Source organism: Corvus hawaiiensis, chromosome 3, assembly GCF_020740725.1.
Source record: "Corvus hawaiiensis isolate bCorHaw1 chromosome 3, bCorHaw1.pri.cur, whole genome shotgun sequence".
Taxonomy (NCBI): Eukaryota; Metazoa; Chordata; class Aves; order Passeriformes; family Corvidae; genus Corvus; species Corvus hawaiiensis.
This window is the reverse complement of record NC_063215.1, coordinates 60,173,919-60,305,484: the sequence shown is the minus strand read 5'-3', so window position 1 is coordinate 60,305,484 and position 131,566 is coordinate 60,173,919. Positions and strand designations below refer to the sequence as shown.

At 41.3% G+C, this 131,566-nt stretch overlaps 3 protein-coding genes across 6 annotated transcripts; 2 read left to right on the top strand and 1 right to left on the bottom strand.

Annotated features, from left to right (window-relative positions):
* Window positions 1–27,201: 27,201 nt before the first annotated feature.
* Window positions 27,202–87,007, bottom strand: LOC125323137 (coiled-coil domain-containing protein 170-like). The gene is made up of 15 exons (XM_048297800.1): window positions 86,916–87,007; window positions 85,440–85,545; window positions 84,653–84,894; window positions 83,032–83,197; window positions 81,322–82,044; window positions 56,753–56,884; window positions 53,546–53,802; window positions 49,775–49,919; window positions 47,878–48,063; window positions 41,146–41,463; window positions 38,130–38,330; window positions 36,165–36,338; window positions 35,151–35,393; window positions 34,042–34,278; window positions 27,202–30,297 (listed from the first exon to the last, which is right to left on the bottom strand). The coding sequence occupies exons 1-15, from the start codon at window positions 86,963–86,965 to the stop codon at window positions 30,100–30,102; spliced, it is 3,378 nt and encodes a 1,125-aa protein (XP_048153757.1). The 5' UTR covers window positions 86,966–87,007; the 3' UTR covers window positions 27,202–30,099.
* Window positions 87,008–87,119: 112 nt separating this feature from the next.
* RMND1 (required for meiotic nuclear division 1 homolog) lies at window positions 87,120–108,239 on the top strand. Of its 4 annotated transcripts, XM_048295963.1 has the most exons (12): window positions 87,120–87,184; window positions 89,828–90,339; window positions 94,785–94,893; window positions 97,788–97,863; window positions 98,211–98,250; window positions 101,274–101,374; window positions 102,623–102,729; window positions 104,742–104,806; window positions 105,684–105,760; window positions 106,914–107,034; window positions 107,708–107,824; window positions 108,056–108,239. In XM_048295963.1, exons 2-12 carry the CDS (start codon window positions 89,842–89,844, stop codon window positions 108,086–108,088), a joined length of 1,344 nt encoding a protein of 447 aa, XP_048151920.1. In that variant the 5' UTR covers window positions 87,120–87,184; window positions 89,828–89,841; the 3' UTR covers window positions 108,089–108,239. The 4 variants fall into 4 exon arrangements, with proteins under 4 accessions (XP_048151920.1, XP_048151922.1, XP_048151919.1 ...); XM_048295962.1 differs by lacking the exon at window positions 87,120–87,184 and having other exon boundaries at window positions 89,788–90,339; XM_048295965.1 differs by lacking the exons at window positions 87,120–87,184; window positions 107,708–107,824; window positions 108,056–108,239 and adding an exon at window positions 88,408–88,659 and having other exon boundaries at window positions 106,877–106,977.
* Window positions 108,240–115,261: 7,022 nt separating this feature from the next.
* ZBTB2 (zinc finger and BTB domain containing 2) lies at window positions 115,262–125,908 on the top strand. Its single transcript, XM_048295961.1, has 3 exons — window positions 115,262–115,688; window positions 119,479–119,662; window positions 121,646–125,908. Exons 2-3 carry the CDS (start codon window positions 119,490–119,492, stop codon window positions 123,006–123,008), a joined length of 1,536 nt encoding a protein of 511 aa, XP_048151918.1. The 5' UTR covers window positions 115,262–115,688; window positions 119,479–119,489; the 3' UTR covers window positions 123,009–125,908.
* Window positions 125,909–131,566: the final 5,658 nt, after the last annotated feature.

Genomic DNA, 131,566 nt, shown 5'->3' with positions numbered 1-131,566 from the left:
GGATTCATGGAAAAAAAATGTTGTGCCTGAGTTTTCAATGGAGGAACAGAGAAAACGGTGGGAAAAGAAAGCTCACTGTTCTGCTTCCAAAACTTTGTTCATATTCACTGAATCAGAATTTTACCAGCTGACAAATTTCTGTTACCTCTCACTACTTGCTTATGTCCTCTTCAAAAGGAGGGGATGAGCTGTGACACACACTTGCATCCATGTGTGCAGTACACAGGTTCTGTGAGTTGCCAAGCAAAACAACCACTACCCTACCCCTGAACAGAGATTCCTGTGACTTCTGTGAGGAAAAATAGGAAATACATTCTATCGCCCAGAAACACAACGGAGGCTGCTCCTAAGTAGGATGAGGAAACAAATGCACATAGGTAGCTAGGAACCAGCAAACATTCACATTTGTGAATCTTCAGACAACACAGCACTGATACTTACTCTGCACCACATCTGTTTGCCAGCACAGGCAACCAAAAAGACCTCTCAGTCTCTGCCTGTATCTTCCACAGGCCCAGCACTCCATGCCTTAAGTATGAAACAGTACCTGAAACCTTTAGGACACAGGTGAGAAAAACTAAAACCACACGAGTTCAAGTTTCTCTGTAGCCAGCTGAAGGTTGCAGACCAAACTCCTAAAAGTATGCTCTTGGTGCTTGAGTCAAACCCTATTTGTAATTATTAGATTTGGAGAGCATATCGGCAGTGAAACGTGCCATGAGATGTTTCTATCACATATTTCCTCTTGATAGACTGAAGCTTCTGAAGTGATTCAATTCATTTTTCCCTTTGAAGATTGGGCAAAATTAATTACCAACAACTGAGCCTTACACACAGACACCTTAGTGCGTGGTTCTCAAGAAAGCAGCTTTCCAGTTGGACAGCAAGGACGTGCCATTGCAGTAACCCTCACCCACAAGTCCCTTGTGGAAACAGTGCTGGAGAGCAAATCCTGTCCTCCATATTCAGGGAATCCAGGCCACCACACAGTAGATAGGGCTGGCCATACTGGGTCAGACAACTGCCCAGTGGAAAGTTTCCAACACCATCTATAAGCAGGTGTCTTGGAGGAACAGGTAAGCATCCATGGCAATTCTCCCTGCACTTAGCCATCTCCAGCTATTTCCATCTGTGGAGGAGGCTTCCTGTGCCAGCTGCAGCTTCCATGAACCAGAATACATATATGTTTTTGGGAAAGGTTATTCAAGTCACAGGAACCTCCCCTCTTAGCTCTAGCTTAACATGCGGTATTTTCAGTAAACATACTCTTGAGAAAAATCTACAAAAAGCCTAAACTGAACAGAGAAACCAGAAAGATAAATAAAACAAGGATCTTCTGTCCTGTTCTCAATCCTCCTTTTGCAGAGCACTTTGGCAGAAACTATCAGTAAATTCATCCTTAAAAGCACTCTATATTTAAATACATATTTAAACCTTTCTTTTTTATTAAAAATTGAGGAAAAAATCTGGCACATCTCTGTTTATGAAACAGGATATAAGAAAAGTACTGCTTTTAGTTTTTAATATAACTCTTTAAGAAAAAGAAAAAGGACTAAAGATATTACCACCTCATTTTCAGATTCCCTAAAAATATCAAAGAACAATTATTTTGAGACTTCAAACAAATAAAAAAGGAACATACTGACAAATTTATAAGGACGTGCAAACTAATTTCTTAATTTGTGGGACTGGCATTCTTTAACTCGCATGAAGAAATGAATGCTTCTTAACACACAAGCCAAGAACATTCCTTGAATCTTGTATCCTAAGAAGTCACTGCTGATGGAAAATAAAAAAAATCCTTGTTTTTTGTGCTTCTCTGTCTGAAATAAAGGTGAATTGAAGGGGGAAAAAATGTCTTAAGCTTTTTAAATACTAATGAGTTAATTCACACTGCATGAACATAATAGCCACCTTGCTCAGAGTTTGTTATGCATTTCTACCCACACAGCCATCCCACCAGGCTGCTGAGGGATAAACTGATCCAGGGAAGTACAACTCAGGCAAATTTAATCAACAGCAACTCTGACACATTTACTTTTACAGGAATCTATCAGAGGTAGTGAATCCTTTAATGGCTTCACTTCAACCATAAAGCTGCCCTTTCACATAAATCTTCCTGAGATTCAGTTACCAGTTTTTCACCACTAATCCTATACAAAATTGCCTGAAGTCTTCTCAGAAACACAGGCAAGTGAGTTCTGCAAGATGGTAAGTGTGCAGCCAGCAGTTCAGCAAGAGAAAGGGGGGAAAAGAAAGAATAAAGCAGAAAGACAGGCTGATGTAGAGGCCTAACTAGCCAGCCCTGCTGCTCCTTGGCTGCCAAAAGAGCCAGGTGAGCCTGGTCAGCACCAGCTGTAAAATCTGGTGGGTTTGGTTTTGGGGATTTTTTTGGGGAGGAGGGTGTCTCTTTTTTTTACCTTTTGGGCAAAATTTTCTAACTGATCAGTGCATTTGTGAAGAACAGAAGCTCATCTTTAAGAGAAGAGGAACATAATGCAATTGCATGACTTAGTCTTTTTTTAAATTAACTAACAATAAGTTCTCATAGCATGTAACTTGCAATAAAAGCCTGAGTTAGCTGACCACAAGGCATACTCTCCAAGTCTGGCACTCGCCAGAACCTCCTATCTTCCTTCCAGTTCCTCCACATCTGTTCTCCACATCCACACCTCAAGTTCACGTCCAGTTCTGGGCCCCTCACTCCCAGAAAGACATTGAGGTGCTGGAGGGAGTCCAGAGAACAGCATTGGAGCTGGTGAAAGTTGTGAAACCCAAGTCTTAAGAGAAGCAGCTGAGAGAGCTGAGGTTGTTTAACCTGGAGAAAAGCAGCCTCGGGTGAGGCTCAGCCTCAGGTAATTACCTGAACAGAGATTGTAGCCAGGTACATGGTCAGTCTGTTCTCCCAAGTAACAGGTGATAGGACAAGAGGAAATGTCCTCAAGTTGCATTAGGGGAGGTTTAGATTGGATATTCGGAAAAATTTCTTCACTAAAGAAGCACTGGAACAGGCTGCCCAGGGAAGTGGTGAGTCACGATCCCTGGAGGTATTTTAAAAGCACGTAGATCTGGCCCTTAGGGATGTGGTTTAGTGTGGACTTGACAGTGCTGGGTTAATGATTGGACTCAAAGGTCTTTTCCAACTTAAATGATTTTATGATCCTACCCACTTGGCAAGGCAGTCCAGCCTCTTGGTCCAGACCTCTTGAACCTCTGATGCTCAAACCCAGAAGTTTTGTCTTCTAATTCCTGGACTGTGCAGACAGTGATTCTGCACTTTCTTTCTGTCACATTTGGGCTAACATCCCAGAGGCTGGGCATTTCAAGACAGATCCCAAAGCACTGTAGTAGAGAGCTTTCCTGGATTTCACTGGCATCCAGGAATTAGTCCTGCATTGGTGTGAAGCCCTTAGTGGGGAGAAAACACAAAAGATGAGCTGCTTGAAAATTTAGTGTGTGTGGAGTACCATCTAATAAAAGAGCCTGAATAAACTTGGAGATTATTTTAAATTTACTTAATTATTTTTTATTAATTTCAATTTTATTTAAAGGGCTTAATTTTAATTAGTGATTCAGCATTGGACTGCATACAGCAAAGATGTCCAAAGCAGAGCTGAAACCCAGGCCTGAGCAATAGGAAAGACAAGAGTTTTCTCCACTGTGTCAAAAAAAGTAGTAAGGATGACACAGGGAAAAGGAAGAAGAAAAGGAAGAGGAATGAAAGCAATTAAAAGAATTCTGTTTACTTTAAGCTAATGGCCAAATATCTGTGAGAAATGCAACAGGATTTTAGACTAAGCGGAAAGGGGAATGAGCTGACATAGAAAAAAAAATTGGTGCTTGTTCTGTGCTCCTCCCTTTCCTTCCACTCTTCCCAGGAGCACTAGAAAATAGTAACATAGAGGAAAGAATTAATTGCAGGAAGAGGAAAGTGCAGAGAAGTGCAAAAAGAAGTTAAGATCTCAGGGGAAACCCTACGGATTCTTGCCAGATTTCAGAACATTTACTTTTGCTTGCTTTCCAAATGTAATTGGAGATGATAAAATTGATAATTAGGAAGTGAAGAACAGCTTCGAGAAAAAGCGGAGTGCTGTGCTTGCATAACTGGTAACAACAAAGAATTTTCAAAACCATTAATCATTGGGGATAACATTAAACAACACCTATTAAAGACTTGATAGATTATACCCTAGGGCACTATTTGAGGCAGCCAATGCAATCTTTGTCTTGCTAATCTAGCAGCAGAGCAGTTCCAAAAGACACTTGGCACTTCTTGGCACTTCTCCTAAAATTTCCACAGTGATCTGGTCACTTTGCAATGATCTGATCACACCTTTTCATCAGAGGTGGGGAAGTAAAATCTCAGGACGACATTTGTAGAGGATTTAAAGACTGGTCATTAAACACAGATTTGGATCACTTCTCAGATGTTATTACTGAAGGCCAGTGCAAAGTGTCTAGGAGTGTAGGTCAACTATGGTTGAAAACAGGGCTTTATCCCATAAAATTGTGACAGAAAGTGTTTGAGCCAGCCTGCGTAATTTCTGTCACCAGCCATACTTGAGCACCTGGTATTAATGAGTCCAGCATTATAGTCAAGCTTGCTCTTCAACTCACCCATGTGAACAGCATGACTCTACAACATGTGCTTCTGGCCTTTTAGCCACAACCCCTGGGATAACGACCCTCTACCAGTTTGGCAGCTAAAACTGCAGGAATCGGGGGTATCGATTCATCCTAAAGCTTGCACTGGATCTCAGCTTCCCTAAGAGCACAGGACCACTTTTTCTCCACAAAACTACAGATGCTTTCATTCTCTGGTTCTGCAATTAGAAAGAAAAGCCTGCTGGAGAGTAGAAGGTAAGTGGAATTGTACATCTGTACGTAAGTGCAGACCATGAACTCCATAGCAAATTCTGAGCATATCTTGTAGACAAGAGCTGCCAATATTTTAAAAAATTTATTAGTATTTAGGGAGATACTGGAAAAAAGGATAAAAAGAAGAAAATTACTTCTTTCCAAAAAAGAAAAAAGAAAATAGGGTATTTCTGGTAATCTTCCTGCAAATTTATCTTTATTGTTGAACAACAAATGGCACAAATGCTAAAAGATTATTTACTGGATAGTATTGCTACAGTTTATGTGAATCAAAGAGTATTAAATTATAGAAGAAAAAGCTCGCCAGAAATCCATGGCCCTTTCCAAACAAAAAATTATCAAATTAGTGAAAGAAGTGAATTACCATGTGACAGTAAGAACAGCACTAGATTTCTTATAAAAATCATAACTTAAAAATTAATTCCAGCTGGCCTGGATAGCAACGTTGCCAAATTCAGTGAAGTTATCTATAGTTACATTGCAATGACCATTTAACATTGCAAAGAACAGAGAATTCAATAGTAATAAAATAAGGTAAGTTTTAAGACGTCTTACTTAATATCCACAAGACAGAGGAGACAGTATGCTTGTTTAGTTATTGCATTAATGCCTTTCCAACCTCATTAAAAAAAAAAAAAATTCTTTAAGCCCTGTGTCAATGGACATAAGTAAATTGCACACTGCAGTTCTCCCACTGCATCGTGATGTCCCTCCTTGGACCCCACAAGCCATGCACTAACCTCTTGACATACTAACCTCTTGCTGGAAAAAGTCTCTTTAATTCTCCAATCACTTTCCATTCGTCTTTAGTTTAAAGATAATTCAGGCCAGCTTGTCCATGGTTACCAGTGACTCACCACAAACTCAGTCAATGTTCCCAGTAGTAAACAATAGGGGAGGAAACGAAAAAATTTAAAAAGAAGCAGAAGCAAATGAAAAAATGAAAAAAGAAGCAAAAACCAGGTCAGGATCCCATACTACCTCTAGAGGGGACAGCATGTGCCTGAGAGCACTGGCGGCACCCGCATAGGGTGCCCTGGCACATGGAGGAATGGGAGGAGGGAGGGATTGGGCACTGAGGTGTAAGGGGGATACCTTGTGGAGAGTATGTCTTTTGGACCAGCTGAAAATCCATGCTACTGTGACCCATTTCAGAAATTAGCTAGCCCAGGAACTGCTAAATCAAGAAGCAGATAGTGAAGAGATACTGCGTGGTCCGAGCTGCCTTCTCTACAACTCAAGCACCGCTCCGCTGATAAGCTGTGAGCTTTCTGGGGGGAATGATTTGATCTTTTGAAATGTGTAGCAACAAACTGAAAAAAATGCTGCAATGGGTCAGTATTCTCTTAAGAGCTTTGGGACATGGAGATCTTATATGAATTTGGGGGAACCATTCTTGTTTTAAAGATATTGACAAGGAAAACTCCCCATTAGAAGACAAAAAAAAGAAAAAAAAACTTTAAAACAATCAAACTTATGGAAAAGATGCCATCTGAAGTACCTTTTCATCTGTTTACTTTTTGTTTTGTTCACAAAAGTACTACATTACTCCTTAACCAAAGAATTCTGAGAGGATTAAAACACAGGGAGTATTAAAACACAACTTGCACTGAAGTCTGAAGAGCAACTTTGCTATTTCTGGTATCTTGAGTTCTAAATTTGAAAGTTTCCACAACCTCCATGTAATGATGAACAATCTTCCTCTTATCTGATTGCCAGGGAATAGCCATCCTGAGGCTCTGCCTTTTGTCCTGAATTTAAAAATAAACTCTTTTCCACGAATTCTGTCCAAACATTCTACTTTGTGCAAGCCCAATCTCTTAGTCCTTTAAGCTGGACAGAAAAAAAGGCTGCTCCTCTAAATGATTTACTGCCCTCTTTGAGTTTTCACTGACACAAAAATTACTTCGTCTGTATTTTTTCAAAGAATGTTTGTATGCAACTCCTCCATGCCCATGAACGAGCTTAAGGAGCGCAGACAAATGCTTTAAAGTGCTATCTCTTTTCCAAGGTCTGAAACACAGATGTCTCTTTTTGGTAATGCTGCGTGCCACTGACCTTACTGCAGATTTGATGTCTTCCATTGGTGCACCATACAGACATGATTTGTTAGGTAAAGGGGCTTTTTTTAGAAGCTTGTTTCAACTTCCAGCCTTCATTTAGAGTTTATCTTAATGTTGTTTCACTTTTCAACACAGTGATTTATACATAAAGATATAGCCACTTCTCAGATTAAAAAGTATCTTAACTAGTCAAGAAGACAATATTAAATTAATAGCTATTTTCAGTTTTCAATCTTTCAAAATTTTTTTATTCAAGCAACGTCTTCTTTCATTTGCCTTCCCTCCTTCCCCCCTTCCCTTCCTTTGTCACTGTATCCATATTTTGCAAAGAAAATTTAGAAGAACAGATTGGAACCTACCTGTATGATATGTATATCACAGCTATACCTAACTCTGTCCTTTGTTTGAATAAGCTTGCACAGAGTAGAATGTTTAGGTTTTATCCTCTTCAGTTTCTCTTAATTTTTAGTGTATACTTTCTGTTACTTCTTAAATCACAGTTACTGAAGGAGGGTCCATTTTCTTTCCTGTTCTGCTAAATGATAATGGTATTCTATATATTTGATTTCATTCTATGCCACTCATAATTTTTCCAAACACATCCACCCATGAATACCTCCTTAAAGAAGGATAAAAGAGAGCCTGATGAAATAATGTGCAGAGGTAGGGAGATAGTATCTCTCCTCTCAGACGAAAAAAAGTAACTTTCAAACTCTGGTGAGAAGGCAATGCTCTTAGGAAACTGCCTTGGTTTCTGGTAGTATGACAGCATTGGTCCATTGGTGCAGACAGGTGCACAGACTAGGCAATTCTTCTAGTGCCACATCTTCAGAGCTGAACAGAAGCAGATACTCAAGGATCAAGTACATATGATATTTCTGAGTACTTTACTAAGCTCCAGCTATTCTCCCTCAGAGAAATGGGTCTTGTTTGTCTCTTTACTGACCCTGGTTTATCCATTTACTAACCATATACATAATCTTTTACACAAACTTATCCACGTGTCCTCAAACATATGTGAATTATCACACATGTAAAGTAGCCATAAAATGTTTTAACACTAACTTGCTGCATGACTATTGCATAAAAAAAAAAAAACCAAACCCATCTTCTGCTTGTTTTGAGCCTGGCTTCTGTTAGCTTTCATGTACTGAAAAAAATTATAAACTGTCAACATCATGTATAACTTTGCAGATTTCTGTCAAATACCCCCTAATTCATCTATTCATCTATGATGAGTCTTAACTTTTTTAACTATTCCCCATTTAATCTCAGTATATGAGCAAAACTCAGAAATTTGTGGCTTAAGAGAGACTGCTAACAAAGTCCTCCTTGTGGTTGCGTAATTTGTTTTTAACAAAAATACTGTAAAAAAAAAGTGATTCTTTTAATACTCAGATCCATGTGTTCTTTTGTTTAGACCATAGCCAAGGGGCAGAAATTCATTTCTATGTTTTATATTAATTTCACATTATAGAAATATTATAGAATATAATCAAATCAAATGCACCAAGACAATATTTGACTAGGCAGCAAATGCATCACATGTACCCACAGAAGCCATTGATTTCTATATTGGTCAATGATGGCTCTTCAGCTGAAGAAATTATTTCATCCATTTCCAAGAAAAATTTAAACAAATCAGAATCCAGAGAACTGTAATAGTATTAGAGAATTTAAACAGAAAAGGTGATGAAAAGATTAAAAAAAGACTGTGGTAATTGGTTTTCTTTTCTCTGCAGTGGAGGCTGGGAACAGATATGACAGTGATCTTACAGTAAGTAACAGAGCGCTATAAAAGGACAGTAATCAACAGTTTACAATGTCCACCATGAGAAATGAGAAAAAAAAAAAGTAAAGTAACTAACTCTGGATATTACAAAGAGTTATCTAACAGTCAGAGAAGGGAAATGCCAAAATAGACTAAAGAGTTCTGGAATCTCCTCCTTTGAGGGCTTTTAATATCTTCCATGGTGGCATGCTTGATCCTTTCTCAGTCTATGAAGATAAAAAAGTGGTCTTTTAAAATCCCTGTCAGCTCTGCACTTCTATGGTTCCTTATTGATGTAATATAACATGTGGCTTTAATGGGACGCAGCTGCCTAAAAGCATTTTATGAGTTCTGGTAGCTAGCCAAAGGAACACTATATGGACCTGCAAATAGCAGGAATAGGACACAAGAGCTATTGTTTGTAGTCATATGGTTTCATTTGTATGTTACTTGTTTGGAAAAACTTAAATCTTGCCTATTCACTTCTTGCTGATTCTGTCTGTTTAAGGCATACAAAGTGGGGAGAAAACAGAATTGAAGCTGTTATTCTGAATTCAAAATTTCCAAATTGCTAAGTGCACCTAGGGGCTATCAGCATAGAGCAAACAGAATTTGTTCTTGGGAACAGGCATAATCACAACTTTGTTCCAATTAAAATATATTTTTCCATTGTTGTCTCTGTCTGCTTACCATTACAATTGCCATGATCTAATGGAAACTCAAGCTTGAGCTTATTCTCCAAAATTACAACCAACCACTTCGTAAATTATAAAATCACACACCTTCCATCTGCTTGTGGCAGAATTTGCTCTGATTTTGCAAGCAGAAGTGTATGAGCCCTCTGCTGCATCTGATGAAAGGAAGGCTTGTCATTAAGGGCTTCTCGTGGCAGCTCTGCCCTGGTGAGCGTGAACAAGACTGACTCGCTAGGCAGTAACAGATGAGAACTGAAAGACATCACACTGCTGAACTTTAATTTGGCAGTGTAACTTTATTCCAGATATGCATGTCTCATTTTAGCTTCCTCTATAATTAATGAAAAGAGGTGGGTCCTAAACCACAAATTAAATCCTTTCCATTGAGCAGACAGCCATTCCTAACAGGCACCTAATTCAGGTGCTCACCTTCTCTGCGTGCAAGCTGTCAGCATCTGGTAAAGAATATTGGAATATGTGAGGGGTTTGTTCTGTCAGGGAGCTCATTTACTGGTCATTAAGCAGGCAAAATCTTCAAACAGAAACAAAGTTGCAAAAGATTACATACACAAACCACTTCATTCTTCCAAGCAGGTGCAAGAAGTAAAATAAAGCCATATGCACACCTGCCAATATTGTGATGGGGGGGAGGGGGGGGGGAAGCACCATATGTAATATGCATAATTTTAATTAAATACTGATCTTGTGGTGAAAAAATACTCATCAGAGTTCATGGCAGTAATTCAAATTCACGTGGAAGCTACACACAGCCTTTACACACCTTCAGGTGGTGTCTACAGGGGCAGTTTAGTGACCCCCTGCTTTCATTCTTGGGTCCTGATCCAGTATCCTCCACTCTGCATGAGTATTATAACCTTGTTGGACTGTCTTGTAGAGAAAACCAAGCCATTTCCTCCAAAACAAGAATTAGAAGAACATTAGAAGAACAGAGTTGCAAACTTGGGCATTCAAAGTAAGCCTAGTTATCACTATTGTTTCTATTTGTACATTTCCATTGCCACTTTGCTGCACACATTTTAACATAGATTTCATTTTCCTCTAGGTTCCAACAGAATAGTTTGGGTTTAAAAATTATTTCTTTCATAATTTTTTCTAAAATACGACATACTATTTAGCTCAGAACAAGGGACCTTTAACAGCTAGTGTAATATATTTATTAAAATTCTTTGCTATTAAAATAACTGTGACTTGAACTTTCACAGACTGTTCAATCCCCCTATTTTTTGCATGTGTTAGGCAAAGGGAAATATCTTCTGGATGTAAATAAGCAAGGCCAAAATTAAGTTTGCATGGGATATTTTATCTCTGGCATCCACTCATTCTGAGTTTTTGGCAATGCAGAATTGCAAATGCATTTAGAATAGGTGTTGTGTACAGTTGTTTCGGTTTGAAAAACAGAGTAACATTCTTTCTTTCAGTTATGTATTGATGCCTCGATTCATGTGTAGAACTAGAACCACAAAACCCACGAAACCGTCTTCTGTCCCTTCTCTTATTCTCTCCTTCCTTAGGCTGGTGCTGCCTCACACGTAAGTCTTCCCATTTTGTCTTTCTGAGCCAATTTTAGTGTTTACTGCTTAGCCTGCTGATTGAAGTTCATCTTCTCATAGACACTACAGCGGAATTTTTTTTTCACTATTCCAGTCCCTCCTGCAGGAAATGCCTGCTTTGGCTATATGGCCCACCAGCCCCATTTCTTCTGTTCAAGGCTGGTAAAATAACCTCTGGCTGTCTATGCCTTAACTCCCTTCCTCATTCATTACCTTAATTTCTTTGTCTCTCTTTGATCCAGGCCACTAAATCCTGGTTGCTTTTACCCAGCAGAGTAACCCAAATACTGTTTTCACTGCCCCATAAGCCCCCAGTCCCTGTATTTGGTGGTCTTCCACAGCCAGATCTAATCTGTTGCCAAGACCAAGGTCTCCTCTGTTATTCTTTTAAATATTATAACTTTGTATTATAATTTTATAAAGCATTGGCAATGAAGAGAAAGAGCCCCTGATCTTTGTAGTGACATCCAGGGCCAGTGTAGCCAGCAGCAGTTTGAGAACTTCAGTTACAGGAGACATCTGCTCAGCCTGAGCTGTCCCAGCCTGGGCACACAGAGATAAACTATAGGGAATAAGGCTGAAAACATCCATCAAGCAAGAGCATATTGGAATTACGTGTTCTTTAAGCAGCTTACAGCTTTGCCAGATTTGGTCTGATTTCACGGAGATAAAAGCTGTCCTTTAGCCAATAGCCACTTCTCTTCCAAGTGTCCAGTTTCCACTCAGAAAACACAGATGCACTCAGGCAAGAAATGAGAGCCAAACAGGACTTGAAAATACCTTTGGCAGCCCACACAGTACACGTGAACAAATCCATTAGGGTCCACATTTTCTACATTAATGCAAAGCCTACACTGACTCTCCTCACCCTAATGAGATCACGAAATGGTGATCTGCAGATCAAAGATCACACAAGTACATTTAGAGTTCCACAAAGAGGGGATTATCTTCACTGTGCAAAACAATTTCTCTAGCCTTATTAAAAGAAACCCCAAACCTGGAGAACCAATTTTGATTAATTTCTACACGAAGCACTTCAGCATGCCAGTACAAGAAGTCAGATTTCCACTCAGACAGCTATAGTTTGGCTACATTATAATCATCTGAAAACAAAGTCTGTGATGGGAAGTGTCAGACAACTTTAATAGGTGGGGCTGATACAGCCACCTTATCATAGGGAAACACACTGCACATACAGGGAGATCAGCCATAAAATAACCTCCTTCCCGTTGTTGCCCTGCAGGTCCAGTAGCTCTCACACTTCAAGCCACTTGAATTTTGGCAGCCCAGTGACTAACAGCCAGAAGCACAATTTCAAGCTGATGATAAAACACGGACCTCTCAAAACAACTCATAACGGCTTTTCCAGCTTGTAATTTTCAATGGGTGAAATTAAAAGGAGTTGTACACGTGCTGCTATGCTGTTCTAAGTCATCGGTACTTTCTGGAAATTTTCCCAAATTTCACCTGTAGCTGATAGTTTCCAATATACTCAATAACTCCACTGAATACAGACAAGAGTTATTAGGTATTTCTAAGGGTAAGGGTATCTCACAGGTACCTCCCCAGCCCAGTGCACAGTGTAAAACACTGTTTTGGTGCCAATGGGTATTTCTGCATTTCTGCAACATGGAACTTTACAGAGACCTGTACACAATGTATTTTACTTGGAGTACTCTAGATAAGCTGTCATTTCTGCTTTGGGAAAAGGGTACCCCACATCTTACTGATTATTGCTCCAAGTCAATTCTCCCAAAAGCAGGCTGAGACAGAGTCCTGCTCTCATAGTCTAGAACACAAAAATGCACAACAGGTATAACACAGTAAAACCTACATTGACTTACTGTACATGTAAATAGAGACATGAAATTAAGTCACAACAGATATAAATCAAAACAGAAACAAACAAATAAAAAAATTAATTACCTACTTTGACAGATTCATACCTGCAGTCCTCTCATTCTAAAGCAAAAAGCCAGGAAAGAGAATATTCAAATTTCTTGTCCATTTGGGTGGCTTCTTTGCACATGTTCCTGAATTTTCAGCTGATGAGATCTGCTCATTGGCAGTCACCAAGAGGCTGATATGACCATGAAATGAGGAAACACAGGGAATGAAAAATAAGGTACTAGCACCACCATTTGCTGAGGGCTGGGAAAACTAGCAAAAACTTTCAGAGACCATGTAGCCCTATTTCTATAATGCTAGCTGCTTTTAACTCACTTACCATTGCTGCTATTGGAGATGCTTGATCAAAACATGCTTTCAGCATTAATTACTTGCCAGGAAAATCTTAATGAAATCCAGACGATGATTTTTATTCCCAGCACTATAAATCTTCATATGTAGAAACAGTTTCAAACAAGGGGTTATTTCAGCAATTTGAGTTAAACAGAAATATAATTGAGAGCTTACCATATATTGGAAGTGAACATAAAGTGGCTGGCAGAGGTGGACTGAGACAGTTCAGCACAATTACTTTCCCCCTGGAAAACACATATTTTATTGTCACTCCTTTTCATCCCAGCACTAAGAAATATGGGGTTTCTGCAAAGTGGCCCTGGACTAAGGATGATCTCTCCTCAGCCAGCGGGGCCCTTCCCTACTATCACATGGTGTTTCCATTTCTGCCTCCTGTTTCCTGAAGCAATTTAAGTTCGCTTCTAAGAAAGAGGAGGCCTGGGAAGCAGAAAAGTAGCACAAATCTTATTTAAGCAATTTAAAGGAGCACAGTTTGATTTTAAAATTTACTGGTTGAGAAATAGATTTCAACACCTGCATTGCAAAATGTAAATGAGTCTCAGATAGACTTTTAAAATCTAATTTTCTTCTGGCTTCTCTGCTGTCTGCTAGTTTCATTTTGTTCCTCTTGAGCAACAGATGTAGATGTTACAAATGGCAACCATCAAATCAATTCACAAAAATTGAGGTATTACACTTTCCACAGTTTCAAGGAAAAACTGCTGTGGAGGAAAAATCCTTTCATGTGCCACACAAATAGCTCTACAATTACTATTTTTTATAGATTTAATAGAAACATTTCTATTGCACTTACATGTTGATAAACTTTTCTGTTATCAAGACATTACTGTTGGGCCAAATGACCTAATATGTGTCCCTTTTACAAAGTTCTCAAAGTCGTATGTTTAATTCCTTACTCTGGTTTGTTCCTCCTCTAAAAAAAAATCATTAGATTTAGTTCTGTGAAAAATAAAGAGCAAGAAATAGCTATTCCATCTCATCAGGATAGTATCTGCTCAATGCAATGTAAGTTCAGAAGGGGGCAAGGAAGAAAAGCTAAAGTGTACCTTCCACCATTTTTAACTCCTTCTTGAAAGCTATTTAGACTAGGCTCACCCCTCCAAGATTATGATTGCAAATCTGTAGTTTAGTGCAACAACCATCATCATTCTTAAGCATTCTTGCTCAGAAGGAAATCAGAAATCAGGCTAAAATATTGCATTATTTGGAGCTTCTGTGTGGTTGCTGGTTTTCCTTTCTCACTTCAGGATTTTTTGGAGAGGCCATGTGTTCCTGAACCTCTGGGACTGGCGAGGGAAATTCACTCGCAGTTGGAAAGATGTATTAGTCCAAGGAAGCAACTTCTGGATGGATCATGGTGAGCAAGCCCTTCCTTCACAGACACTTGGGGTGAGTCCTCATGGAACAGGAATCTGGGTGCCAACATTCAACTGCTCTCCCCATTGTCCCTTCTGGAGACACTAAGGACAAAGACGGGAAAGAAAGGAAGAATGATGGTACAAACCCCCAGAGGTCTGTCAGACAGTGGAAAGCTGGGGGAGGGCAAGCTGCCAGACAAACATCCTCCAGGAACATTGTAAGAAAAGGATTAATGTGATAGCTAAAACTCTAGGCTTCAGGCTCCAAAATATTGCCACCTTGATTCATTTCAAACCGCTTTAGAGAAGCCAGCATCTCCTTAGATAAGACTTGCTTCATGCACACGTGACTCAGTGCCACACAAATGCACATGAGTACTGCTAATATGTGCTTACGTGCTCCTCTGTGCACTCACAGCACAGTGGCACAGTATAAACTGGGGGAAAATACCCTCTTGCTTGTATGGCAGCCTATAGGTATCAACTTCTTCTCTACAGTAATGCTGACATTAGTGATGATTCTGCTCAAACAAGCACATAAACCAGAAATAGTTCTGCTTGTCTCCATCTTAATAAGGGAACAGAAGTACACAATAACACAAGGATAAAATCAGGATTTAACAAACAACAATAAATTTGTATTTTCTAGCTTCTGAAACTGGCACCATCTGAGCAACAGAAGAATTAGCAGCCATTTTCAGTAATCATATATTTACTGGAATCATGTAAGCAGATATATTCAGCGTTATTATTGAGGATTTCTGTGCACTGCTTTCACACAGCATTTAGGTAATTTATTCTGTAACAAGCTATTCCCATCTCTATTAAGAAATTATTATATCCTGCATTCAAGTCAGAGTAAATCTTAATTCCTTTAAACTTCCTTTTTTTTGAAAGGGAGAACATGGATGTAAAAAACCATCATCCTTATGAAAGAAGTGAATACAGATAACAGACGCCAGAACTGAGGCAAGTGAGAGGAAAAAAGAGCTAAGTGGCTAAGACACCTGCAGCTTAGCAGGGGGAGCAGCTTCTCTCTTTCAAATCAAAAATGTACATGTCTAGTATGTTCGAAAAGAAAAAGGGATGTTAAAAGAATAAGTACATAATTTACCTATTAAGACAGAACATCTAATTTGCATGATAGTTTTACTGGCAGATGTGAGTTCCTGAAATGCCTACAAAACCAAAAGCTACCTACATCTTGAAATGCTATTTGTTCCCTGGTATGAGGAATGCTGCAACACTCAAAATACTCCCTCTAGGCAGACATGGCAGGGAAAGATTTAGATCAGTGTGGTACTGCAACTATTCAGGCTGACTCCAAAGTTAAACATGTGTCCAGCCGATGGTCTCAGAGGCAGCCACATTTAGAGGATGACATATTTTTAAATTCTTTTCTTAGAAGGGATATAAACAAGCCTGCAATTAATAAATCAACTCCTAACCAAGAACATAAGGGAATTTCTTTGTAGCAACTGATAAACTTTTCCTGTGCAAACCTCTTCGTGTAGGAAAGTTACTCTACAGGTGTTCCCTGTTTGTGGTGCTCCAGCCTGGCCCTTTCCTTTGGTGAGCATCAGCCATGAGAGAGCATCAGTCAGTTCCACTGCCAGGTCCCACAGCCAGGTTTGCCAGGCCAGCACTCTACAGAGAGTTAAGCCTGCTTAAAATCTTTTCATAATTAGGTAATTTGAAAATAGGTAAACAGTTGAAGTTTTATTCTACAATCTAAAATGTAAATCTCTACACAAAATAATCGATTGCCTATCTTAGGAATAGTGTCCATATTCCTCTTTTCCGCCCCTGCCAGTTTTATTCAGGCAGTTTAACTGTCAGGAAGAGTTGTTTGACTAAACTAAAAGTAAACAACACTTAAAAGGACTTAAAACATATAATTTTATTTAAAACAAGTTTGTGTTGTCAAGATATCCAAAGAAGCCCCAGTGAACAAGGAGTATCATTAAGAAAGTTGATAGTATTATTTCCACCATAAAATTTCATTAAACGTTTTGTAATTGATGCAGAACAGATGCATCTCTGAAAATAGTGTACTTTTCTTTCAAAACAACAAATGAACTTCTGGCTTCCCAGGTCACTTATTTTGTATACTGACAGACTGCGTTTTCAGTAGTTGACCTTTATCAGATTGGCTGACTGACAGCAATTTGGTCGGTCATTCTGTTAAAGGCAAATGTGTATTGCTTGGCCCCAGAATAAAAATGTTAATTGGTTAATAGAAATTCAATCCCTCTTTCAGTTCTATACTCTTTTGTTGTGGTGATTTTGTTTGGCTCGAGTCTTTTTATCTTGCTATTTAGCTAAATCACTAGCAATTAAATGAAAGAAAATTGGAATCAATAACTGTGTTCAGAAAATTTGTACTACAGCTATAAATAGAACCCAGTTCTGAGTTGCTTCCAACAGGGACTAAAGCTTGCAGGGTACTCAAAGAAAATTTCCACCCCATTAATAACTGGGCCGTTCTTACAAATGTCCACATTTTCTTAGCACAAGGTACAAGACTCCACAGCAGGACTCTTTCTGATGCCTACATTGATACACAACATAGTAAAATGTTTTTAACAGGTTAAACTCACCCGGCCTTAACAGGACAAATTCTGGTCCTCTTGCAGTTGAACATGTTCAGCTCTTCAGGGTGTTGCTTTCCAGAGGCACTTGCCCTGAGCGGGCAGCAACTGCGGGCTAACAATGCTGGACTCTCTTCTTTGCATCTGACAGATGTCCTAAACCAAATCACATTGGAAAAGGCAGCTACTTGATATGTCATGTAAAATATGTTGATTCTCCAGTTCTGTGATAGTGACCAACTGAATGAATTGGTTTGCTAACCTTCTGAAGCCTTGAGAGAGCATCCTCGTGAGTACTGACATGACACTGTTCGGCAGCAGCCTACAAGTCTCGCTGCATGACAGCGACAGCAACAGCTCTGGTGGCATTTTGCCTCCTGATTCTTTTGGCTGTTCCATGTTTACACAGTCAATATTTTCCCATCAGTTTTTCTGAATTTGCGTTCTGTCACTGACAATTTTCTGCCAGCTTCCCAAATAAAAGCATTATGCTGACTTTTACCTGTTAGCTGGGGCCTTTGAGCTGCAAATTGCCACAAATGTGTGCAACCTATCTCATCTCTGAAAACATTAAGGTAAGAATTCTCAGGCTTTTTCCTACAAAGCCAACTCCTAAATCATATTATGCACTGGCATTCACCTTCCTTCATTATTTCTTACCTTGGTAACATGTTTCCCTGCTTCACAATAACTCCTCACACTAGCCTAGCCAGTAAAATACATCTGCAGTAAGTACTCATTTTAGTTTCCTGCTAGTATTCAGTAACAGACTAAAACATACAAGTACACAAATAATGTAATGTGTTAAAAAACTGCTCTTGAAAATTTAAGGCATTTTTTATTCCACTTAATTTTGACTACCTAGGCTTCTGAGCAGAGGAAAGGACACTTAGGAGCAATTAAACAAGAAATTCCACAGCAGCCAAAGTATTTAACTTTTTCATAGAATATAATTTCCTTAAATTTTTGTTTGTCAGCCTTTTTTGTTGCTCTTTAAAAAGCTACAGTGTTACTTTGTTATAGATAAGGCTTTAAAAACAAATATAAATAAAAACTTAACTGTAGCTTCTAACTGCAAAGCTGAGGATAGAAATGGTATGGCAAAATACTGCTATAACTGTTTATGTTGAAAATATTACCAACCTTGGACAGATCTCTGATACATAATTATGTACTTCTGGATGGAAAAAAAACCCCTGAAATCCATCTATTCCAGTCCCTTTCTTGTGACAGGAATGATCAGATTCTCTCCAGACTTGTGCACAGATCATTGTCCCACTGATAGTCCTGTCAAATCTTGATCACAGCTACTACCGCAAGTTTGTCAGATTTTCCCAGCCTAATGACCTCATTTACCTTATTTCAGCAAATAAGCCTCTCCTTTCTGCCTGTGTTAGTGGCCTACCCATGTGCTCTTTATTAATCTTTTTTGCAAGTTGTTACCATTGCTCTACTAGTAGAGAAACAGGAATTGACACTTACTAAATGAATTGCCTTCAGCGTGGGGATAAAACACTACAAGGCACCACAACACACTGAAAAAATGTCATTTGTTTCAAGCAGGCATTTTAGCTGGATTTCGAGATTAATGGAACACCATGTAACTGATGTTACATGTGAACTGCCTATAATTGAGGCAATGGCAAATATTCGTATGGCAAACATCACTTTATCTTATTTGATGAACACTCACCACAGACTCATGACTGGGAATTGCTACATACTAGAAAAGAAAGACCATCATGTGTTTGGATGTGTAGAAGGAATGTACATGCCCACATGGAGACTTCAGTAATTTGGGTGATTATTCTACACCAGCATCACCAGAAGCTCTTTACCAGTTTGCAATCTGGTCCCATTCCCTCACTGCACATCTCTGTGTCACTGGCATCCTGATCCCTCAGACCAACCACCCCACAGCACTTGGCTCCTGCTGGCTGATACTTTGGAGCTTTTAAAACTCTTCTTTTTTTTATAGAAATATAAATAATTCCTTTAAACTGAAGCTGAAAGTTTTTGCCATTTTTTTTAGAGCTCCTGTTGTTTATCATGTGGAACTAAAACCAACATGCCAATCTGGAAAATTATGGCAAGCTTCCAGGAGAGGCAAAAGCAAATATATTCTGTGGTAATTACAAGATCTGGGATTTTGATATTTTGACTACTCTTAATTATCATTTCAAAGTCCCCTGGTGTAAGTTATAACAGATTGCTCCAGAAAGGACCGCCCCACACACAGGGGAGTTTTCTCTTTTATGTCACTTCCTGTTTTATTTCTAATTTCTCTGAGCCCACTAATGTCAAAAAGCACCCTATACTTATGATTATTTAGAAATATTTGTGACAATCATATTCAGATTTTTTACAAGGGAGCGTGGAAGCAATCTTAAGACTGCTAAGTGTGATTCCTGCATGATTCCAACCCCCTTTCTCTACGGTCTATCAAACAGCCTGGAGTTTAAGTGATGGCATTCAAACTGCAACTGAGCTGAACTGCTTTTCATATATTTTCATCTTGTTTTAGTGAAGAAAGCACAGTTCCTTTAGCAACTGTTAAATTGGAGGGTTTACTGTACTACACTAAAGAAGAAGATCCATACTTTGTCAGGAAATGCAGCTGAGAAATGAGGCCTGGAAAAGCAGGGAAGTATCAGGTCCAGCTGCAGCACAGATGTGCAGCTGGGCAACAGGACAGAATGAGAGGATACAGTGATCCTTCTGCCTTGCACTTTGTTGCATTTTTCAGCAAGTTACTTCACTTCATTGTAGTTTCTCTGTATGCAGACAGTAACAGGAGGTCAGAAGCCCTTTGTCAAGAACTTTGAGATCTTACCATACTATGTTGGAACACATTCTTATTAATAATAATTAGTGAATCATAAGTAATTATTATTTTTAAAATTTTTGTCATTTATTATAGTCTAATTATATTTTTAGTTATTAATAATTTACTGGTAAAATATTTGCAAATAAATGTATTTATTAGAAGTCAGTGTTATTATTTTGTTATCATCATCACTATGACTGTTATTAGGTGGACAACACTGTGTATGTTTTCTGTTCAACACATCATAGTATTTTTGTATTCTGACGCTTTTCTTTACAATATTAATTTAATTTGCATATTGATAGTGGTGCTAAACCTGCATTTAAGATCTAAAGGACAGGCATTGATTAAGAATTTGACAGCATTACCATGATGTTCATTAGTTAGAGAGTTGCTGTCAGAGAAGGCTCTCAAAAAGTAATCAATATGGTTAAAAGGAAAATATTGTCACACCTGAGTCCTTTGTAAATCTTTATTCCTCCCCAGGAACACAATTTCAGCTTCCCAAAGCACAAGAAGGAGTGTCAGAAGTTTGGGCAATTGCACCACTGCTGCAATTTTTCACTCACATGATATCATATGAATCCATGTTATCATGGGTTTCACTCACATGAAAAAATGTGGATGTTATGAGAAAGCTTTTTCTGTTTAGCACTGGATAACAAGGTCACTAACCTGTGCCCAGCTAAGAAACAGGAGGGTGGTAAAGCCAAAAAAGGGTTAACTCCTGACTACAACTCTAAGACAAGCGTAGACTCAATTGTGAAATATTTATTCAAAGTGTAATATATTGAGAAATTTACTCTCCAAGGTAGCTCTTTGCCACTGAAAGTATATAAGAGACTTTCCAGGACAGCTTATTCAAGGATTCTTTAACAGTAACAGGTTGCAATTTTGGGGGTGTAAAATTTGCAATCCACCTAAGAAATAAATAGCATTACAGTTCATTTTAAGCTAAATGCAAAACTAAAAGGAAATAACATAGAATGATATTTCCATTTTTTCCTAAAGAAAAATTCAACAAATTATAGGGAGTCTTTTATATAACCACATATAAAGTCATTACACTCTTGTATGAAAATTTTAAAGAGCTTTCTAAAGGTGGGTGAGAAACTGTAATTATCTTCCTTTTAAACAGAATGAAAACATTAGTGCTTAACCTTTCTGGAACTGAGGTCTTGGACCACAGAACAGAAAGGAGCCTTTTTCTATTATAAAAAAATTACATTTTTCTCTGACAAAAAACACAGCTTGCAAATGTATTTTGGGTGTTTAACTATGAAAGAGACAAAGGCAAATGTATTTTTTTTTTAAGTCTTACACATTCTAAAATTTTAAATTATTCTGATGTTCACAGAATTTTGCAGAAATCTTGCAGGATTTGGGATAGCAAAGGAGATGTGTCTAGTTACTACAGCACTGGGATTTGTAAAATGGAACAATAAAATACTAGATATTATTAAAATTTTCCTTTTCAAAACAGTAGTACAAACAGTAATTTCATATTGGGAGAAATACACCACTGATGCTGTTATGGATGTGTGGTAATCAGCTTTTCTTCCTGTAAGAAGCACTAATTTACTACATTTACTAGTTTGGTTTTTCGAGTAAAGTCCTTGTGCTGTTATAACTATAATTATCTTTCAGTGAATACATATGGAAAAGACTTTTAAAATTCCTCTTTATTTAGAAACTGTGAAACAAATTGCTCTGCCATATGGAGAAGACACAGTACTCTCAGCTGCTATCCAAACCTGCAGTTCCTCCTTATGGGTTTCACAAGGTACAAATGGAGATCCCTTGGTGAAGTGCTTCATCCAGCCAAAGCCAGGCAAATTCACCAAGACACCAGCCCAGAGTGGCATCTTTATACTCTTCCTTCTCCACTTGGAACTTGGAAGAATCAGGAGCTCTACCAGTGGGAAGAGTGACTTTTAGTCATTGTTACTGTTTTTCATGGAGAAGGCCACCTTCTGAACATTTTGCAGTTTTCCAAATAGATTCACCAGTATTTTAGTTCCTGGGGAGGCTCTTCCCCTGCAAGGGCCAAGCAGTGGAAGGCAGGCAGGGACCAGAAGCCTTGCTGGGGGAGACTAAGACCACAGCACCCTGCTACCATAAGGTGAAATTGTAGCTTAACCATCTTCTGAGGATTAATGGGTGAAAGACTCCTGATGATGGTAGTGAGAAATGGGAGGGACTTCTCAGTTTCTCAAAATCAAACAGCATTTGCCATTACAGTAAGAGAGAAGATGAAAATTGCTAGGTGAGAAAAATAGAATTATTTCCATCTTAGAATTCCTACAGTTCAAAAACTTACTTTTCTCCCTTGCTTTTAGACCATTTTAAAACCAGCTTTTTCTTCATACTTCTTTTCCCCCTCATTTTGACAGTATTGCTGAAGTCTCTCAGAGGCAGGCAGCAGGTTAGTCTAGTTTTGATTGTATCTCTCTTTCAAACTCCTGTCCCTCCCTTTCAGAGGATATTCCCCTTCTTAACTCCAACTTATTTTTAGGAGTCTTTCTGGGTTCTCTGTACCTCCAAAACCCAGATAATAAAACCCTTCCTATATGCAGAATGCATGTACAGAAACACAATGGAAGAAGATCACAAACATGGCATGTCCCATCTCCTGCTGGCGTGAAATGCTGGGAACGTTTTGCACAGTTGATTCCATCCTACATTACCTTGCTTTCTCCCACTCTTCCCACTTCATTTGGAGATGTGAGTGCTGATTTCTCATACTGCTCCTGGGTTTACCATTACTGCATCCAACAGGCTCAGTCTCTTGCCCTTGGCTTCCCCCCTGTCCTTCATGCTGGTCTATGACCAGGAAGTTCTGAAATGCTCCCATCCTCACTGCTATCTGCTGCTTGCTTCCCAATCTTCAGCTCTCCCAAACACTCATTCCCAAATCCCTACTCAGCTACTCACAACTCTCCCTTTTCTTTTTTTATCTTACAGCCCACCTTTATCTCTCCCATAGAACTTCCTTTCTCTTCTCTTCCGTGTGAAACCTGCCATAACTAGCACCTTCCTGAGTCTGTCCCTTTTCCCTGTGGCTTGGAAATGGACCCCTCCTTCCATTCCTGTTTATTTCTAATGAAAAGAGCATTGGGAGCAGTGAGGTGTGTCAACCTTTGCTCTGGCAAAGCAAGCCAGGAACGCTTGTTACAAAGAAACTAAGTTTTGACTCTGGCCTGAATTGCTCCGAATTGCCAGATTTTTGTTTATGGATATAGGCAAATTATAGGTTTTCCATTAGTCTTGTTTTTAGGAAGGACTGAATCATTTTGGCTTGAATTTTCAAATAAATAAATTCTGCCATCTGTCATGGAAGACTTCCCTCCTCCTGTAAATAAAAGCAAAGCATCACATTGCATTACAGGCAATGATACTACTGCTACAGACACACGTGAAAACTGAACTTCCAAAGCAGTCCAGTCAAGAATTTCTTAGGAAAACCACAGAGAGAACATTTTTTGAGAAATACAACCTCTTCTTTGATTAGGCCAGGAAGTCACTATAAAGAACTATGAAGTATTGGAACATGCACTACTTAAGAATAAAAGAGCTGTTGTGAGAAACTGTTACCCTAACTGGGGCGATTTGGGATCTCTGTCACTTGCTGGCGCAGATATTGTCATTTGTAGAGCTTCATGAGACTGAAAGGAAGCTTACCTATCTTGATTCAAAAACCAGCTGGGCAGCAGTCCTCAGGCACTGAGCCAGTCTTTCCTCTTGTTCCAGCTTCCTTTTTTCCCTCTACATCACAGGCTGATTTCCAAGGGCAACTAGCTCCTCTTGTTTCTATTCTGAAGTTCACCCACAAGTCAGGAGAAGTTTATAAAGCCTTGCAGTTAAGATTTATCACCAGAGGATTAGTCTGTGCAGCTCTTAACCCATGACATTATTTCCTGTTTAGGTCATTAGTCTAAATCCCTGTCTGTTTACTGGTTGCTTTTTCAAATATTTATTTTTTGATTCCTACACTCTCCACAGCCTCCTGTCTCAAACTGTTGAGATGAATAGTTGCTAATAGTAAATACAGGAAAATATATTCAGGCATATTTTTAGCCACTTGAATCAATCCATTTTAGCTCCATGACTTTGTGAGATGTGTCTCAGATACCCTTTGTTCCCACTTCCTTCCACAAACCCTCAGACAGCTAAATGTCATCAATACAAGCTGAGATTCAGATCCCTACGTGTTATGTCAGCCACACTCACTATTCCACTCCTGCTGGACACACCCCAGCTCTGTTGTCTGTCCTCTGTTCCACTGTTCCCAATCCGTATTCTCAAAGGCAGCCAGGACTACATAGTGGTGTCACATGCTGCAGTAACACCATGGAGGTGTTATTCTAAATGTCTCTAATACCAAACAACATCAAAAATATTAAACATCGATATTACTATGATAATCTCAGCACTAACCTAGCACTTTTCTGCACAGCCTGGTTTGGACAGATCTCTATGGAAAGCTCTAAGGGACTTTCACTCCATAACCTGCAGGATTCCATCCATCTACACTGATGGCCATAGTACATCTGCTATAAAAATCATTGCAGTCTGCTTCACAAGAACCTGCACCTGTCCTGGTTTGTCAGCTGCCGTCATTTTACCCTCGTGTTATTTCTCCTTCTCGCAGCTCCACCTCCCCTGCAGATCCCGCAGAACGTATCTGTCCCCTTGTGGCCGTATGCCTGACACAGCCTTGCTGCTTCGTAGGATCCTTTAGGCTGACCAAAGCCTTTCAGCTCTTTCTCCCACCTACACAAGCGTGGACTGACTGTACCTGTCCCAGCAGTTCCAGAAAACTACCTAGAAGGGGAAGGAAGCATCTAAAAGACACTGCGGTCTTACATGAGAGAGTCAGCTGTATCTTGATGTCTGCTGAGTGCCACACAACGCTGCAAAGCTCCGACTGCACCCTGGCTAGGGATAAAGTGCAGGAGGAGGCTGCCGGGTCTGAGGGGTGGAAAGTGGCAGCAGACCAAGGGTGTGGGCAGATTTCTCCAGCAAACCTACACAACCTGGCTGACGCTGGGGCTCTTTGCAAGGCATGGATGCAAAACGTTGCTGGATGAGGAACAGGGCTGACCACAGAGACTTTGCTGCAGGCAAGTGATCTGTGAAAGATCCAGGTGAGAAAGATAGCGTGAACCACAACAAATCCAATGCAGCATGTAGAGACTAAGAAAAACAAACTCTTCAGATAAAGGTCAGAGAGTTGTTGCCAGTAGTGTTTTTTGCTGGTCCTGTGGGATGCCTGTTGGTTTAATCATGAGTCTCTGACCTCCTCTAAGGGCAAGAAGCCAGCCAGAGTGGCTGACCGTATAAATTCATATCGTTACTTTATAATTTATGCTGCACATATTTACATCGCTACTGCAGCATGAAGGGTACACAGAGGAAATGCTTTGAAATACTCAGTGAAGTAGTTTTAGTGCTAGAAATACTCTTAGAGCTCCTTACTTCAAGCCAGCTTGAGCCCAAGCCATCAATCAAAGCACAGTTGACAGGCTGCAGACACTCCCTGTTGGGACCAGAGGTGCCTCTCTGGTGTGCACAGCCCCCAGAGCTGCTGTGGCCGTGCTGTTCCTCACAGTGAAAAACATAACCAGGAGGGGAAAGGGCTGACTCAGCTCTGCTGGTGTGTTGCTGCCTTCAGAACTGCCCTGGGGAAGGTCTTCCAGCATTCCACGGGTACCATCACATGTCTGTTTTGTAACCAGAGCTCCCAGTGTTTTGTGGGCAAGATTATTTTTTAAGAATTTAAGATTAAATTGCATTCATTGGCCTATTTAAAAACAGCATTAATAGAAAACTGTTTTGTTTATAACCAAGCACTCATCATCCCCACCCAACATATCAACATTCCTCTTCAAAAAAAAAAAAAAAAAAAGCCCAAACCATTTCATAGAAACACCGATTTACAACAAAAACTATAAAATGTACACGTAACCTGTGGCTGAAACCCATCCAGCTCCCAGTTTGGTGAGACTTCCTGCCTTCCAGTCCCAGCCTCAGCATTACCAGAAGCCATCTGACACTTGGTTTCTCTATCTGGGACCTGTTTGGAGCCCACTTGCTCACACTGCAATCTGCTTTGTGTTGTTTCTCCTACTTATCCAAAGTGTAAGTAGTCACAGGGGAAAAAATAAAATAACATTTCTTAACTGTTTTATTTTTTCCCTTCTGAAAATAAGCGTTCCTTATTGTCTCAGGGCTCCTTAGCTGACTTAATTTAAAACTGACAGAAAAGTAAACTATTTTGTTCAAACACACTGTTATATTTTGCAGATTTTTCTTTTCTGACTCAGTTATCCTCACTAATTATGAGTGCAATCTAATAAACTCATCCTCCTTCCACAAAAAGGAAGTATTGCCATAGAGTATTCTTACTTGTTTAAACAAAAAAAACAAACAAACAAAAACCCCCCAAAAAAGCGCCAAAAATGCAAACAAACAAACAAAAAAAAAAAAAAAAAACCTCACTGAAAACTTCCATTTGAAAAGGATTATCTTTGAACATTCTTTCCAATTCCTATTCTGGCAAGCTATCATTTTTTTTATTTTCCACATAGTTAACTGATTTTGTTTTGTATGCTTCAGTGATATCAGAAATCCCTTTTCTCTAATTTCACAGAGAATGTCACTTCATTTTGCTTCATTCCTCACCCTTTTTCTTTTAGATGGTCAAGAGAAATGGTCATCATCTGTAGTCTTACAAAATACTTCTATTTCACATGAAAAATTTGGGAGAATACATTGCTTTTTCTCTCAAAATGTACCTGATTCCTCTCTGCCTTTTTAAAAAATAACAGCTATTTTGACTTGGGTCATTCATATTTCCCCTCTCCTGCTCCCTCATTATGTGTAAAATAATCCCGTAACTGAACAGCCCTAGGAAAATGTGTATGATGCACACATCCACAGAAAATGTGAAAAAGCAAGGAAACTGCTTTATACAGCAATAATAAACTACAGAGTGACAGAAGTCAAAGAGTAATTTAATGTGGTCTGTCCTTATGTGTCTTAATTCTAATTTAGCAAAGTATTTGAATACTTTTGTGCTTAATTTCTTTGAGGAATCATGGTTCTATTACATTAATATTCTGATGCATGGTTCTGCTGTGTTGCAAATAGTGTATTATCAACAACAGGATGCATAGGCAAAAATTCAGTTCCATGTACTTTAATACACTCATAACACTATAACACTTGTTTTCCTATTTGCTTTGTGATTTTATTTTTACAATGTTTATAGCATGTAAATTATTTCACTTCATTATCTACAGTTGCAACATTTTAATTTGTTGAGTTTTGCCTTAACACTTCGTAGTAAAGCTGCCTTCATTGGAGTTGGTTCTGCTGTTCTTTGGAGAAAAAAAAGGAAGTTCTGTAGCTGTACCATTTTGGGAGTTAACACACATTACTTCTATTTTCATATGTGTTCTGCTGATAAATCAAGAATCTTTTACCACAATAAAAGAGCAATAATGAACAGAAAGAAAACTCTTGATCCCACACCTTTTATGAATACAGACAAACCTAGGAAAAATAATCTACAGGAGGAGGGGTGTCTGCTGACGCAACCTTAACACACACTTGCAATGCCTGTCTTGTGTTGAATGCATCTTGGTTTAAAACAGAAGAAAACATTTGAAACAAACATTGAAAACATTTATAAGCCTCATCTAACTTTTCTTCCAAAACAAAGACTAACTTCCGTGCTGTATGAAACAAGCCTTGAAAATTGAAAGTCAGTTCTTTCAGGGGTAACCTAAATTATGTAAGTCAAAAATCACCTGAACTTTGTTCCCATCAAATTGCTTCTTATTTATTTATTTATTTATTTGCTTTGGCTAAATGAAGAAATGTGTCAGTACGCTTCCAAAAGTAAAGTAAATACAGGCAGTATTAGTAGTCAGATAATAGGTCATATTCCTTTGGGAGCATGGTGAGCAGTAATACTTCAGAAAAGACAGATCTGCTGTGCTAAAAAGAAAAAAAACAGGCATTGGAAAACCTTTATTCTTTCTTCTTGCTTAGCATGCAAACCAGTAATGAAGCATTGCTGTGAACTTCATGTGAAAATCTGCCTTGTCTGAAATAATTTTGAGAACTCTGCTGGTGGCTTCTGTGGGGCTGGAACTTCACTGCTGGTGCCAGGGCTGGTCACAGGGTGGCAGGGTACGGGACTAACGAGAACGACAGGAAGGCTGCAAGTCTCTAGGAACAGGCAGACATCAGGAAATCGTTTCACAATGCAAACTTACTTTATAATTGTCAGTCTCAGAGACTATTTCTTAATGTTATGAATGTATTATCTGGGCTGAGTGGACCTAAATTTGTAATTCAATTTACTTAATTTTCAAAATACAGTAAATCATGCTCTGTATGATATATATTAATGTGGATGAAGAAAACAGGTTTTGTTCTTTAGTAATAAATCAAACAGAAGTGCCTATAAAACCAACAAAACACAAAGTGAAACTACCTGTATTATCTCACAAATAATTATAAAATTATTGCATCCTTTCCCACACTCTAAATTCTCAATCAACATATCATGCCTAAAAATTACATTTCATCCAGCCTGGCCTTAAACACTTCCAGGGAGGGAGCATCCACAACTTCTCAGTCCAACTTGTGCCTCACTGCCCTCACAGAAAGGAATTTCTTCCTAATATCTAATCTAACCTACTCTCTTTCAGTTTGAAGTCATTCCCCTCAAAACAGTGTTACATTGTAAAACAAGAAATTAAATTTATTTTAATCCAGTTAGCCACAGAAGCATAAGAATTTACACAAGATTTATCTCTATTTCCTCAAATTACTGATTTTACAAAAGCTTGTGTGTTTATTTTTTTATTTTACAGCAAGTCACTGAGAAACAATTCTTCAGAAGCAAATGAAATAAAAGCATGTTTTGAGTCCCCAGCCAGGTACCAAAATTACCACTCTTACTTGAAAAAGTGTCATTTTTCTTAAAATAGTGTGTTCAGTTTTACTGAGTGGGTCATCATTTGCTGAGATACTGTAGAAAGCCCACAAATGGTCAGACATAAATAGGTAAGTCTTCTTTACTGTTCTACACATCCGTAGAAAACATATAATGGGAAGAGAAAGCTGAAACTACAGAATCAAGTTTGAATTTGCTATTAAAACAGATATATTGTCCATATTTCTTTTTAAAAAATCATGAAGTTTAACAACACTCAAAAAGAAGTTTTTATGACTAAGAGGTAGTTTTGTACACCTCATCATCACTTGTCTGAAAATAAACACTTTAGTAGTTCAACTATTTTCTGTAGTGAACAAGAGTTTAAAAATAATTTTTAATTAACCCAGAAGAATTGCCACTTATTTGGCCTGTGAATTAATTGCCCATGGAATACAGTAGCTGGAAGCAAAATTTTCAAGGCATCATTACCAAGGCCAACACCCAGTTTTACCAGATATATCTACATGAGGCACATGACAGGACCTTTTGAGAAAGCCTTTGCTGCAAAAGCGAAATTTTTTGTTTTGCCATATGAGCAGACAAAAGAAACTAGCAGAAGCAAAAAACATCTCTTGTTCCAAAATTGAGATAATGCTCTAACTTGCAGATAACTGTCTTGAAGCTAAAGCCCTTATGTGTAAAAATGCAGAGAGGTCCCATGTGGCAAGAGGAACAGAAGCAGGACTACCTCTACTTGGTTTCGTCTCTGTCACCCAGAGGTAAAACACAAGCAGTGCCACTGAAGAGGACATTCAGTAACTTCTCAAAACTGTGAACTGACCTTGGGTGACCCATGACTTCAATGCCTCTGCAGTGAAACTCGAGGGTATTGTTGATGTGGTGCCTATCATTTTCATAACTGAAGTATTATGCTGCCCAGGGATTTTCTGTGTGCCATCTCCAGGCTGCTGACTTTACTCTACCCATTCCGCTCAGTCTCGCTATTGAAGTTCTAAAAATCAGCCCTAGCTGGTGTCTGTAGAGTAGGGAACAAAAACAAGGATCTGTTTTCTGTGGGTGTCTAGCAGGTAAGGAAGCAAACAGAAAATTTTACTTTGCTCTGTCTCCTTTCAGTCAAGAAGCTGCACGTTTCTTTGCTGCTCCTGCGGGGTCCTTGCCATGTCTTTGGGGCAGACACAGGGGAAGAAATGGTGCTGATGAGAGTGAATCAGCCTGTCAAGGCGTGTAATGATTTCATAGTCAGGAAGAGCCAGGCTGGCAATGTCAAGGCCCAGCATCCGCGAGACCACCTCTCGGAAATCTGCCAGCTGCGAGAGCAAATGGAGGGGAATAAATTAAATAGGAGGCAAAGGAGATGTCAGGGAAAACACATACACATAGGCATACATACAAACACAAGCACTTGTATTATCAGTGCTAAATATAGGCATATCTGCTGTTGCTCAATACAGAGAGCAGAAGAGGACAGAAACAGCCCTTTGGGGCATACCTCAAATCACAAAACACAAACAGTTGAGATGTCAAGTATCTCAAACACAAAATACATTTTTCAAGTGTTTCTTTAGTTTCTTTCACAGGCATATCTTTCCTGCTGACTCAACTACAAAAACTGAGGAAAACACACTTTTACCTGACCCAGATGACCACAAATTATACAAACTGGAAACTCTGGTGGGCACATCCCAGAGCACAGGCTAAGGTGCTCGTCCTTGACCACTATCTGCCACTGCTCCCCTCCACCCTGCACTATCTTGAGAAAAAGGAAAGGAGGAAGGCAGAAGAAAGGTGGAAGTTTTTGGCGCATCCTACAGTCTGACTTTGATTTGAATTAGGATACAGCCCAAATTCAAGATGCAGCTTAGGAAAATGCTTGTTTTTCTTCTGTGCCTAGCTGCTGAAAATGTCATAGGAATGGTATTTGGTAAAGTAATTAAAGACATCAGCTTTCTCTCTGCAGTTCCAAATGGACAGACGTCCACAAGTAGTTGTCATCTCTGCTGATTTACTCTTCTCAACTCACAGTATGGATCATTATCAGTCACGCTTCAAGGCCGCTTCAACAGAAAATAAATTACACAGCCAAAACAACAAATGCTTTAATACCCCTTATCATCTACATACAAAAGAGAAAAATGTTACTATTTGAGGAAATACGCTTTTCTTGCTATCTATTTGAATGCCAAGATCCCCATTCCCAAGAATATAAGAGACTGAAAACGCCACAAAATCATCAAAACCATCAAGAAACTGGACTCATGTTCTGGTGTAGCAGCATCCTCACTCCACCAATCATGCCAAGGGCTAAGGGAAAGAAGGAGACAGACAGTCCTGAAATGTCTCTGACCTCAAGAACACTGTGCAGAATTCTAAAGCAGTTAGAGTCTGTGAGGAAAGGGGTTTGCTGCTTTCCTGAAAACAAGGTCTCAGTTTCCAAGACCTTGCCAAAGACAGTTTGTTTCAAACCCTGAGGAGCTGCCATCAGTTCAGAAACACAAATAGGGAAACCAATACAGAACACAGCTGAGGTCTGGAGTCCTCAGCACAAGACAGACATGGACCTGTTAGAACAGCTCCCAAGGAGGGCTACAAAGATGATCAGAGGGCTGAAGAACTTCTTCTATGAAGTCAGGCTGAGAGAGTTGGGGTTGTTCAGCTTGGAGAAGAAAAGGCTCCAGGGAGAACTTATAACAGCCTTCCAGTACTTAAAGGGGGCTTATAAAAAAAAAAAAAATAGGGAGAGCAACACTTTACACAGGCATATAACAATAGGAAAAGAGGGGAGGGTTTTAAACTAAAAGAGGAGAGATTTGTATCAGATATTAGGATGAAATTCTTTACTGGGAGGGTAGTGAGGCACTGGAACATGTTTGCCCAGGGAAGTTGTGCCGCCCTATCCCTGAAAGTGTTCAAGGCCAGGTTGAATGGGGTTTTGAGCAATCTGGTCTAGTGGAAGGTGTCCCTACCCATGGCAGGTGTGTTGGAACTAGATCATCTTTACTGTCCCTTCCAACCCAACTCATTCCACAATTCTATGATTTGAGAATTCAGTCCCAGCTACCTGTATCACCAAGGCAGTGCAATGTCTTGGATCAAATGTTGGAACAATGTTACGCCAAAACCCCAAAGTTCCCATATATTATCTTCTACACTAGTTCAGGAGGTCACCGATGCGGGGCTCTGGCAGTATGTTAGGCAAGTAGTATTTAGCAGAAGCTAAAGATTTTTTTTTAAACATCTGGATCACAGACAAGATAAGGAGGCAGCAAAGCTGGAATTTGTTTCCATACAGACTTTACATTAGAAGATCAAGGCAGCACTCTGCAAAGATCCAGCCTTTGGATGAAGGAGAGAAATAATAAAGGATAAACGTCACCAAAGACTCAAACATAAAGCTGTGCTAAGGAAACAGCATTCCTGCTAAATTTTCTTTGCACCTTCCATTCAGTGAGTAAAATTATCAGAAGTAAAAAACAGACAATGAATGTAATTTAGAGCATTAACCCAAGATATTGAGGGGCAGGGGTTTGGAGAAGTAAAAAGCAGATACTATATTTTATTTTCACCCTGTAACTACAAGAAAGTAGAAGGGGTCTTATTCCAACAGAAAGAAAACAAAAAAAAATAAGTCCAAAGAGTATTGCAACAATATTCAAGTGGTTTGAAATGCCCTTGGATTCAGACAGTAAAAATCCAACATTTGTGTGCTTTTAGCAAAATACTCGATGTATGACTCCATGGAATAATTTCCTCCATATAATTAATATCTTCTCTGTGCCGGATGCTTGGATTCCTCATGCGATGTATGAAGAAATTAAATTTTTCTGCCGAATTTCTAATCTTTGTTATAAAACAAAAACCGTGCTAAAGATTTCCAGGGGTGAAAAGATCCCCAGGTTGTTGGTCTTCTCTCCATGAAAATAAAAAGAAAAATTTCTAGACTAATTTTCTGAAATAACATTCTTAAATTTCATTCAGAGTCATTGTTAAGCCCAACATACAGCACTAATAAAATTCTAGGCAGTTGAAATAAATTTAAAATTACAAATTTTTTACTTTAAAGAAACGTCCAATTTGCTTTCAGCAATTATGCCACCTATAGCATAGCTCAAAAACACAACATGCAGGGCAATAACATACATACTTCACAATTTTTTGAAGTTAGAATGGAACACATTTACTAATATGTTTCCCACAAATTATACTCTCCCTCTGAGTTACCACAAAAATTTTTCTGATCTAAACTTTAACAAAGTTATATGTCACAAGTTGATCCAAAATAACTACATTCAATATTAAATCTGGGGGGTTTGGGGGGGGGGGGGGGGGGGGGATGTTTCTTGTATTTTCCAGTGTTCTTTGGATTTGTGGCCTATACACAGTAACACAGACTCATTGAATCATTTAGGTTGGAAAAGACCTTTAAGATTATCAAGTCCAACTCTTAACCTGCATTGCCAAGTCCATCACTAAACCATGTCTAGGCATCTTTTAAATACCTTTGGGATTGTTGACTCAAGCACTCCCCTGGGCAACTTGTTCCAATGCCTGACTAACCTTTCAGTGAATAAATTTGCCTAATATCCAATCTAGACTCCCCCAGCACAACTTGAGGCTGCTTCCTTTCATCCTATGACTTAGTCTTGTTGAATCTCTTACAACTGGCAAGGAGAAAGTGCAAGAGATGGATGCGTAAGAAACAAAAGGAAACAGATGAGAAGTTGATACATTACATACCTAAAGTATTTGGAAAAAGACATACTTTAAAAGAGATACTAGGATTTATAGCATTTTGATAGCTCTCTAAAAGGTGATGCAATATTTGGTGATGAGCAAAGAAAATAATGCCTGTATTTACTATTCTCTTGCAAAACTTAACTTGTGGAATAGCTTTGCAATCACAATTGTCACTCTGGCTCACAAGTGTGAGCTAAAAATTCATTGTTTGATAATGTTTGGAACAGTTTTAAGCACAGCTGGATAGCTGCTCCACCTATACCATTTTCCTACACTCTTAGGTACACCTAGCACTTTTCAAACACCTATACACCCACCTGTCTCTCTCTTTTTGCTAGTTCTGCAAGGGTTGTTTTAAGCACCTTCATCTCACTGGTAACTGCTTGTAACATATTTTTGGTTTTTTCTTTGTCTTCAGCAGCTTTACACTCCTTTAAAAGAAGTTCTGATTTGGCAGATCTAAGTTGTTTCTCAGCTTTTTCTTTCATTCTTTCCAATTTGCCTTGAGACTTACTGAGTTCCTCTATTGTTCTGCTCTGCTCCAAAGTTTTGATCTGCAATAAGATAAGGAAGTGTTAAATTTGTCATACTTTTTCATCTAACTTGAGCAAATAATAAAAATATCAGGAGTGATCATGAATAAGCACTTTAGTGTGGTTTCTTTTGGGTTCTTCATTAATCATCACATGTACCTGTGAACTGAAAAGTTATTAAAGGAGACTGGCCTATTTCAACACGATTAACGAAAAGATTTTTCCTTCAATGACAGTTAATCCTCTACAGATTTTGTGGAAAGAGGTATCTGGACAGAAGAGAAAATCCACAGTGAGGGTTTACTCTCTTCCAGACCCTGGAAAAATAGTATGAAAAAGTGTTGCCAAATGTTTTGCTGGTAAAAATTATTCAGTGGGAACATGCTCATAGTTGGCTATTTCACTCCATCAGCCGCAAGACACTAAGTCCCATAAAATCAATCTTCCTTTCTCCTAGTGGTGGCAAGCTATCAATGGCTGCAAACTACTTGTATTCACCCGAGTTGAAGCAGGTAATATATTACTACTGCTATGTAATGAAACATAGAAACAATTAAAATTAAGCATCTTCCCTGTTATTTCCCCCCCATACCTATCAGAATAGACCTTCTGTGAGCAGTGCATGGGAAAATACAAGATGACAGTCACATCAACAGGAAAGAAGGGATGCATATATTGTATTTTTCTTACACTAGCCGGAAAATTGACATTGTGCTTTGCAGATTCTACTTAGCATATTAAGACAAATTGTAAAATACCCAAAACATTGTAATACTATATTTGCTTTCGCCACCTACATTTGAGCAGTTCTCCATGAACACATTTATTTTAAATGAAGTCCAGCTGTATCCAGCTGGAATAGAAAAAAGGATTGAGACAATCTTTTAACTCACCTTAAGTTCACTGGTTTCAGACAGCTTGGCTTTGAGATCAGTATTTGTTTCCCTGGCCAGATCAAGCTGCTTCTGTAGCCTCTCTATCATTTTATGTAACTTTCTGACAGCAAGATTGGCCTCATCCCTTTCCACAGCTAAGGCAGCCCTCACTTGCTTCTCTTCTTCCAGCTGGGTTATTTTCTGCCGCAGAAGACTCATGTGCAGCTCTTTGCTTTCAAGTTTTTCTTTCTGAGCCTTTAGCTTGATTTCCAAACACAAGGACATTGGAAAAAATATATGTGAAAGGCAGTGGTGCTACATAATTGCAAATTTAATCCTCGTGTTGCATATACAACCTGAACTCCTCTTTCTCTCTTGAAAATTCTGTGAAGTATCAACATATATACCTTAATTTGATGCTCCTTGTATTACCAATTCATTGTGCTTCTCTATTGTTTTAAACTTTAAACAGACCCAGTTCCCAGCTCTATACTGTTCTGACAAGCTTAAACCCAAAAGATTTCCCTGTATCATAACAGGATGACAGAGGGGTGTTTGACCAAATTTGAACAGACTTGTTCCTGTAGGAACAACTGAATGAAGGAACAGTTCTTGTTGGAATTGTTGAAATTCTTGATGAAGTACAACCAACACTCTACTAGTTCCTAGAGAAGTTTGTGTAATGTGCCTCCCTCCTTGGCAGATCCTTTTAGATTTAAATATTAATGGCAGCTGTTTACAGAACTATAAATGTGTATTAAAAAGTAGACAAATACACAGATATAAACATCCATAACTTCATAGTTTTTTCTTAAGAAGTTGTGAAAAGCAGTATAGTGTTCAACCGACCGGTAGGTTTACTTATTTCAATAATGCAGTCTTTTTGCAAAGTTTGCAATCATTCACGATCTTCTTTTTATGTCATGGACATCTTTTAAATTCTTTGCACATATACAGTCTGCTGCCTCTAGCAAGCCACTACAGAAACACAGCCATATGTTTATCTTTGAATAGTATGTCCTTTTCACATACCTTCCTTCTGAGGCTGTATGCCACAGTCTTGTTCTCAACCACCGCGTCACCTTCCAGTTTCACCAACTGCTCTACTCGGGCCAGAATTGCATCCATAGTCATATCAAATCCAACCTCTGCTGCTAGGCTATCCAGCTTCATCTTCTCATTAAGTTGCTCCAGAAATTTCAGATACTAAGATGTGGGAAAGGTGGCAGAAGAATAATAAAACTTCATTAAAAGTCATGAAGTACAATTTAAAAGCAATTCCTGCTACAGTGGCAGCCAGCAATACATAGCCAAGTGCACTACCCACAAGAAATAATACTGAAAGGGTGTAATTGGGCACACTCCTGACACACTTCAAATTCTCTTTATGTCCTTTTTTTAGTCAATACTTATTTTGTTCATAAATCCCTAGATCTACTGTATTTATCTTTTTAGCAGGAAAACTTGGGTTTGCTTCTCTGCAGCAGCAGGTATGTTCCTGCCTCTGACTTTAGTTCCTATCTGGAGCTCTGTTGTTTTGCATGGCTGTGCATTGGCAGGGAGAAGTTAGAATGGACTGCTGTGTCCTAACTAATACTGCAAGTGCTGTGATTGCCCAGTACTGTGAGCTCTAAACCAGATGTAACTGATAGCAGTGATGCCATGGATGACACACGATATAGTCCAAGGAGATGCTGGAATGTTAACACGGTCAGCCTTCAGCCCTTCTTTGGACCAGCAAGGTTTAGAGATAAGTTACTGGTTTACAAATTGCTTTTAAGATTATTTTAATGGCATCTCCATCTGGTTTGCTGATGTGTGAACACATGCAGATACAAAATATTATTCAATCTGGTTTTTTCCTTCTTTTGTCCTGCCCTACCAGCTCTTTAAAAATTGCTTTAGTCCCTTGCTCTCAATTAGCCTGTCTTGGAAAATCCAAAGCCCTCCTTCCCACTAAGAACTGTTTCATTTTGTTTCCTCTTACCTCTGTAGCAGACCATTTTCTTTGCAAAGAAATGACAAAACAAACAGCAAAAAAATCATCCCACCAACAAACCAGTTTCACAACTGATTCGTTAGCAAAAATACCTTTTTGTCTCATGATACTTCTGATTAAAAAAATTAAAAACAGTAGCAGAAGAAGTACTGAAGTTGTTCATTAAAGAAAAAAAATCCCAAGAAAATTCTCTTGATTGGAGCAAAATCTAGAGAGAAATTTAAGAATCTAGGGCCACATGTTATTCACAGAGGAAGCAGAGCTGAAGAAACAGCTCCTTTTTCTGGTTTTCTCCCAATGTGGTGGATGCTTCATTCAAAAAAGTTAGTGTATCATAGTCTAAGGCAAAACAAATAGCACAGAATTGATGATTCTTTGCAAATACAACTTCCTAAGCATTAATCCTGGCCTGGCAACATGCTAAAACTTTGCTTTTCTTAGCTGTAGTGTTTGGCTTTCCAGGTACTATGTCATTTTTCAAACTCTTTGTTATGTGAATGAGTTACAGGCTAACAGTGTGTTTATTCATACAATTAACAAAAAATCCTAGTAGCCGTGATTGTCTAAGAATATAAAAGAATCAAAGACTACGAGATCTTGAGAGATTGCAGACCGGACGATGTTTTAGAAAAAGACATAGTGATGAGAGACATTTTGAGAGCAGAGAATAATTGAAGCACTTCTGATGTACCTACAGGGACTTCTTTTAAGATGGTTTTGGGGTGTAGTTTGGCTTTGGGGTTTTTTTTTTTGCTTGGGCTTTTTTTTGGTTGGTTTGTTTGTTTTGTTTCACAATAATGGACTTGGAGCTCAAAAGCTTAGCTACATCTTCCAACTGCAATTTTTGGTCAAAGAAAAGGTATTACTACTCCCTACATGACGTCTGACTTTGCTATTTCGCATTACTCGCAGTGTTCCAAGTGACCAAAGCAATACAATGAGCTGTGTCTCTGCCTTTAGTGACTTCTATTCTTTAAGTAAATAATGTGTACAACTACTTTTTGTTTCTCAAGCTTCAATCCATCTTGCATCAGGCCTCCAGTTAATAATTCCTCTTCCAAGTGCTTCAGCTGATCGTGGAAATTCTCTGAACATTTTTCAGCTTTACTGCTCCTCTCCAGGGCTTCATGGTACAATCTGGTCTGATTTTCCAAAGTTTCACCCAATTTAGCTAATTGGGTTTCAAGCTGAGATACCATCTAGGGAGCAAGCAAAGCAACAAAGCATATGGGGTTAGTTGGGAAATGCTAGGAAGATATGAAACCAACAAATGATTAAAAACAGGGCAAAATATCTATCTTTAAAACACATGCATTTAAAAAGTCAAAAAGAAAAATCTGCTATAACCATCGGCAGAAAATGGCAGAAGGGGTGACATGTAAGACACCCAAAAGTGAACAGCAGATATCATACATAAGATGAGTCAAATGACTGAAAGGTGTTGCTATCTATTAAAAAATCAATACAAACTAATTTAGACACAAAATTTCCAAACATGTGGGCACAGCAGCAATACCTGGTAGTCAGCTGTCATTCTTTAAAATAAGCCCAAAAAATCACTATTCTATTGAGGGGTTGATTAGAAAAATAATATAAGCTATTTAGAAAATACATGCAGAATGTAGGGGAGAATGTAGATAGGGATAATTAAATCTCGGAGGAGTGTTTCCCAATTGTTAACTGTTAAACAGTGTTTAAGTGACTAAAAGATTTTGCTAAAAAATATAGTGATAATAATTCCTGTAATCTAGCCGGAGCCCAAGGATAAAAGGATAAAATCTCAAAACAAGCAACTAGAACAATTTTGAAAAAACTTCTAGTTCTTTACTGTTAACTTTACAACACCTACATATAATGTAATGGATTTTAAGTTGTAAACTATTAATAAATTAAATGCTTGAAAGTATCTAGTTACACTACAGCCAAATACTGAAAGACAGTTCTATACACAAAGTTGCTTGTTTGCCTCTGTCTTCTACTTACTGTCATATAATAATTTGGTTACATAATTAATTATATTGCATTTGTAACTCAGTGTTCAGACACTCATCTGCAAGCAGCCTCTTCATTTTAAGCATCCTGTTGGTTTATGTTAATGAAATGAACAGTAAGTACACAGAGCTCTCATTAATTTTAATGGCACTGAAAGGTTTCCAAATCTTACTACAATTAAATACAAACAACAGTTTGCACCCAACTTGCCTAAAAAACACTGAGAAATTACTGCTGCTCATACAGTAGACAACACTAAACAATAATGAATCTGCAAGAACCCACAAACACATTTTATGCTCTTCTGCATCTCACATCACTCAGCAGGAACAACAGTTTCAGTAACTTGTTCCCCCAGAGATGTGCTGCTACCAGAGAACCCAGAGCCCCTTTATCAGGCTGAAAAGGGACTGCAATGGGGTTTTGGAGGCTTCAGAGCCTCCATAAACACGAGAAATTGAAGGACTGTACCACAGAAGTGGAGAGCAAAAAACCACCAAGCTGGCTTTTTATCATCCTGGGGCATCCTGGTGTAACTTTCATCCTTGGCTTAGCGAAAACCCACAATGTAGGCATTTCCTAAAACAAGGTTGCACCCTTGTTACCCACCCATGCCTGATCCATCATCTGACAAAGGCTGCATTTTTGGTCCTGCAGTTCTGACCTCCACAATTTCTCTTTCCTATGACTTGTGCTTGATCAGTCAGCCTGCAAAATAAAACGCCCCTTCCTCCTTTTTGTTTTAATGTGGCTACTGGATAATTTCAAACTATGACCATTTTACATATGACACTGAGTTGAGTCGGAGTGTAGATCTGCTGGAGGGCAGGAAGGCGCTGCAGAGGGATCTGGGCAGGCTGGATTAATGGGCTGATGCCAATGTATGAGGTTCAACATGGCCAAGTGCCAGGTCCTGCCCTTGGGTCACAACATTGCTACAGGCTGGGCAGAGTGGCTGGGAAGCTGCATGGTGGAAAAGAACGTGGGGCTGCTGGTCAACAGCTGGCTGAAATTGAGCCAGCAGTGTGCCCAGGTGGGCAAGAATGCCAATGGCATGGTTTTTTGTTTTAGGGGTTTTTTTAAATACTTCATCAAAATGCACAGGATATTTTCAAGAACTATTTCCAGCCTTGGACAGAATACAAAATCTTTTGCTGTCATTAAAAACTATCACATCAGCAGAAGATGCTAGAATTTTAAAATCTGGCAAGGACACCAAAGCTGGTTTTCAGCAGCGTACTGAAAGCAACTTTTGATTTAGTGTGTGACTTTTGATTATATAAATAGTCTTCACTGACAAAATTAATAAATGCTTATGCAAGCAAGTAAGAAACTTCAGTGCAGTGTCAGGGTACTGCTATTGGTAAGGCTGCATTCTGACTCACCCTCCTCCCAAGATGTCCCTTCTCTATCTATCTATATATTCAAATACAAATTTGTAAACACTACCAGCCCAAATGCCTCAACCCAGAGCCTCCCTTTTACCTTCTCCTGGATGGCGAACAATGTTTAGATGTAAGTGTAAAAATACATATTTATTTTTAGGTGCAGGTTTTGAGGATTGGAGGGAAAGAAGTTGCCTGTGGCAACTCATCAATTATATCTGCTTTGAGAAAGAAGTCAGTTCTTGAAGTCACCATTGCAGCAGCAAATCCATACTTGTTCACATGTTTCACTAAATCATAGCAACCAAACAGCCAACTTTGATGTCTGCTGGCGCAGAAACCAAATTTCAATGTTGGAACTCAAAGACCATTCCAAGTCTTTTCGTCTTAACAGCATCTGTTATTAATTTAATTTCTGAACTCTTCCTGCTTAGTAAAACATATATTAAATAATATATAATATAATTATATATTAAATAATATATAATATTACCTTAAATAGACAACAAAATGAAAGGTTTCTGTAATTTCAAAACCTAAGCAGAAAGAACCAACACTCTACCAGATGAATAAAATAAAACGGAACCCAAAGAGAATTAATACACACACTGGGCAAGTGCAGTAGTTGCCGACTTACTATTTCTTTAGTCTCCTCTTTGTGATTTATTTCTTGGATCCTCTCCAAAATGGCTTTCTCAGAAGGTTTAACTATTGCAGATCCATGGCTGAGCAGGGTAGCAATTTCTTCTTTAAAAGCCTTTAAAGAGGTCTGAGCAGTCCTGGCCTCTTCTCTGCTGCTCTTCAAGTTTGCATCTAGCTCCCTGGAAGATTTCTTCAAATTGTGCAGTTCCTGCTTTGAGGTTTCCAAAGCTTTCTGGTTAACAGTCAGTTTCTCTTGGAGGTTTCTGATCTCCATCTCTAAACTCTGCCTCTTTATTATAGCACTGTCAAGATCCTAAAAGTGCATGAAAAATTAAACAAGATTTTTTAAATCAGTTATAAACCCTCTCCACCACACACAAATTAAGGAATAACTCAGGAGCAGGTACTGCAGACAGAGAAACTAGGACCCATATTCCTCATGTTTGCTCAACGTCAGGGTTTCATAGGAGAACTGCCAGTGAAACTGATGAAAACCTGAAGTCTGCTGTAATCACACTAAAGGCTAACATCTTATATTGGATTGAAAAAAGGAATACATAAATAAAATTTGCAGGTGAACAAAACCAATTTTTTTATTGTAAAATTATTGAAATCTTGCTTTTCCTGAAAAACCTGAAAAACAAGCACTGAAAAAGACGTGTCACAAAGCCAAAGTACTACAACTGAGAGGGAAAAGGATAGGATAAAATAGAATATTTCAGTTGGAAGTAGCCTGCAGTGATGATCAACTCCAACTGCCTGACAATTCAGAGGTGACCAAAACAATAGTCACGGTCTCCCTGAATATAGTGATGAGAGGTGATCTTTGAGACCAGCTTATCTGAATGTGACAAAAATTCCTGAGATTATTTATTCACAGAAATGAGAAGTGAGGGACCAGACAAATCAAGGTTTGCTTGGGAATAAATAAAATATAGCCAATACAAATGTATCTATATCAGTTGTATATAAATATTGACCTAACAGGGTAGAGCAGACAGACAGAATTCTGTATCCTGACCCATGACACCAAAACAAATTATGAGAGGAAAAATAAAGAAAAATCACCATCTAAACATAAAGAAATAAAGTCTTGTGAGTCTCTTTCCTTTCCCCACAATACCAATATTAAGAGTGCTTACACACACATATACAAGAAAAATCTCTGCAGCGAAAGCAACTAAAAATATAGCAAAGAATAAGTCTTCATTTCTCAAGGCATTTTCTGATTGGTAAGAACAAATGGGAAAGAATATTCACACATGATACAGAAGGAAAGAATAATACTTCACCCAAGACACTAAATTATTATGGAGGATGGAATGTTTACAGAGAGGGATTCCTCTGGAGGTCTCAGTGGTAAGTAAAGGCTCAATAATTGGACTGATATGAGTTATGACTGTGCACACTGGAGTTAAAGAATTGTTCCTGGAGCAGTTATGAATATGGTGATTACTCAAGGGTCTCTCACGGTCTGTGTGTGCTTGCTGTGGAGCATAGTATGCCATTTGTATTAATTGAATACCTGCCAATCAAGCAGTAAATCTGGGAGCATTTCTGCAGATCAGCAGGGAGGGTGGACAAAAAAAAAGGAGTTTGCAGGGCACTTTTAGAAAATAACATATAAATATATGATACTAAAAATACTCAAATTTTTAATAGCTACCAAAAGGCAATCATGCAAAAACACAAATAAAAACAACCCTTGTCATTTAGGAAATTATTTGCTATTACACCTTTTTGAAGTAATTTTAGAACTGTTTTAGAAACAAATGTTGGCCTGATTCCTTGCCATTTTCTCTTTTTTATTCTAGACAAGTCCTATTAATAGAAAATTCCCACCTGTGCTCAGAACTACATTATGGTAATTACAGCAAACAATAAAGAGTCATTTATTTCAATTACAGTTTTCAGCAGTGTGTATTTTTCCTTTCAGAAAGGCAGTGCTAAAATGGCTTGCCAGTACCAGGGATCTTACCTAATCACCATCTTGTTAAATTGTGAACAGCTGAAAACAAACATAGTTTATTCAAAAGATCAAGGTATAAAAGAAGTGAAAGCCACCAACAGTGACTGGGAAACTGCCTGGCAGAAAAGGACCTGGGGTGCTTGTTGACAGCAGCTGACCATGAGCCAGCTGTGCCCAGGTGGCCAAGAAGGCCAGTGGCATCCTGGCCTGTATCAGCCATAATGTGGCCAGCAGGAGCAGGGCAGTGACTGTCTCCCTGTACTCGGCACTGCTGAGGCTGCAACTTGAGTCCTGTGTTCAGTTTTGGGCCCCTGAGTTCCAGAAGGACACTGAGGTGTTGGAGCACGTCCAGAGAAGGGCAACAGAGCTGGGGAAGGGTCTAAAGCACAAGTCTGATGAGGAGCAGCTGAAGGAGCTGGGGGTGTTTAATCTGGAGGAGGCTCAAGGGAGACCTTATCACTCTCTAAAACTGCCTGAACGGAAGTTGGAACCACGTGGGGGTCAGTTTCTTCTCCCAGTTAAGAAACAATAGGACAAGAGGGAGTGGCCCAGAATTTTGTCAGGTGAGGTTTAGATTGGATATTAGGAAAAAAATTCTTCATCAAAGTGCTTCATGAAGCACTGGAACAGGCTGCCCAGGGAAGTGGTGGAGCCACCATCCCTGGAGGTATCTGAAAGACTTGTAGATATGGTACTTAGGGATATGGTTTAGTGGCGGACTTGGCAGTTCTGGGTTAACAGTTGGACTCCATGATCTTACAGGTCTTTTCCCACCTAAATAATTCCATTTTTCTATTAATACCGACACCCCAATCAGCAGCATGGTCTCAATATGCTGAAGTCAGCTACACATACATATACAAAAAAGAACCGACAATACTTTATTATCTTATTAAGAGTAATATAAGGTATTAAAGAGAATGCAGGTATCTTCCAGATGAATTCTTATACCAGCTGCACCTCCAGTTACCACTGTTACACCATAAGGATTGTTAACTGTTTTGCTCTTATCTCTTGTCTTCTCCAGATTGATTCAATCTGGAAACATCTGCTGAAACCTGTCTCTAATACATATTTTCTTAATGACATCTTATAAACAAAAAAGAAAAAAAAATCCAGGTTCTGAGAAACTCATTCCTGTATTTATCTGTTGGGACAAGGAAAACCTGAAATCATTTGGCTGTCTCTCCTACAGTCTAAGTATTTGGGAATATTCAAAATGTAGCCATGTTTCTCAAGTTCAATCAATTTCCTTAAATTATATTTTCATATTTTAATTAACACTTTTCATACAATTGATTTATTTTAATAAATTTATATTGATTAGAAACTATTTAGACCTATTTTGTTCATTAACATAACAATATAAATCAATATTGACTACTGATTAATTTTGCATCAGTAGTACATGCAGATATATTTGTATTAATTAAAATTTCTTGCTTACATTTCAAGTATGTTCTTTAAAGATTTTGCATGGTGCACATCTTTGAAAAACAGATGTTTAAAATAACACTTCAGAAGGAAATCACAAATATTTTCAGGTTGAATCATCAGCAAAGATGTGAAACAACAAGACAGTTTACTAGCTCTTGTAATTCATCAATGGCAATGCTGTATTTAAGTTAATCTGGAAGAATATATGTATCCTCTTCTATACCTTAGATAAATACCATAGAGGAATTTATTAAATATTAAAAAGAAACTTGGTTAGAGTAAGTAAGACATTTTAAAGGACCTACAGAGACTCTCAAAGAATGTTATAATTCTCTAATTATGATTACCATAATCAATAATCACTTTCTGGACATACAGAAAGCATGGACAGGTATTCTGATTCTCAGTCTAGAAATCTGGGCAGGGTTTAAAAGTTGTTTTTCATTAAATGCAAATTTGATATCCAATGCAGCCATAATAAAGTTATGCAGATATTTACAGCTTTCCAGAAGCAAAATCTTGCAATATTCTATCAGAAACATGAGAAATTCAGAAATAAATAGAAGCATACATTCAGCAATTTAAAAAGTAATAGATTGAAAAAAACTGCTTCTTGAATTGCTTTTTTTACTTTTATTAGTTTTAAGAGTTACTGGTTTTTATTCTTTGCCACTTCATATTGTCATAGAGTGAGACTGAGAGGGGAACAGATAAAATTATTGTTCACTTGTTAATGTTCCTCGAATTAATTCCAGCTAACTGCAACAAATACTCAAGTATCAAACATGCTAAAGAATATTTTAAATATATTAACCTTAAAACATAACTAACTGGCTTTCATTTTATTCAGTAAGAATTTTTGAATACAGGCTTATGTCCCTTCTGGGACATAAAAAAAAGCACTTGGTCAAGAGAAGGAATTCACAGAAATCCTGAGGAACAGGAGTGGAGAACTACCTGGCAATTAAAATAGGCAATTATTCAGAGGGGTGGCAGGGGACAGTGCAGCGGCCGAATCTTGCTGGAGATGATTGACAGAACAGTGTGATGGTCTCTATACACTTAGGAAGACTTTTAAGAGCAAACTGGGGGAAATGGGCTGCCATCTCAATCTGTAATACTGAAGACGGCGGAAATGTTTGGCCCTAAAAACTTTAGGCACACGCAGGCAGGAGTCACTTGTACTCAGCCTTTGCTGGGTGAATTCAGCTACAGGCAATTCCATTAATTAAGCCCAGAAAACAGCCCAGAAACACACAGCCAATTATGAGTCTTCTGGCATAGGAGCAGTATGGATTTCTGCTTCTCACCTTGACAGGGGAACATGTCACAACACATGCAACTCCGTTCATGTGCTTGAATGTGCAGCATGAAGTACATGGCAAAGTCAGACTGACTCTATGCTGCTGGTGCCCCTCCTGTAACCAAGTAAGACATCCATCAAGGGAACAGGGGATCCCATACATCACACTTTACATGTGAGGACTTAAAGCATTTTTTGTTTTTTACTTTCTTTTTCAATAATGAACTTCTTAATATGCTTTTGTGAACACAAAACCTTCTCCACAGATTTACTCAGTGTCTGCAAATGTAAGTAGCTAAACTGAAACGCCACTGGAGGAATATGCAGCCTCCATGAAGATGGGGCTTTTCAAAGGCAATGCTTTTGAGGCAATGCCAATCATTTAGAAAGACATTTCTGTAAAATTGGTTAAATAAATTACTCATTTGTCATATGCACAATAATGATAGGAGAATATTTTTCAGAAAACTAGCTGAACTTGGTAAATGTTTTGGCAGTCAGAGAAAATTGAAAAACAAGTCACAAATGGAGCCCTGATCCTGGTCTAAAACATCTCCTGCTTCTGGCTTACTGAGTAAACTACACTCTGTTCTTCCTCACACACCTGTGTTTGAAGTGAAGCATGAAAACAGAATGTTCTCAAAAAGGACCTGTTTAAGTTTTTGGTTTGGGTTCTCTCTCAGTTCCATTGAGTCTTAGAAAATTGTACACAGCTTGGTAAGAACTATTTTCAGCAGAATGTAAAATTTATGACCCTTGTGGTACTTACATTTATCTTCCCCACAAATTCTTTCTCCTCCAGAGCACACTGCCAGCTATTTCTCATCTCCTAAGTATTTTGCTTGCAACTGAATCAGAACACTATATCCTTTAAAGTGTATGGTGGGTGTCTCTTCTTTAGGAAAAGAGGAATGCCAGGGGTGGGGAAAATGCTGTATTACATTTGAAAACTCACTTGCACAAGGTTGCCTTTATGTTTAGGTAACCTACAAACTCAGTCACACACAACTCAGCTACATATTTGGCAGTCTAAGGTTCTTCTCTAATTTTCTCACCTTCTGGCCATGAGGTTTAACCACACTGTTTCACCTGCAGGAAATCTTTGCTCTGGCTTCACTAAACTGCTTCCTTTTCACAGTCATCACTCAAAGTGCAAAGCAGTAAGGAAAATTGCTACATAAATGCACTTTGTTCATCCATCCTTTAAAATATACAAACCCTTAACGGGGAGTTTAAACTCTCCTGGAGCAATTCAATCCTTAAATCATGTCCTTTTCCTTCCCAAATCATAGCTAGGTGAATTTGGTGAATACTTGACTTACAACTTAACTTATATTTCTCATCTGACCATCCTTCCTGCTGCACAGATTTCCTCTAAGACTTCCCAACAGTGAACAGTGCTTTCCTGCAAGAGCCATCCTACTGCCTACAACTTTTTGGGTATGAGCCAATGGTTATGAAATACAAATTTATGATGCACTGAAAAGATAATCTAGGGTGTATGGAAGCCAAGGCACTTTATCTTCCAGTGCCTTAAAAGAAAGAATAGTGTCCTATCAATTCCTTTCAATTTCTCATTAGAATTTTTGAAAAACTGAGTAGAAAAATTCTCAGAAAACTGGCAGTATCAAATAAATGTTATTTAAAAGAGCATTTTTTCACCACTGCATGCTTGTGCCTCAGATATTAACAATATACACATTCATTTATTTACATGTTTGTGCAAGCACAAAGGCTACAACACTAAGAAGAAAGCAAAAATAGAAATTTGCAAACAGCATTGAAAGACATTAATCTACCTCAGGTCTAATTTTACAAAATGTTATTGTTTCATCTTCATATCTCACTTTCAAAAAGTTGAAAATAACCTTAGAAAAATGTCCTTTTTAGGAAAGACCCTAATCAACATAATTTTTTCAGAAGCATTTTTTCTCAGGTAATTCCTATTGAAAATTAATTTGAAATTTCAAGAAATCATTTGAAAACCAGACAAGCATACAAGACATGCAATTATGTACCTTATTAAGTTTTTCCATGTCTTGGTAGTATCCTGCTGCCTTTTTCTGCTCCTTGGCCACTTCTGAAACTAATCTCATGATAGTTTCTCTGTTAGCTTTGGACTCCATCTCATGGACATTCACAGCTTCTTGAAGAGCAGCAACCTGGTCTTTTAGTGACAGATTTTCTTTACATATTTCAGAGACCTTGAGAAATAATTCAAATATTAGTATCTTCTTAAAAGCTCTTAACAATTAAACATATTCATCCCAGTTATACCTGCTCCTAATCATGGCAATAAAGACATGGTGTTACTGGTGACCCCTAGGTCAGATTTATAATTGCGCTCTACTATTCATTATGAAAAGAATAGAAAGACAATTAAAATCATAGAATCATGTTCTCACAGTAAACCCCCACCTTAGCATAATGTGATTCAGATTTACTCCCACACAGACGTTTTGATGTATTAAACAGGTGGAGAGCTACTGCTGCTGCATCTCCGTGCTTGACATGAAGCAGGTCACAAAACAGACCATGCAGCTACCCCATGTGAAAAGCAAATCATTTCAGCCTGGCTTTTTAAGACATGTGCCTTTCATTTGGAATGAGAAAGCTGCAATTCATGCTCAAAACTTTTTAAACATGAGAGGTTTGAGTTTGTAACAGATATTTCATAAGCACATTCAAGGACAGGGCCAAATACCGGGTGTGCTGGCATTATGAGCAGCCAGCACTTCGGAAGAAGCAGTCCTTTCCAGGAGGATTCTAGGGCTGTTTTGGTACACTACGCTATTTCCAATCAGTGGAATAGATGAATGTGGGCACTTCAAAGAGTGAGCAAAAAATGTACCCTGATTCCTACTGGCAAGACATTTGTTAAGACTAAAACGGATTAATTCTGTCTTAAATAAAACCATAATGTGAAAAAGAAGCTAAATAGGTGTGCCAAGACCCCAGAAAAGGTTTCCTAAGGAACAGCTTTCAGCACAAATTAGACTTCCCAACTAGATTTATTACTACATTGTTAAAAAACATGAAGATATGTTTTATAAAGCTCTAATTATTAACTTATTAATATTAAAGCATGCAAGAGTGCATCTTGCGTGACAACTTTTTTTAGAGTATCTATTAAAATTTCAGTGTGCTTGCAATATCATGCAATATTATGAGGGTGTACACTCACTGTGATACATACCTAGAAAATCTTGATTTATTAAGACTGTACTCTTATGAACATAATGAAATAGAATTTCCCCAAATACCTATTGTGCTCCAAAGTGAAGAAAAATTGGGATCAAAGAGTAGACAGAAGATGAGTAAAATGCAAAAATTAGAATAAAATGTCTTTCAGCAGCATTGATAGAGGTTAAAAGAATATACAAACAATTTTCCTTTCCTAAACGGAAGCTTAGTTATTGGAACTTCAGAAGAGAAGAGAAATAATAAAGTTTTATTATTAAGTCTCAGAAGCACCACGAAGTTATTTACAGCATTTTATTACAGGACACAGTTAGGGTTGTTTTAGGGCAGGCCATTTCAGATGTTTGCATTTAATGGTACGTCAGCTCAAGATAAGAGTTAAGATCTAGTGCTACAGTTTACACATCACCTGTTGACCCCCATGTTAATATTTTGAGGAAATCTTTCAACCAAGTGTCTAATCAGGGCTATGTGTGGGAGCTACCAGCTGATAAAGTATTTATGCAGGTAAGGGCAGACTGAGTTCACTGAGGCCTATTAGTGTTTAGCACCTTTGAAAATTAGCCCAGTATGAAAAAAAATCTGTCATTAAATGATAGCACTGTCTGCAAACCATTATTAAATACAAAGATCTCTATCACTTGCTTTACTTCTGTGACAACTAAATACTTTTTTATTAAATTGCTGTAGAGAAACATTTGCCTACACAATCACCTTTGATGTTAAACGTTCCTGTGGTTTCTCTGTTTCTCTGATGTCTATGTCCAAGAATCCAGAAATCTGTGTAAGGAGCTCTTCATAGTTTTTGCTGATTTTAGAAGCTTGAGTCATGTTTTCTTTACACTCATTCAAATATTTACTAATCAGACAGAAAAAAATATACACATCAGGATGAATGTTCCCTGAAAAGGAATTCTAGGCAAAATACATTGTCCCAAGACTATTGCTAGCTTCTGCATACCACCAAATGAATTTTAAAAGTTACATTTAATTCTCTGTACCTGTTATGTAATACATATAACTTTTGCTGTTGCCTTACGTATAAACATTTCTTCATCTTGGCTTTTGATTAACACTTCAAAAAATCTTCTATGACCCCAATCTCATTCTCAGCACAAAATTTGAATAAAACACAAGAACCAAGTGACACAAATAAATAGTGCCTTCAAGATACTAGAAGCAGAAAGTGCAAGCAAAAGCTTAGAAAATTCAGGGAGGAAGAGAGTGATCAACTCTTAGCAAAACTATGTGAAAAGCATTTCACATCCCCTCTCTAAAGAAGCTGGCAGTGATGATTAACAAACTCCAAGGAAAGAGAAGCCTTTCTGGACTAATGGAAGTGTAAGACATCCAGAGTACCTGTGAAGAGAAGTTTACCAGCAGAAGCAGAGATGGGAGACACTACTTTGCTGTACAGTACTCTGAAGCACTACCCATGAAAGGGATGCATTAAGAAAAGACACCATCTAGGGGCTACCACAAAGATATGAAGAAAAGGGAGCTTTTTGTCAGCAATTTTATCACTCAACAAGTGCCTATCATGCAGATGAATGTCCCACATGAAACAGGTTCTCAACCTTAACAGCAGGTGTCAGTTTGTAAATGCTCTACAAGAACAACAAAGCAAATAAATTAATAGTGAGTTTAACTCATTAGTATAAATTCCTTCCCTTGCCAGGGACAAAGATGGGTCCAGCAAATAAGAGCCACCATAGTCTGCTTTGGTAGCAAACACAGACAAAAATCTTGTTCATGATGCTGAAACACACATCACTTATGGAAAACTAAAAAGAAACAGATTAGCAAAATCAGTCAACCAAACAGAGCTCAAAATGACCACCAGTGTAATCCAAATGTCAACTCCAATACCTCTCACTAACTCCCATAAGAGTGGTAGATAGGTAACGGTAGATTTGCAAGACAAACTATTGTGCTTCCAGTTGAGAAACAAGGTTCTTTCTAAAGCAAGTTCTTCACTCTAGAATAAATCAAGACCTGAGATGTGACCAAACAGGTGTCTAGAGCAAGTATTTTATTGAAATGCATTTGCTTATCAGAGCATAGCACTATTCTCAGTTTTCAAGGTGGGCATGGTAGTCATTTCTGGATTCATTCTTTTCCATTCCTGATTTCTTCCTCTCTAGGCTGGCAATCAAACAGAGTATTATTCCATAACCAAAGAGCAGCATGAGACTCCAACAGGAGATGCACAGTGAGTGGAAACACAGTACACTGAATGGTTATAAATCAGTAAGCAAAACAGACAGTCCATGAAAGGATTTAACACATAGCCTTAGGAGGGAGATCAGCGCAGCTGCTGTGAACGCTGCAAAGTGAAAGAGAGTGGCAGAACAACAGAGAGGAATGGAAAACATTCATTACTGCTCTGGATATTGTGAGGGCAGTTCCACATACTACCACACAGCACACACCATGAGCCAAAAGAAGTCTGCCTTCTGCAGCAGACACTGTCCCTCAGAACACAAGCACCCTCACAGCTTCCTCACCTCTCAGCACCCTCCTTTCCTCTGTAGCCCCAACAAAGTAAATCATGAGATGATTGCTAAACTGCTGTTGTGAGGAGGGATATGTTAAGTGAAAAGGTATTAGGCTTAGACATGACATATATGCATGCTTATATGTCAGACTATTATATAAGATTGACCAACAACGCCACAACTGTTCTGTGTCTAAAAAATTGAGGTATCCACAGACAAAACCATGCCTGCTTCTAAAAATAAAAAAATCTGAAGTACAAAGCACTCACTTGATAACTTTACAAATCATCTAATTACCTGCTGTAGGGCCATAAAGGCGTGAGCACCTAGAAAATAGGCAGTCAGGTAAAAAAAAAAGTAGAACACAGCTTTTTCACAGTTTTGCTAGCTCTTCAGAACTAATGAGCAAAGAGGAGAGAAAGAAAAAGAAGAAGAAAAAAGCTTTTGACAGTTCAGACTCTAAAAATACCATGGCAATAGACCTGTTGAGTAGAAAAGCACCATTCTCAATAGGAGAGGTGCACATCCTGGAAGCCAATCATAGAATTCACCAAACATTTCTTACTATATCCCCAAGGTACAGAATGTAAATATGCACTTCATGGGTGCTGGCTTGCTCTTCCCTTTCATTAGTGGTTTTCAGTGAAAATCTTTTTGGAACACCTAATTAGGACTGGTCCTGTGCCAAGTATTACCAAGGCAGCCAGACTAAGTGGCTGAAGTTCACTGAGTCAGTACATTGGTTGGTATGAAGTGACACATGCAACCATTAGCTGAGGAGAAGAAAAAGCTTTGAAAGCAAACACTGCACATTCATGAGCAATCCAACATGTTTGTTCCTTCCAAATGAGCAAACTCACTACCCCTGTACCCCTTCCTTTTTGCTAGAAGTCCAGTGGCACACTCCAGGTGCACAGTGAACCAGATCTGGGATTGGTAGAGGTGGAAATTGAGCTTTTTATTTTGCTCATTTCTTGGAGCAGTCCCCTGGTCCTGATCACCACGCATCAACACAAACAGAACTGATTACACAACTGATTACACAAGCGTTGTGGGCCAAAGAGAGCAGCCAGGACGGCTCTGGGAGTGACAGCAGAGATTTATGCCCATAAAACTGACTGTATCACTATAATGGCAGGTGAGTATGAAAACCAGTATTCCAGCAGTTTTCTCCCAGTGAGTTAGGCAAGCAAAGAGAATAGGAGTATTTTCTTCCATTTTTTAATTTTTTTTTTCTTTCTACCAGAAATAGCATTTTAAAAATATTAACAGCCATTATGTCAGGCTGCGCTCTCCAGGCAGGGCTTTTGGCAAATCAGCTGGTAATAAACAAGTACACTGCAATGGCTTTCTCTAAGTTTTAAAATTACTTAATTATTAATTTTTAATGCACAAAGCCTGGCAGAGCTGTGTGAAATACTGATTTGGGAAATACAGGTGTCTGGTAAACACTCATCTTGCTCTTAACTAGACAGTATTGATAGAGTCACAAATATTAGCCTGATAATGGGTGGAAAAATCCATTATAAAAGTCTACAAGGTGTCTATTAATATGACTGACACTGATTTTGGAATTTCAGAGTTCAGAATATTTTCATACCAATCAATTTTGCCATGAGTCTCCATCCTACAGACCCAAAACACAAGCAATTATGCAGAACTGACAGATCAGTGCTCTGATACACTATGCTAAAAACAGTACAGTTAAAGGATACTATCTTTTATAAGTTTAATGCATTTCGCCTTCAAAGTACAAAACACTCCAACCTCCATTTATGGACTAACAACTCAAAATAAAATTCAGATTTCAATACCTGCCACACACTCAGGTACAACAGTTGTGCAAGGCACTGTAACAGAATTCAGAACTGCAGTAAAGTCTATCCACCAACATATTTTTCTGTATTGACAACTACACTGTTCTGTCCTCCACACTGTTCTGTCCTCCCCCCCCGAAAAATTGTTTCTTATCTGACATGACTCTTACTTAAGTTTGGCATTTTTCTCATGAAGCTCCTCCTTCAGCTCCAAATTTTCCTTATATGCCACCTGAGCTGTCAGCTCAGCCTGGTTTTTAGAAGTGGCAAGTACACACAGATCTTTTTCCATCTCCTGGATTTGTGTTTGCAGAGACAGGAGGCGAGACATCTGTCTGGCATTGTTTTCCTTACAGCTGTCAGCTTCAGCCTTCAGCTCTTGAAAAGAAACTTCTTTAGAGATCATGCTCGATCTGAGTTTAAGAAGCTACAGATAGAAAAGGAGAAAATTAATGAAGAGTACTTTGCCCAGGCTAAAATAACATGACTTTATAACAAGCTTAGTAATGTGATAGAAATGCATTTCTATCACTACAAGACAGAAAAAGCAATAGGAGAGGTTTGCAAAAACAAAAGCTACTGTTGGGTAACACAATACAAGATAACACCTTACAGGAAGATAAATTTGTTTACTAACTCAGAATTTCGGACAAGTCTAAATTATGTTCTGCTGCACAACCTTAAGTCATGTCTCCTATGTGTCTGCATTACGATAAAGTTATTAACACCTCTATTCCCTCTTTTTTGCCTGCCGCCTGCCTGCTTCCAATTCTGGTGCACAATTCCACAGATAATCTATAGCTGCAGGGAGTTGTAATAGCAAAGTATCCTGTTGTATGAGTGTGGAGACTTTAGATGATCTGAGGCATATTCAGACACAAATAAATTTTTGGAGCATTGTGTGTTAGGCACCCTCTTCTCATCTTATGCAAGTAGTTACTTGATAATCCAATTAAATGTAGCTGGATTTATGCTGAAACAGTAATAGCACCTTTTAAAGAAGGGGAGGAGAAGAAAAATCACCCTCAAATGCTAAAGACCTCTTACAGCGATGATGCTAGAGCTTTCCAAGAGTTCATGGAGTTCAGTAGATTTTCCTCTCTCTTTTTGTTCAATATACCATTTTCCATTGAACTATTTCTGCTAGAAGCTTCTCTAGGAGACTGCGCTTGAGGGAGACTCACCAGGCAAACAACATTTTCATATGATTTATTTTTGTTATAGGAACAAGTAATTTAAAGTGGACTTTTTTGTCACAAGAAGTGGTAAGGCATGTTTCAGCTTTCCTGACTATTCCAATTAAAAGCAGCAAGACACAATCTGAAGGACTTCTGTCCTATTACATAAAATTAACAGGCAAATAATTAAGCCACATTAACTGCTCTTTATGATGAGTGATATAACTTTTAAATTGTGGCAAACATTTTAAGGCAAAAATATTTAAGATATTAAACTGCAATCCAGGGCAATGAGAAATTCACTTCTCTGATGGAGTCTTTCAGTATCACCAGACCCAAGACACTCAGAGAAATTAGAGAGGCTGGTGAGCCAATTGCCTTGGAAAAGTCCTGCTTCTCCTCTTTTCAGCCACGCACGCCTCTCCTCTCCCTCGCACCAGCTCTGTGTTTGTCTGACTTCCCCACAAACAACTTAAGTAACAACTGATAGAAAATATTCACTTTTTCTCTCGCAGAGGAGAAAGAGGAAGTGGAGCTGGTCACATCACAGAGCACAGGCTGATGCTGAGAAATCAGGTAGGAGGATCATCCTTGCAGCAGCAGCACAGCCTTCGATAAGCTTATGCTTCACGTGCAAGCACTGGTTTATCAGACACTCTGGAGCTGACACAAAGCAGCACTGACTTTGAGAAAAGCAGAAGCAGCTTGGCTTTTTCCCGAGTTCATGGGCTTCATTTCCATACCCTCCTCTTTGTGCTATCAGAAGCATTTATATGGCTACAAGGTGAAATAAGATTGGGAAACAGATCTGGCTAAGAAACAACTTGAAAGGAATTATTTTTCAATTGCATTGACACAACAGTGCACTGTAAAAACTACACTTACACATACATCTGTGCTGGCACAAGGGGTGGGGCAGTGTGGGGAAGGAAATGAGCAGCTGAAGGAACAATAGCATTGCTTTGCTTGGCAGCTGGACTAAGCTATGGTATCTTAGAGTGTTCATAGCCTTAAAATTTCTCTGTGGTTCAACTCCCCATCCAATATTTTTTCCTCTGTCCATTGTCTTTGTGGTCAGTTCCAATAGCAGAAAAAGCAAGAATAATCCTATATCATGAGTTTTACAGAGCACTCAAAAGAACAAGGCTCTGACCTCAGCTGGGTCATGAAGGTCTTTATTAACAAGAGCATGAACAGCTGTTTTCTTGACTATGCTTTTGCAAGCACAGTCTTGAGGAATCTATAAATCAGTCAGATGTTCTGGCAATAAAGCCATTCAACATTTCCAGTAATAAATTCTTTGTATGAGAACATGAGATTCTCTATGGCTTTTTAAAATCTAAATTTAAAGCACGGATTCTGGATAAATGTTAAATGTAGGGGAGCCCTGCAGTAACTTCAGGATCAACTGATCAAATTAAACCTCAGTCAATGGACACTTATGCCTGTAGTTCTGCATATGAATAAATGTAAGCCTTTCATGTCTTCTAAAGGCAAATTTTACTCCACTTTAAAACTGACCACTGCCAGCATTGCTGACCTCCATCAAATCACTTTTAGTCAGATACATGTTAAAAAAAAATTACTTGTGGAAATAATGAAGCTCTGAAAGTTATCCTGTAATAAGTCCTCTCCTGAGAAGCACCATCTACACAGCAGGAAGAGTAGAAAAGTATGTGTACATGTTCTTCAGCCTCTCTAGTTACAGTCAACTCCATTAGCACAAACGCAGTTTCACTGGTGCTGAAAGCAGAGCAAATTAGCACAGACACGGTTTCACTGATGAATGCAGAGCAAATTTGGCGAGCTATAACTTGAATAAAGGGGAGAAATGAGTAAAGATGGGCAGCTAGATCTTAACTCGCCATCAACAGGAAGATATCTATCTGAACTTTTATACAACCACAATTTAGAAATGCTAATTTTCAGGTTTAATATAAAAAGATTGAATTTAGATGATGATAAAAAGCTAGACTGCTTCAAGTCTTTCAAATACAAGCTAATAATCAGTTCTTGATCACAGAAGAAAGCAAAGTAAAAATCACACAGACATTCTAAAAACAAATTTATTACCAAAAAAACCTCCAAAAATTCTGTAGCAAAAGCAAATTGGACTTTCTGAAAGCTTTCTATTCTCTACAGAAGGTGCTGCAAAGAATCCTCAGGTCTGGAGAAAGATTTGAACTTTTTTAAATGTACCTCTGACTGGGCACAGTCATACTTCACTGAAAGTGCTGCAAGTTCACTTTGAGCAGTTTCAGCTGCAGCTCGATAGTGACTCATCTGCTCTCTAGTGACAGAAATATCCAAAAGAACGTGATCGTGAGATTCCTGTGAAGACAGCATGAAGACAAAACTATTAGACATCACATGTTCTGAACATTTTTGCTTCAGCATGTTTTTGTTTGATTAAACTGCTCAAGGGCATTACTCCAAATATTATTCCCAGAGTAACACACATGTACTGAAAAATAGGTTAAACAGTCCTTTTCTACAAGTCACCACTTTCATCTCCAAGTTCAGCCACCAACACCATGACCTCCCACTGTTTTCAGCTCCGGCTCTTTCCAGCACTTTCTATGTATTTAGTAACATTCAAAAGGTTCCTTTTCTACAAAATTATCCAGTCACTCTTTCAACTTGTACAAACTTTAACCCAGAGGGAGTCAGATGTCTCTCATGCAAAGAATCACTTTGGATTTTAATCTTCAGTTATACTGCACGTCCCCCCATTTTTATTTCAGAAGAAATGTTGAAAAAAAGCAACGGCTATCAATCCTCTCTGTGCATGATTTTGCAGATCTCTATTGTATCTCACCTCCACAGTCTCTCTATCAGGTTGAAGAGCCCATGCCTACTCAGACACTTGTATCTGCTCCTCCAAGTCACTTTTTGGCTTGCCATTTACTTTTTTTTACATCTAACCTTTCAAGGTTAGAGGTCCTTTTGAACTCCATCACTTGGGCACCACTTCAGCTTCCTGACTGATGCTTTCTCATCCCCAGCAATCACCATAATGACTTCCTTTGATTCTTTTTCAAGTCCTGATTCCATGGCAAGCACTGCCTCCGTCTTTCTAGTACAGTCTCCTTCACACCACTTGTACAACCCTTTTAGCTGTGCCCTTTAGATTCTATAGTAGGCTTTCTCCTTTTTGTGGTGTTCTGCTCTTCTACAGTAGAGCAGGAATGTGCTGGATTTCTTGATCTTTGTTACTTAAAGTCTTCCAAGATGAAAATTCAGACCTGAAGTCTTGATAGAGTTTCATTAGACAGAACTTTTTTTTTTTCTGATCAATAGTAACTATAAGACGATGAAATGTAACCTCTTCAGAACAGAATTAAGTTTAGGTTATGCTGGGAGCACACATGGCAGAGAACTGAACACGACATTTGTACTCCATCAGCTCTCACACACGACTGAAACAAAGCTGCAATCCTCGTACGTTTGGGTATGAATTATAAAATGAAAAACACCCCCAGATAATGGCTGCTATTGGAAAAAGGTATTGCAATGGAGACAGAGACATCTTCTCTTCATGGTTTTTTATATCAGCATCAGTTTCCAGGCTGAGATAAATTACAAGTTCAGCCCCTACCCATTCTAAATAGAAAAAAAAACCTGAAGAGCTTTCCAAATATGTGAACATCTCATAAAATAAGGATTTACCATGGAACACATAGAGAAATCCCTGAGGAATAAGGAAAAACTACTCGTTTAGGCTGTAGCAGAAGATAAATCACCTTGGATTAGTTGCTATAATATCACAAACTCTATTCTCTAATCTTTCTTCCCTGTCCTAGTTGACACTAGATTAGACCAATCAAGTTTAATTGCATTCATCTCCTTCAAAGACACTCAGCTGTGCTCTTCCACAAAGGAGTTGCCACTCTCAACAAGCCAGACTGACACATGCAGAAAACTCATGGCCACATGGAACACAGCTCATAATCTTGGAGATAAAAGGGGTGCTAATTTTCTCAACACTTTATCACTGTTGTGAGGGAGTGAGGGAAAGCATGTGCCATCTCCTCACTACTTTTGCCTTGCTTTTGCTTCACTCTGCTTGTTTCACATGTAGAACTACATTAAATTCTTTAATGTAGAGGGCATTCTTCTCATTCTGTAATACACCAGGGCTCCAAAACGATGGATGGAGATTGCAAACAGTAACACTTTGTATGCTGCTTATGTATGTTATTATATTTGTAGTACTGCATGAATGGAGGTTTTTCCTTTTCTTCTCTAAACAAACACAACTTACAACTTTACAGAAAGGAGTACATCGCAAAACTGATGAAATAAATACATTTCAGAGCATAGCTGAAGAAAATAAGCCCCCTTTCAGAAACAATGATCAATGTAACAGCTTTAGAGCTGAAACTTCCAAAATCTATGTTTTTCATACAAATCTAGATTTTTAAATGATGAGCACTTTCAAGATGCAGCTACACATCCAAAAGGACTTAAAAGAAGTTTAAGGAAGCTGGGGCAGAAGTCAATGGGAACTACAGTTCGACTCATCTACAGTCTTAGTGAGATTTACAGAGGCAGATCTCTGCATCCTCCAGTGCCTTAGCAAACATAGAACTAATCACACATGGTGGCACCACCATGTGTGTAGGGAAGTTGGTATTACCATCATACTTTTTGCAGGAAATGTGCATGCTCTAAAATTAATAGTTTTCTATGTTTCTGTGGTTTGCCATCAGCCAGTCACAGGTCTGATCTTTAATCAGACCTATCAGACAACTCAATTAACTTGGCATGACTTTAATGTAGGGGCAAAATTTGTAATGTGGATGTGGCACTTCTATATCTGTGGAAAAATTCAGATTTGTAATGTTTCATGAGTACTATGTAATCTATACTGATTTTTGTTAGGAAAATAGAATTAATGAAGTGTTAAAAGAATAAGAGAGATTAGACAGAAGAAGTCTTAATATATTAACACTCAATCAGCTCTAAATAACCTAAGTTTTGGGTGTTTCTCCCACTCATACTACTAATTTTTTTGATCTCTTTCCACTTACCTGAAAGAAAATGAAGCTTTCATCTAACTCCACATGCTAAACAGAAGCTAAGCATATATTTACAGTACTTAAGAGCAATATCTACTTGGATATTCAGTTTTATTAGTAATAGATGTTTCTTAGAAGATCAACAATATATGGTGATTGTTGTTATTTTTGACCATTTTTTGGTTTGATTTTTTTACCAAATAACTGCCTTTATCTCCCTGGAATCCAGTCTTTAGTTGGCAAACTTCATTTGATGCAGAAACAACAAAACTACAACAACATTCAGTAGGTTTATACCTATCCATGTACTTTGAAATCAGCCAGCTGTTAAAGCCACTCACTCCCATTCTGCTTTTGACAACTTTTCTGTCATTTCCTGTTGTGTTTCTTATTTCAGCACTGGCAAATGCTGCTACCACTGCCATTGCCTGCACACAGCCCAGACCCCTTTCCAAAAAAATATATTTTTTAAGAATCTTTTTTGAAACAGAAAGCCCCCAGCAAGCATTTAAGCAGCCATCACTCCCGTGAGTGACTTGTCAATGCATTGGCATAGACTGTACTCAGGGCAGAGATGTCTTCTTCCCATTCTCAAAGTACCTAAACACATTGGGGTTGACATACCCAACACGATGACTCACGAACATTTGTTGACTTCATTCTTCCTTTGCTTCTACAGAACAAATGGGGGGGAAGAGGGAAGAAAGGTTGAAAATTCAATAGATTTGTAATATGATGGCACGTGACATTCTTCTTTCACAGATATGCTTTACTAAACTATATCATAGGTTACCATCAGCAAAGTTGGGCATGAAAGCAGAACACCATGGGAAAGTTTCTCTAGTAGCTTATGAGCTCTAATTGTCTCCACAGTTATTTAAACACACATCTAACCAAAACAGGCACCTTCATGTTGGCTTGTCCAGGTTACTTTCACCGGTTCAGCTACACAGTTGGCCTTCATGCAGTGACTGCTTCCTTTGTCACTGCTTTTCAGGTGCTCCAAGTTTTTATTTCACCTCTCTTTTTGTCCTGCATCTCTTCTACACTGATATATTTTAAAAGGAAAAAAAGATCTAAGCAATAACACAAGATCTATCTTAACTGAAATACATCTTTTTTTCCCCCTCAGATGTTAAAGTAATCAGTGGGCCCTTTTTACCTACGTGTTTATACAGGACTTGGTACATTGGCTGGGCTCAGTGGGCTGTTCAAGGATTTCTGTAAATCCCAGTGTCACAACTGTTCATATTCTGAAAACAAGCAAAATGAGATATCCCAAATCTGCAATCTTTTTTCTTAAGACAAATGAATACTCATGAGTGTATATGTGCATAAAATTGTTCTAACTTCTGAAAACACAATGCAGCAGCAGAGTTGATTACTATTATTATTATTTGCTGCAACAGAAAGAAGATGACATCCAACATGAAATACTGGAAAGAATGGGTAGTTAAAAAATTTCCATACTTGGCTAGTGCAGATTTTTCTTGGTAGCAGCAGCCAGCCAGCCAGCCAGCATGCACATCACCTCAGAAAAGCCACAACACCTACACACAATAACGAGCATGAGAAGGTTCAGACACTATTCCACAGTGACTCAGATTCTGCTAATGCATACGAGAACAGACTAAAATGAATTACTGAATCAATGAGGTCTGAAAGGACTTCTGAGAACATTGAGTCCAGCCTATGACCAAACACCCCCTTGTCAACTAGACCACGGCACTGAGTACCACATCCAGTCTGTCCTTAAACACCTCCAGGGATGGGGACTCCCCCATCTGCCTGGGCAGCCTGTTCCAATGTCTAACAACCCTTTCTGTAAAAAAATTCCTTCTAATGCCCAACTAAACCTCCCCTGGTGCAGCTTAAGACTGTGTCCCCTTGTCCTGTCCCTAGTTACCTGGAATAGGCTGACCCCTCCACTGGAGTCACTTCAGGGGGAGGGAAAAAAAAGGTTCACAAATTAACCATCTTGTATGTATATTTTGGGTCTTCTTTAGAGATAATACTTTACCCAATTTGCCTATCAGGGATCTAAAATGTATTGATAACTATATATTAACATAAATCAAAATTTGCAAGTAATATTTCACAACTATTTCAGTTCTGTCACTTGCTCTTGCACATTATAAAGTTCCAGAAACACTCAAATACTTTTGATCACTTTCCACTCAGTAAACACCTGTTTCCCCTTGCTGATTCCTCCTGGTAACTAGGCGCAACTCATTGCTTGCAGTACCTTTTTTTTTTGTTATTTTTATATACCTAAGGAGTTTTTCTGCATTAGCATAATGTTCCAGAAACATGTAAAACTAACTCAAGTGTTCTCAGTAGCTCAAATAAATTAGCAAAGAGATTTTCTAAATTCCTTTCAGAAGGATACTGCTCAGCTCTACCCTCCCTTTGAAGTAATCACTGAAAGGTATTACTGAAAAGATAAAAATCACTTGTGGTGTTCATCTGCTGAAGAGGCCAATTTCAAGCTTGATTAATGGGCCCAAATGAAAGCTTCATTACAATCAAAATTTTAGTCTTACCCACTGCTACTACTACAAGCAGCAGTTAAAGCATTTTCATCTTTCGTTTTTCTGTTAGGATGAGGTGACTTTGCATCTAAATATAATAAATGCATTTAATGTGATGAAAGACAGCAGTCATCTCAAGGCAATTAGAGAGACGCATCACCTACTCTAAACATTATTTAACATGCTTTCTGGTTGACTTCATCCTTTGTCTCTATGGACAAATTAAGGAATTTGGAACTCCCCTGACACTTTCTCTCACAGCTTTTCCAAAATGATTAAAAAGGAGCTGCTGTGCTTATTCCCAAAACAATAAAAAGGGTGATTGCTAAGAAAAAATTAAGTGTTTATGCAGGGATTTTTACAAACAATTTGTTCTACTGTTTTTACTTTAACAGTGCTAAATAGAGTTAAATAACTTCTGTAACAGAACAACTTAAATGGCAGATTTAAAAAACAGACCATCATGCAATGTCAACAGCTGCAATTTTCCTCCAATGCCTACTACACTTCACTGCAGTAAACAAAACGCAAATGTTTTAGAAATAATTGAGTATGTTGGTATATACACAATTAAAGACTGATTATTGCTGTAGTTTGATTTACCAGTTATAACTCACGCTTTATAAACATGTAATTTCTAGTGTGTTTTTGAGTATCAAAATCAACACTCACAAATCATTTGACTTTGGGTTGGTTAGAATGTGGAGCAGGTTGCTGTCCACTCTGTCACTAAGCAGCACTAACAAAAACTTTGTAACTGGGTCATAACAGTTGTATTTAATATAATGGCAGTTGGTTTTGCCACCACAAACTACCAAAATTTTGTAAATTTTTTGCCTCAGAACAATATAGCTTCATTACAAAATTGATGCTCAACTATTCAGGAGAAAATGAACTTGTTCACGCACAACTAAATTGCTTATCTTTTGGAACACAAAACTGTTACAAGGTTCCTATTATATCTTTAGTACAAGGGTTTGATCCTTCTAAGCAATATCCTCAAGTGTCTCCCTTAAAATCACATCAAAGCCAGCAAATCAGTTTAAAAAGAGGAAGAGATGCAAAGAAGAAATTCTTAGATAACTATAAATTCCTGCTCTGTGAAAGTACTCCCTTCTGCAGCACTTAGTAAGATAAATCTTTTTGACCTTGAATTTGTAAAGATAAGCTATAATGATCAGCTGAAGTTCGTGGGGCTTCAATTGCACCACCGGGTGCAGCTCTGCACCTGCAGAAGTTCTCTTTTGGGGTTGCGGTTTTTGTTTGCTTTGGTTTTTTGATTGGTTTGGGTTTGTTTGTTGTTTTGGGGTTTTTGTTGTTCGGTTTTTTTTTTTTTGGGGGGGGGGATGGGGTGCTAAAGGCGATATTAAATTGAATATTGCACAGATGACTTGCAAAGGGGGGTTACAGCCAGCCTGTGTCAGCCTCTACAGTAACACCGATAGAAACTACTGATAGAGCGAGGGGAGAGAAGGAAGGGGCATTTTTCCCAAGTCAGGGCTTTATTCCCTAATAGGACAAAAACCCCCCAAGCCCTAACCAAACCACCCCCCTGGGCCCCTTCTGCCTTGCCCCGTCCCTCGGTTACCGCGGTTCCGCCGCGCCGCTGCCCCGCCAGCCCTGGAGCCGCTCATGGCCACGGCCGTGCCCCTGGCAACGCGTCCCGGGGAAGGACGAAGCGGAGGCCCTGGCTAGGGAAGGGGGGACACAGCTCGGTGGCTGCGAATGAACAGTCTTCACAAGGGGATGCTCACAGAAACGCCAGGGTTTGTTGGTTTTGTTTGTTTGTTTTCACTTCAAATACACATCACCCGGAAAATTTGCTCGCATTTTGTCTCAAAAAAAGTCAGAAGAGACGAGCAGAGCAGAGGGCACTTGAACAGCGGCTCCTGTGACCCAGGCAGGCTTTCCTTCTCCCCCCAGAACCTGCCAAAGGAGCACCCCCGCAGCCCGGAGAAAGCAGGCTTCCTTGATGTCTGCTGAACTACCGCCAGCCGAAAGGGCACCTCCTCCTCTTCCTCACCTTTCATCCAAACAAAGTGGATAAACATGGGAAGAGAGGAAATGAAAGCTGCAATAAAAGAAAGTTAGACCTCCGGGTCTATAGGGGCTGTATATCATTTCCTCTGAAGACCCTGTGAGCTTTAATCAGCCTCTGGGGACAGTGCCATCGTGCACTATTTCTGTACTCACAAATCAAAAAGCACCCCACCTTTCCCAGGAATGCTGACGTAATCACGTTTTGCAGAGAAGAAAATGGCAAAGCTAGGGATGGTACTAATTTTTTTGTCCTTGTCCCTGTGTGCCCGACGCCGTTTCACTGCTGTTGCCGAGCACACAGGACACCCCAAGCAGGGGGTTTGCCGGCGTGGATCATCACCCTAATTAAAATGCTGCATCGCTTAAAGCACACAGATATACGATGCCATCCCTCAGCTGGAATCTGATACGAAACTCATAAGGGAAAGGACAAAAATCGCTTAATGTGAGGAAGGAGCGCTGCGAACAGGTCAGGGGAAATGGAGACCCTGCACGGGGCTGGGGCGGTGCAGCACAAGCAGCAGCAGTGGAGGAGCCGCCAGCATCCACCTTCCTGAGCGTCAGGGGAAAGACACAATCGCTGGGGGTGCGCGGGGTGACGACAGCTCCTTGGTGGCACCCTTCCAGTTCATCCTCACGGGCGAAGAGTGAGCTACCAGCCACACAAGACGGCACAGGGGTACAAAAACGTATCACAAAAAACACTGTTCTTAACTGCACGCAAATGCTGGTGCTGCAGCAGAGGAGTGAAACCCAGTAGGGCACCTCCGGAACGAAATTATCCAGTGCCGACAGAGCGGATGGGGGTGCAGAGAAGGGACAAAGCTGCTACCACTGCATGGTGCAAAATGTTGCTCCAGGGTAACCTCATTCTTCATTAAGTATTTTTGACAGGTTAAAATTGTACTGGCAGTCTTGCATAAACCTAGCATAAATCTGGCACGTTTTAGTATACACTGCAAATATCATCCTGGATTTGTCCAGCATTCCACTACAGCCTAATCTGTCCTACTACTGGAGTGGCGTGCAGATGCAGGATTAAATGATTGCGAAACTTTGTCCTGACTTTTCTAAGCATGTGCTCGAGCACACTTCCCCATCGCTAGTCCTGCAGTGCCACGGCTGGTTCGGGAGTTACACTTCAGCTGCTTCTACACCCTTGGTGACGGGGAAGGAAAGCTTATACTGCTGTATTTTACCACAGATCTATGAAGTTATTTGCCCTTAAAAAAACACTTGGATCTGATTAACTGTAGCAAGAGTAACAACAAAAGAGACAAGATTAAAAAAGGATGAAGAAAAGTAGAAATGTCACATAACACTCTGAAAAAAGAACGGGACAGTTTGGTGGGGTGCAATACCCACTTCAAGCCATTTGACTGAGAATAAACTACCTTATTACACAATGCTCACACTTTCAAATGCTTTACCCTTGTTTGCTAGTATTTCAAAGTAGAGTTCTCAAAAGAATCTCATGTTTCTTTTTCCTTAACAGGGACAGGAAACAACAATTTAGGAAGGATAAATTTGGGATTTTTAATTCTAAATAATTTCAAGGAGTCATTTTCATGAATCAAAATTCTTCCTGTTGTGCTTGATAAAATACATGGAAAGGATGTTCTCAGCCTTTCTGAGCAAAGAACGATGCAAATGTCTTGAATGTATGTACCTAATAAAGCCACACTAATTTTTGAAACAAAAAGTAATTTAAAAATTACTACAAATTTTTCCTTCCATGAAAATGCTCGGTGTTGGGGTCCCTCCCCTGCCGTGTAGCCCTGGGAGAGGGGCCCTGAGGGCACAGACATGGGGCTACCCTGCCCCTGCTCAGCCTCGTTCCCATTGGTTGGTTTGTGTTCCCTGCGCAGGCAGAAGGACCCTTGGTCCCGTGACTGGGACAGTTCCTCAGCAGAGCCCCGGCCATGCGGCTGGAGAAATAAACATCTCTCTGAAACAGCTATCAAGAATCTGTCTGTCCATATATATTTCCTTTCCACGGGACTCCTGGTTTGATATATGCGTGTTGCAGGATCCCCACTGCAACAAATGGTGGAGATTTGTGAGCAGAACGATCCCCGATCCCTAAGCGACTGATTTGTGTGAGTAAACCCTGGAAACTTTGGATTCCTCTTCTTGGTTTTGCTTTGCTATTCCGTATCTAAACTATGGAGGAACCGTGGGAAGACTCTTGGCTCTCAGAGCCGCATATGGACATTTATCTTAAACTTAAAATGATTCTTGAACAACGATTTGTAAATTTTAGCTTGATTCAAGCTCAAAAAGAACTGAAACACTTCCTGGCATGGTTGTTTAAGAACTTTTTCTATGTTTCTTGGGATTTAATTCTTACCAAGGGCTTTTGGAAAACCGTTTGGACACAGTTAATATTGGAGTCAAAATATATGCCGATGGAAGAATATTTTCGTGAATATTATTTAGTTACTGAGACTGTTGAGCAACGTCAGCTGTGTCCTGGTGAAGGGAAGCCTGGCGCAGGGACCGTGCGGCCCAGGCCACGTGCACCGAGCGCTCTGAGAGCAGCAGCGAGGCAGTTCCCGCGCGCGGGCGGAGCCACGCGAGCCGCAGTGTCGGTGGCGGAGCGGGGAGCGGCGGGACCCGGCAGTGCCCGCCCGGTCCTGTGCAGCGCGTGGTGGAGCGAGCCCCGGGAACGCCCGACCGAGAGGGGCGGCACGCGGGCGGCGGCTGGCGGCGGTGGCGATGGAGCGGAGCCGTGCCCAGCCGAGACGCGCGCTGGAGCGGGGCGCGGGGGAGTCGTCGCTCGGGGGCCCGGCCGAGACGTGGGTGCAGCGCCCGACATCGGCAGCGAAGCTGCGACCAGAGGAGGCGACGCACGGAGAACTGAGCGGCGCGGCCCGGCCCGGCCCGCGCAGCCCCGAACGCGACCCCGGGAAGAGCGCGCAGGCACGAGCAGCCCCGACAATTCCAACACGGGAGCGACCGAAAGAGAGAACAAAGACGCAGCGAGACAGAAAACAGCAGCCACTCGGAAAAAGGAAAAGATCATAGCAACTAAGACCTTAGGGATAGTAAAATGGTATAATGTTAAGCAAAATTATGGTTTTATAACAAGGTGTGACAACCAGCAAGACATATTCGTGCATAGATCTGCTATTAAAAAGAATAACCCTGAAAAATGCATCCCAAGCTTGGGAGATGGAGAGGTGGTGGAATTTAATATTGTACTAGGGAGAAAAGGGTTACAAGCATCGCAGGTCACTGGGCCTGATGGTGTTCCTGTAAAAGGCAGTATATATGCAAAAAATCGTAGTCATGTTAGACAGTATCTCCATTGTAAGCCCCCCCTACAGTTTCCCTTTCCTAATCCCACCTTTCCCTTTTACCCTATGTCCTATTACCCCCAGTGTATTCCCAATCCGTTTTTTCATCCATGGTTTCCCTCACAAAACCATGCTTTTGCCAATTGTTTCCCCAAAAATCCCTTTCCAATGCCGAGTGGGGGATGAAAAGGGGGAGGGAAGAAGTTAAACCCTCTCCTGCCTCAGTTTCCCCACAAAGCATGCTCAGAGAATTCTGTCTCCCTTCTGTCAGCCCTAAGATGTTCCAGAGAATCTGTTTGGACATTTAAAGACTCAGGAGGGTGGTTTGTTTTGTCTTGAAACTGTTCTTGTTATGTTTATCCAGTTGTTTTCATTCTCCTTTTATTAAAATAAAACGGGTGAGGTGTTGGGGTCCCTCCCCTGCCGTGTAGCCCTGGGAGAGGGGCCCTGAGGGCACAGACATGGGGCTACCCTGCCCCTGCTCAGCCTCGTTCCCATTGGTTGGTTTGTGTTCCCTGCGCGGGAGAAGGACCCTTGGTCCCGTGACTGGGACAGTTCCTCAGCAGAGCCCCGGCCATGCGGCTGGAGAAATAAACATCTCTCTGAAACAGCTAGCAAGAATCTGTCTGTCCATATATATTTCCTTTCCACGGGACTCCTGGTTTGATATATGCGTGTTGCAGGATCCCCACTGCAACAGCTCAGTGTTGAGAAAAGATGCTAAAATTGATCTGTGTTATGAAACCCCAATTCCAGCACCCAGTACACTCAAAAATGTACCAGCTGATATTCTGCAAGTGTCTAAATGAGAATGGATGTCTAAAAATAATTTCAAAGCCAAAAGTCACAGAATGATGCCCCCGTGATACGCACATGTCGTGGGGTTAGCAATCTTCTGAAGGAAATAACCTGGTTTTACAACCCTGGACTTCCCCCCTGGACAAAGGGGGTGGTGAAAATGCAATACACGTATGGGGGAACTAATCAGGCTTGGGAAAGAAGTGTAAATGAAAGCTGCTGCTGCTGCTGTATTAGGTCGTTTTCAGTTTGAGGAAGTTAAACCAGATACAGAGTCCTTGAAAGTCTAAACTCATGCAGCTATTTTGCAAATCCTCTGTATGTGGATCTTAGGTTTCCACACATATATGAAAACTCCCCGATTTGCACTGGGCAACTAGCTCCTGCTAATGCTTCCATCACAATTCAGCAAAGTAGCAGCAAAACTTCCAAGGGCCAATCTAACACCATGGATGCAGTCAAAGCTGAGCATCCAATACATGACAAAGGCATTCAAATGTAGCTCTAATTCAGGATTACCTGAAAACAAGGATACAACTGTTGGGGTTTTAGTTTAGTCTTAGGTTTTCCTGTTAAAGGAATTTTCTCCCATATGCATGTTGCTAGGGGACAAATAGCTGTACTTAAGAAAGACAAAAAGGGGAGTGGGGCGGGCCTGGCTACTCTTTTGTCTACACCTGGGTGTGGGGACAGTTCGCTCTGAGCGTCCGGAGAGAGAAGCTGCAGAGAAAGGAGCTGCTGCTGCTTTCTTTTTGGCCGTTCTTTCTTCCTGCTGGAAGCAACGCCGGGACCCCAAAAGCCGCTTTTCCCTGCCCTGCTGGAGACCGAGCTGTGGCTGTCCTGCTCCGCTGCTGCTTCGAGCTTTCGCTACGCTGTAGCCCTGCTCACCCTGCCTGCCTGGGCCTCCGTGGTTTTTTCCCATCTGGATACATCTCGTCTGCCACCCGGGATTTGCGTTCGTCCCTGCCATTCCAGCCTGCTGTTCCTGAGAGCCCAGGATCAGCTGCCCAGCGGTTTGTGAAGCCTTTGTCCCATCCCTTCCCGGAATCCCAGGGCACCAGAGCCGCGGGTTTCCCGAGCTCGCTCCGGAGCGCCCCCTGCAGCCGCGGGGGAACCATCGCACCTGCCCTGCTCACCGGGAGCCGCCAGCGCCCCTGCCGGCTGCGAGCGGAACTGCACCCGAGGGGAAAGGGCCTGACAGCCGAGAAGGCTGGCACTGGGTTTGTGATTGCTGTTACTGCCAGAGTTGTTGTTGTTTTGTTTGACTGGTTATATACATATAGATATATAGTAAAGAACTGTTATTCCTATTTCCCACATCTTCGCCTAAAGGCTCTTGATTTCAAAATATAATAACTTGGAGGGAAAAGGGGTTATATCTGCCACTTCAAGGGGGGCCTCTGCCTTCCTTAGCAGACACCTGTCTTTCAAAACCGAGACAGATCTTGGCGCCCAACGTGGGGCCTGAGGGCATTAAGAGATAGAGGTGAAAAAGGAATAACAGTTCCTCGATAACTTTATTTTGTGTGCTGGATATTGGAACCTTGTTAGGCAGCACTATGTGGTCTAGTTTACCCTGGTTTGGGTGGCATGTAGCCGTGGCTATATTCTTCCCCTTTGCAGCTCCTTACTTGAATATGGGTCCTCTGACTAAGGCTACCATTGCTGTTATCCAGCTTGCGTTATGGGTCGAGAAGGTGAGGAATTCATGGGTTTTTAACTTCCTCCGGAATGTGGGCACATGGATAAACAGCTATCACACACTGAGCACATGTTTTTGGGGTTATGTTAACAATGGTACCTTCTGTGAGGAAATGACACCAGGGGAAGTTTTCTCCCAACCCCTCAACCAGTTCTTTGGGCCCACCCCATCAATTTTCGAAGGGTTTAAATTCCCTCTGAATACTAACCATCTGCTGCTGATAGGCCTACTCTATTTAGCATTCAAGGATAAGTTGAGATTGGCTTGGATATCTACCCGGACACCAGCCCCAGAGACTAGAGATCCTGCCCCAGAACCTGACATGGCCCCAGAGAGTAGAGTTCCTACCCCAGAGCCTGATCCTGCCCCAGAGCCTGACACGGCCCCAGACACTAGAGATCCTACCCCAGAGCCAGAGCCTGCCACAGCCCCAGACACTAGAGATCCTACCCCAGAACCTGACACGGCCCCAGACACTAGAGATCCTACCCCAGAGCCAGAGCCTGCCACAGCCCCAGACACTAGAGATCCCGCCCCACAGACTGATACTGCCCAACAGTCCACCTCAGAAATGGACTACCCAAACTGGGTGGGGGTACTGGCAAAAGGGATGCAGGAGATGTGCCAAGAGATGGGTCAGGTGCGCCAGGGGATATGCCAGGAGATGGGTCAGGTGCGCCAGGGGATATGCCAGGAGATGGGTCAGGTGCGCCAGGAGATGTGCCAGGAGATGGGCCAGGTGCGCAAGGAGATGTGCCAGGAGATGGGCCAGGTGCGCCAGGAGATATGCCAATTGCTAAGGGAATACACCTCCTCAGCTAGTGAAAAACCCTCTCCCTGCCCCAAAGAGGGTGAGTCCGATGGTGCAGCAGTGGAACCCACGGATGTTACAACCGTCCAGGCTTCAGCTGAACCACAAGGACAACCACAGCCAGCAGCAGTCGCCCCTGTGCAAAGGAGGAAGTATAAGACCAAATCAGTACGACCAGTTAATGATGATGGGCAACCAGGGCCCTCACAACCAGCAGGAGAGCCAGAGCCAGAAATCATTACTGAGTCCCTGTCGCACGACAGTCTCCGTGCTATGCGAAACGACATTGTGCGAAGGGGGCGTGAGCCTTATACCACCTGGCTGCTTCGGGTTTGGGACCTTATGGGCACAAGTGTGCAACTGGATAGTGGTGAGGCAAGGTATCTGGGATCGTTGACCCAGGACCCAGGTGTGGACCAGATATTTGTGAGGGAGCCAGGGCCTCTCTCTCTCTGGGAGCGGCTCTTAATGAGTGTGAGAGAAAGGTTCATTCACAAAGAAAGAATGCAGGAGTATCATCATAGAATGCAGTGGAAGACACTCGAGCAAGGGATCCAACAGCTAAGAGAGGTGGCAATATTAGAGGTACTCTTTGGGAAGGATGGACAGCATGATAATGACCCCGATAAGGTCAGGTGCACAGGACAGATGATGTGGAACCTGGCAAGGCTAGGGCCATCACAATACACCACCTTCATTGCAACGATTGATGCTGACAATACCCGAGAAACAGTGGGCTCTGTTGCCAACAGGCTCAGGCATTATGACAGCATGATCAATGGCCCGCTGAAAGCTCATGTCTCTGCTGTGGTCCAGGACCTCAAAGAGGAGATGAAGGAGAAGATGGAGGAGATGAGGGAGGAGATGAGGAGGGTCAGTGTGGCACCAGTGCGAGTCACAGGCCCCCAAGTCAGAGCCCGTCGTCCCCCTGCTAGAGAGAGAGGGTACACCCCACGAGCTGAGCTGTGGTTTTTCCTGTGTGAGCATGGGGAAGACATGAGAAGGTGGGATGGGAAACCCACCTCTGCCCTGGCAGCGCGGGTGCGTGAACTCAAGGAGGGAGGCACTAACCGAGGGGGTTCCGCTAAGGTGAAGGTAGCCTCAGCCTCCCGTGACCGAGCTGCCAGGCATTACAGAAGGGAGGATGATATGTCGGATCCCCTTGAAGGTACCTCGAGCATGTACGCCCAGGGAAAGAATGATAACCAGGGCTAGAGGGGCCCTGCCTCTAGCCAGGAAGAGGCACGGGAGAACCGAGTTTTCTGGACGGTGTGGATCCGATGGCCTGGCACATCAGAGCCACAAAAATATGATGCATTGGTTGATACTGGGGCACAGTGTACTTTAATGCCATCGGGACATGTGGGGGCAGAACCTGTATCCATCGCTGGGGTGACCGGGGGATCACAGCAGTTGACCCTTTTGGAAGCTGAGGTGAGCCTGACTGGGAAGGAGTGGCAAAAGCATCCGATTGTGACCGGCCCAGAGGCCCCGTGTATTCTGGGCATAGACTTCCTCCGGAATGGCTACTACAAAGACCCAAAAGGACTCAGGTGGGCATTTGGGATTGCTGCTGTGGAGGCAGAGGGCATTAGGCAATTGAACACCCTGCCTGGACTATCTGAGAATCCTTCTGCAGTTGGGCTCCTGAAAGTGGAAGAGCAACGAGTGCCAATTGCCACCTCGACAGTGCACCGCCGGCAGTATCGGACAAATCGAGATGCTGTGATCCCCATCCACAAGATGATCCGCGAGCTGGAGAGTCAAGGAGTGGTCAGCAAGACCCACTCACCCTTCAACAGCCCCATCTGGCCTGTGCGCAAGTCTGACGGGGAATGGAGATTGACTGTGGACTATCGTGCCCTGAATGAAGTGACTCCACCGCTGAGCGCTGCCGTGCCAGACATGTTGGAGCTCCAGTACGAGCTGGAGTCCAAAGCAGCAAAGTGGTACGCCACTATTGACATTGCCAATGCATTCTTCTCCATTCCTCTGGCAGCAGAGTGCAGGCCTCAGTTTGCCTTCACCTGGAGGGGCGTGCAGTACACCTGGAACCGACTGCCCCAGGGGTGGAAGCACAGTCCCACCATCTGTCATGGACTGATCCAGACTGCACTAGAAAAGAGTGAGGCTCCAGAACATCTGCAGTACATTGATGACATCATTGTGTGGGGGAACACCGCAACCGAAGTGTTTGAGAAAGGAGAGAGAATAATTCAAATTCTCCTGCAAGCTGGTTTTGCCATCAAGAAGAGCAAGGTCAAGGGACCTGCCCGAGAGATCCAGTTCCTGGGAGTAAAGTGGCAAGATGGACGACGTCAGATTCCCACTGAGGTCATCAATAAGATCACAGCAATGTCTCCGCCGACCAACAAGAAGGAAACACAAGCTTTCCTAGGTGCTATAGGTTTCTGGAGGATGCACATTCCCGAGTACAGCCAGATCGTGAGTCCTCTCTACCTGGTTACCCGCAAGAAGAATGATTTCCACTGGGGCCCTGAACAGCAGCAAGCCTTCGCCCAGATCAAACAGGAAATCGCTCACGCCGTAGCCCTTGGCCCAGTCAGGACAGGACCAGAGGTGAAGAACGTGCTCTACTCTGCAGCCGGGAACAATGGTCTGTCCTGGAGCCTCTGGCAGAAGGTGCCTGGTGAGACTCGGGGCCGACCACTGGGATTCTGGAGCCGAAGCTACAGAGGATCTGAAGCCAACTACACTCCCACCGAGAAGGAAATCCTAGCAGCTTATGAAGGAGTCCAGGCTGCCTCAGAAGTAATCGGCACTGAGGCACAACTCCTCCTGGCACCCCGACTACCGGTGCTGGGGTGGATGTTCAAAGGAAAGGTTCCCTCCACGCATCACGCCACCGACGCTACTTGGAGCAAATGGATTGCCCTCATCACGCAGCGCGCCCGAATTGGAAACCCAAGTCGCCCTGGGATCTTGGAAATAATTACAAACTGGCCAGAAGGTGAGACTTTTGGGTTATCTTCTGAAGAAGAAGAGGAGCAGGTGACACGTGCCGAAGAAGCCCCACCATATAACGAGCTACCAGAGAGTGAAAGACAATACGCCCTCTTCACTGATGGTTCCTGCCGAATTGTAGGCGCTAGCCGGAAATGGAAAGCCGCTCTATGGAGCCCCACACGACAAGTTGCACAGGCCACTGAAGGAGAAGGTGGATCGAGCCAATTTGCTGAGCTCAAAGCTGTCCAATTAGCTCTGGACATAGCTGAAAGAGAGAAGTGGCCAAAGCTCTACCTCTACACCGATTCATGGATGGTAGCCAATGCTCTGTGGGGTTGGCTGGAAAGGTGGAAGGCGGCAAACTGGCAGCGCAGAGGAAAACCAATCTGGGCTGCTGAAGAGTGGAAAGACATTGCCACTCGGGTAGAGAAGCTATCCGTGAAGGTCCGTCATGTAGATGCTCACATCCCCAAAAGCCGGGCTAATGAAGAACATCGTAACAACAAACAGGTAGATCAGGCTGCGAAAATAGAGGTGTCCCAGATAGACTTGGATTGGCAACATAAAGGAGAACTGTTCCTAGCTCGATGGGCCCATGATGCCTCAGGTCATCAGGGCAGAGATGCCACCTATAAGTGGGCACGAGACCGAGGGGTGGATCTAACCATGGACAGTATCTCCCAGGTTATCCATGACTGTGAGACATGCGCTGCGATCAAGCAGGCCAAGCGGGTGAAGCCTCTGTGGTATGGCGGGCGATGGTCCAAATACAAGTATGGGGAGGCCTGGCAGATTGATTACATCACACTGCCTCAAACCCGCCAAGGCAAGCGCTATGTGCTCACAATGGTAGAAGCCACCATTGGGTGGCTGGAGACCTACCCTGTGCCTCATGCTACTGCCCAGAACACCATCCTGGGCCTGGAAAAGCAAGTCCTTTGGAGGCATGGCACCCCTGAGAGAATCGAGTCTGACAATGGGACTCATTTCAAGAACAGCCTTATAAACACCTGGGCTAGAGAACATGGCATTGAGTGGGTGTACCACATCCCTTACCATGCACCAGCAGCTGGGAAGGTTGAGCGGTGTAATGGACTGCTTAAAACCACCTTGAAGGCACTGGGCGGGGGGACTTTCAAAAACTGGGAGATGCATTTAGCAAGAGCCACCTGGTTAGTTAACACTCGAGGTTCCACCAGCCGAGCAGGCCCTGCCCAATCCGAACCCCTACAAACAACAGATGGAGATAAGGTTCCAGTGGTGCACATGAGAGGTATGCTTGGAAAAACTGTTTGGGTAAAGTCTGCCTTGAGCAAAGACAAACCCATCCATGGGGTTGTTTTTGCTCAGGGACCAGGTTGCACCTGGTGGGTGATGCAAAAGGATGGAGAGACCCGATGCTTACCTCAAGAGGACCTTGTTTTAGGGTGAACTACCCATGGCTCTGCACTTGTATCAATATCAGCATGTATATTTGTATATAATTTGGGTAATGCATAGATTTATATGGTTAAAAAAAAAAGTTAAGTTTCATGTAACATGTTAGTATGGGAAAAAATTCGGGGTGGATAATGTTGGGGTTTTAGTTTAGTCTTAGGTTTTCCTGTTAAAGGAATTTTCTCCCATATGCATGTTGCTAGGGGACAAATAGCTGTACTTAAGAAAGACAAAAAGGGGAGTGGGGCGGGCCTGGCTACTCTTTTGTCTACACCTGGGTGTGGGGACAGTTCGCTCTGAGCGTCCGGAGAGAGAAGCTGCAGAGAAAGGAGCTGCTGCTGCTTTCTTTTTGGCCGTTCTTTCTTCCTGCTGGAAGCAACGCCGGGACCCCAAAAGCCGCTTTTCCCTGCCCTGCTGGAGACCGAGCTGTGGCTGTCCTGCTCCGCTGCTGCTTCGAGCTTTCGCTACGCTGTAGCCCTGCTCACCCTGCCTGCCTGGGCCTCCGTGGTTTTTTCCCATCTGGATACATCTCGTCTGCCACCCGGGATTTGCGTTCGTCCCTGCCATTCCAGCCTGCTGTTCCTGAGAGCCCAGGATCAGCTGCCCAGCGGTTTGTGAAGCCTTTGTCCCATCCCTTCCCGGAATCCCAGGGCACCAGAGCCGCGGGTTTCCCGAGCTCGCTCCGGAGCGCCCCCTGCAGCCGCGGGGGAACCATCGCACCTGCCCTGCTCACCGGGAGCCGCCAGCGCCCCTGCCGGCTGCGAGCGGAACTGCACCCGAGGGGAAAGGGCCTGACAGCCGAGAAGGCTGGCACTGGGTTTGTGATTGCTGTTACTGCCAGAGTTGTTGTTGTTTTGTTTGACTGGTTATATACATATAGATATATAGTAAAGAACTGTTATTCCTATTTCCCACATCTTCGCCTAAAGGCTCTTGATTTCAAAATATAATAACTTGGAGGGAAAAGGGGTTATATCTGCCACTTCAAGGGGGGCCTCTGCCTTCCTTAGCAGACACCTGTCTTTCAAAACCGAGACAACAACCAACTACAGAAAAATGGGGATGTTCTTTGTTCACATAGATACTTGAGCCCTCAGTGCAAGTTGCATGCCCTTCTCTGCCTGGAGGAATTTACCTGTCTCCTAATTACCTAACCTTAGCCCAGGGGTACACATGCTCATTGAGCAGAAATAGGACCACCACACAGATTCTAACACAAGAGTCACTGGACAGTAGGAAAAGTAGGTGGAAAGACCCTTCAGCTAGCTTGAGGGAGCACTCCTGGACCCCTAACCCTTTTTCCTGAATTGCTCTGCATTTTACACAGATCCTAGACAAAATTAACAATTATGTGTGTATATAAACCATCCAGGACCAGAACTCAGTGCATTTCCTGATCTATGACAATTAATGGTATTTTTTGGGAAGTGGGAGATAAGAGTTGAAACCTATCCCAGATGCAACTGCATGAAATGCCTCATCAGACCTTTCATCAATTAGAGTCACTTGGAAAGCATCAGCCTTACCATGGTAGTGCGAGACTAATCACTTAGTTAACATTAAGAAAGCAAATAAAAAAGCCCATAGTATATATCTTGATATATCTTACCTCAGCTTTTAATCTTTCACTTCATTAGACTTGGAAGAAGAAGAATCCCAGGAAAAATAAACTTCTACAAGGATGAAGATTTTTCTTAACAGGGAGTTTGAAAGATTGTGATTATGTCACTTGCTGGAAAGTGATACAACTAAAGCAGCACACAAATACTGAATATGTTTATTCACTGTAAGTTATTGTAAGAGGACATTTTATATTTCTTTCACAGTGGAAACAAAGCCAGATGAGCTAAATCTCAAAAAAGCACTGTAAATAAAAACCCTTCTCACAACATGTCTGCAGAATTCACAACTGCAAAGCTGAGGCAGAATGTGGATCTGTGAATCTATAAAATAATTCTTCATTCATGTAAAAATACATGTAAGTGGACTTTTTATTTCCAGGGCTGTTAGAAACAGAAGTACACCAGCAAGAACAAAAATGTATAGAAGTTTTCAGAATCTTTTTTAGGAAAAAAACCCCAAACCAGAAGCAAACAAGAAAACATAGGCAGTCCACACTATATGACATGTTTTTCCTCACATGTGTTCTGCCACTGACATATGGAAAAGAATAAAAGGACCATTTTAACCAGCACATTTTCAGTTTTATTTTAAAATCCTTAAATAAGTGTTAGGTGAATTTCAACTTACATTTTTGCTTTAAATAAAAATAATTACAAGCTTTTGTTCTGTAATTTTGGGTAAACAGAAAACTGGCAAGCAAACAAACTTTAGTGAAAAAAACCCAACAGCTCTGTACAAGATTCCATTTTGGAATTTTTATTTTAGACACAATTAAGGGTTTCTTTTCAGATTAAAACGATTTCATAGAGTAATTTTCATGCAACAGAGTGAACTTTTTTCCTATGCTGTCTGACAGCATAGGAGACAAATGTTCATATGGAACAAGTTGTTAAATAGTTAACCATGAATGCAAATACACTGTGAACTTTAAAGAAACTATTTCAACAACAACAGTTAGGGTTTATGGGACATCAGCAAGGTGTGTAAACCAAAGTGTTTTGGAAATGTTTTAGTTACAGCAAGAGTAACACCACAGTATTTCCATTTTTGCTGAGAACACATGGAGCATCTATCAGTTCTAGAAGTGATTCTGGAAATGACACCATCAACTGCACCAACCTTAGTAAGTAATTACCAGATACATTTTAAGAGATTCTCAATGACTTTTAAGGTTTTGAAATTTTAACAGGAATATAAGTAGCGTAAAAAGTCAGAAAATTCCTTATTATTCCTCTGTCTTGTTACAGAAGAACATTTTATGATACCTATCTCTTGCATCTGTATCTTTCAAAACCTCATTGAATAAATATGCTTTACAGGTTTATGCATAAAATCTGTTTCAAAGAAAAAAAATCCAAAAACTAAGAGCTGAATTATTTTAAGTTGGCTTCCCCAGCCACTGAAATAGTGTAACTGTGTCTGACTTGCACAAAATTATATAATTTATTTCAATATTCTTACAAGCTTCTAGTCATTCAATCAATTTATTTTCCACATCAATTTATCTTAAGAAACCGTATATACATAAGAAATTATTGTAGATATCTTACACAACTTATCAAGTATTCAGACAGATGTGTGTACTGGTATTCACTGTGCCTGTGACATTACTTTCCTCCTATTTCATCAACAATGAAAGTCATCACCATCAAAAATTGACTTACAAATACAGTTGTTCAAAAGGTAGAAGACAAAAATAGAAAGTAAAAAACATTTTTTGTTATGGTACTCAGAATTACTGAAAATGCCTTTGGTTTTTTCCATAAATATTCAAACGGCATATGAAACGAAAATCTCAAAAATTTGGATGTACAAATCAGTAACTCCTGAGTTATACTGTAGAAGCATTTTGGGCAATCAGTTGTAACACAGATGTATAGAAGGAACTTGCTTGAATACTCAAGTTAAAAAACCACCATATTACAGCACATGCTATTCTTCTAACACATGCTTTATGTTATGTTTTTAATAGTAAATTCCACCTAAATGCAATAGGCTCATGCTGGTATTTCATGAAGCTGTATTACAAAAGGAATTAACACTGAATAGCTACAAAAACGTTTCCTATTTTTAAGTAAACTGTAGCAAACCCATCAGCAGAGCACAGCGCCTCATTGGAATATGTCCTCACAACTTTTTAGTGTCATGGGAGACTGTAACACTGGCATTACAGCAACATTGTTTTTTCTTTTTTTCATACAATCAATCAAAATCTTACAAAAATATAGCCAACCAACATAAAATTATGCTGCATGTTCAATTCTGCCTAGAGATAGCACTTCACAGTTACAGCTATGGAAGTCAAGTATTTGGAAGTTACGGCTGTGCATTCCTTACACAGCCATGTAGTCACACCATATAAACTTCTCTTTGTGAGGGGCAAAAGATGAAAAGTGCACTTTTAATCAACTGGAGAATAGAACTATTTTTTTCAGCATGACATCATGTCTTACATTAGCATTCACACGCTACGCTAAGAATTCCATGTATTTTACTACTCTTCATAATTCAGTAACACTGAGCAAATGCTGCTGCATCTCCTAATTGATTTTGTACTTTGTAGGATTGTATTTATCATAACTTCATACTACTAATTTTCACTGATCTGCATTGTGAGCTCCCAGAAGTAACAGCCTGAAAGCAACCTGGGCACAGGGACACATAAACAACCAGTAAAAAACAAAACCAAGTTTGTCAGCATGTGTAAGGACTGTGTAAGACGCAAATCTATGCATCAAGGGTGGCCTAAGCAGTGACTTTCTCTTCTTGTCCATTACACACCTTTAAACCTCTCCAGCAAATTAAGTCTGCACCTTACAGACAATCTGAGCACAGGCAAAGCAGATTTCGTCCCAAATTCGTTTTGTCTCTCTGAGCAAGGTGTGGTCTCATTCCACATATTTCATAATTTCCATCTCTCGTTCTTGACCCAAAGTTGTTGCTTCAAAATGCATTTGAAACAAGATAACAGCATTTTCAAAGATGAGACACTGAGGCTCCAGTGCACAGAGTCCTCGTGTCGTTTACATAATTGATCAAAGCACTAAAGCCAGAGTGCTGCTGAGCTCTCTCCAGTCAGAGAAACCTTCAGCAGCCTGACTTCAGCTTTCTTGACTGGATTTCTAATTTCTGCAGTTCAATCAAGTGCCTAAGGATGAGGATGAATTCACTCTGTAGGAGTACTAAGCCAAAGATACACAGGAGATGAGTAAATAGAGTAAACCCAGGTCTCAAAATTAGAACTCTACCTACAATTGCCTCATTGCCTCATGAAATTCCTTGCATCTTTGTTTTTGAATACTTGACCTTGAAACCTTAAAATACTCTTTCAGATTTAAGAAGAAAATAAACACAAATAATCAAAGTCATCAGCATTTGGAACATACTTATCCACTGTATAAATCTTTATCGTATGAACATAACGAGCAGCAGCTTTGGAGACCAGGGTAGAAGAGTAGAAATAGGCACCTAACTCCAGTTAACAGGAACCTGTATGGCATATGCTTCTCTAGCCCGTACTTCTCAGTGCAACTGGGGATTCTATTCCCTCCCTGAAAATTAAGGCATCCCTCTTAAAAACAACCAACCAGCCAAAAACCCACAAACAAATACATTTGACAAATAAAGAGAATCATCACAACAGAAGGAAGTAGCAGTGCTTGAACCTCATACATACACTGCTGACAGGCCACCTGCAAATCAAGTCTGCATTAAATCTAAAATCCAGTTAATGTAACTGCTTAGTTTCATTAATTTGTTTGTTTGGGGAGGTTTCTCTGTGTGCTTCTTCTTGGTAGAGCTTTGTAAATAAACAGTATCTTCAATACTCTTAAAATGAGATTGTCCTTTCTCCCATTAATCTCCCTACCAGGTGGGACAACTTCTCTCCCACAGGCAAACTGGCTAGCAACATTCACTTGTGCTTTAAAATTGAAATTCAATTTTCAATTCTACATGAATATTTACAAGCTGTCACCCAATAACTTATCACTTAATATAAAGCAAACTATACTCAAAACATCAAAAGAATCTGTCTGGAATTAATTTCTGAATTGTCTAAAGTACTAACTTTCATGCAATGCATGAAATGACATGGAGTATAAATTATTCTGAAATAAGTAAATTCATGCTAATGTGGCATTAGGGAAATTGTTTCTGAAGCAAATTTTTCACTTGTTAAACTTTCACTCATTAAACTCATACCCACTGATGAGGAAAAAATATTATGGAAAACTAAATAATCATCTTAAAGGTCTCCTGAACTTGGACATTAGGAAAACAAAATGTATTGAAATGCAGATTGATTTACATGTACAAAGACAGTTTATAAATTTTTGCACATTAAAGTCTTTTGTGGGACAAAAACAACAAATCACTTTGGAGGAAAAAGTGCAAACAGAAAAGCATCTTTACTGAAGCCAAGCATGGAACTCAGAAAGTTCCAAAATTAAACTCAGACTAAATCTCTCTTTCAGAATATTAGGAATCGTTTAACTAAAGGCCAGCATCAAACTGAACTACCCCGTATTTTCCACTTACCATCCACTCAGGTTCAGAAGCCTGAACTTGCTCACCTTGTCCAGGTTTTAGGCCAACCTGAGTGTCAGATTTCAGTGTTCTCAAACTACAGAGAGGTGCAGGATGAAACTTATTCAAGGCTTGATGAAATGGGACACTGTGTTCCCATTTTCTATCTCCTGTCAATTTTCTATAGTTTAGATCACCTTTGAAAAGAAGCAAGTTTGACTTCTGTAGCTCAGCATACAAGTCAGGAGCAACTTCACTCATACTGGAAAAGTCATGTGGTAAAGTCCAAAACATGTGGTCACAGAAAACCCAAACTCCCTTTTTCAAATTGCCCTCCCAGTTTATCCCACATCTAGACATCCACATATGATTAGCTGACCCCAGTTGTTTAATAGTCCAGTTAAAATCATGCTTTGTGGTATCTGATACGTACCATGGAATACTTTTTCCATGAAAATAGACTTCATCGGCTAGCTTTGATGATAGCAAGAAATCAGCCAACACAAGATCACTTACAAGTTCAAATCCAGCATTATCCAGGATTATGTCAACTCTAACATTACTTCTTTCTGTTCTATTTTTTTTGGCATTTACAAGTAGTGACCAAACTTTTTCCATATCATTCACTAAGATGTAAGGTACCATGTTTTCCAGGGATTGCAAGGGACTAGATTTCTGAGAGCTGTCTTGACCAGCTGAAAAAGAAAGGTCACACTTATTGCCCCACAATGACACCTAGAAGGAAGAAAAAAAAAACAACATTTGCTAAGTCTCACTGTAGTTAGATTCTAAACTTTACGTACACTATAAAGATTTTGTTTCCTTGGTTTTGGTTTAGGTAATAAAGGTTCTAACTCCACATATTCTTCCCAGCTTTAATAAAACTCAACTTCTTGCACAGATATCTGAACATAGACAAGATTTTGTGGAAGAAACCAAACAAAGCTCTGGATTTACACAGGCATCAGAAGTGACAAAGATGGAAGATTTAGATCATCATAAACACACTGATCACAAAGCTCAAACCAGAAATATTCTCCATACTGCAATTCCAAAAAATATCAGTGGTAACACAGAAAAAGGAATAATAAAAGCAGCTTTGTTTTTTTATTACATGCGGCCAAATAAGTATTTTAAGTATATATATTTTAAATACTCACTAATGAGCCCTTTGTAAAGATTCATCAATACTTGGTGTGCACTGTTGCCAACTAACAGACTTATTTGTAATCCCATGATACTTTGGTGTTTCTACCCAAAGGCACTATATTCCAAGAATAATGCTGTTATAAAGCTTTTAAACCACTTCTGATTCAGACTGACTTCTAATTTTTTCTCCAAAGAAGTCTCAAAAACATTTAAAGTGCCAACTAAAATTAACTGTTTTAAGAAATTATAGGTAAACATCAAAAACGTAATCTGGAACTTGACTTAAAGTGTTTGAGAGATACTGGTTTTGAAGGAAGAATTGATGTGTTTTCATATACATAATGAAGACCAGCAGTTAATAAAAAAGTGTCACATTTATACAAGTACACAAAATATAAATATTTCCAGAATAGCAGCAATACAGTATGGCTATCAGGACTTCATCACACTTCTACAAACAAAAGATCCATATTTTTATTTCCATATGAAGTTCAGATTCTTTATAACTTCAAATTCTTGTTTGTTTCATAGGAGAAATATTTTAAATTATTGTGTTAAGCACTACCAGTTTACCTGCAATAGCTTAAAAAGTTCCTCCTTAAGTTGCTTTTCATCTAGATCCTTGATGTTCTTAAGAAGTTCCTGAAAGTAAGTGCATAAGGCAATAACAGCTTCTTGGGATTCAAAGAAATTTTGAGCCTTTCCTTCCTTAAATACGTCAAAGTTGTCAATAGGTGGGCTAAAAAGAGAAGAACAAATATGTTGACACACTTTCCACATTTTTCATGACAGCACATGCAAATGAAGCTCAAAGGTGAGCTTTTTTAGACTGTATTATAGGCCCTAGTTAGATTTTCCACTTCTCATTCATCATACTATATTTTCACACCTCTCCGTAGCCCGATGTTGTATCTTGCTAAAACAGACACTACGCAAGGCACCTTTATATAACAATATATTCTGAAAGTGAACAAGTATTCAATCACAGCAATTCTGGGAACTGTCCATACGGTGAGCACTTTGAACTCCAATCTTCAGACAAGAGAATTAAAACTGTAACATACAAGTGAACTCAAGTCAAGAAACGCTGGCCTGATTTTAAACGTGCTTGCGTGTGCTGGAGTGTACTTCCCATACCAAATTCTCTTAAAGCGACAGGAAGTTATTCCTATCAAAGTTTTTACTAGGATTTTGGAAAATTACCATGACAAATGAGAATGTTGTAATATATTAAAATTATAGACCAATCTATTATGAGACATATTTGCACGAAGACCTTTCAACAAACAATTGAACTTGAATCCAAGTATATCCTTAAGAGCAACTAAATAATGGAGATCAAGAAACTTAAAGCGTACTACTGAAAAGTATCTGCTCAGCTTTTAAAGTGCAACCCAGTGGAGCAACTTCATATTTGAAGCTTTTGGTACAAGAGTTCAAATTACACAACATACCAGTAGAAACTGAGTCCCATTACTGTATTTGCATCTCCGCAACACTACGGGTAAATCCAGCACTCATGGAGCTTTCAAATTTTTTTGGCAGCATTGGGATCTTAAATTGTTCATTCCTACCCCATGACGTTGTACTGGCACATCTCCATGGTACCAGCACAACAAGCTTTTCCTGGCCAGTTATTTTTAACCAGTGTCAGCTCCCAAAGTTCAACGCAACACATGGTCTACAAGCACTGCTGTAACTAAGAAGCTGGTGTAGAATGAACAACAGCGGCTGCTTAAGATGAGTCTGCTGCTCCAAGAAACAGTTCTCTAATGGTAACTTCAGATTTCAAGCCGCAAAACACGTTAGAATTACCAACAGATTTGTGGCTCTCATATACTGTGTTTAAGGCTTAAGAGAAAATTCTACACCAACAAACCTTTTAGAAATGCTACATGATTTTCATTCACATTAGTCTGCAAGGTCAAGCTATACAGTCAAGCTTAAAAGTTTCCATGCAGACCAACTCACCAAAACTGAAGCATAAAAAAAATGAATAAGCTTCAAATTCTGCTGAATTGAAGAAGTAAAGGTATTAATTTTAAATCTGAGGTGCAAGATGAGGAAAAAGGAGTATGGTAAAAGCTAAAAATTTTCCTTTATCTTACGCCTCAGCTGTCTTGCTTTTTCCCAAAACAAAAATGGGTAAGAGCAGTGTTTTCCAAATTAACACACCAATCCAGTAAATACGTACTTCTGTGCTAATGCTGCATGGATTCTTCGATACATGTAACACTCTACATACAGCCAAGGGGACTGAAACCAACTTGGTTCTCCACTTCCATTTGGTAAATTTCGTTGGTAGTCCAGGTATTGGTTCCACAGCGCAGCATCAGGCAGCTCATCTTCCAAAGGGGTCACTGGCTTGTCTGTTTGCAGCTCATTCCGCAGCTTGGAGAGGAAAGATATAGCTCTCTTCTCCGCTTCAACACCCTTCTGAAAAAAGTGGAGAACAAAAGTTCCTATTCTGTACATTTATTCCTGTAGACACAGATCAGCCGTTCATGGAACGTGCAATATTTTAATTGCCAAGTGAGAGCTCCCGACAAATCAGAGCTCGATTCAACAAAATATATTTTGGTGAATAAAGCTCATTTCAGATCCAACATCCTAAAATGAATTTCATATGGAATTTCTTTTTAGATTGGACTTTTTGCTTATTAGAGGTGATGAGTGTGTTGAAACACAGTCATGTTAAGAAGGTGTTACTGTCTATCAAACACTGCATCAACACAAAAACCCAAGTAAGTGATGAAATTGCAGAAGTGACAGATCAGAAAAAGGTTAGACAGAAAGGTGTGTTACAGAACTAATCAAAAATAGCTACTAGAAAGAAATGATCTTTAAAAAATCAGACAAAAGGATTGAAACAAATAATGACTGTATAAGACACCAGTAAAAACAAGGCAGAGAAGGGGTCTCAAGGACTAGGTGTGTGGGGGGGGGATAAACATCAGGGAAAATAGGGACCTTACTCTTACCTCACCATGTTCTTCAAAAAATTCATTTTTATGTCGATGCAGAGTATCAATAACTCTTGTGAGGATCTGGGGCAGTCTGTCTTTAATTGTAAAATATGCAAAGGATCTAAAACAGAAAGGATCAGTATTGTATTATTGTCAGCAAATGATGAAATAGCTTCAATTTCTAAAAACAAATGCATGATCTTTGTGCTAGTTTGGGCTGAGGTAGAGTTAATTTTCTTCACAGTAGCTGGTATGGGGCTGTGTTCTAGATTTGTGCTGGAGACAGTGTTGATAACACAGGGATGTTTTCCTTACTGCTGAGCAGGGCCTGCACAGAGTCAAGGCCTTTCATGCCTCACCCCACCCCACCCCACCAGCGAGGAGGCCCTTGCACGGGATACCAGAAGGGGACACAGCCAGGACAGCTGACCCTAACTCACCCAAAGGCTATTCCAGACTATATGGTGTCATGCTCAGCAGTGGAAACCAGGAGGAAAAGCTGGCCAGGGAGCCTCTGCCCAGGCATCAGTCAGCTCGTGGTGAGCAATTGTTTTCATTTGCCTTACTTGTTCTTCTTGGGTTCTATTTCACTTTGCTCTTTTCATCACAATTTATTCTCATTCCAATTATTAAACTGCTCTTATCTCAGCCCACAAATTTTCTCATTTTTACCCTTCCCATTCACTTCTCCCCACCCCGCTGAGCTGTGTGGTGCCTTGTTGCCAGCTAGCCTTATAACACAACAGTATTAAAAGTAGCTTTACGTGCCTTTAAAGCAGTGGACAGCAATAAAAAAGAAAACCAAAACAAACCAAAAAAACCTTCAAACTGGTCAGGTTTTTTGCCTACTTTTGCAAAAAGTGATAAACAGCAGTCTATTCAAGAAAGAAAGATTGGCCCTACCAAAACAGCGAGAAATTGCAGTTAATTCTAGGCTAAAACGCGACCTCTATTGCTCAGATACCCAGATGCAAAATCAGGGAAACGTAAAATTAAAAGTGCAGATATCTGCTCAAAGTTTACCACGTATCTCATATCAACAAGAAACGCGCTCTCCATTATACACTTGATTTACATTTTCTCTAAAGGCTGTTTATGTACGAGGACAACAACTAGAACGCGGCAAGGCCCGCAAAGAGCGCAAAGCGGGCCTGCAGGATGATTTTTATTGTGACATTTCTACCCGGTGCGTCGGAACCCCGGAGCCGAGCAGCTGCACGGGGGCACGGGACGGGCGCCGATACCGCTCCACGGCCCGCTCCGACCGGAGACTGCGGCGGCGGCAGTGCCGCGCCCGCAGCGCCGCCTACGGGCCCCGGGTGCCACCGACGCTGCTGTCCCCGCCCGCCCCCCCGGGCCAAGAGCCGCCCCACGGCCCCGCCCAGCGCCCGAAAACCTTCGCTCCCCGGTGGCGGGGCGCCGGACGGCCCCTCAGCTCACTCCCGCCCCCCGCCTCGGTGCCGGTGACGAGCGCGCCCGGCCGTGACGGACCCCTTAAACCTGCCCGACAGGGACACCGGGAGCGCCGGTACCGCCGCCATCTTGCTCCGCCCCCCCGCGGGCCGGCGCCCCGCCCTCCCCCTGCCCTCTCCCGGAAGCGGGCCCAAGCGCCAGCCGGACGTTATTGGCGCGCGGGCCGCGCCCCGCCGCGCGGCGACGGACGGGCGGGGCGTGTCGGCCCGCGCGCCCTGGCGGGGCCCGGCGGGCGGTGGGCGGGGCCGCGGCTCGCGCGGCGGAGAGCGGCGCGCCCCCTCCCCCAGGTCAGTGCTGGCGCGCGGCGGCGGCGGGAACCGCCTCGCCCCTCCCGCCGCGGCGGCGGCGGCGGGCGCGCGCGCGGGGCGGGGGAAGGGAGGGGAAGGAGGGCCGGGCCGGCGGCGCTGCGGGTGCCCTTGGCGGCCCCGCGCCGCGGCCGGAGCTGCGGGGGAGCCCGCGCCGGGGCAGGGGAGGGGGGCGAAGCCCCTCCCGGGAGAATCCCGGGGCTGCGGGGCCTGCCGCAAGGCCCGCGAGACGGGTGTCGGCGAGCCGAGGCCAGCTCCGATCCTGCCGCGGAGGGGAGGGCCTCGCGACGTTCCTCGCGAGGAGGGCGCAGTTTCGGGGCGAGCACGAGCCCTGCCTGTGGGTGCGAGGGGCGATTTCCAGCCCTGTGCCTCCCCCACCCCACGTTGCCCCGCCGGCGGCCGGAGCGCGGCGGCTGCCGGGCGGTCCCCCCGCCGTCCCCCCGCGTTCAGGTGTCGCTGCGCGGGGGTGACGCAGCAGCGGCGGAGGCCGCGGGCCGGGGGTGGGGGGGGGGGGGCCCTGCCCCCTGCGCTCTGGCGGCGCTGCCCTCCGCGCCCGCCAGGGGCGCCCGTGAGTCGGGCGGGGCGGCGGCGGTGCTGGCGGGGGCGCTGTGCCCGCGCGGGCGGGGCGGCCTCGCCTTCCGATTGGTTGCCTGGCGGCGCGCTGTGCCCGCCCCCGCGGCTCGCAGCCAATAGGAGCGGAGCCCTCGATCTCCGGCGGCCTTCCCCCCGCCTGCCGCAGGGGCGCTCCTGGGGGCGGCGCGGCCGCTGTTTTCCTTGGAGAAAAGGGCGGCAATGCGGAGGCAGGGAAGGGGTGGAGTGTCCCGGCACCCGCTGCTGGCGGGCTTTGGGGGCGGTCTGGAGGCATCCGGACTGCGTGGGCCGGGCAGAGCCGGCGGGCCGGTCTGTGCCGGTCCGGTACGCCCGCCAGCGGAGCGGGCCCGCCCTGTCCGTAAATGTCGGTGGCTGTGCCGCAGCAAGCCAGGCCTCCCGGCCGGGGAGACAACGGGCGTGGCTAAAGCGTGCCGTATGCTGAAGAGACGTTGGAAAATAAATCCTGGTTCCGTGGCTGCTGCTCGGAGGTGGCGCCTCCTGCCCTGTTGTGGTCGCTCTTCGTCCCGCTTTCTTCTCCGATTGCTGTTCCGCTCCTCCTGGCTAGATGCCTCTGGTGCCACGGGTCTGACGCTTAGGCCCCTCGATGGAATTCAGTCTATATGATCTCTCTTTCCTTGTAACTTACTGTAAGCCTGTACAGTTGAAAAATCATTCCTGGCATTACTGATTCGGGGTGAGGTTTTGTTGGCTAGGGAAGCCAACAAAACCATTTTGAGTCTCATTCTGCCACTTACCACACACTGTTGGAGACTTCTCCCCTTGCTCTAGCTCTCCACCACCTGGACTGAAGTTGCTGAGTTTCTGTCAGCTCTTTTTTTATCCAGAGGTAACAGGCCTTTGATAAGGTAAATATGCCTGATCCTGGACAGGGTCACTTTTTAAGTACAGAACAAGTTTAAAATGAAAATAGTCGTTTATCCCAGTAAGTATGCCAATAACAGGCTTCTAAATTAGGCAAAAATGTACGAGTGAAGGCCACATAAAGATATAAAGTCATGCCCAATATCAGTTCAACTAGGTATCCTTTTCAGGATGGAGGGCTTGTTCCACAGCACATACCGTGATTTGCTCTTTAAAGAAAATGTTTATTTTGACTGTTACATTAAAAAGTATTTGTAGTATTGAAGATCTTTCTTCAGTTTTCGAAAAATATTCTGAAATAGGCAGATTTATGAACTAGTCAGCTTAATGACTTCTTGTTAATAACTTGCTGAGGAATGCATTTTGTGTCATAAGGGAAATGTTCTTGATTAAGAAAACCAGGTGAGGACTGTCACTGGGTTTTTTCAGCAAATGAAACACATCCACTGAGGTATTGAGTCTACTGTCTGAATATTTTATTTGATTACCTCACACAACATAGTGTGAAAACAGTAGGTTTGCTCTTAGTCTGAACGACCAGAATAAGGACACTGTTGTGTTTCTGGCTGCACGGATCAGTCTGCAGGCAGGCCTGGTGGTCCCTGTTGCACCAGGATGTACTGGCAAGAGCAAGGCTGTAACTCAGCTTTATTCTCTGTAGTCAGGACAGATGGCTGGGGCTGGATCTGTGCTCGGCTGTACGTGGCACAGCAGCTGGAGCTGATGCTGAGCAGTGTGCGTGTTCTGTAGGTGACATTCCCATACAACCATGTAGTAATCTAATTGTTGTTTTTATTTTATATCACAGTGATTCACAGTGTCTGATGTCCTCTTTAAGGCACTGCTCACAAGCAGTGGGGTTACTGAAAGTGCAGGCTGCTGCACAGAATGAGCAGCAGAAGGAAAAGATGCCTGCTTGTACATTGACACAGCATCCAGTTCTATTTTTTCACCACTTGTTGTAAGCACACAGATGTGTTTTGATCTTAGAGTGTTTCCATAGGATCAAAAAAATCTTATTCCCACCAATGTCATGTGCTTAGGAGTAGTCACACATGCAAGAGTAGTATGGACAACCTTTTAGATAAGAGAGGAAATAATATTATTTCTTTCCAAAATGTTGATCGATGATTTTGTTTGTTTTAAGTACAGTTCAGAGGGAAGAAATGAGACTGAAACTTCTGCACCTTCAGATGAGATCTTTCCACACTTTAACAATATGCCAGTGCCAAAGCTTTAGCAAAACTGGATGTCTACAATTAAAGCTGGATAATGGCGTTGAAAGAACAGCTCACAGAACAGCAAAGTCTTGGAATTTGTATGCTCTGAAAACTGCGTTCCCTTGGTTGACAAGTCAACATGTGCAAGTCAAGAATTGCCAATTCCTCCGAGGATTTGTATCCACTTTGGGAAGAAATGTTCATTATCAGAGTGGGGAGGGCTTTTTCTCATCCTGGAGACATTTGGGTGCGACAGTGATGGAAAACTACAGGCTCAATACAGAGTGGATCAAAAAGCTTAGGAACACATCGTCAAGATTTTATGCAGTTGTATCAGCTGGTAAAATTGTCCCCAAACCCAGTAACCAGCCAGTTAAGAGGCCACCAAAGGCACCGAGGACCAAGCAGCCATCCAGAACGAACCTGCCACTCTCAGACATGGAGGTAAAGGATGACATTTACAGTCTGTGTGACATTAAGGGAGTGCATCACTTTAATTTACATTCAGATTTGGGTTTAGATTAACATTTTAATGAAATTAACATACTTCATTATTTACACTAGTGTGGGACCTTTGCAAATAGAAGCAAGCTTGATAGATATTGGCATGTCTGGTATTTTGAAGGTAAAATGGAAGTTTACTTGCAATGTGTTAACAAAACTGGAGGGAAGATGAGTGGTTATTATAAAGTGGAAAGGTGAAGTGCATTAAAAATAGTTTTGACCAGTGCTTTCAAATCACATTTACTATTGAGAAACAAAGTCTAGCTTTCAGAATAATTGAACTTTCCCTACATTTCCTTGCTTATCCAGATCTACCCAGTTTTAAGGCTTCACTCAAACAGAAATAAAAATGAAAGTAAATAGTATAAAGTTTATATTCAGATTAAGTTTCATATGGGAAATGAACGTGCAAGTGTAGCCTGTGTTACCTGAGAAAGATCATTCTTTGTGTAGAAATAGCACCTTGATTATCAGACTCCTAGGGCTATAGAGGAAATGCAGCAACACACTGTTTTAGATACCCTGAGATATGACGAGGAAGAACAGTGCATATTTGTAGCCATATCTCCTTAAGATAGCTCTTAGCCAAGCCAGGCCTTAAGTATACTTGAGTATAGGATTTCCATGGTGAATCCTGGTGTCAGATGTGTACTGTTCTCAGGCTAAAACAACTGAGTTCCAGGGTGTTGTTAGTTAAATAGTATGATAGGGGGGACTAAAACAAGCCTTGTCCCTTCAGAAATAGCTTCCACGTTGCAAAATATATCTGTTACATAATCTACTGAATGTGAGCAGAGAAAAGTTTTAGTGCTTGCCTTCTCATATCTAAGCTTCTGGTTAATATTCTGTGTGATGACTATGCCTTAGTGTAACATAAAGAGGTAGTTACAGACAATTTAGTTCCCACTCCTATTTTCATACTGCTTCGCAAGAGGAAACTGAGAAATATTAGTCCTGAAACATCATGTAATGTTTCCAGCTTTTTAGTCATGCTATGACATTACATTCAGAGTTTGATTCTTTTTGGTTTTGGGTGAAGCAGCAGCATTCTTGAGGCTTTTAAATGACAGCATAGAATGCAAACAGTTTCTTTGTTTGACATTTTCATATATATGTGCAAGTAACATGCAGTGCTATTTTTACTTTTTTCCATTGTGAAGAAATGGAGAAAATACTGCCTGATACACTGAAATAATAATATACTTCCTGAGGAAGCTTTTGCATGGCAAAATGCTGGGCCAGAAATTATGTAAACTCAGACCTAGCAGAAACAGAAACATTTGCTATTTTTTAATAAATCCAGTGTGGTTTTGTCAGATATTTATTCCAATCTGCAGGGGTGCAGATAAGCTGTCACCATGACTGCAGGCTGACAGTAGTGGAGTCAGCATTTTTTTACCTGTCCTTATAGCTATGTAGTATAGAGAAGTAACTTCTGGAGGTAGCTGATTTCTGGAAGATTAATAGAAGTAGCACAAATGGAGAATCTTTGAAGGGTTTTTTTTGCAGCATGCCATCAGTTTTTTCTAAATCCTGGTGTCACAAAAAAAGCTGATCTTGCCTTCTGTGCATGTTTGAAGGCAACCAGGTGCCCCCTAGTATTGCAGGCCATAATGCCAAGGCCATTGCCTTGGGGACATCTCCTTCCCAGCTTCTCCTGCCTCTGGCAGAGCTGCAGGCCCAGTCCTGAGGTTCTTGGTTAGAGAACCCTGAGGATCTGTGGTGGTTTCTGTCTGGGAGAGCCTGACAGCTGACACCTTTCTTTTGCAGAGCACTTGGTGAATGAGATCGTTCCCATCCTCCCCAACAGTGGTCTTCATGTGTTTTTACAGGCAGAGTGCTGAGCACCAGCAGTGATAAATCGTTGTACAACCAGTTTTTCGGGATAGATGGAGGAGTTACTTGAAAGCAGTTGGGTGGTTTAGTCGGTCCATCAGTGAGTGGTACCACTACTTGGTTAATCTTGTACGTACGGTCTGATGGCAGGAAAAGCCTCTGAGCTAATTCTTAGTGCTATAGTCATCTAGCATAGAAATAGCTTGAAATTCAGGCAAAGACGTAGTATTTACTACACTTTTAGGTGAAGACTGATTCCCCTTCTGGTGATACAAGGACTAAAGCTTATCATGCAGATTTTCTTGCTTAAAAATTTTAGTATGCTTTAAGTGGAAGAGATGGACTACAGAGACTTATGATTCCATGAGCTTGTACAGTCGTTGGGGGCATGATGATACAGAAAATCAGTTGTCAGTGTACTTAGCTGTCCTTAGGAGCAGCCATCCTGTGTGCTGCTCTGAATGGAATCTCAATAACAGTGTAGGCAGAAAGGAGGAGGGTGGTGAGTAGCTCAAGTTCCATTCTAGCACCAGTACAGGTGCTGTATTCTGGGGTTTTTGAAGTTTGCAGGTGAAAGCGATGTAGCAGAAAACATGACATTAAGGTTGATAAGCCATTTAACACATCGATTTTAGGATTAGCTGATTCACTGATTGGAGTAGATTTTTTGGCTGTATCTCCACCAACAGTCATGGGAATTTAGATATTCAGAGCACCCGTGGACATGTATTTTAGGTGTCTTAATCTCAAATTATATCCAAGGCAAATGTTCTCTATCAAACAAGAATTTTGTAAATACTTAAGTGAAACAGTACATTGTAACAAAAAAACCCAAAACCTGAAAGTAGTTCATGTTCAAAATGCTATTTCAGGCATGTAGCTTAGCAGAAAAACTTCTGGTTGTAACTAAATGAGAAATGTAGGCATTCAAACTAAAATTGCAGCTGTAGGACAGAAAGTTGAAATGAAGAGTAGCCCAAGTAATAAACTCTGGGAAGCACAGAGCAGGATAGAGATTTTCAATTGTATACTAACTAGAAGATGAAGAGTTTGCTCCCTTAACTCTTGACAGAAGAATTTCATGGCAGAGTATGTGTACTTACAATAAGAGGTTTTTGAAATAATCTTCAGATTCAGATGCATAATTGGCACTGGCGATTTAGAGATTGAGAACGGATTTATACAGTTGAAATTGTGATAATGAAACTTGCTACTTCAAGGGAACGGAAAACACAGTTCTGTTCCACTGTTAATTCAGCCTTCTAGCACAGTTGTCAAAATATGCCTACAGAGTTGCTCTTTGAATATTAGAATTACTTTGAAAGCTTATTTTCTGCGAGTGGTTGCAGAATTAAGCTGATGGGTAAGGAAAGCTTTGGATGTGATAACAGAATGTGAACATTTAAAAAGAAAAGTTCAAATGTGAGGTGGTGATTCTGATGATTGGTGGTGACAGGCCCCCTGCAGGGAGCAGAACACCTCTTTAAGCCTTGCTGTTTGACAGTATGAGTGCTGCAAGAATGTAACTTGGATTTTAGGTTGAAGTGTATTGTGGGTCTAAATCCCTCCAGATGAGTACAGTTCCTTTGTTCATTTGTTGTTAGTTACATCTCCATTTGTATTAGTTACAAAAAACTGGGAAGTGACTGATCCACAGTGAGACATTGCTTTCTGGATATTTTCCACTACATTGTACGGAAAAACATTAGTGTAGGTCATACATGGTGTCAGAACAAAGAAATATACTTCAAATGAGTACTACAATTTTCAAATCAGTTTATTGTGACTTGATTAATCAAGAAAATCTCAAATCTCCTTGCAAGTCAACATAATTTTTCCAGTTGAATAAGGCATTTTAGTTATTTAGGATTGTGGGATATTGGGACAAACTGGCCATTGTGTACTGTTCAGCCGTGGTGGTGGTGGAGACCACGCTGTTAGTGCAGGATGCAGCTCAGGGTGGGGAAGGGACGCTGTAGATGTGCAGCACTGCAAGTGGCCCAGAAGGTCAGTGACTTCCTGTGCTGCAGTGGCTCAACCTGGGCAGTAGCTTGGTGCATGGCAGAACGTGATGTTTGTGATTGGAGGTTCTGCTTGATAAACAGTCTGGGGTAGTCAGACTTGGTTTATCTTTAAAACACGGATGTTAAAACTGCTATCAGGGATATCTTGCCTCTGGTTTCAGTGGTCAGCCAAGCATGTCATAAGCTGTGTGATGGGAGAGCAGCAGGAAGTGTGGCTCTGCTGTTCAAGTATTTGATTGGCATTCAGGGAAGAAGGGTTTTCACTGTGGCTCTACCACAGAGTTTTTTGGTGCAACTTAACTCCTGTCTCCTGGTTTGTTCTCAGTGTGTGATTTGCTTTCCTACTTAACAAGGAGCAAGTAATCTCATTAGTATATGTACAGCAGGTGGGCAGCACGGCAATGATACCACAGAACAGTGCATAAATGAAAACTGTCACTCTTAATAAATTTGAAGCAAATAGTTGTCTTATTAACATTTTGCTTCAGCCTTGCCCTAACTCAAATCTTTATTCCTTTGGCACAGAATCTGATGCAGTGCACAGCCTTTGCAACAGCAGATGAGTATCATCTTGGTAATCTGTGTCATGACCTGACTTCACATGGATATGTTGAAATAACAAGTTTGCCTAGAGGTAGATTTTTGAAACATTAAATGCAATGTTATACCTTGGGAAATAAAATACGGGTGAGGGATATCATTTTTATAACTTTATGTATTCTTATTCTGATAATATCCTGGAATATATCATACTTCCTGTAAAATTATTGCTTTGCTTAAAGATTCTATTTGCTTAAAAATTCCCACAACAAAACCTTTCAGAATAGCAATATGGGCAGCTCTTGCTCTTACCCTGTGATAATTTTTCCCAACATTACAATTACACTAGAAGTATAGAAAAACTACGTGCATGCATGAGAAATAGCTTTGGAAATTGACTGATAGAGAGAATTTCTATAGACATCACTAACTGAGAAAATTCTGAATGTTTTAATTAATCTTTCAGTAGTGAGGTAGTGCACTACTTCAGCTGTCAAAACAATTTTGTAATTTGAAGTGTTGCATCTTCTTTCTGTATCCACATTTCTATTAATGTAAATTACAGAGCTGGAGAGGAAGGCATGCAAGAGAGAATCTTACTGACTAAGTGAAATTAAAATGATACACACATAAATGCTTAGTTCTAGTAAAGAGAATGCTGTTGATACTTCTTCTCTATTGGGCCAAGTATATTCTAGCAATTGTGGAATGCTTCACTTAGCTAGGCTTTAGCAAAATAATTGGTTCTGGTTTCCATGTAGAGTATCTCGGAAGACTTGGGAAAGTATGGCTTGGAAATAGCTGCAGTATACTACAAAAGAAAAACAAATGGATCTTATTATAGCTTAAGGAGCCTTATGCCCTGGAACAGCTGTGATTTTCATATGTGAGTAGTAGAATGCCTTTCTTCTTCCTTTTGGAAGAACAAATTATATGAAGCTAGGAGAAGGAGAGGCAGTTCATGGGCATTTTAGTGGGGCTTATCAAAAACCTGTCTGCCTCTCAGATAATAATCTAAGTGCAATAATACTCCAGTAGGTCTCTTGCAAGGACAAGATTTACTGATGATTGTCTTGTTCAGAAAGATGAATATGAAAGACAATACCCACTAGAATATAGGCTTCCTGTTCCTCTGTCGTTTCTTTGTATTAAAACTAACCCTGGTTTCACAGCTTTGGGATAGAAACTTTGTACAACCCCAGCATGACCGTGAATTAAATGTTACTGTTGATGGTATTTTACCCTGGCAGTGTCGTTTTTGCCAGTTCCTTTTATTTCTTCATGGTGTTTTTGACTCATAATGAGTACTGTTTATCAAAGGTTTGGAGGAAGTAATGATGAAAGGATATTGGATTGTGCCAGCAAATCTGAAGTGTTGTGATGGTTAGCATATGCATGTAGCAGTGGTTGGTTACCAAGCCAAACACTGAATCTTGGAAAATAATTTTTAAAAATATTACCACATAGAAATCTAAATCAGCAGTTATTGTGTGGATTTGTTACTTTGTAGTGTTTTTCCACAGCATTCTTCTTGGTTTTGACCTCTTTAAAAACATTTTAGAGGCAGATCCTGCACCTCCACTTAAAGTAGACCAAATTCTCTTCAATTGTATATGTTTTGGCTGGAGTGGATAAATAAAGATATGGCCAGTATTTGAAAAGGCAAATGAGAAAATATAGACAAATGTTACTTCCATGATGAACTCAAACTCACACCTAAAACTTGCTCTAGTTGTTCATCCAATGATGTGTTTCTGAACTGAAATAGCAAGTGGAAGAAAAGTCTTTAAGGGCTCATTCAGACCAACCATGTGGTCCCAATTCAGATATTAGCAAAAGTGTATTTTACACTTGGTCATCTCTGTCTGCTGCCTCAGTCTACCTGGCCTCTATGGCTTGAGCAGTAAAGCAGAAGGTAGAATTTGTACACAAGCAGAATTGTCACTTGACGTGTGATTTTCCTGCAAAGATATTTAAATTTTTAAGGCTTAGCTGTTAGGCCCTGCAAAATCTTTGTGAAGTCTCACTTTATAATAGTGGGCTTTACTGGTCTCACTTTATATAGGGGGCTTTACTGGTCTAGCTTCCACTAGTGCTGCAACAAAATGAGTCATGCTGGTTTGAAACAGCATCAGGACTTCTAAAACTTTATCTGTATTAGTGAGTGGCACAGTGGAGAAGATTTTGTAGAAGAAAGTTCAAACCCCTGTTTTGAGAACCCAGCAACCACATTTTGTAAGTTTGGGGGAATTCTACTTGGACTAGCTCTAGTCTAATCCTTTGTAACAAATGCCCCATTAGTGGTTGGAGTACCACAGGTGCATTTTTTGGAGCTTCTCTTTCAGTTTAATTTAATGCAAAAACCCTCACATTTTTTGTACTGTTGTGCAGTGCACATGAGAAGTGTGGTAAAGGAGGGTGGGTGGAAGATTTGTTTCAAAAGCACACTTCTGATGTGCAGGGAAATGCAGGTGTAGGCTCCCCCATCCAGGGGGTATGCTCTTTCAAGTTTCTGACTGGCAAAGCAAAGTCAGCACAATTTGAGTGCAGATTAGTCCCTTAGTGTATAGAAAAGAGAAAGATCTTCCAGGCAAACAGATTTGAACAGTAATTTCTCTGCAACTGCAGCCAACTTCCATAATTCTCTCACACTGCATGTCCACTTCTGTGTTCTGTTCCTGGTTATTTACTATGTCTGCATCAGTTTTCTCTTAAGTATTTTGTTCTTCAAGGCTGCTACATTTCGTTAACTGAAGATTCTGGTGAAGTTCCCAGTAGAGGCTCAGTCGGCCTAGAGTGTGGCAGTTCTGAGAAGCAGTATAGTTTGATACTGTAGTTGTTTCCTGGCAAGCATTTCTATCAGAAAAATACAATGTGGGACTGGCAGATGTGTTACTGTGCAACTGTTGAATTATATGCTTACAGCTATCAGCTGTCATGTTCAGAAGTTTAACTAATTATTCAATTTTTTCATTTATTTCAAACAAGATGCTGCAAATGTTTTGGTGGTCAGTACTGAGAAATCTGCAAAAGAAGATGATCCTGGCATGATCTTTTTCTTCAGGTAAGCTATAAATCATGCTCAAAACATTATGGGATTAGTAGTAATGGTGTGAAGGAAGTAGTGCAGCTTGCTAAATCATTGTATCATGTTACCTTATGAAACTCAAGGAATAACTGTCCAGCCAGAATGACTAAAAAAAAATCAGAATTATTTAAATGGCTAAAAAACACCTTCTCATGGTTTTTCATTAAAGTATGGTTAAAAAGCAACTGGTATGTAATTTCTGTGAAGATAGTTTTAAGTTTCTTGATTCACAATGACAAAAATTGCCACTGTACAATTAGACTATTCCATTAAAATACATTTAAAACAGTATGATTACACTCAGTTTTTCCTTGAATTCGCAGGGAAGGGGCTGTTGTATTTTGGAATGTTGAAGAGAAAAGTGTAAGTAAAGTGAAACTGTTGGTTAAAACTGCATAAGCAGGTGTTTTGTCAGTCTCACAAAACTCAGTGTGTTAGGGGTTTGTTTGGAAGATTGATCTTTCCATGAAGGAAAATTCTTCTCCTAATGAGTGCAGGTTCTTGCCTGCTGCTGCCCTCAAGTGTGTGGGCTGCTGATACATCACCTTTGCAACTCATACTAAAGACAAAAATATGACACCTTAATCTAGTGAGACTGACAAAAAGAAAATTTTTGCAGCTCTACATCCTGAAAAAGTAGATCAGAAAAATCAACCTGTGAATGATTGTTTGAAAGGCATTAATATAACAGAAAATATGTTAGAAGAAAAGGATCATTCCACTCTATTCCATTTTATGTCAAAACGATTAGAGACTTGTATTTGTGTAACTTTGAAAGAGAAAAAAAATCTATAAGCAACTCTTTAATACTGTTCTGTGTTTTTACCAGCTAGCAATTTTCCTGAAGGAAGTTTTTTATTGGTTGGTATAATTATTAAATATGTTGCTGACATATAATATTTTGGTGATCTTTGCTGACCAAGAAGGGTATGCCAGAGGCATATCTATTTTGATGAATATATTTAAAGTTATTTAATGTTTTAAATGTATTTTTATAACTGGTTAAACTGGGATCTAGATACAAAAAGTATTGACCTTATCTGTAGGCAGAGTATGTGAAATTAAATGGTGTAATTAATAGATCATACTGAGATGCATAGAAGTTCACAGGAGGATTTTCATTGGGGTAAATGAAAACAGAGAGCACTTGTTTCCAGACATGAACAATTTCTGGATCCAAGTTCATTTTTCCTGTTTCAGAACTGAAATGTTCCTGATTTCCTGTCTGTTCTGGGAGGTGTCAGTATATCAGGTGTCCATACAAAAAAAGATACTAGTTCTCCCTTCAAACCTTGCCTCTAGCACACTTAGGATGCTATGGATGTATCTACGCTACTGATTCATAAGTATTACTGAAGACCAGCTGACTTAACTCCTGATGATCTTTGAGTTGGACACCTCAGCCCCTGGAGTACTCTGAAAATTCTCCTTTTCTTGTACATGCTTTGTACCTTTGAAAATTTCGTACCTTGTTTTCCTGGTCAATACTAGTAACAGTAGTTGGTCCCTTGCTAGCTTTATTTATAAAAGAGGAGGAAAAATGCCTCTTTCTGCTTATCGAAATCATAGTCAAAGTTTTAACTGCCAAACAACTTGCTCAAACAGAAGAAGTATTTTTGTGGACATGCTTTAATGAACTGAAACAAAAGGAGAAAAACCCCGAACTGGGCTGTAGAACAGAAACTGAAAGTAATTCAGTAAAACAGAGAATGTAGAGTATCACTGCAAATGGACAAAAGTGCTCCAGATTGACTAGTAGGAGAAAAAAAACTTATTTTACATTAAGAGACGCTTAACAGGAGAAGTAACAAATACAGACTGATCACAAAAAAAAATTTAGAATACGAAATACCAGTTTCAAATACCTGAATAGGAAGGCTGTAGAGCAGCTTCCCTACCAAAATAGCTAGGACAAAAAGAAAAACCAGCTTTGAGGTTTTTTTAAAAGGAAATTGTGTGACGTAAGTGCCCATAATAGCAAGAGTTTGCAGCTAGTGACTCCAGAACATCTCTTCTAATTAGTTTTACTGTGTCACAACTAGTCCCTTCTATAAAATTAGGCTGGGCCTAGAAGCAAGCGGGGTTTGCATTGCTGAACTGTCCCTGGACACCACTGGTTGGCTGAGGTGACTGGCCTCAGAACAGACGCTTCCTATGTTTTCATACCCTTTTTTTTCCAAAGACATGAATTATATGGCAAATCTTAGTCATGCTAATACTGAATTCAGGATTACAAAGGGAGCAGTTGCAGCTGTAGGGTTGAGGGGGTTTTTTTCAGTGAAAAATGTTACTGTGTTACATAGATAGATAGTATCAGCAAAACTCTTGAAAGCAATGAAGAAAGCTAGCAATGCAAAGGAAATCCCTCTTGCAGGTGATCCAGCAGATTTTTTAGAGTACTTAACCTGGAGAATATGCTTTATGAAAAAGTTACAGTATACAGTTTTGTACTAAAATATTAACTATGATCTTTTATTTTAAAAAGAGAGTGCTTTTTAAGTATGCCTTAGTAGAAGATTGACCTCTTTAAAGAATTTAGGCATCAAAAGTGTATTGTGGTTTTGTGGTTTGGTTTTTTACTGGCTGTTGTGTAGCTAAATGCCTTTTAAAAACTTGTAGGTGAGTGCTTTTTTTAGTTCAGAACTTGTTCTAATTGCAGATGAGGGGAGCCTTGTAGCATATAAAAAGGAACAAGGATGAGAGAGCCTAAATCAGGTGTCAGAGGACAAAGTTTTGTGAGAGAAAAAGGCTCTTTCTTCCTGCATCAGATTTTAATGTGCTGGAGAATAAAAGAGCAAAGTGATTACTTCTGCAAGTAAAATTGCACATTTAACTATTTACAGGGATGAATGTGGCAGCTGTAACAATTTTTCCAGATTTTTGTAGTGGTAAAGGATTTCTCTAATATAACTGACCTCTGGCAGCTGAAACAAGACTACTGATTTCAGCAGCAATCAGAAACAAAATTACTGATTTAGCAGCAAACTAGTAATTTTATCAGAAACAACCACCTGATGTACTTATCCTAAAGATTCATTCCCACATTGAGACATCTGCCAAAATCTTGTACAGCTCATTGTTATACTGAATACATCCATGTTGTCCTCAATGCTATTGTGGTTAATCCTTACTGTGTTCCATGTGTGCAGATATTAAATGACATTTCAGTTTTCCCAGATTACTTGCAGTTGTTAATAGCCACAAATTCTTCTGAAGCAGTTTCAGAAGTAAACTATGTTAATAATAACTTCATTATTTAGCACACCTCTTCATTGTTATGTAAATAACTTCAGCATAAAGGTTGCATTCATCAGCCTGCTCTATGCAAGTTCTTTGCAGAGAGATAATTTACTGCATGGTAACTGTTGCTGCAATTGTCTTCTTAGATGAAGAATATCATGAGAGTGCTAGAGCAGCATGAAATTCAGCCATATGAAGTTGCACTAGTCCATTGGGAGAATGAAGAGCTGAACTATAGAATAGGAGAGTAAGTATCTTCAGGCATTCTGTATATAAAAGCTAATAGACACCTAAAGCTAATTCAAGCAAAAGCAGCTAGTAAAAATATACTTGTCCTTGCTTTTTTCCCAAATGAGTAAAATAAATAAAGAAAACAGTAAATCTAAGTTGACAAGTGTTGCTGTCTTGGTAAACTTGCAGGTAGTGGCTTTTGCTATTTGCTTATACAATATATCTTGTAAATAAGAAGCTCCCTGCCCACACAACTCTCTGTGTTCTTCAGCAATCCCAAACAGAAACTATGTACCTCACAGCAAAGAAACTTATGAGCATTATTGAGACAAGTCCGATTTTAAAGAAGATGCTCTCTATAAGCTTTCTCTTTGTCCCTGAGGTTCATATACAAAGACGTAATTTCAGCATATACTTCATTTCCTAGGAAAGTTACAACTTGATTATTGGGTAATGATAAACCTGGCAAGTTGTCTTTCCATGTTAAATAATGTTTTTTCATCATGGAAGGAAAATTATCTCTACAGAAATATTTCACAATGAAAATGATTATATAAATTACCTGTAATTTTCCAACAGCACCTAAAAGCAACCCCTAGACAGGACACTGTTAATACTAGGAACTGAACTAATGAGGTTGAGCTTATTTAAGGTAATCTGGTAAGGAGACAGGTGTTTGATTTTTCCTGACCATTTGAAAACTGCATGTACTATTCAGTTGTGTAATTTGTGATTCCTGACATGTTCCATTGTGCTTATGCATGTTTCATAGAGATTCATATGAAAAGTTAAACGAGTCTTTTGTCCTCTTTTCTTTGCTCCTTGCCCCCTATGCAGTAGAGGTTTTAGGGAAAGTAACATTATAGTCGGGAGGTAGTAAGGTTGGTAAGAGTGACAGTGGAAAATGAAAACAGAAAGATAACAGAAGAGCTAAAGAGCAGGAGAGAGGCCAGCATCCTGCTCTGAATTACCTGTGTGTATGCAGTAATGCTGTAGTTACCATCACAGCTTGCGGCACTTGCATTTACACCTAGAAAATTTGGTCATAATATTAGTCTTAAATTGAGGAACTAATTTTCAGTGATTGTTGTGATTGTTGTCAGGTTGAACATGAGTAAAATGGAAGGATGAGTATGACACCCATACAGATATGGCATGCCTTATCTAAATAAATAACCAGCCCTTCTTGCATTGTCAATTATTCTTTAAATGTTCCTAAGCTTGTGGCTCCGTCAGTGAAGATGCTTCAATCTTGTCTTAACAGAGGTCAGTCAAAGCTCCATAAAGGACAAATCTTGTTAAATTCTGAGCTGGATAGTGATGAAGTTGTTCTGCAGAAATTTGCCTTTTCAAATGCTCTTTGTCTTTCTGGTAAGTTAATATTGTTCCTACTATGTAGTCTGTGCTACAGATTTTGTGAAATGTCATTATAAGTGGGACTTGTACAGTCACAGGCTGGAAAAGACTTGGTATCTGGTTAGACAGACTGTGTAAGGAGTGTGCTTCAGTGAGAGGATTTGTTTTCAATGCTTTTACTGTGTTTTTTGTAAATTGGAATTGCCTTATTCAATGTAAATCGTTCTAAAGCTGAACAAAGCACATTAACAAGCATGCTTTGCAAAAGATACACGTTCTACTGAGCATCCTGTTCCCCACCCTTGAGAACTATCCTACGATAACAATGAGTGTAGAGTTCAGTATTAGAAACTTCTCAGTAATCTTGGGTAATTCATACTGACGACATTTCCTCTGACAGAAGAAGCTAGATGCCAGCTAAAGTGATACAGAGCAGCTATTCCCAGCTGGGGAGGTGTATCAGTATACACGTATCTGGACCAGAGTCAAAATAAAGTTTTCCAGGCTTATTAGCCATGGTAGCAGACAGTGGGAGGCACTGGGAAGAAGTCAGGCTCACCAGTCATGCTGCTGCTTCAGGAAATAACACCTGTCTGCTGCTTCAGACATTGAATGATGTAGGAAGTGGGAGTTAGGCACTAGCAGCAGTAAGGCTGTCCTCAGAAAGGCCTTTAAGGGAAGTCTGTCTGGTCTACCTACCACTACTGTCTTTAGGGTAAATTCCAGGATTCCAGTAGTATTTTGGGGAAGTGCACCTTTATGCAGGAGAGAAACAGAATGCACATTTTTGAAGTGCTACACCATTTGATCAAGGAGTACAGTGTAACTAAATGGTTCCTGAAGGAAGAGGAAGGAAGAGCTGTTGAGAAAAAAGCATATTGTTTTCTATAGTTTTCCTATACATAAAGTCACTGTATGGAAGAATAGTGCCACCTAAAAGGGAGCAAGGGATTTTTTCTCAGGAGATTATGTTCAGTAAAAATAAAGGATGCAAGTATAGTCCCTAGTCAAATTTATGACACAGCAGAGACCAACCTCTGTCAAGTAACAGGTGACAGATTAAATGCTTACTGGCTTTTTTTTTTCAGGGGCTAAATTTAAAGTCATTTAAGTCAGTGGCTTGGATTAGGCCTCTGTATTCAAAAGATGAGTGTGCAAAATGCTCAGCATTGGGTTTACTGTCAGTGTCCTAACCAGATGATACTATTGATTACTCCCACAAGAGTTCATTTTGACAATTAAATCTTACTGATTATTTTTTCTGTTTGAATGGGGTTAATTTTTGATCTGTTGCAACTTCATTCTTGTCTGGGAATCTGGACTAAAGAACAAGGCCCAAGTTTTATCATCTTGTAGAAACAGCTTTCCAGGTTCAAGCTGAGGCATGGTAGAATTTGTGTTGCCAATGCCAGTGCTGAACTCAAGCTTCCAGAGAACAGAAGTTAGTATCTTCAGTAACAGTACACTCACCTAAAAACAAAACGGGAGATTGCTCAAGTTTGACTTGAGCTTCAACAGGAACTGGCGGTGTGTCTATGCCAGCTAACTCTGTGGTTGGAGAGCACTGTGCATCCATACTGGACAAATGGAGAATGAGAGTTGTGCAGGACACTAGAAATGCAGTGGAGGCTCTTGAGGTACCATATGAAGTCAGCCTGACACCAGCATAGCTCATTATCTCCAGCCTCCTTGGAATGTAATTTGCAGAGGGCTCATACATCCAGTAGAGCACTTGGACACACAGCTTCTGAGTTGAAGCAAAAACTCTCCAGGATATAAACTAATCGCTTGGAGAAGAAAGCTGCGCTCAAAGTGCAGCTGGTTCTGTGTGCAGAGCTGTGTCAGTGCCCAGCCCAGATTTGTCCACTGAATACATGAATAGTGATTATATAATATAAACTGTAACTTGCTTCAAATGTCTGTAAGCATCAACATGTCCTGAAGCAGCCTGTTGGCAGATTTAAAGTTACAATTACTTGAAAGCATATGTACCTCTCACAGTCAGCTTTCTCATCTCTGTGTTGCAGTAAAGCTGGCTATTTGGGAATCGTTACTGGATAACTTTGTGGAATCTATCCAGTCAATTCCTGAGGTGAGTGAGGTCTTGTTTGTAATTCTCCCCTCCTTTTCTCCTGTGTTTTGTAAAAGACCAGTGCATATGTAGCTGTAGGGAAAAAGCAGTTGAATGTTCAACACATTTGATGGTAAATCCATCAATGTGGAGCAGCTCAGAACACCTGCAAAGTGGTCAGACAAGAAATCATCAACCTTTAAAGGGTTGGGAGTGGGGTTCTGCATTGTCATGATGTTTCCCATGTTGTGGCACTGTCACCTGCTACTGGTGAAATGTATGTGTAACGGGACAAGCAGCATTTAACAACCTGGCCAAACACAGTGTGTGGTAACTAGGGCTGAAAATAATGTGCCTTGACTTGAATATAATGAAGAGTTTGAGTGAATTACTTAAAAGTTTTTCATGAGACCTAATTACTGTACAAAGCCTATATGATGTTGTATATAAAAATGAGATTTGTAGGGTTCAAAAGAGAAAATGCTGGGTTTATTACTTTTATGTGAAGGAAATAAATGGTAATACATTGATTGTTGTAAGGAGAAAGTCTATTAAAAGGCTAAGTAGTGACAAGGTAAAAGAGCACTGTCATGACTTAAAAATAGTAGGAAGGAAAAACAAATGATCTCTTGTTCAGGAAGTCATTTATAGAAAATTCCCCAGTATTTTTTGTAGATACTGATGACATACTGAGTGATTTATTGAAAAACCTGGATGAACCAGTTGCTTGGTGATACTCTTAGAAAGCTAGAGAAGCAAGGCACTAAGCAAACAAAACTAAAATGTTAATAAGTACAGTATGCATTTAGATTTTAACACACTTCAGGCTGTAAAGTTCTGGACTTCTTAATTACTAGTACATGTTTCTTGATCAAGTAGCAAAGAATTTACTTTTCAGATTCTAAAGTCTCGAAGGAAGGTAAAACTCTCTCATGCAGATGTGATGCAGAAAATTGGAGAACTCTTCGCACTAAGGTAATTTTTGGTTACACCCAAGACATTGTATTACATGGAACTTAAAAATCATGTTGTGCATGATACAAAGAGCAGAATACACACTAAATATAGAGCAGGGTGAGACGGAGTGGAAGAATTCCTTCAGCCTTCTTTTGACTGGAGTCTGTGTGCTATTTACATTAGTCAGAGGACCCCGTGGCTCACCACTCACACTGGCATTTCAACTACAGGCATTAGGCAGGCAGTGTATCATAAATGGCCAAATTCCCCACCCTTTTCCCTTCCTGAGTCCAGCAACACAACACGTCTCTTAACTAGCAATTACAGCAGATACTACAGCGCGTAAAGGATACCAGGGGAAAGACAGCTAGGTAGAACTGTTAGCTACAGCCTAGAGTTGGTAAAAATCTTCTGTGAGTTCTGGTCTTCCCTTGACTTACTCAGAAACCTCTGCAAAATTACTGGATTTAACATATTTTCCTCCCTCAGGTGAAATTTGGCCATTGACAATACAGACCATTACACACTCAAAAAAAAACCCACAAAAAACCCAAAAAACCAACAACAACAACCAAACAAAAAACAACAAAAAAAACCACCAAAATCTCCAAGGTAAAATTAAAAAAAAAATCCTATTTCAAACACTAGGACTTACATCCTTACTTGAAGAACTGATCAGTAATCAACAATGATGTTCCAAGTATCCAAAGGTTTATGTTAGCAGTACGTTGAAGGCAGGAGATTTTAGCTTTTAGCCTTTATGATACTTAGACCATAGTCTGATTCTGAGGAGTGTGCCATGTTCACACATCCAGTCACATTTAGGAGTTCTGTATTGTTATTTTGTGTACTGCCAGCATAGTCAGGGACCTCTCTGCAGGTATCAAAAATTAAGGCAGGTGACAGGTTGAGGAGGCGGTGTTGCCATAAGGCAAAAAGTTATTTACATTCAGAAGAGTTCCACAGTAGAGTATTCCCAGGAAGGTTTCAGGAGATGTGACCAATTTTAAACAATCGCTCCAAATGTATTTTTACTATGAAAGGAAATTCTTTTCATATTTTATGTAGCATTACAGGAAAATTTTCTTATTTCATTTAACTGCCATGTAAATATTTGCTCCTATATTCACCAAGATGAAGCCTGAACTACAGTAGTACCCATTCTTTTTAGACACCGTATAAATCTGAGCTCAGACCTGCTAATAACACCTGACTTCTACTGGGATAGAGAAAAACTGGAAGAGCTTTATGACAAGACTTGCCAGTTTCTCAACATTAATCGCAGAGTTAAGGTGAGTGTCATATTGTTGAGAGAATTTTTCACGCTCAGATCAGTTGTCTTTGGCTCAGCAGGGTCACAGATCGCTCTGTGAATGTGCTTTAACTGCAGAAACTGAATAAAAAATAAGATTTTGTACACTTTCCCCTTTTCCATGTGTTCTTAGCCCACTCGCACCTTTACCCAGTTTAGGTTAACCTGCCTCACATGAATGAACTGCTTATCTCCTGAGCCACTAAATTAGGCTTTAAATAGTTAGAAGAACTGAGAAGTGGAATTCACATCAGTTCTTGAAGGGTGACATAATGTTTACTGCTGGACAAGAATAAGAAGCACAAAAACTACCTCTCCTGATTGTACAGAAAGCATAAATATTTAATTTCAAGGCATTCCAGAAAGCTGCATCTTCTTTTGCTTGTGACTGTTTTCATGAGTAGGTATCCCCCAGAAGCACCTCAATACCTGTAGATGCATATCCAAATTTATATTCTTTTGGGGAACCTATTGAAATAACAGGTTCATTTATACTGAAGCTTCTGTTGCTTGTGCATGTTGCCTTACAGAATTTTCTGTTCTTATTTGCAGAGGTGTTAACCCCTTTCTAGTTCTGTGGACTGTGTTTCCCTATTTAGTGATCTGATTCCATTTTGGGAGTCCAGATTTGTGGTGTTTGTAATTGCTTGCAGGTAATGAATGAAAAGCTCCAGCACTGCATGGAGCTGACAGACCTGATGCGAAATCACCTGAACGAAAAGCACACACTACGCCTTGAGTGGATGATAGTAATACTCATCACCATAGAGGTTGGTGGGGCTTCTTTCCAATATTAAGAATGTAATAATAAGTGCAATTTCTATATTTCGATGATTTGGGAATTATTATATTAATGTGATGTACATGGGGATTAGTATTTCTTTGCAATTTTCAAACTGCAGCTACAGTTATTTTTCAGATTATCTGATTTATAGTGTAAGCTGGTTTAAAGATTTCTAAATAAAATAAAAATTCTTATCAATGTGTTTGCTGTTCCACAGGTTCTGTTTGAACTTGCAAGGGTAGTTTTCTGATGGCAGAACAAACTCAGGAAGAAAACTGACAAAACAATAGAGAACACAAGGCTTAGAAAATTCCGATCATATGCTTCTGGAGAATCATGAAATTGTGTTTCTTGATAAATCTCTAAATCTTCTATTCAAATAAAAAAAAAATTAAAAATCAGTCTGTGAACATTATTCCCAAACATTACTGGGATGGTTAGAGAGGTCTTAACCTATGGATGAATCCCATCTGTGCTGAATGTATTTGGTGAAGGAGTCTACTGCTTTCTCCCTTAGCAGTTAAAATGATGCTGAATACTTTCCTACTTTGTGTATTTCTGATTGATGGTGTTTTCCCTCATTTTCACCAGCTCCCTCTTGGACAGCTACCACACTGTCCCAAGGTTGGAGATGGCACTACTGTTTGTTCTCCTGGCATGATTTTAATATATATTGCAGATATATTTAATGTTATGTTCCACCCCATCAGAAAGTGGTGTTTACGTACTTGTACAGGAATACATTTGTTGAGATGTAGTACTATTTATATTTTTTTAACATTTAGTATTCATTTGGAAGGAGAATGAGTTATCTCTGAGGTCACAGGGACCTGTGGCAAAATGGTAGACTAAGATTCACAGGATTTCTCTGTGCACCTTATCATGCTATCTGATTTTCATCAGTGTAAGTTGCAGGGAGTGAGTTAGCATAGGGGAAGATGTCTTAATCATCCTCTAAGGTAAAAGTTTCTTCTCTTTTATTTTTAATCTACTCCTAGTCCACAGTGTTACTTACTCAGGAGAGGATGAATGGATTTTTTTCCCTAGCAACTTCTTTTTCTAAGTGTATTTTCAGAAACTGCTACACAACTGCTGTTTTATCACCTGTTTCAAAGTCACTTTAGTCCAGTGTATTGAATAAGGAACAGAACCTAAAGATTCTGTTAAAAGCTCCTGGAGCATCATTAACAAGCCATGATGACTAAATTCTGGCTAAAAATGCAGCTACATTTGCAGTAGCTTACTGTTCTCTCTTCACCCGAGAGCATTATTTCTGAGTGTAATGCTGGACTCCTGTTGAATACATCAAACAGATATAATGGAGAAAATAATAAAGTCAGGCACAGCTAGGAAAAACATCTGACTGCAAACCCATCCTTTTGCCATAAATTATGATACAATGCCATGGGTGCCTGTGAAGAAGCAGACGCTGCTCTTAAGAGTAGGCTTTCTCCATTGGAATCAGAACAGATTGTAGCTGGAGGTCTTAGTTCTGGAATAGCTCAAGTACTGCTTCTCTGAACTGCTGAGAAGGTCTGAACAGTTAGACCCTGCTCAGGGAAGTGAATCGGTTAGAACAGCTTGGTGACAAAGACTGCATCAGTAACCTGACTTACACAGCGTTGTTAAGAAACAGAACGTTACATCTTTTATGCAGCAGGAAAACTTACCAAGCACCACTTACTTCCAGTAACAGAGAATTAGGTTACATTTTAATTCTAATTTTTCCAGCAAATATTTTTCAGGCTTCTCCTTCTGCTCTTTTGAGTGTAATACTTGCTTTCAAGAACATTAGTTCTTGAAAGACATTCATCGGACATTTAATGTTTCAGTATTTCAGGTCATTTGCTAAAACGTAAATACGCAGACCAACTGCATCACTAGGAAAAGTGGTTTTAACAAAGTCATTGGAGGACTCCTAAATGCTCTTTAAAAGCATAAAGTGTCTAGGCTTCATTATCTAAAGCATTCTGTCTCAGGACTGTAAGAGTTACCAACACATCAACGAGAGAAGCACAGTTACTTTTGAAACTGTAAATCAGTTTATCTTGGCACTTAAAACCACAGCCATAAAGTCACACTCTGCTTTCTGCCAAGCCCCCAACCCTGCTTACTCCATTGAGTGGCTAGTCAAGTTTAAAAAAAACAAAAGCTTCAGTTAAGCCTTAACAGACTTTTAAAACTTTGTATCCGTTTTTTCATGGTGTACACACTGGCAGCTGCATCCAAGGATGAGGGGTTTTTGTTTTAGCAGCTAACTATAGAGAATCCTCTTGCTATATTGCACATAGAGAACCAAGCTGGGAAGTTGAGTGCACCAAGAACGTAACTTGAGCTTTCCCAGCAGAGTATACCAGAGAGTAGAGCCCTCTGCGACCGCACAGCATGTGGGAAACTGCCTGCCTGCAGTCCCTGTTTCTGTTTCAAGCCAGAGATCCCTTGGGCAGCCTGTGCACATGTACACATGGCTGACCAGGAGGAAGTTTTATGGCAGAGGCAGGATCAGACTCGAGCTCCAGAAGCAGCACAAAATTGCCTTAGCTGTGAGAACACACCTGCCTGCTTCATCCACCACGTGCCCTCATGGTGTAACTAAAAACAACCATTGTCACTACAGCTTGCACAGTTTGAGTCTCCATCAAAATGGGTCTACTCTAACCAGTAAGGGTCATTTGAGGGGAAAAAAAAAAAGAAAGATGCAGTAGCAATAAATGCAAGGAAAACCAGAGAGGAATCCTAAAATATCCAGAACTCTGAAATTTTGACCTTTTTAACAAAATTGGGACTGAATGGCAAAATTCTGTTCATATGGAGCCTTGTTAGACCATTCTTTATAAGGACCTCAACTGTGCAAACTGTTTCTATCTGTGCTTTTTCTGTCAAATGAGGTAAAGGACAACTTGCACATGATTTTCTTTGGCAGATTTGCAGGGAAGTTGTCACAGGAGTAGCTATTTGTAAAACAGCAAGGAATGCTGAGAGTTGTGACTCAATTGCAGACCCATTTTTCTGGGGTGACAGCACTCGTGGGTATAGAGTCAGTCTCTGCTCTCAGCTGTGCTGCTGTTCACATCAGCTCTGCTTGCTGGATGCATACACACACCTCTCTGGAGCTCTGCCACTGAGAGCTGCTTCCTCTATGGAATACCTCACCTGCATGAGCATTAAAAATGCACTTGGGAACCAGTGTCGTTTGAATCCTTTTTTCTGAGGAAAACAACACATGCAAGTACATATATTGCTGTAACTTTATAGTCAAGCTCCACTAGATATGTTGCTCCAGCCAAGACAACATTGTCACATTTGAACTTTACCAGTTAAAAGTGGGCAGGACCCATGTAAAAGGCTAATTTCGGACTAAGCCAAAGGCAGAAAATAGCTAATCTGCACTGCAGGAACTGTGTTGGGTTACACTAAAAATTCATGATGGAGATGAGTCTCCTAACAAGAAAAACTATACACACAGTTAAACCATTTCCTTAAATGACATACATTGTACTGACAAACGTATGGTTATAATTATTATTTCCCCTGGTCTAAATTGCAGCTACTCAACTAGTTTTGTTCACTAGGTGTAGAAAAAATTCCTAATAACCTGATACCAGAAAAACACCTTAGCCTACAGAACAGCAAAGATCCATTTCTTCATCTTTTCACCTCATAGATCTTACACAAAAGGTGGCTCACACACCATGAATCTCCTCCACCTCTCAGACCACCAGACCTACTGGCAACAAAAATGTGAAGGTTCAGATCTCCTTGGGGATGACCACTCACCTTTCACAAACATACCCCAACAGCAAGGCAAGGAAGGGCACGGAAGCCAAGGCAAGAAAAAGCAGAGCCATTCCACAAATGCTACTGGACCCATACATCAGTTTTCCCAGGGATCACTTTTACATTCCTACAATGCTGTATGAAAGATAGGTGAGACTTGGGTCAACTGTGCACAATTCTAACAGAGGAAGGAAAGAGTCCTGGATGAAAAGCTTGGAGACTCTCAGAGGTACAGTGTTCCAGCAAGAAGCTACTGCAGCTGTCACACTTGCCACCAAGCCTTGTCGCCAACATAAATCAAAAGTGGAAGTGTTAGAAACGGCAGCTGTGCTAATAAAACAGATTTACAGCACTGACATAAACTCATGTTTTACTACAGTTGTAGCCATGTGAAAGCAGTGCCCCACACCTTCAGGGAAGAGTTCCCACACATTGCCTAGTCTCAGATCCCCATGGCTTCCACTCCTCTGGGAGTGGGTCAGCAGTGTTGCAGGGAACAGCAAAGAGCTCTTCAGAACAGGGGCCCTGCTCTCTTACTTTTCAAAAATGCTGAGAAATTTGAAAACTCACTAAAAATCTTAGCACTTTAAGCCTAATTAACATCACTAGAGCTGTTAAGGTTTTGACTATAGCAGTAAAAATATCTGCTATTCCACTCCAGATTTCAACTGAACTCTTCCAAAAAGACACACTTACAGGACTTGAGACTGAATCAAGTTCCTCCCACTGCTCAAGTGACTTTTCACTCAGATTAGCAGACACTTCCGTCATCCTATTAACACTTAAATCATCAGCAGTATGCTCATTTACAATGTAAAGTATGATCTTATCAGACAAAATGCTGCCTCTAATCCAAGTACGTGCAGATCAAAGTAAAACCCAAAACCTAGGGACTGATGCTGTCATCAACAGCATCACACCTAACTAAAAATGTGCTCAAATGTATAGCACTATCTCAAACAGTCTGAACAGTCCTTTCAAAAAGTTATAAAACTGGGAAAGAAATCCTAATCAAGTACCTCTAGGAACTCAGGAGGAAAAACCAGCACATAAAAACTAAAAGCACAGTAATGCCACTTAATGAGACATGAATAAATTTTTATTACAATTTCAGGTGCATGGATTGTAACCTAGAAAACAAACAAACCCAAAACTCAGAAGAAGAGACAGAAGTAGTATTTTGGATTCACATCATAAATTGGGTGTCCCAAATGCACCAGTTGAACTGCTTATCACTCCCTGTCACCCAGGTGACATGTCTCAGGTGTCAGTCAGTACTGAAATTCTGAAGTTTGTCAGCATTATACTCAACACAGCCTTCTTTCTACTGAATCCAACAGGATTAGAAACTGCATTATTCTGGATTCAAGTACTGCAGTCCAAATAAAGATGATTTAAAGCTGAATTATGAGCTATTAATAATATGAATAAACCATAGCTAAGTTAATTTTTCTCCAGTTCAGAGACAGCAGAGAGGAGAATCCCACACGAATGCCAACACACAAGTAAGCAAGTGCAGCATAAAAGAGAAAAAGAGGCCACAAAGCCTGCCAGATATCTGCCAGAAACACACTGGTTTTCCTAAGTAGCCCACTCAATTAAATTAAAAATCATATCATTTTTTCAGTATCTTCCATGAGAATGAGACAGATCATCAGACACTAAGCAACTTGAGTTCAAATGCCCATCTACTCTCTTTACTTTGTACTTAGTTTGCAAAACTGAAATGCAAGGGAAACCATTCAGGGGAAAAAATTGCCAAGTAGACTGGTTAAATACACTCTATAAACTTTCTGCCACATGCTCACATTGCAGAACTCAAAGAGTTGTGCTGAACTACAATGGACATGTTTTTAACATCTCAGCTATTCGAGGTAGGTCTTAAAGATGAAGTTCTGTTCAGCTGCTTTATTCAAAGTACTGGAATAGCAGCAGACAAACTGTCAGCTCCATTAGAATTAAAAGTTGTTGGGTTTTGGGGTTGGTTTGCTCGGGTTTTTTAAGACTTCACTAGTCTTAAAAACCTGTACTTTCCAAGTGCAGTTTAACTTGGGTAAATAAATTAATATTCATGAGCTATTTGATACAAACAGACTCAAGCTGTGCCTATCAAGACATCCATTAATTTCAGTGGGAGATGGCTTAGTCAGACTCACATAAAACTGGCCTAATCCTTTATCAGTTTAGATCCTGTAAAAGTAACAATAGCCTGGGATGGCTGCAATCATCTGTGGATCTACAAAACAGACAAGATACAAAACTCCTCCTCCCCATCAGCACACCTGTTGTCAAGATGCAAAATTCAAAGTTTGGGCATTTTTTTCCATAGTACATCTTATTTAACTATGGTGGAAACAACACCCCAGGTACAGCTAGCCCCCTAAATGCTTGTGTAAAGAAGTACCTTAAAAAAGGTAATAATCATCTGGACCTAATTCAGACAGTTGGCATTGCAGCATATGCTGTTCCCCATGAACAACAAAAAGTATGTTGTAGGACAGCAGGAGCAGGGCTCCAAGGGAGCGGGTGCAAAGGAATCCCCTTTAATTGTTGCTGGCCAAACATCTTCCCACAAGGACTTCAACAACAACAACAAAGTTTCTCTCTGGAAACGTTTCTGTCCATGCCACAGCTCCGCTTAGCAGATGTATCCGGGCTGTCCCTGGACTGATTCCCTGCTTGGAGAAATCATGTCCAAGGGCTTCCCGGCGTCTTGTAGAAGACGGCATCCCTGCTCCACACTAGCAGCTCTGACTTCATATTTCTGCAAGACCAACAATTTTTTCCACGTATCGCAGACATACGTGTATTTCCATGTATGTCTGTTGGTGCATTTCTTTATGCAGTTTTATAAGCATCCATGGATTATTCTACAGCATGCCTCAGATTTGGATAAAACAAGGCCTTGCTGCAGCCACCTTCCCTCCACACTCCACCACAACAAAATCTGCCACTGTGGGAAGTTGCAGATGTAATTTTTACATATGACAGCTATATCATCTAAAAAGGCAAGTTCAGAACACCCGCTTCCAATAACCTGCGTCCAGCTCAACAGACCGCAAGCAGACCCAACCTTTCCCCTTCTGTACTCTGAATCACTCTTTTTGACAACTGAACTTGTAACCTCCCATCTGACAGCTCAGCCACGGCGTGCCCAGGGCAGTTTCACAGAGACCGGTCCCACGCCGCCCCTTCCCGGCGCACCGAACCGAGACTGGCTATAAATGACACCTGGAGAGCAGCCAGGGTGACGCAGAGGAGGGCACCGGCTCTCAGAGTTCGTGCCCGAGAGGCCCGGGACACCGCGTCCCGCCTCTGCCGGCCCGTCCCCGTTTCCCACATCCCCGGCGATTCCGCGGGAAGCGCAGGGACGCACCTGCGCCCGCCACTCCTCCCCGGCAGCGAGCGGGAGGGCAGCACCGGGCGGCATCCATCCCTCCATCCCACGCCCGCCGCCAAGCACCGCCCGGCGGGAGCCGCTCGGTGCCCCCCGGCGGCGGCACCGAGCAGCCTCTGCCGCCGCGGCGAGGCCGGACGGGCGCCGGGAAGGCGGCGGCAGGCGCGGCACGGCGCGGCACAGCACAGCACGGCCCCATCCCATCCCATCCCATCCCATCCCTTCCCGGCCCCGCACGCCACCACGATCCCCGTTATCCCGCAGCGCTTGAGGCGGAGGGGGGTGCAGGGGGCCACACCGGCTGCCGCCGCCCGGGAGTTTTAAAGGGGCAGCGCGCCTCGCTAGGACGGGAGCAGCGGCTTTGGCCCAGGGGTGCCCGGAGGGCGGGAGGGCCGCTCCCGTTCCCGGTGGTGGGGCGGGCACGGAGGGAGGGGCGGGGGCTGGGTGTCTCCCGCTGCCGCTGCCGCCACAGCGCTCGCCGCCTCCCCTCCCCCACGGCGGGGGCTCCTCGCCGCAGCCTCTGTGCTCCGCTCCCGGTCATGTGACCCGAACGTAACCGGACAGGAAAAGCCGCCGCCGCCGCCGCCGCCGCGCTGACTCCGTTGTTGCTGCTGCCGGGCGCGGAGACGGCGGCGGCCCCCGCGCGGCGCCACCCGGCGGCCCCCACGCCCCCCAGGTGAGCGAGCACCGGCCGCTTCAGCCCGCCCCGCGGGGCAGCCCGGCCCCGCCGCCCGCACGTGCGCCCGGCCCCGTCGCGCCGGCCGCGGCCCGGGCTGAAGCGGCGGCGGCGGGGGCGCGGCGGGGCCTGCTCGGCCCTACCTCCGCATTGTGTGCGAGGGGCGCCCCGGGCCCCGCCGGGCCGAGGGGGCGCAGGGCGGGAGGTGGAACTGCCCGGTGAATCCCCGCCGGGCCGGGCCGGGCTGGACCGGGCCGGGCGGCTCTATCCGGGACACGGTACGGGGGGGTGGGGGGGGGGGCGGGGGGGATGGGTGCGCACCGAGGGGAGGGCCGGGCCGAGCCGGAGGGGAGTGGGTGGGTCGCGGAGAGGGAGGGAGAGAGGGAGGGGGCCGGGCGGGCCGGTACCGCCCGGCGCCGGGCTCGGCTCGGCCGGTTGAGGCCCGCGCTCCCTCCCTCCCGCCCCCTCCGGCGGCGGTGGCGGCGGCGGCAGCAGCAGCAGCAGCGGGATCCGGCGCGCGTGGGGCGGGGCGGCCCCGCCTGTCCCCCGTCCCCCCCCGGCGGATTGGGATGGGCCGGCCCTGGCGGCGGCGGCGGCGGCGGCGGCTCTTCCCGTCTCGCGCGCCCTGGCGGCTCCGCTCGCGCTGCGTCTCGCGCGCCGTCTCCGTCCCGTCCGTGCGCGCGTGGCGTGCGCGGGGGGGGCGGCGGGCGGGGCCAGGAGGAGGAGGGAGGGGCGGGGCGCAGCCAGTGAGAGCGGCGCGCGGCCGCCCGGCCTTCCGCCCCGGCGGCCAATGGGAGGGCGCCGTCCCCGCCCGCGCAGCGGCCGAGCGTGCTCCGGGCATGGAGGGGGCGCGCGGCTGGACACGCCCCCGGCCCCGGACAAGGCGGGAGCGCCCCGGCGGCGGGGGCGGGAGGCAAGGAAGGGGCGCGCGCCGTCCCGTCCCGTCCCGTCCCGTCCCGTCCCGTCCCGTCCCGTCCCGTCCCGTCCCGTCCCGTCCCGTTGTGGCGGGCGGGCGGGGCCGGGCCGGGCCGGGCCGGGGCCCATCGCGGGTCCCCGCCCGCTGCTCGGGGTGAGGGCGAAGGCCGAGTGGGCGGCTGCCGCCGCTCCGGGAGGTGCGGCGCGTCTCTGAGCGGCCGGGGCCGGGCCGCCGTCGGAGCGGGAGCAGCGCCGCGGGCTCGGTGCTCTCGAGGCTCGGTGCCCGGAGTGCGAGGGCAGAGCGGGAAGCGCCGTGCCCGAGCTGTCCCCTGCCAGCCCGGTTGGCTGCCCGTGCCCCGCGCACTCCCGCGGCGTGGTACCGGCGCTTCCCCGGTGTTATCCTGGGCTTGTGTGTACCCCTTTTCCCTGCGCGGTCTCCGAAGCGAACACCCTTCCCGATCGGGCTCGCCTCCGCGCGGCTTCTCACCCAGCGTTGAACAGATTAGGTAATTTCCAAAGCCGTGGCAGAGCGGGGCCGGGCCAGGCAAGGACTGTCCCCACGGGGTTTCAGGGCGCAACAAGTATTTCACACACTTGTTGAATTGGTCAGCACTGAAGTACGCCCTTGCCGGTGTTAATCACCATTTTATTTAGCTAAGGGTAAAATTCCTGAGCACACCCATACCTATAATGTACAACGTGCTTTCCTCGCTCTTTTCATCTGCCCTGTGATTTCCTCAGAGTGTAATTCCTGTAGTGCTTTTAGCTAGGGCATTTAAATATAATCCAGATACATGCAAAATACAACGTTGTGCACACGTATCATTTTTTAAAAAGATCGGTTCAGGTCTCTGATGAAGGGCCTGCTGTTTGGGTAAGAGCAAAACTCCAAACCAAACAAACTTAGGATGGTAATAGCTAGAAAGAATGCCTGTCTGGCTTAGAGTGCCCTCACATCGGTGGTTTGCTCTGCTTGGCAAGTTTTGTTGTCCAAGTGCAAACGAGACTGAATTAAAAAATGTAGAACACATTAATAATCTAAATTAAAGGTTAAAAAAAAATGTCTAGTGTGTTTTCTGTAACATCACCCTCATGGCGCATCTTGCAGTATTAAATAACACCAAGCATAATTTTTGTTCTTGCTGATAGCAAGTATTCCCTCTTGTGGAGAGAGGAAGAGAATTTTAGCATATTGTATGTACAAACTTAGTTATCCAAACATTATTTTAGGGAGGAGACTATGTACCTAAAGAGAGCTGAAACCTTTTTCTCTTATTAACTGTAGGAAAATAATCAGCTGTATCTTACACTGTATTTCTTTCTTTGTCTTTACACACCTGTCTCCAGTGAGTTCTGATCTCGTGTGAATGCAAAGGAATGCATTTGGCCGCCCTGGTTATTGCTTTAAATATGAGGGAATTCTTCCCTGTCCAGCAAGTAGAAATACTTGCTTCTCCAATGACTAAACATACTGGCATATGTGGGATACACTTCTGTTCTCTTTCCCAAAAAGCCGTGCTCTTACTGTGTAAAAGAAACAAGGCACTTGAACCTGACTTAAAATTTTGATAACTTCCTGCTAAGTTTAGAGGAGAAAACACCCAAGACTTTTTATAAACCTTTTGGTCCACTTCTAGTTTCACCTTCTCTTTCTGTTCTGTTCTGGTTCTGTGCTGGGCATTACATGGCCAGGAATTTTTTTTGGCTTCTCTTGCTGTTTTATATGTTTATGTACAGATCTACATTGCTTCATACTTCCACTTTTTTTGACCAAAGCTCTATTTGCTTTGATTAACTTTGTATCTGCTCGTTGATCTTACTAGCCCTATATTCGTCCATCCATCCAACCATGGGTAACTGTCCTAATGTGTTTTCCTGGCTATTTTTTTTCCCCAAAGTTACCAATTTTTGCTTCCAAGGCTGCCCTTGAATCCTTGAGAAAAAGTTTATAGCTCTTAGGTAGTGCTTTATGGGCAGCCTCCAGCAGCTGGTACAAGGAGGTGCCTGGGAGGGTGAGGGGCTGTGGAAGCCCTGGCCTAGGGGGGCTTGGGTCAGTGCCACGTTTCACCGTTCGTTATCCTACCTGGTGCTGAAGGCTGGCCATGGACAGAACTGCACCTCTCACTCTGAATTTCAGTTTCTTGATTTGCTAGGCAGGCATGAGGCATGCAGACTTCTTAAAAATGCTGTTGTGGCTGGTCTCAGTAAATAGATCAATAATTGTTAGGTGAAATTATAGTCCAGAGGGCTTGCCAATACCTAGAATGAATTCACTGTATGAGCCTGGGAAGATTCAGGTGTGTATCTGGTGTTTCCCAGGAGAGGGCATAACCATCACAAATGTTTGGTTATCTAATGTTGAACTTGGATTCAGCTGGATGGACCCATAACTTTTAGGTAAAAGATATAGAGAGACATTAAAATCCAGGTTAAAAATACACTCCCACCAACATAGGTGAGGGTGACTGACGTCAGAAATTCAGCTTTCCTATTTGAGCAGACAGGTAGCAACCAAAACACTTTCTTTTTCCTATTGTGTATAGGTGTTTTTACTACTTACTAATATATCTTCCTTAGCTATTTATATTTCTGTATCCAAGTACCCACAACATGCCTTTTCAGAGCACTTTAGTCGTGGTTCTCCTTTGCTCTTTAAGCCTTGGTAAATCACTCACACCTTTGTGAATTGCATTGCCGATCACGAAAGAGAGATCCTTGCCTATATGTAAGGTATCTTTTATACACTAACTTGTGGTTAAGATGTGTTACTAAAGTATGGCATCTGGATATTGGAGAAAATATCTGTTAAGAGACAGCTACTGTTGCATCTGTGCATCTACTGTTAAGTTTTACATGAAAGTCATTTGCTTTTCAGAGTTTAAAAAAATGGATTTGGCCAACCATGGACTTATTCTGCTGCAGCAGCTAAATGCTCAGAGAGAGTTCGGTTTCCTGTGTGACTGCACAGTTGCCATTGGGGATGTCTACTTCAAGGCACACAAATCTGTCCTCGCTTCTTTCTCCAACTACTTCAAGATGTTGTTTGTTCATCAAACCAGGTAACTGTAAAAAGGTTCACCATTTAAATGTTGTTCAGTTAACTAAGCTAAGGAAGTCTAGAAACATTTTGAAACAAAAATGTTCTTTTTGCTTCTTGCTCTGACATAAAGAGTATGGAATCCAGTCTTATCTCCAAACTAGAACCTCACTTTAGAACATGTTCAAGTTGAACTGTGATTCATTAACAGTAATTTCATAATTCAGCACAAGTTCTTTATCCTTAAAAAAGCATAGAACATAGAATTTCTACAGTTGAGTACTTCAAGGATCCTGTCTTCTTTCCTGCACTTTCCTTCCCCCACTTACTATCTTCTGCTCTGTCTTGACACTGTTCTTGACATTTGTGTAATGTTACATACAACCCAGTAAGTATTTGCTAGGAGGTTTTGAGAAATAAACTTACAAAAGAGGTGTATGTGTTTCATTTCTTTGCAGTTTTTCAGTCAGTTAAATGGTAAAATACTACATGGTGGAAAATAAGGGGGTTTGTGGTACTTTTCTTTCTGTGTTTGGTTTTTTTTTTTGTACCACAGCCTTACATTGAAGACATTGAAAAGATCACCAAAGTGTGAGACCACTCTAAAGATTTTTTGGTCTTTTTCCAAAATACTTGAAATAACTCAGAAAGTTTATGTTAAGTGAGTCACACTCTTAACTCATTGGCTAAGAGTTCTTAGCCAAAAGTGAACTGCTAGGACAGAAGTGCATTTGCACTTCTGAAACAGTACTGCAGGCAGATGTATCAGTCTTGATGCTCCATCAAGAGCACACAGTCATCTTTGGAAAACAGCATTGCAAGGTTTACTTTTGAGTCATATATCTGAATTCAGAAACAGTCACAGAGAGAGCTCGAGAAGGGTGTACCTCAAGAAATGGAAGAATTGCCTATAATTTCATCCTCAGCTTGGTAGCCTATGGTAGTTAGAGCATTCAGGCCACAGCACGCAGTCATGTCCATTTCTGAATTTCTGTGTTTTATTTATGTTTGTTTTTAATAGAGGAGCTACAAATACTTCTGAAAAATAATTAGAATCCCAGTTCCTCTCTGGTTAGCTAACTGAGCTAACCAAGATGTTCCGTGTTTTCTTTCTTCTTCTGAGAACCTTGCCTTGCGTTCTGCACGGAAATACAGCTTTGGCTAGAGCAGTGGTAGCTGTCTCAGTCCTGAGCATCGTAAAGGTTGATGCATAGGGCACACTGAGCTGGAGGGTGGTGTTGGTTTCAGTCCTGTTGGGCTGAAGAAAGCATCACAGCCTAAGCATCTTCCTTTGAGTGCTCTAACCAAGGGACTGCTAGGCTGACCAGGCGGTCCACTGGTGCTGCTGTTTCTCCTTCCCTATTCAAGGAAAGAAGCTGCTGTTCTGCGGCGTAAGGAACCTGGACTCCATGGGTTACAGCTGTTGCATCAGATGCCCAGGGGGATTCACACCCTGTCCCGCATGGTTTCTGGATCGTAATGCACTTGGGACAGTGCGATACCACACACTTGCAGAACTGTAGCTGTAAACCCTAGTGGGACATAGAAGCCCAGCAGGGAAGTGCCAGATGAATTTTAGGTGTTTTCAGGGTTAAATACTGAGAAGAGTTTAATGGACTGTGAATTTAGAGTCCCATGCTAGCAGGTTTTAATTTAGCTACAGATGTGTTTGAATCCAGCCAAGAAAAGGGGAAAAATGTCTTTGTAGTTTACAAAATATATTAATATGTGACACCACATTTGCAACAAGCAGTTTAGAATGGTATAGATTGCAATGGGACAGCTTTTCTTTCAAGCTGGTTACTTCACTGAGGAAAAAAGTCATCTTTCAAGTAGCTCCTAAGTTTAGCTCTTTTACAGTAAATCATTTCTGTTAATATTCATTGCAGATTCTGTCTTTTGAATTTAAGTAGAAGCCTCCTATTTTTATCAAGGCTTGAATAACCTAGAACTGGAAAAAAATATTTTCCTTATCTTTTGTTTATAATTTTGTTTCACCTTTCAGTGAATGTGTCCGTTTGAAAGCGACCGACATACAACCAGATATCTTCAGTTATCTCTTGCATTTGATGTACACTGGGAAGATGGCACCACAACTCATTGACCCAGTTCGACTAGAACAGGGAATAAAGTTTCTGCATGCATATCCACTAATTCAAGAGGCCAGCCTTGCAAGTCAGGGAACTTTTTCTCACCCGGATCAAGTCTTTCCATTAGCATCTTCATTATATGGCATTCAGATTGCAGATCACCAGATAAGACATCCCACTAAGGTTACGTCAGTGACTGACAAACTTGGGCGAGAACCACGGCCACAGACATCACGGATGAACCAAGAGCAGGTTTCTGAAGGCTCACAGCTCTCGCAGTTGGGTGCAAATCTGCCACAAGTGACCCGGACAAATATGTCTGCTTCTGACGCGTTGCCATCTTCTCTATCTCCAGAATTGGTATCTGCTGCTGGTAATAATTCACCTTCGGGAGAAGAGGCCAACATGGAAGCATCTTCTTCAGATGAACAGCCTGCCTCTCTCACGATTGCACATGTCAAGCCAAGCATTATGAAAAGGAATGGAAGCTTCCCAAAATACTATGCCTGTCACCTCTGTGGTCGCCGGTTCAATCTGCGCAGCAGTTTGCGGGAGCACCTGCAGATCCACACAGGAGTTCCCTTCACATCTAGCCAGCAGGGAGAAAGTAATATTTCTTTGTCTCTCTGTAACAACACAGCTGATAAAGACGCCATGGAAGTGCCTGAAGCAGGGATGATTAGTGACAGTGAGCTGCAGCAGATCTCAGACTCTCCAATAATTGATGGGCAGCAGCAGTCAGAGACACCTCCCCCCTCTGATATCGCAGACATTGACAACCTGGAGCAGGCAGATCAAGAGAGGGAGGTAAAGAGACGGAAATATGAATGCTCCATCTGTGGTCGCAAATTTATTCAGAAAAGCCACTGGAGGGAGCACATGTACATACACACAGGCAAGCCCTTCAAGTGCAGCACTTGTGACAAAAGCTTTTGTAGGGCTAACCAGGCTGCCAGACACGTGTGCCTAAACCAGAGCATGGACACGTACACGATGGTGGATAAACAGACTCTGGAGCTCTGTACTTTTGAGGAAGGCAGTCAAATGGACAACATGTTAGTACAGACCAACAAGCCCTACAAATGTAACTTGTGTGACAAAACTTTTTCAACTCCCAATGAAGTAGTCAAACATTCGTGCCAAAATCAAAACTCTGTCTTTACACTAGAAGAAGATCGTTCCATTCTGTTAGGTGGTGGGGACACAGAAGCCTCAGAGACTGATAATGCAGTGTTAGCCTCCATCAAAAAGGAGCAGGAAGCAGTGTTGTTGGACTGAATGTGAAACCTATATCAATTTTTTAAAGTTTCTTTACTCATTTTTTATTAAACCAATTTTTTCCTCCCCCTACCTCTTACCTCACTTATCCCCGCCATCTTTTCCAGCAACCTCCTTCCCACCCTTTGTCTTCAACAACCAGAACTGTACTGGCACATTAGGAAATTGGACTTTGCCTCTCCCACCAAAACAAACAAAAAAGCTCTTGCATCAAACCACAACAAAATTGATTTTAATACAAAGGAACGTGAAAAAACAATCCAGCTAACTATGTTGATAGTATTAGTTATTCCAAATTTAATAGATTTTAAACAAAATTTAGATTGCTTTAAAGTGTATTTAGATACAATGATGAGTGTAATGAGAAACAGAGTATCAGTTTGGTAAGCAAAGGATATATGTATTTTAGTTTCCCTGGTAGAAGGCATTTTGAGATCTGGCAGATTAAACACCATGCTCTTTACAAGTCCACATGCAAGTCAATTAAGGTTATAACCTAAGCCCTCAGAACTTTTCTCAAGGAATGCAGAAATCTCTGTTCATTGAGTTAAAAAGAGCTGAGGGTGTTGGTTTTCTTTTAGCTGTATGTTTTCCTTCAAGTATGCCTTTGGGTATCTGTTTCAGAGTCAAGCAAAGTCGTTACTTAGTCAAATTTTGACTAAAGTAGCTGTAATAGTAATGTGATGGCAATCTTTATATATATATATATATATATACTGTATATGTATAAAGATTTATATATATATAAAGTGTTTGTGTGTATATTTGGTACAGGTAAATAAATGCACACATCCTTTTTAAGTAACTGGCCATCTACTCTCAGATTCAGCCTGGAATGTCTTTTTAGTTGTTCAACAGAACTAGTCATTGCACAGGTTACTTTTAACCAAATTTGAAACGTCCTGAGCTGTGTGCATTTTTATTGACCTGTTGAAGAGAAGCCAATAGGTAAGTGTTGTCACCCAAGCTACCAAGGAAACTAGAGAAGTGGCATACTGGTGAGCACTGCACCATCGCTAGTGCAGCACGTGCGTGTGTTGTTAGCTATATATAGGTTTGAGTCATTCTGGATGAAAGGAGAGAGAAAAGCTTTATTCTCTTACTCAGGCAAGGAATGTCCATGATTTCATTTGGTCTAATGGCATGAGTTAAGAGGGAGAAAAAGTGGTGTTCTAGCAACAGGGGATCATGGTTGTTTTAAAATGAATCTGTAGTGCTGGCTGGGAAATTCTGCTCTATGAGAGTCCTGTTATTTTGAAAGCCAAGACGAAGCCTGCAAAAACTGAAAGGATGAATTCTGTAGTTTTAGTTACTGCTGATGGTAGTACTGCATCTTTGTGTTAAAAATCAAGTTGTTGATTTTTATTATTTCATATAGATGCCCAGATTTTTTGCTGGTAGCCTAAAAACCTAAAGTGACAGCAGCAGTGAAGCCCACTGAGCAATTACTGGGCCAGCAGAAGGCGTAAGTGGACAGAAAAAGTGCCCCATCATAAATGGAGACAGTGTGTGTTTGGGGGGAGGGGTGGGAGAGGGCAAGTCACAAACCACAGCTCTTCTTTGTGTGTACGTTTAAACTGAATATCATCTTTTTGTGTATAGTTAAGTTCTCAGATTTGTAAGTTTTTATACATCATTTCATTGAATAAAAACTGAATTAAATGGGATATGATTTATTGAGTTGAAGGTGAAAGGTTGCCGGTGTTTGGTCTTCCTGAATGAGCTCTTGCTGAATCAGTTTAAAAGCCAAGTGATGTATCCTGTTCATCAGACTAAAACCTCTGTCACACAAGTGAACAGTGAGCTTACTAAAATTTAAGGTGGATTTAGCACAAAAAGTTACTACATACTAGACTTTTTCCCAGTTTATTATAATATGACAGTTACTGTAAAGTTTATTGTAAGTGGTATTGATTTTATTATCTCTCTTGTATTAGATTTTAAATCAATTTACTTCAAAGTATAGAAGTCTTTTTGAGATAAAAAAATAACATCTTACAGAATTATTTTAGTGTTTCCCATTTTAAAACTTCTTTAGGATCTTCATCTACCAATATAATTCCCCTAAATGTGGGGTTTATTTAATCTTCCTTAAAAATGCTCTCAGAGTAGAAAAACAAAAGAATAAATCTTTCCTAGTTCAGGGTAATGTCAGCTTTTGAGGTATCTGTGGTTTAGGGGATAGTCACAAGTTCATTTCCAAAATGACTGAAGCTGCTAAAGGTGCTGCCACCTCAGCTGTTAGTTACTGCTTAGATGCTGTTTTTGCTTTTCATTCCAGAGCTCTGCTCTGGGGCAAAGTACAACAGTTCAGCTCAACTCTCCAGGTGGCTGGTTGTTTCGGGGTGCACATGGCCACACCATTTATTGTGAGACATTATTCCTGCTCCCACCTTTCCTTCTCCACTCTTTGGACATCATGATGTTTGCTCAGTTACATGTTGAATGGACTCAAGTGAAAAACAACCAGTCTTAAAAAGTGCTATTTTTTTCTGTCAAGTTTGTTCCTTATTTTAGCTCTGCAGAAGGTTTTGAACAACTCACAGATTGTGCAAGGATGGAGATGAGCCGGGAAGAGGCTTTACTGAAGCCAGTGTTGCTGCTAGCAACATCCAGGATGTAGAAGATGGGAAGTGGTGACTCCCACTTGGGCAGGTAGCTCCTCTGGAGGGCAGTGTGGCCTTGCAGGCCGGTGTGCTGCCCAGCAAGAAGGAGCAAGGTAGGGCAGGGAACAAGCAGCCGTGGAAGGAGTTGGTTATGACTACTGCTGCTACAAGGAACGTGAAATTGCAGGCTCAGCAGAGATACTTTCACCTGTTAATATTTATTCTTATGAAATAACACTGTCGGGTAAAGAGAAAAAAAAATCACAATAAAGAGACTGTTTTAATATGTGTCGAGCTATGATAATGGTGTCTTTTAAATACCCTTTTATTGTCTGATGCTCCATAGGGATGTTTAAGTCATTGCCTTTCAACTGCTTGAGCAGTTTTGTTTATCTACAATGAATTAGAAACTATTAGAAATTATATTATTAACAACTGCATCAAGAATTTGGGAAATTACAGCACAGATGCAATTTGGTTCAAGATTCTTCATTTAAACTCTGAATTATTATTACTGTTAGAGATAACTTCAGGGTTTATTTTTCAGTGTTTGACTTGGAGATTTGTGGCTGAGTTGCTCATTGATCACTCAGTCTGCTCACCTTTCTACCAAACGAAAGCAGACTGCTGAGAAATTGGTGAAAATCTGCCATCATTCAAGGCTGCGGGCTGGAACTTCAGCCCCATGTTTTTCCAAAGGAGTATCTTCGAAGTTAATTTCCATGGCATGTCACTTGACATCTCTGCCTTCACTTCAAAAGTACGAAACATCTACAAATCCATCTGCTCCAACAGAGGGTTATCACTTCTGAAAGTGAAGTTTGCAGTCCATTGCAATCAATTATTTTTGTATCAAGTATCTTCTTAGTCACTGGTCTGATAATTATTCTGCTTCTGCAGAGGGAGAATTTATCAGAAGATGCTTGGGTTACAAACATTGAATACTTAAAATTGGGCTCTTGTTTACACTGCAGGACCTTCAGTTGCTGTCTTGATGTTTAGAAAATCTGGCTGGCTCTTCAGCTTCAAATCCCACAAAATAAAAGCCTCAGTCACAAAAAGTTGTCAGTTGCAAGAAAAAAAAAGAAATAGATTTCATTCTGTTTACTTTAAATAACTTCTTTGACATTGCAACATATTTTACATTAATTAAAGGAGACCTGGTTAGACAAGAGCAGGTGCTGTGGTGCCTGGTGGCATCACAATCTCTCAGTATTTTTTTCCCAATCTACTTAACAGCAGGATTACCTTCTTTGGGTATTTTGCCTTTTGGAGAGTAATAGTAGTTCTTTGGATACCTTCAGCCCAAGCACTTAAAGATAAAATTGATTCATTCTTAACCAAGTTAAAGTAATTTTCCTTGATTGTATTTCCACACCTTTTAATCTTAAAAAGTAAACACAAATAAGGGAAGTTCATTTTGGAATTCTGTCATTGACTCTCTTATTTATTGCTTCCCAAAAGTCAACAAATGTATTAGGATACTTCATAGCTATGAATGATAAGGAGTAATCAGGTTATTTAAAAAAAATACAATTGAAAACCAATTAACATTCATACTTCAACACTGTAAATGTTACACTGTTAATTACAGCAGCACACTTTGGTTAATGAAATCTAGGTGACAGACTACCAGTGGTGATGGAGGCTGGCCGTCTAAATAGCCCAGCTGTTACTCGACCTGAGACAGAGTGTTTCCATTTCTACAGCTCTTATTTTGTTCTTTTGTTTTTGTTTGTAAAAATGCCCATTGGCACTGGATAATGAAATCCCACTCATACCAGAAGTAGAACAAAACAGAAAGAAGCAAGAAGTCTTTTGCAACACCCTTCATTAATGTGTATTTGCCAAATGATCTGTGATCATCTCTAGAAATAAGAGAAACTCACCGTCCTTAAAATACGGGCTTCTATCAAGCCTGCCATTAAGAAGGACATAAATATTGATGAAATTTAGCCAAAGCATGTAACACATTTCCTCTGCAGTGCAGCCTTGGTGCTGTGATGTTGGTGCATCTGTGCTTTTGAACAGGTCATGTGTGCCAAGATGCAAGAGCTCAGCATGGCCTTGGAGTGGCTGGCATTCCTTGCAGTGCCAGTGTTTTAGTCCTTGTGCCAAAGGAGCTGCCAGCAGGACTTCCTCATATTCAGTCCAGGCCTATTGCCTTGGGCAAAACTGAAGCCTTCCTGGAACCTTAGGAAGCCTGCTCAGGGAAGAGAGAAGCAGAGCCACAAAATGAAAGTTAGCACAAATGTTCACTTACTGTACTGCTCTGTGGAGTGTGGAGGAGGTACCCAGCACTCCGGCATGCCTCAGCACAGATCCATGGCCTGTATCCAATCTGCTGACTGTGTCAGGACTCACTTTGAAGCAGCTCATACACTTTTTAAGGGAGCTTTCTGATCAGTCCATTGTTTCCTTCTATCCTTAACCTCTCAACCATACTGTTAAAGCATTTTCTATTTTGTTACTATTATATTGTGCAATTCCAGTTTCAGCAGTGAATTATTTTATGTATTGCCATTGTTTATTTGGGTCTCTCAAATTCACAGAACAATATATTCTGTCAATCAAGCTTTATTTCATGAGCTTATTAGGTAAAAATCAAACCAGGGTTCAATCCCCTTTTGATAAACTGGTCTCATCTTTCAATTTTCTAATGTGTTGCTTCAACAATTCACATGTTCATTAACTCAGGAACTAACTAAACTACATGCTTATGAGCAAGAAAGTTGCCTGGCTGAGGGTGAGGGTGCTCATCCTTCCTCTGCATCACGCTGCAGGTGTCCCCTCCGTCACCCTAGGAAGCAAGGAGTCTCAGCAGCCTGGCTTCTGCTGGACCTGCTGCCAAAGGCTTTTGGGGTTAGCTGGTTATTCCTGCCTCCCAGAGCAGAAGCCTGGACCACACCTTTGCTGTGGCTTGTTGCAGCTCACTCTGAAGACTTCCAGGCTCATCAGAAGCTGCCAAGCAGTCACTTCTGCAAGGCTGCAGGCACAGCAGCCCTGATTTTCTGGCCTCGGCAGCAGCACAGCTGCCACTCTTCTTGCAGCCCCAGCACTTCCGCCAGCACAGGCCGGGTGTTAAACTTCCAGCATGGGCTTCCCATCCCAGCACGAGCAGGTCTTTCCTGAGCATCCTATAAAAGGGTAAAGTCTGGAAAATGGGGAGGGTCAGGTCCTTCCACCCCAACAGCAGTGCTTGAAAGATGCGAAGGGAAATAGTCACTCAAAGCATGTGACTGGCAGCTGATGAGGAAAGGAAGGTGATGCCCCATCGGCAAACCAGCACCACTCCAGCTGCTGGCTCACAGTTCTCCATAGACGTATACACAGAATATAGAGTCATGATTGTTCGATAGTAATAATATTATTCTTTGATATGATTGCATTCTTACTCAGAATTAAATTTTTTTAATCTCATTTTGAGGCACCTTTGCAATGCTGATAACAGAAGGGGACCCAGAACAAGTCCTGATTTGTGCAGAAGAGCTGAAAAAGAACCTTTGTGGAAACTTCATCCTTCTTCACTGAGTTTATTAAAGTTCAAAATTTTCATGCCATTTTTAATAAAACTATAGTATGATATTCATTTTAAAAAAACCATACTACAGGCATGACTTGAAGGCTGTAAGTGTTGCTGTGCATCTCTCCTGTCACATAGGAAATGTCTCAGAGCAAAGGGCCACAATGTTACCAGAGTTCTATCTGCTGCAAGTGAAACAAAAGCAAACATCAGTAGAAGGAATCAGCTGAAAAATAGATCACCTTTCATCTGTGTGCAGAGCTGCGCCAGACAGATTAGAAAGCTAACATGTGGTGAAACAGCAGCTCAAACTAAATGAGGAGAGTCTGAAAGAGCTGAGCAGTTACTCAGGAAGCAGCCACCTAAACTGTGAAGCTGTGATCATGCCTGTAAGAACACCACCTTTCCTGTTTTGGGGTGAGGTTTGGTTTTTTTTTGTTTTGCTTTGGTATTTTTTGCGTTGTATTAACTGTTTCCTCTTAGAAGAGTGGAAATGTGTAAGGCACAGAAATAACACTGAGATATTTTACATTTATAGAGGATTTTGACATTGCAGTGGTTTCTGTGATAACTTTGCATGGTGGGTATGACACTTGGGCAGCTTGCAAAGACAGCACTTGCAACCTGCACAGTTCTATGAATCTATGCAGTCAGACCGTGCCCCTAACTTAGAGCAAGAGTGGAAGCAGGAGCTTCTGCCTTTCAATGCCTGTCACAGATGGAATTGAGAACACGTGGCTTCTGCTCTGCCAGCACAGGGCTAGCAGCACTCTGATGAGTTCTCCTCTCAAGGCTGGTGCTTTCCCCTTGCCCCTTCCAGCAAGAGAAGGTGCTACCAAATGCAGTACACTCGCTTCAGGGAATGGGAGCACCACCTTCAGTGCTCCTTAGCTCGAGGGTCAGAAATCTCTTAGCGTGGGATTTGTATCTGTGTCTTAAAGAGAAGAGCATACTAGGAATTTGGAAATGATGATTGTATTGATGCTTTTTCCACCCTTCCCCCCATCATAGATAGGTTGTTTTGTGCTCTAAGAAGAAGCTGACTTACAGAAATGAAATGTCATCAATTCCTGTATCCTTGGTGGACCCATGAGAAAGTCATCTAGTGTTGCAATGTCATAGAAAACATTTCCCTGCTTCTGACACTACTGCAAGGAAGTGTGAGGTGATGGTTCCCTCTATAACTGGCCGTGCTGGTGGGCTCCTCCAGAGTGCTTACAGGAGCTGAGGTTTGGCATGGTGAGAGGAAAAAAGTGCAGCTGCTGCTGCCAAGAGGATTTATTTGCTCTGTCATGTAGCTGCCAGTAGCGGTACTTCCTTGCAGTGCCACACCTCCATGGTGACTCTTACATGAGAAATGAGTACATCTATTTCCTGTTGCTGTCAAGGAACGCAATTAAACATGGCTCTGAGAGCTGGGAAATAGAGATACAATGACAGTGGCACTTAGCACTGATGTCTGCCACTGAGCATAACCAGGGTTTGCAAAGTAGTAACACTCCAGGCTTCAAGAGGTCTCCTGGACAGAGCTGAACTGCTCTGCCTGAAGTGAAGCAGGCAGTTTTGCAGAAGTGCCAGCTTACGAAGTGCTATAGACAAGGGCAGCTCCTCAGTCCGTGTTTAAAACCTACCAGCTGAGTGGCAAAATTCTTCTTCAGTGTCTGATGGGACCAAGAAGGGGCATTTCTCGGTACCATCCTGCAGCAAGAAATGTGTTAAGATTACACGGATGAGTTGCTCCAGCTCTAAGAAACCCAAAGGGGACCCCAGGGAAATCAAGCACCTGCTGAAGCAATGGTTAGGTCCAGGAATGGCCCTGCCTCTGACAGGGCCTTTGGTGGCAACGTCACACGCTGGAGCAGCCATGCTGGATCTGTCAAGTAGGCCACAACCCCAGTGCTCTCAGACCAGTTCACATCCTGGCCGTGTTCCCCCCCCTGCTTCTCATGCTCCTCCTCACCCACAGAGCGAGGAAAACTGAAACGTCTTTGACTTGGGGAAAGCACTACTCAGCAACAAGCACACCATCAGTGTGTCATCAGCATTATCCTCATGCTGAGTACAAACACGTGGCTCTGTACCAGCTGCTAGGAAGCCAATTAACTCTATCCCAGCCAGAACCAGGACAAGGATAAGGGTTAGGATTGGGAGAGAAACAGAGTGGTAACCTCTCACCAGAACAGGGCTGCAAGAGAGCTGGTGAAAGAAGAGGGAGGCTGTAGAATGTCAGTGTAACAACTGGTAGAGAGTGCAGGCACAGGACACCGCCTGTTCTGCTGGAATGACACCAAACAAGTATTTCAAGCACTGCAGCCTCTAAGCAGAATGTGATTTTCTCCCCTTCTCTCTCAGTCTTCCCTAATTTCAGCTTCAGTTTTCCCTTCACTTGAGAGCATGTGCAGTACATGCCCCTGTTTCTGTCCCTGTCT

Excerpts from the sequence above, each read along its gene's own strand:
- LOC125323137 (XM_048297800.1), bottom strand. The coding sequence starts at position 86,965 with ATGGCGGCGGTACCGGCGCTCCCGGTGTCCCTGTCGGGCAGGTTTAAG. Across the intron at positions 35,394-36,164 it reads CATACAGCCTCAGAAGGAAG|CTAAAGGCTCAGAAAGAAAA; the intron begins GTATGTGAAAAG and ends TTGGAAATCAAG. Across the intron at positions 34,279-35,150 it reads CTGAAACCAGTGAACTTAAG|ATCAAAACTTTGGAGCAGAG; the intron begins GTGAGTTAAAAG and ends ATCTTATTGCAG.
- RMND1 (XM_048295962.1), top strand. The coding sequence starts at position 89,803 with ATGATTTTGTTTGTTTTAAGTACAGTTCAGAGGGAAGAAATGAGACTG. Across the intron at positions 90,340-94,784 it reads TGCCACTCTCAGACATGGAG|AATCTGATGCAGTGCACAGC; the intron begins GTAAAGGATGAC and ends CCTTTGGCACAG. Across the intron at positions 102,730-104,741 it reads AAATGCTCTTTGTCTTTCTG|TAAAGCTGGCTATTTGGGAA; the intron begins GTAAGTTAATAT and ends TCTGTGTTGCAG.
- ZBTB2 (XM_048295961.1), top strand. The coding sequence starts at position 119,490 with ATGGATTTGGCCAACCATGGACTTATTCTGCTGCAGCAGCTAAATGCT. Across the intron at positions 119,663-121,645 it reads TTGTTTGTTCATCAAACCAG|TGAATGTGTCCGTTTGAAAG; the intron begins GTAACTGTAAAA and ends TTCACCTTTCAG.